Source organism: Phaseolus vulgaris, chromosome 2 (genome assembly GCF_000499845.2).
Source record: "Phaseolus vulgaris cultivar G19833 chromosome 2, P. vulgaris v2.0, whole genome shotgun sequence".
Lineage (NCBI taxonomy): Eukaryota > Viridiplantae > Streptophyta > Magnoliopsida > Fabales > Fabaceae > Phaseolus > Phaseolus vulgaris.
In genome coordinates, this window is record NC_023758.2 from 1,155,910 (window position 1) to 1,300,088 (window position 144,179).

The window sequence follows — 144,179 nt, forward strand, 5'->3', positions numbered from 1 at the left end:
AACATTAATATAAAGTCTTTTAGATACAAATTGTAAGACAGGATATAAGACACGTCCATTAAAATTAGGGGTGTTAACGATTGGGTTTTTCAAAATCCAGAAAAAAAAAATCAATAAAATAGATTAAAGATTTAAAATTTATATCTAATTTAACTTAAATTAATTTTGATTTGTTTTAATTCAATTTAAATTGGATTATATCTAAATTAAATTCACTTTGTAAATTAGATTAAATTTCAGGTGTGATTGATGTAATCAATCTTATATGTGTATCAGTTGGACATAAATCCAACTTGATTTGCCCTATTCCGTCTTGATCCCACATGAGTCATACTTGACCTATAGTTAGTTGGACTCAAGTCGATCTTGACCCGACATAACCTAATTTTGATTGAATTTAATCTGACCTAGGTCCAACACAACTTGATTGAAAGTGGGGACAAACCAACTTAGCTAGACCTAGGAATGGGTCGACTTAGCTTGAACTGACATGGATTGGCCCAATTTAGCTTAACATGACCCCAACTCAACATGGGCTCGATGTCTCCGCCAAAAAATAGGCTCAACTCGACTTGGCCTGACCTAGCCCAATCCTTCTTGATCCCAACCTACACTCACGTCGATTAGACTCAGTCTTACCTAGACCTTGGCCAACTCCATTGAATCAACCTGATGTAAGCTCGATATCGCAATCCAATAAGGATTCAACTTGAATTGACCATACTGACTCTGCTCAACCAGGGTTTGTGCTAGACTTGAGCTCATACTGACTTTCACTAAACTCAACTTGACTTGGCCTTGAGTCGACTTAACTCGATCCAGGGATGAGTTGGACTTCAGCTCGAGTTGACTCTAACTCAACTCAATTTGGGACCGAGCTTAATTGGTTTAACTTGGGCGTGAGCTACACTTGAGCCCAAGCTGACTCTAAATCGACTCGACCTAGTCCTAAGCCGACTTGGACTGGTTCTAACTCAACTCGTCCTAGGCGGGCTTACTCAATTTGACTTGGGTCCGAGACAAATTGACTCAACCTGAACTTGGTCTGACTCTAAAAAGACTTGACCTAGGTCTGGGCTGACTTAACTTGATGTGTATCCAAGCTGAATCAACTTGACATAGACATGAGTCGACTGAACTCAACCTGGATCATGGTTAACTTGACTTGACTTGGGTCTAGACTGAATCAACTCGACTTTTTTCTGGGACGACTCGATGTGTGCTCGAATCTATTCGACTTGACCTAAGCCCAATCTAGTACTACCTTACTTGGGTCTAACTCAACCTACTGTTTCATAACTTAATACAATTGAGACATTCTTCGATTTTGATTTTTTAAAATTCAAAAGCTTATTCAATCTATATCCAATCTAAATCTAGTTATTAGTTTAGATTTAAAATAAAAAATATATGAATTTGAATTTAAAATCAATCCATTTATAACTTATTTACATGTATATAAAAGTTTACATACAAAATTCATAAGTAGGTTAATAATGATTTATTTAACTTACAACGTCGTCTCTGCACTTATATAAAATACAATCACAATAAAAAATCGTTCAACAAATAAAATTATCAAACATTAAAATTAATATATAATTCTAAAAAACATAATCATAACTCATGATGCATAACTAATTCTAGAGACTCTATTTTGTTAATTTTTAAATACTTCAGAATCAATATGTAGACTTAAACTCAAATAAATATCCGATAGTAAATATTACATATATGTTTTTATATAAGATTTGTATTAAATATATCTTAATAAAAATTAATATTTAAATCAATCTAAATACTTTTTATGTACACATTGATTTTAGTTCCAAATGAGGGTAGATTTTGCACAAATAATTATAAATTATCTTATATTTTAATTTATACTATTTAAACCATAATTAAAACAAAAGTATATCGCTTTTTTTTATATGTTTAACATTATAAAACATTAATATACACGAAATAATCATACCTCATAATAGATAACAAATCTAGCAAAAACTTACGTAAAGTGAAACTCAAAATATATATAATAGTAAATATGATACATATGCCTTCTACGATACTACTATAAATCATTTGTCAAATTATAGGAAGCAGATAAAGGAAAGCATGAACCAATAGATTAGCGACCAAACCAAATCACATTGTCGTAAAAAGGATGGTCACGCCAAAGAAACACCCATAAGTTTACGACGTTTTCGAGAAGCAAATTTTACAAACCATTAAACCATCGCTATACAACACTGACCACCGACCCAATTTAAGCCTCTAATTAGAATAATATTTTACGTTCTTATCTCTCTCCATTATTTTATACATTATATATTATATCTGCTACATCTTTTTCTTTAATAATGATATAAATTGTTGGATAAATAATATTTGTCGTGGAAATCACATGTTCTCGACAATGATTGTGTTGGCATAGTCATTTGGGTCCACAGCAATCATATCCACCGCACCAATGGTATTCGACATAGTGAAACCTGCATTGATTAACATTGAGTTTGGGTTCGACTTCACTTAATTTTAGTACGACAAAAATAACTAGGCTATGATTCGGATAAGATGAAGATCCGGTGCATAGTTGAACATTGGTAAATTTGGGTCCACGAATGAAGCCACGCTCTTGGGCCTCATCCATTCAATAGAAAGCCAAATTCTAGCTGCACATCTTTTTAATTATAAAAACATCCTTTGATAAATAGTATGGTATATTTTTCTTTCATTTATAAGAAGTAGAAGTTGGTTGCTTCTGGTGGTTGGTGGTAAATATCACTAATTGTGATATGTTTTTTGGTATTTTTATTAGTGATATTGTATTTTTGTTTGTTTATTTTTTTATTTTTTTTAAAAAAATAACAAAGTAAAAAATTGAGTACAAAACTCAAAAATAAATTTGGCCTTATTTGAGAAATGTTGAATACTAATCATCTCACACGTTCAAATTAGTCTCTCAAATATTACGGTTGGATAAAAATGAAAGTGTTATAACTAAAAGGGAGATATGTGGTTGAAAGAGAGATATAAACTTCTCACAATACAAACTTCACAGCAAGCAAAATTCTCACAAACCTAATTTTATTTATAAACTAATAAACACTAACAAAGTTCACATGTCTATAATTTTTTGGTCAAGATTTTCTTCTACAACTTTTTGGTTAAGATTGTCTTTTGCACTATTGCTAGCACTCTCATTACGATAAAGAAGAAACTCCATTAAAAAATGCATGTAGAACTGTCCACACTATGTTTAATATATTGAGAATGGATGGAAGGGTACGAAAGTAAAATTGCATTTGTACCTCTTATGCCCAGTGTAATCCGCGCAAATCTTCTCACTTTTATGAGTAGTAACAAACCGTCTCACTCCCTCATCCACACTAACACCCTCAAACACACTAAACCAAAGACACACTTCTTGCTCGAGATTATTTAAAAATGTAAAATTATGTTTTGTTTGGAATTATTTAAATTTTTTTTAAGTGTTAAAACCAATTTTTAACTATTAATAAAAAAGTGTACGAAAAAGTATGGAAGTGAGGAAAAATTTAGTCGATAAAATTCAATAGCCCCATTCACATTTGTGAAATGCGTCTATTTAGCTTGAAAGACCCTTATTCAAAGCATGTATATATTACCAAACATATATATAGACAAAATTGACATATATGTTCGTAAGCTTTTAGTAAAATGTAAACTTATTTATTTTAAAAAAATATCTTTCATCCTTCTCTTTACCGCAGTGTGACTTCTCCTAATTTCTAATAAGTCAGAGTGAAAAAATAGATATAATACTTTTCAACCTTCTTTTATAGAAATACCTTTTTGTGGGAACTAAAAAAAAAGTCTCTTCTTTATATATATACACGTTATATATCTATGCAAAACATTTTGGCACATGGATCCAAATTGGCTCTTGACAATTTCATCATAGCCAATAAACAAATATTAGGAACCATTGGTTTTAGAAAATATTTTTTATTTTCTGTTTTAATTTTTAATGATAAAATACTATTTCGTTTTACTTTACTTTTTTTTCCTGTTTAAAAAATATATATAAAAAAGAAGAAAGTAAAAAAATAATAAAAAGTAGTATTGACTATTTATAATACGAAATTTTAAAATTAGGAACCAAAGTGAAAATAAAGTGACATTTTCCTAAGTTAATAGTGAAAATGAAAAAAATAATAATAATGAGTTTTTGTTAAATTAAATAGTTAGAAAAAAAACTTTATTGTGATAATAATCTTATCTACTCGAAGATGAACTCCCTATATTATTTTAGTGGGCACCTTCATAGAATTAATGTTGTTTTTTTTTCACTTTTCTTCTATCCTAGTCAGTTCTTTTTGTATATTTATGTTTTTGTGTACTTTTAACACACATTTTTTTTACTTAAAAATCAAATATATTAATATTTTATTTTAAAACTTTGTTTATATTATTTTTTATTAACAAAATATAATATTTCACTAAATCTTTGCTTGACATGATTGAATAGGAAAATATTTGTATGACACCTAAAAATTAAAATATATATACTTGACAATTCATTATAATAATATTTTAAATAAAAATATTAATTTATTGCATTGTCATGTGAATGTTTATTAGTGTGATTGTGTCAACATATCATCATCCAAATTAAATGCACTTTATCCGTTTAAACTTTCTGTTATTCTGAAATAAACACCACTTAAAAAGAAAATTATGCTTTGAGAGTTGTGTATATCTCTTGATATATTGGTTTTAGAAAAAAAATATATATATTAAAAAAAGTAAAATTGTAATTAAATAATATAAAAAACATTAGTATTATTAGTTGTAAAGTGAGTGTAGAAAAAATGTTAAATGTCAACATATCAAGGTTCTATTTTAAATGTATGCGTGTGATGACTTCTAGCAAAGGATGAGTTGCTCCATGAAATTCCAAGGTGAATTGATTGAAGGAAGCTTGGAGGATTTGCACCGAACCGGAAGATATCAAATGAAGAAAGAATAAATTTGAATTGGAGGAAGTGCAAGAGTTGCACATTCAAGGTTGAAGAAGAATAAACTTGGCTTCCCTGACTCTAGGTTCTTGAATTTTAGAAAAGAGAGAATGAGAAAAGAGAACAACAATTATGGATTTTCAGAGTTTCTTTACTCATATATCAAGTATGAATATATAATAAGGACGCAATCCTATTTATAATAGGAATTGGGAAGGGAAGGTAGCTTGCAAGTGAAGCTACATTAACTTTCATATCTTCCTTTTTCTTTTCATATGATTTTTTTTTTACTATACATGTTGTTGTAGCATTATAAACATTATTATTACTCTTGCTCCCATCAAGATAAATTTGTCCCCTTCTCCTATTCCCGCCTACATATAGGATATTTTAAGAAATGAATCTCTTTTACTAGTGGGATTTTGGGAAATAGAAAAGGTGATTTCATTATATTTCTGACCAGGAATATGGCTTACTACAAGAATATTTTTTTTAGTGTGATAGTTTTGAAAAGACAAATTGCCTATCAGGAGGTGCCAATTCAAAACCTTATGGTAAAATAAGAACAACCCCCACGTTCCCTTTTTACCATTAGCTAGAACTTGTTTCACTTGCACATAATAAGGGATTCAAACAACAACTTCAAATAGAGTATCAAGAAGTACCACTTGTGGAACCTAGCCATCCATGCCTTTTGGAAACCCTAGCTTGCTTCCTAAGTTAGGTTTTCTAGAAGCCTCTCCTTTCCTTTTGATGAGTTCTAAACATGCCTAAAAAACAAAGGAAAACTATGACAAAGAATACAAAGCAAGAGAAAGGAAATTTGTTCCATTTTCTACAAAATTATACAAGGCTTAAGAGAGAAATATATTTTCATGTGTCTCCGCTCTTAGTTTGAGTTGTGGCGACGGACTTTGTTTAGATGAATCTCAATTTAAAGTTATTGTCACTATGAAATAAACAATATTTTAAAGGAAAATTATGTTTTGACAGAGTTGTATACAATTCTTGATGTGATGGTTTTAGAAAAAAAATATAATCAAGAATAATTTTGTAATTAAATAATACAAAAAAAATATTAAAGTAATAGTATTGTTAGTTGTAAAGTGGGTGTATAAAAATGTTGGATGTCAACGTATTAAGATCCTATTTTAAACATATATGTGTGATGACTTCCTTCACAAAAGTTTTTTTTCATAAATATATTTAGAAAAAAGGTAAAAATAAAATAAAATTTCATACACAAAAATTATAATAAGAAAAATAATGTAGATAAGTTATATGAAAAATATTTCTACAAATTAATTAATACATAAGTTCATTTTAATTTATAAAAATATTTATTTTTCTTCTAAAACATGGTATATGTCTTGTATTTCTTATTACATATCCAATTAGACCAATATATAATCTGAGTTGTTCGTTCTAAGCATCTCTGTGAAAGTTTAAGCAGAACGCAAGCTATTTATTTAAAACAATAAAAGAGAATTTTTATAGAAATTTTCATCCATTTAAATAAGGGTGCCGGGGTGTCTGGTGCGAATTCGAAAGAAAGGTATATATGCAAAAAACCACTTTGTTTTGTTCATTCTGTGATGTGTATAGTTGAAACTAGGTAGTTGAAAAAAGAGGACCCAAAATAGAGAGAAATAAAAGACAAGGATGCATAAACATAGGGTAACAGAGCATGCATGCATGCATGCAAACCATTAAAAGCGGTTAATTCCTTCCACTTGACGAACCAACTATTTCGGCTTCTGATTCGTTACCTCCTTCTCTAACACTTCCATTTGTCCTTCCTTCACTCTAACAAAAATGTTGCACTAAACCATGCCACAAGCTGTAATATTCTTACCTTACCTAGGAAGTCACATTTCTCACTCAAAAAGTTGTCACAATTTCGACCCACCAAATGTCGTCTTTTCTTTTCCCCTTCGCTAAAAAACCAGAAAATAAACTAACTCTACCATGCTCAACTCAACCAACCGCTTCTTATTTCTTCCTTTGTTCTTCTTCCTCGTCTTTCAACAAACATGGTTAGCCTCAGGGTCCCCCGTTCGTCAAAACACCTTCCATAGACCCGATCCCTTGCAACATTTCAAAGACTACAATGGAGATTTCGACGTTCGAAACAAGCATTACGTGGCTGTGAGTACTTTTTCACTTCAAACCAGTTTCTCTATTATCCATTTCTTAAAGCCTGTGCTATATATATGTTTATTTTAGTCTAAAGAAAACAAATAACGTGTGTGTGATCATCATATGTATGTTTACTACACTTGCTTTCTGATCCTTTTCAGTCTGCCGCATTTACAGGAGTCCATGGATACGCATTTGCCTGCGTTTGGTTGCTATGTGGCATGGTTTTTGCCATTTTCCTTCTAGTGAAGTGTCTATGCGGTGGCTCTTCTTCATTAACTTGTTTGGACCATTACTGTCTCCATATTTTCTTTCTACTTCTCTTCTTCACATCTCTCGCCATGTAAGTCTCCTTTTTTAACTCGCCACATTATTACATTCTCCAAAATTACTGTAGTTTCAACATGATCACAGTCTTCATTGAAAATTTGTCACATAAAAATCCATTAGTGATACTTCTAGATTGTAGAATAAGTTTGTCCATTGTACAACCAACATTATTGTACAAAACTGCGATTGAGGCAATTTGGGTGGTTTGACAGAATTGCTTCAAGTTTTGTCCTTACAACGAGTCAGAAGACCCTGCGGAGGACAGAAAAACTGAAAGAATCTGTGGTAGGGATAGGAGAAGATGCTCTTAGGACCCTTGGCAGAGTCATAAAAACCACGAACCAAATGCAGCTTCTTTTGCTTCCGTACAATCCGCAAATATGTGCGAGTTTGAATTCCACCACTCAAGACCTCAGAACTAACTCGCGTGTGATACGCCGTTTTATTGACAGAAGTGAACAATCATTCGACCAGGCCACTCATACTTCGTATATACGTTTTCCCTTTCAACATCCTTAATTTTGGATATGCTGATTGTGTTTCTTGCTCTCTCTACTAATTTAAACTTTTTTGTATCTCGCACTCTTAATGTGACATAGGTATGTGGCGCATTTCGTTGTTCTAACTGTCAATTTGGTGACACTGGTTGCAGCAATAGGTACTAATCATTGAACAATTGGTTATAATATTATACCTGGCTAATTTCCTTAAACTATTGGTTGAGATTGATTAATTCTTTGCTCAATTTGCTGTTTTTGACTCAGTTCTAATGCTACTGTATTGGCGTCCTGGGTTTATAATGTAAGACAGAGTATCATTTTCCACGTTATTTCTTAACTAACAGCGTAGTCAATCTGCGTTACATCATCGTATGAATTATATTTTCTGCATTATTTTCAGCATTATTTTTTGCTTTTGGATCTTAGCAAGCCTGTGCTGGTTCTTGACTGGCTTTGATTTTTTCCTTCACACGTAAGTAACTTAACCGCTCATCATGGTTGAGTTAGATTTTGATTCAAGTAACGGAATCCTCTTTTCAAGTCTCACGACGTTGTGTGAACTGTGCACGCAGCTTTGCAGAAGATGCATGCTCTGCTTTTGAAGACTTCGAAAAAAACCCACAAAACAGTAGCCTGGGATCGATGTTGCCGTGCATGAATGAATCTTTCTCTGGGAAATTGATAGCTCAAATTGGCTACACCATCCACAGAGTTGTAGTTGAGGTACAAAATTTGGTTTCTTCGTTCAGAATTAGAAGGGAATGAATTTGTTTCAGTTCTAATTTGTTATGTTCTAATATAATGATGTTTTTGTGTCTCAGTTGAATTCTAATATGTCGGTGATTTATCGGCTCTTAGGAGTAAGTGAAGAAAATGAAGAAGTCATGGGAGTCATAAAAATCTGTGACCCTTTCCCTGCATCCTCAAACCTGAACTACGTTTCACAGAGCTGCCCTCAGAATGCCATTAGGATCGGTGATTTATCAAAAGTAAGTCTTCACTAAAACGTATTTTTACTCTTGTTACTTTTGCAACACCATACTCATAATTCATAAAACGCGTTTTGGTTTAGATTCTTGCAAAGTTCACCTGTCACGAAGAGGGCACAGGAGAAGAATGCAAAAAAGAGGGAAGATTTCTTCCTGAAACCTCGTACAACATGGCTCATGCCTACAGCAGATCCATCCAGGATTTGCTGGATATATATCCAGACTTGCAAAAACTGTCAAAATGCACAGTTGTGAAGAACAAAGTTGCTGACATTGTCTCAAATCAATGCAAGCCAATTAGAGTTTCAACTAAATTGTTGTGGTCATCTATGTTGTCTCTCTCCATTATCATGGTAGTCTTGGTATTCACCTGGGTGGCAAAGGCTCTTCAATGCTGGGGAAGACCACTTTCTATATATTCTAGGACGCCATAATCAAGATGAGAAGTTTTATTAATTTTCAAACTTAAAAGGGTAGAATATCACATGTAGATGCAGTTTTTTGCTTTCCTTTTTTTTTTTTCCTTCTTATGGTTTTCCCAATTTCTGCCTAATAATTATCAAAGAAAATAACAGTCATGTAGGTCGAAGACAAAAGTTGAACAATAGTGTAAATAATTGAAAATGATTTGTTTGAAGTGTGAATATTGTATTGGAATAATAAAAAAAGAGTGATATATTGCATTGTAATGACTGTATATTGGTTTTATGTTTGAATAAAGTTTGTTTTACACTCCAAATATCAATTACAACTACTTTATAACTGTTTTATAGAATAAACATAAAGATATCATTGCTCTTTTTATATTTTTGAAGTGAGTTTTGCTCTACTTATATGAAGTTAACAATACAAATGCTCTATTTTTTTTTATACATTACTAGTTTTATTTTAAAAGCATGAAAATGTTATCAAGGCATTTTTCAAAATTATTCACTAATTTATTAAAATCGTAAAATCAAATAAAAAAATTACTAGCACTCCTCAGAGAATATATGGTGACTCTTGAAATTTTATTTAATGGTGAGATGCAGAGATAGTTTATGTAATTTTTCATTCAAATTTTGTAGTGTTTATTGTATAAAATTTCATAAAGTATTCGGACCAATTTTATCATAAATTCCAATTTAAGGAAAGATATGAAAAAGAAAAATGTAGTTGACTTCTTTATAAGTTAAAATTATTTTATAAGTGATGTATCTGTTTTACTTTTTAATAAATATTTTTAACGGGTTAATTATTATATATTGTGTATTGTCACAAACTTGATTTAATTTATAAATTAAAAACACGTTTTATTTTATTTATTTTTAATTATAATTTTGTCTAAGTTATCAAATATTTAATTTCAATCTAAATATAACTTAAAATGCAGATTGAGATGAGATAGTGTTCATGGTAATATTTCCATTAAAAAGTTACAGTTGGTTTTCTATAATGTATTTTTAATCTCGTACTTCTATGGCACGTGTTTTAAGCTTTTGGTTTCAAATTTTATTGAGAGACAGATTTTTACAATTTCAATTTGATGAGCTTTTATAAAATTTACTTAGTAAGGGTTCTATTCAACCATGTGACACTGATTTATGATTTTATCGTAAATGAATTTTCCTTTAAGTATTGTAGTTAACATAATTAAGAAAAAAAATCCTAATTAGTAGACATGCATTCTCACACCATAAATGTGAATAATTTATTTAAAAAAGAAGAAAGTTTAAGAGCTTATCCAACAAATTTATTTAAATTTATCATTATCATTTAATACGTGTCTTATTCTAATATCTAATATTAAATATATTTTTAATTAATTTTATTAATCTGAATTTTAATTCAATTTAATTTATCAATTCGCTAAAAAAATTCTTAACCATCTCAATTTACTATTATTTTATTTTAATCCATATACAATCTATGTAGCACAGACACTGATACGACATGGACACGAACACAGAGATACGCAAAATCTCTAAAATGTAGGACACAGAGACACAATTCTATATATTATATAATTATGAATTATATAAATTGATAATAAAGATTTATGTGCACAAGTATGTTCCATATTATTTTTTGAAGCAGAAAAATGTTTTTCATGACTTGTTCACACAGATTTGTTTCTTATTTTTATAATAATAATAACAATTTATACAATAAAGTTAAACTTTTTAGAAAATTAATGTATTTTTTCTTTTTAAAATTGTATTAGAACCGTATTAAAATTGTCAGAAATCTAACAAATACTTTTTAAATTTGACATTTTACAGATATGTGTCATACGAGTGTCAATATCCGATACTCATATCAGACACGGACACGCCATTTAAGAGAAGCATCCGAACTTCATAGAATACAATTCCTCCTCGCATAACTGTTTTAATCTATTATTTTCATCTTTACTAATATTTTAGCTTACACAATGCATGAGATGTTTGCATAACTAAAATTTATAATAAATAAATAATTATAATACTCAATATATATTATAATTTAATATATAATAAATAAATATTATAAAACATATTTTACATTTAATATTTATGATAAATAATTTACATGGTAATATATAATATTTTTAATTATTTATAAATTAATTTAAAACGCATTGAAATTTTATTTAAAATGAAAATGAAAATAATATATTAAAGAAGATAAGTAAATAAAAAATCCCGTAAATATTCTCATTCAAGAAAAACACTTAAAATTTTCTCATTGAAATAGAACTCCTAAAGAATAAAAAACGATCAAACCCAGAATAGTTATTATAACTTTTTTGCATATAAAATATTTTTAAATTATAATTAGTGAAGAGTAATTTTGTATCCATATCAATATTTAAATAATCTGAGAATGTTAATTTATCAAATATTGTTACTAAATTGATAAAAAAAAAAATCTCAACATTAACATTGTTCCGGGTATCTGTTTCAATTTCTGTCCAGAGACATAATCGCGGCTTCAATTTCGTTAACTTTCTTCAATTTTTGTAATAAGCAGTTTATTCAACCATGAGTTATTTTATTTGACTCAAGCATAATTAAGAAAAAAATATCATAGTTGGTAGGCATTACAATTTAAATAATTATCAACAACAATTTATTATTATAATGAGGTAAAAAATACTCCGTGTTAAGGAGATTCTTTTTATTAAGATACATTAACAATATATTATTCCATAGTTTTTAATACCTTCCTTATAAATTTCTAATAATTATTTAATTATTTTCGTAACTACCTCATGTTAACACTGTTTAAATCAAGTGACTTGAGCAATTGCACATGAAATGTGCGTTTTCAACCAATACCAAAAAGTCATCACGAGACAAAAATAATACATTTTTTTTACGAGAATGAGATAGTGTTAAAAATAGTACACACACTGTGATTTTATGTTATGAACACTCCCTTAACGAACATGTTACGTTACAGAACTCTAAATTTGGCGAGAAAGTTGTGTATAAATAAGTTGACATAAGTATAGTTATCGCGTATTTTGCTAATTATTTAAAATTTTCCTTTGCACTGCACCGCAAAACTTCACTTAAATCTAAATCTAAGCAAGCCAGTCTCAGATTAATAGAAAAAGTTTCTTCTCTATAATTTCTGTGACTACTAATTATTGCTTATCACCATTGTTAATGCTAGTATCACGTAGCAACGTCTCACCATAATAACAAAATTTTCATCCCAAAGTTCAATTTATTGAACATCTCTTGTGGTGTTCACAGCACGGAAAAGTTAAAAGATGAGTGGAGTTAGATTACCAATCATTATCACGTTTTGGTCTAAGGTTATTAAAAAAAGTGAATTGAAACGCTGAGGTGTCACTGTGGAAGAAGAAAAATGTAGTTTTATTGTGAAGAATTGAACATAGATGGCATAAAATGGTTCCATATTTGAGACAATTAATAAAAACGGAGAGAAGAAATTGGTTAAAGGGAAGAGTGGAAGATGGTCACACTTATGGTAAAAGAGAAGTTCTAGAATAGAACTGTTGCTGGGGTCGGTACCAAGAGACACAGAGAAGCACAACTTTGGTTGCAAATCAATGTCATAACCTCAAACTCAGATCCAAACTGCATCCGAACTTAACTACTCTTACCCAACATCATCTCATTAATTTCTTTTTTTCTGCTTTCTCTCTCTTACCTCGTATTTGGACTCAGCTTAGTTCGGTGGTTGCGTCATGCTACTGTGTCTGTGACCCTCAAAATCCACCAACGAAACCGCATGACGGGGTGTTTTGCTTGTTTCACAGTTCGGGTGGTACCAGGTCAGAGACATTATTCTTACACTTTGCCTTTGTTCCCTGCTTACTAATTATTCTGTTGCTTTTATTGTGTACCGATTAGGTTTTTCTTCTTAATGGATCTGACACACCAGGATGTAACTCTTGATTTGAATGATTAATTGGTGGCAGATGTTATAGTATTTAGATACAGAGTAGGGTAAAGATAGTGGTTTCAACTTCAATTACTTCTAACAAACCTGGAAGAGTGGGTAATTTATTGTAACCAATCAAGCGTTGAAACCGGTTGCACTTTAGTTTCGGTATTACAGTTCATGAAATTGGAAAGGGATAGAATTTTTCCGAACTGAACATCAAGAACTGGATTGTCTTCCAAAGAGGATACTGGAAGAAAATTAAAAAAAAATAAGGGATGAAGTGATAAACCTAGTTAGGAGATATTGGTGTCATCATTTTCAGTTTCAGTTTGTTTTGTACCTGTTTTGATTTATGAAATTCTTAGCGTGTAGGGGATAAAGTGATAAACCCAGCTAGGTATATTTGCCATCATCATTTGCAGTTTCATTTTGAACTGATTTTGATTTGTGAAATTGCTAGCGTATTGGGAAGTTATGTTTGTGACTTCTATTATATCTGGTCGTGTTATATAACAGGTTTCCATAGGTTGCATTTGGTTAACTGCAGCTTCATTTTGAAGATAAAAAGGAAGAGAAAATGAGGATGAGGAACAAGTACAGAAAACCTACGACATTAGGTTGCAATGCAGGGAGCAGATATTCAACGTCTGTTGTGGCATTGAGCTTGTTAGGATGCTTGTTTTTGCTTCATTTATATACCTATGTCCATCACACAGATAGAACTGGTGGAGATTCTCCATTGCGCCTGAACCATCATCCCCAATTCATTGAACTTCAAGAGGTTGAAGAGGAAAATATTCAAATTCCCCCACCAAAGGGAAAGAGGTCCCCTCGTGCAGCAAAACGCAGACCTAAGCGGACAACAACACTAATTGATGAATTCCTGGACGAAAATTCCCAACTGAGACAGGTGTTTTTTCCTGGTCATAAGAAGACTATAGATCCAATACAGACTCCTGCGAATGAAAGTTATTACTATTACCCTGGGAGAATTTGGTTGGATACCGATGGAAATCCTATTCAAGCTCATGGAGGCGGCATTCTCTATGATAAAAAATCAAGAACATACTATTGGTACGGTGAATATAAAGATGGGCCTACCTACCAAATTCACAAGAAAGGAGCTGCTCGGGTAATTCATTTCTTTCAATACAACTTCTGTTCTGTTTGTAAATTAATAATTGTTGTCTTTGCTGTAGTATATTATGTAGCTTATTTTTCACTATTATAATTTATTAACATTTAATGGTTGTGAAAGTGGCTATTATCTTTTGTGTAAGGGCAATGTTTGCATGGTTAACCAGAACTCAGTAGCTTAGAGATGCATGTTTGATTTTCGTATTTGCATCGAATGCTGCTTTGCCTCCTGTAGCTTCTGAACATGCCTAGTATCATCCTTAGTAATTGTATTGCAGTCTTTGGCAGAGCAATGTCATGTTTCAGAGGTCTCATTTTGTTCTTAATATGCTTACGGTTTTCATAATTTCCGTATTCTTGTTGGTCTATGATAATGGGATGTACAAGTGTCCTTCCATTTGCACGAATGTTGGAGATATTAACAAATGTAAGAGTCTTCTCAGTTTTGATCAAATACAAAGATCTTAAAAGCTTTTATTTTAAAAAAAGGGTCATCTTAACTGACATTTAACCTAATGGATTTTGATTCCTTAAGATGCAGTTCATGTAATAGTTTGAATTTGAAGATGGAATTCTTGGTGGTTCCTTCCATAGAAAATGAAACCTGCTACAGCTGAAATTACATATTCAATGCTCAGAACTCGTATTGTTACTTCTATTGAATATGGTTCTTGCCACTGAGTAAAAAGTTTATACTTCCATGAGATTGAAGTTTTTCTGCAATTTAGTAATCCTTAAAAAAATTTCTCCTCAATAGTCCAATTTATTGAAGTTAGAGTCAGAAATTTACTTGGCTCCTGTATTCAAAAGCAAAGAAATGAAATGATCCAGACTTTTTACTTTCCACATTGTGTTCCCTTACCTCATCCAGTTGGTAAGACTTTAAGGTGATGGCAATAGTTAGGGAAATTTCCTTTACATGTTTTGGAATTCACCATGTTAATTGACATATTGTTTCACTAGTCAGTTCTCATGTAGAATTTTTTTCTCCACGCCCAAATAGATGCTGATATGAAAGATATATCGTTAGCAGCACATGGTGGTTTGTGTTTATCTGTGCCTTTGCTTTCTCTCCCTCAACTTCATGAAAAGTAAAGTTTTTTCTGTAAATCAGTATGGTCTCTAAGTTTGCATGTTTTTGAAATAATTTTCATGATCTTTACAATCTCACTTTCCATTATCTGCAAACTCAAGTAATTTGCTTCTTTCTGCACTAGGTGGACATTATTGGAGTTGGTTGCTATTCTTCGAAGGATTTGTGGACCTGGAAACATGAGGGGATTGTATTGGCAGCAGAGGAGACAAATGAAACGCATGATCTGCACACATCTAATGTGCTTGAGAGGCCAAAAGTTATTTACAATGAGAGGACCGGAAAGTATGTGATGTGGATGCATATTGATGACGCCAACTATACCAAAGCAGCTGCTGGAGTAGCAATCAGTGACACACCTGATGGGCCATTTGATTATCTTGGTAGCCAAAGACCCCATGGATATGAAAGCAGGGATATGACAGTTTTCAAAGATGATGATGGCATGGCATATCTAATCTACTCCTCCGAAGACAATAGTGAACTGCACATTGGACCCCTTACCGAAGATTACCTAAACGTGACATCGGTCATGAGAAGAATTCTTGTGGGACAGCACAGAGAAGCTCCAGCTTTGTTCAAGCATCAGGGCACATATTACATGATCACGTCCGGCTGCACAGGATGGGCTCCAAATGAGGCGCTGGCTCATGCAGCTGAGTCCATTTTGGGGCCTTGGGAAACAATTGGGAATCCATGCATTGGAGGAAACAAAATGTTTAGGCTTACAACCTTCTTTGCTCAGAGCACTTTTGTGCTACCTCTACCTGGCTTCCCCGGTTCATTTATTTTCATGGCAGATCGGTGGAATCCTGCAGACTTAAGAGACTCAAGATATGTGTGGTTGCCAATGATAGTGGCAGGATCTGTTGATCAGCCTCTGGATTACAGTTTTGAATTCCCTTTGTGGTCAAGAGTGTCTATCTATTGGCACAGAAAATGGACACTGCCTCACGGCTGGAGCAGCTTCAAATAATGTAACTTCTCTTTGTACATTGTCACATACAAAGATTTGATATACGGTTATATATATACCTTACCGTGTTGCATGACAAGCACTTGTTGGAAAGCTCACTTCTTGAGGATTATCGGACTTGGAAACTAAGTCTCAATAACATGCTCACTTTAACTTAGGGAAAGTTGAGATTAGATTGAGGGAGCGCATCTATACTGAGAAAGATTACCCACTTCATTGGAATTTTGCTAATAATCCAGCATTGTTGATCAGTCGTTTCACGGCATCATGTGATTATTTGTTACTTATGTAAATTATTCTTTCACGTGTGTACTTTTTACCACTCTATAGTCCTTGGTTACCACCTGCTTGGAATTGTTTCACGTGGATGTCATAAATTGGTTATTTAATGGCATCATGAGATGATCCACCTCTAGCTCAATTATTTTCTTTCACGGAAAGGACACTTTTTCGGTTAACATTTTTCAGGTTAATCGCAATATTAGGATCTATAAAAACATGATTAGGGGAACTCAAGTTTGTTTCTATCATTATCATTATGATCTAAGTGAAGCTCAAATTTGAAGTATAGTTACACTCACAGTTTGTATTGCGGCCAAGAGCCCGAGAATTTTTCTTAATAGAAAATGGAAGGGGTATAGTATAGAAAGTTTTGTGGCGAGTTAATGGTAATAAGGGCCACGTGAAGGCCTAACACTGGGTCCAATTCTATATAGTTCCTAGTAGCTGGCCCTTATATGTCAAACACGTATCATCCTGTGTGAACTCTGAAAACACAAAAAACTACAGTTGCAACCAAAAGCCCACATACATGTAGCTGAAAAAATGAGTAGGAGGAACTACACAAAACATAGATGCCATGAATCCATTTAACTTAATTTAATTGCAAGTTTGATCCTTGTTATGTTTCCTATTCAGCAGAGATGAAGAATGATATAAATGCCATAAATCCTATTAATTTGAGTTTGAAGGTTGGTCTTGAATTGTTTGATATTTATTGTTAGTTTTTGTATAGTGTATGAGAAAAATAGTGTCTTCCATTATTACGGGAGATAGGAATATTTTGAAGAGGAAAAGGGATTAATAGGGAGAGACAGAGATCCTGAAGTACTGTGGGTTTGAAATTAATAGGACTGAAGTTAGCATTCTACATGAAGTTGGCCCCATAAAAATATAAAGACATGAGCTTGTCATTGTCATTGGTATAGAAAAGGATACAAAAGCTTAAACCTGCAGAAGAAGGTATGGGCCAGCATCAAACTCCCTTTAATAAAAAACCAAAAGAAAGAAGCTATAAATGTTTTAAAATGAGGGAGGAAAAAGATGCAGAAAGAGTGGAGAGTGGATATGTTAACGTGGAGGGGGCAAGTCTCATCAGTAGTTCAAGATATGCAACCCTAAAAAGATGAACCCACTATTCATATTATTTCCTTTTCATTGTTTATGTACTTACCAATTTATTGGCTTTCTTAGGAAAAAGGAGTCTCTCATGAGCCCCCCCCTTATCTTTCTTACCTCCATCAAAGAGCTCAGGGTTTTGTGGGGGCCATTCAGAGGCTAAAGTTAAAACAGGTGCCATATACAAAGATCATAGATACATAGATACTAGTATAGTTTAGGCTCAGAGAGCAAGAGAAAGAAAGAAAAAGAGAGAGAGAATAAAAAAGAAGAAGACCAATTCAAAGACAGCGTGCTTGCCACTAAAACCTTTAAACCCACTAATCACTATACACCTTTTAATGACATGTATATTCCAACCAATAACCCAACTTGGTGGCCGTCCTAAGATTCTATACCTCATTTTATTTATGCTTCCATCTTCATTCACTTTTACTTTCAACTCCTAATATATCCTTCTACCTCATCAAATCATGTTCATACGCAAAAAAAAAACATATACAAATCCCATTTTCTTTTCAATCTAATTGTCATTTTCCAATATGAATTCAATGTTTTGGTAGGCCAGGGATGTCTAACCACTGTCGATGATCTTAAATATATTGTAAAATACAACATTATCACACAATTCTTCTTCTTAACTAATTATGTTTCATGCCTTCACGATTAGTTAAACGCACAACAATTATGCTTCTTCTCATCTCTGGTCAAATCTGGACCAGCTTAGATAATATATATTATATCAATTATCAACTACCACATACTTTAACTTAGTCAATAATCAATACGCTTGAACCTACAAATTTGGATTGCGACAATAAGTTATATTTTAGCAGAATAAGTTAGCAATTTGTTATTAATAACAAAATACTCGACGAGAGAAATATAGAATTTCACAATCATTGACAATTCATTACTATTTCTCCCAGTTATTGAATGGTCACGCACGAACGTTCTTTTTAGCTGGAAATGGTCCCAGATTTTAGGAGACAAGTAAGAAAGCATGAAATGTGATTCTCACTCATTGAATGTAATTTCTTTATGATTTTATCTGCTGGAATAAGGAAGCAACAGGATCTTGTTTTGAATTGTACCCTGGACATTTATTTACTAGAGAGAGGGATAAGAGTGCTTGAAATAAAGTAATTAAAATAGTTGAATGGTATTTTGTTGTTGCTTAGAGATATATAAACTGAAAACATAAAGCCATATATATATATATATAAAGTGTGTAGAAGAACAATTCTTAAAAATGAAAAGGAAATGTGAAAATAAAGTGAATGATTCCTTTTTGAATAATACAGGCAAATCCCCTTGCAGCTATCATCCTCATACCCTCCGATTAATCCCATTGTCTTACGTACCAAACTGGAAAAAAAAAGACACGAATTAGCTTAAAGAAAAAGAAAAGAAAAAAAAAAAAAAAAACCCTCAGCTGAGCCAGGGGCACGTGCTTTGAGAACAGAGAGCACGTGGGATTCAGTCCCTCAACTCATTACTCACGTCAAGTCATTCTCCTCTACACTACGTCAAGGACCTCCATGCACTGGCCCACACCACCGGCTGGTCCTTCCACGAAAGGAATATTCCGGCGTCGGAGCACTGTGCCATTGCCCATCCCTCCCTATACCTCCTCAACAACGCTCGCACATCATCACAAACCTCTTCGCTAAACGCCACCGTATTGAATCCACCACCATGCATCCTCCTCGTCCACCGCCCCGCCCTCTCCCGCCGCTCCACCGAATCCGCCGCCGAACATGCCACCAGGTCCACCACCTCCCTCCCCGCCGCCCGCTCCAGCATCAACCGCTCGTTGCTCGTCCGCGGAAAGCTCTCTTCTAACGCTTCGAAGTAAACCCTAAACCACCTCAAGCACTCTTCAATCCCCTTCACGAACTCCAACCCCTCCAATCCCACGTCCAAGTCCGCCTCTTCCTCCACCAGCGTCACGATCCTCGGCTGCAGCCTCCTCAACGAGGATATGACCGCTTCACGGTGGCTCCCGAGGGCGGAGATCGAATGCAAAGTATTGACACAGTTAATGGCCAAAGCCTCGTCCTCTTTGATATCCAAGGCGCTGAAATCGAAGTCGGAAAGTTGGCCTAAGTGATGAACGACGTTGAATTGAAAGGGCACGCCCATGAGTCTGGCGAATTTCTCCATTCTGGCGCCGATTTCCTTCATGACCTTGTGCGCGGAGGCGGCGGTGACGAGGGAGGTTAGACGGAGGTGCGGAGTGTCGTCGTTTCGAGTGGCCAAGGCTTCGAAGAGCGTAGGCCATTGGGTGCAATAGGTGTTGCTGATGTCAACTATGTGTAGTTTGGGCTCGCCTTCCAAGGCTTCCAAGATGGCACCATTCGACGCCACGTGTCCGAAGGTTGTCCAGGGACTGACCTCTTGGAACTTCAGCACCGTCTTGCGCGTGGATTCGAAGGAGCATGTTTTCTCGGAGGCCGAGGCCAAGGTTCGATAGGTTCGGTCCCCGGCTTGAGTGATGCGGCTGAAGAAGGCTTGGAGGAAGTAGGAGGCCAGTTTCTGGTCGGTGTCGCCGTAGGGGGAGGCCAGTTCGTTGAGCATCCACATCAGTTGCTGGAGGCGCGTGGTGTTCTTGTCGGAGACGGCACGTGCGGTTTCGAGGAGGATGTCGTGGGCCCACTTGCCGGAGAGCTGGAAAGGGAAGGCTGCGTCGCGGGTGGGAGAGAAGGAGAGGTCGGTGGTGGTGGTTGGTGTAGTGGAGGGAGGGTGGGGTTGATAGGGATAGTAGTGCTTGGAAGAAGACGAGGATAGGTCTTCTTCATCCATGAAAAAGTTGAAGCATTCTTCGTCTTCTTGTGGACAGGGATAGTTTTGTTGTCTGGAAGATCGAGAGCTGCTGGTGGTGGTGGAGTTGTTGAGGGATTGATCTTGATCAGCTTGAGCTTGAGCTTGAGCTTGTAGTTGATGTTGGAATCTCACTACTCCAAACAACGTTGTATCCATTTAAGGTTATTAACCTTTGACTCGCATGGATATTAATTGGTCACTCACTCACGTCCTCCCACCTCAACCAACCAACCCACCAAAGAGAAATGGACGACGTAACGTGTATTTTGAACGGTGGGAATTGGTGTGTCGCCGTGGAATTGGAAATTGTGAATGGATTGGATTTGGATACACTACATAATAACCTTACTTCTCTATGTGTGTACAAAGTTACGTAATTGTTAATGCTATGTATGTGGGTTAATTTTGAGGGGGTGAGGTGGAAATAAAAGTTGAATGGAGTGGTAATTAACCTTTCTTTCTCTCTCTCTCTCTCCTTTTTGTGGAATCGATGTGCTGGGGAGATGGAGGTGGGGTTGGGTTTCTTTTCTAGGTTATTCTTTTATTGGGAGGAGCTTGTTTGATGATAAATAAAAATAAAAATGGGTATGGAGAGTGTGAGAAGGTAATGTGTAGGGGTTGTGGGCTAGGTGATGCTTAGAATAGAATTGTGTCTGACAAAAGATGAAAAATAAGAAAGTGTGAGCAAAAGGTAGGGAGAAGAGATCCTTTTCATTGTTTGAGAGAGTATTTGATGAGTGGGAGCAGGCGTGCCAAAGTGCCAATTGGGTAGAGAGAGAAATGAGAGGGTAAAGCTGCCGGCGTGAATCATCATCATCATCTTCGTCAACACAAACAACAAACAAACCCACTCACTATCTTCTCTCATCACCATAACGCACTCACACTCCTAATCCTAATCCTTCCCAAAACTCTCACCAACTTTTCTCTTTTTCTATAACCATTTACATAATCCCACACATCATACTATTATTCTCTCTAACTTCTAGGGCATGCCTTCCCACTTTATCTCCACTCTTTCACCCTTTCATATAACCACTATAACCATCTCTCTCTCTCTCTTTCTCCTTCTTCTCCTCAAATATTTACCTTCTTCTCACTCTCTTTAATCCTTAATCCTCAGATTACAATAAAATTACTTCTCCATTTGTGGCCCAGCCTTCCCTCGTCACAAATTGACTTCCCAATTTATATTATTTATAAAACCACGTCTGCGATTATCCTGTGTACTGTTCCCAGGGGCTTCACGTTTGCTTTCTTTAATTACACACTATAATTTATTATTAGACAACGCGTTTGCCGTGTAATGAAACTGGTTTTTCTTAATCATGCCATTTCATTATTATGTGGAGGCTCTTGTTTCGGAAGTCTTTAATCGTCAATCATTATGGGAAAAAAAATCACTTCTCTCAGCTTAATCACTTCACTTTATGCCGCCCTTGTACGCTAATGTTCTTTTCCTTTCTTCCAATCCCATAGCTCCCGACAAGATGAGACAGATATTAGCCCTGCTGAAATCCATTGATATAAACAGAAAGGGAGTTTCAAGAACCTTTTCCTTTTTCCTTTCTTTTTCTTGTTTCCTCTATCAGTAATTGGTGGGGAGTTTTTGCTTTCATCCTCAACCACGACATTATAAGGATTTTCCAATTCACTGTCATTAATTAGTCTTTGATTATATATATATATATATAGTTAATAGATATTCTTAATTCAACCAACCATAACGGTAAGTCCAACTACTTTAGATGTGAAGAAGTGTTTGAAATTTCACATGAGGACAATTTATTGTATATTAGTGAGATAAACCTCATTCCATGAATCGGTTTTATAAGGTTGAGTTAGGCTTAAAGTTCATCTCTTAATATGATATCGGTGTCACTCGTTATTGGATCACCCATAATATGTTGTCTCACGCACGAGTCTTACATCGACTAGAGATAAAAACAATTCATTGAATATAAGTGGTGCAAAACTTATCCCATAAACTAGTTTTATGAAATTGAGTTAGACTTAAAGTTAATTTTTAATAAAGTGAATAAACCAGTTAAAAACAAGTGAAATTTTGTATTACATTTCTAAGAATTTAATAAAGTTAAAAGAGAAGATGTTATTAAAATTATGAGTTCCATGAAAAGAAGTGGTTGATGAATTTAGTAGAAGTGAAGAGATAAATAAAAAAGTAGAAAGAACAGCAGAAGAAGGCATAATTGGCGGCTTTTATCCTTTCTTTTTGCTGTTGTTGAGGTGAGCCCCATATCCATTTTCTTTTCATTAAAAAGCTGTTACACATGTAAGAAAGCCTATAGTTGCTATGTCACTGCCACAACCATAAAATACTAGTTTATTTTCGTTTGGACTGTAGCAAAGATAATCAAAATTCAATTATCGTAAGTACTATACTTTATTTCTTTCATTTCATCAATACACTACTCACACTTAATTTAACAATGTCTGAAGAAAAATAAATTTTATTTCACTTTCCTCTTGAAATAGCAGTTGTTCTTAATTTGTATTGTTGTAAAAGATGATTTTAATGATGTATTTGGTGGATGTTTTGTTGTTGTGCTGTTTCCTATGATAGTTTAACACATGGGACGCACTCTGCACCACAGTTTCGACTCAACAATCTTAAGAAAGAAAAAAACAAGTTATGAAATGTGACAATTACTATTCAAGGACCCCGTGCAACGCAGGGGCATTCTCCAAAATATTTTTACAATCCTTTTTCTTTCACTTATTTCATGTTTTGGACTCATTCTCCATCTCACAAACACAAACTATATTATTTGCTAAAACATATATTAATTATTAATTATTCAACCGTTAACATGCCAATGAACTGTAACAATATCTAGTTTTCCCACTTCTTTTTATCAAAACAAATAAATTAAATAAAAAAAATATTTCAAAGATATGTCAACCTTATACAAAACCACAAAACTAAATTCTCTTATGAATAAACCTTCTTATGATTAAACCCAAATCTCCACGTTTATATCATATAAAAAGAACTTCAAAGAAATTTATGTTATCATTTTATCATAAATTATTGATTTTATGAGGATTTCTATAAAAAGTATATTTAAAGTGATTAATTTCGTTGTCTTGAAAGTACAGTGTGCAATCTTAATCTGTAAAAAAAAAAAAATTATCTGTTATTTTGGTTCATAACACAAATTAGTATTGTCATTTAAGAGGGCATTCTTTATTTTAAATGAGTGTAATTAACATATTGTACTTTCATAAACTTATTTAAAATGTTCTTAATTTGAAATATTAATGTGGCGACGTTATATATTTTTAAGAATCAAACTAGTCATTTACTCGATTAAATATGTTTTCATGAAAGAGTATAATGTGTTACTTTGGTATATAATTTTTACCTTAACATGTTTTTTTTATGTAAATAAACCATTGTGCAAAAGATTCAAGTTGTTTTGGATTTCTTTTTTATAACAGTCACAACTGTAGCATAGTGATGGTACTGAATTTCTCAACTGCAGATGTGGTTGGGTGAATGTTGTCTTATTTTTTCCGTTGTCGTCTTATACCAAAAAAATAAATCAATATACCAATTTGGGTTTCGTAGATTCGATCGTAGAATATGCAATATTCCTTAAAAGCCCCGTAAAACAATTGATTAAATGTCTCCTATTAAAAGAGTGAATACTAAGAACTTCTAATTAAAAAATTAATACAACACACTTAAATATTTAACAACTGTTTACTAAATGTGTTCCTACAAAATTGTCTCTAAATATGGTTGGAAAATTATTAAACATTTAACAAATTACTAATAGTCATTACTATCCTTGCTCTAACACTTTTTTTGTTTATAAAAGTTGAGTGAAAGAAAATGAAATAGAAAAAAACTTGATTCAACATTTTATTAATAAAAAATCAAATTTTAAAAAATAAATTAATAATAGAAAAGTAATTAAGCCTAAGAAACAGACGTTCTGATGTTTAAATTGGCATTCTGGAGAATGATTCCTCTCTTCTATTGAAATTCTTTAAAAGATAAAAAAACTCTCTTAACGAAAAACGAAAAGTTTGACAAAATTTCATGTTAAGAAAAAAATTATAAAACATTGTAATTAATATAAAAAAGTTCCATTAAATTTATTGATTTTCACTCTCTTTCGATTTTTTCAACCATTCGACGAGAAAAAATCTATTTTTTGATTATTTTTGTTTTATTTTTTTCACAGTAATAATTATTTTTCTCTTTTCCTTTTCATTTCCTTACTTTCTAATTCTCTGTTAATCAAAAGTCCCTAAATTAAGTAAATGGTATTTTGTAGGGAGAGAGATTTGTGTGTTTATTTGTTATGATGATGATGAGTAAGCAAAAGTGGAGGCTTTACGAAACAAACCAAACGAATGAGATTTATGAGAATCGAGTTCACTAAAAGCAGAATTTTTGAACTGCAGTGAAACCCTCTTCTCTTACCTTTACAATCTTTCTATGGCAAAGCTAAGATCATGATGCTAAAGTTATCTTTCTAGCTTTGTCGATTTCGGAACATTTCAGAGATTGTGAAACGTGTTGGTCTGGTTATATATGTCACATTTCTTTTTTTTTAGTCAGACCAACTAATTCATTCAATTTTACACATGCCTACTTTTTTTGTTCTATCAATCTAATTCTTCTTCAAAAGCCAATTTTTTAGTAAATATATATATATAATTTAACACACGTAAATATATTACATGCTAGAAGTCAACATGTAGAAATTGATAAAAAAGACATTTTTATCATTAAAGTAGTCATATACATAACAGCTGACACTTTTGTTAAGTTGATTTCTCTAATTGAGTATGCATTGCCTTTATTAGAAATATTAATGCTCTAACCTAGCCTCTGTATTGTAAAATCTATGTGACCTTTATTTTTTAATGGATTTTTCCCCAAGGTTAACGTTATGCTAATTTGGCATGTTATCTAGAAATTTAACAAAAAAAAAAAAAAAATATATATATATATATATATATATATATATATATATATATATATAAAATTATGATTGACATTAGACTACTTAACAAATAATTAAAACAATTTATAATAAAATTATATGATTATCCAATCAAATTTTAGGATAATGTGACAAGTTATTACCTTAGGTTATTTTGTTACTTAACAAAAAGTTTGAAGATAAAGTTCAGAGAGATAAACAAGTCAAAATTTTAGTTACAAATTTTTAAAAATAATAATATTGATGCATAACAAATAAAAATACAAAGTAGATTGTCTAGTCAAATAAGTATAATAAACTTACACACTCAACATTTAAGAAATTGAGTTGTTGGATCGTGTCTTAGGTAAGTGTTTATTTTGAGTTATGAAATTTAGAGAGATTAGACATCCAACCATTAGGTGTATAGAAGAAATTATTATGACGATACAACAGCTTTGATGTTAGAGATGTGGATGGATTAAGCAATAGTGAGTAGGTGGTATCCATGGTAAGACAATGAAATGGTTGCATGATAGATAGATTCTTCATTTTGATTTAAAATAAATGTAGTATGCATTGATGTGTGTACTGTGAATTGTACAGTAGGTATATAAGATGCCAAAACGTGAGCAGGAGTCCGTCACTAAAGTCAATAGAGTCACTAAGTTGAAGTGCCCTTGGGAATGGCACCCTAGCCTGAACTTACCATTCACGCCAGACAACTGATTACTGAGAAGGAATAAATAAAATTCCCTGCAAGCAAGCAAAAGTCGATCGGATTGATAACGCCCCCAGAAAGCGAGGAACAGAGCTGTTAAAAGATGTACATAACGTAACTCTCTGCCTTGGAATAGAGAGCTAAAGCAATGTATATTAAAACTATTACTCTTGAGAGAACCAATCTAGCTAAGCTATCCATCTATCAAATCCATAACCAAATTATGAAATTCTGACAATGCAGCAACGGAACCAGAGACAATCCAGGCAATGATTCTATTCCGCTTGCATCCAATGAAAACGCTGTATATTGTACAAAGCCTCAATGGCGTGCAAAAACAATTCTCTCGCTATCCCGTCAATTTCCCCAATGCAAATATTAATAAATAAGCTACAACACGAGCAGTTTACACATTTTTACAAATTGTACGAAATTGGGATTGTTACCATGCAGAAAAATCTTTAAAGTCACTGCTGGCAACTCCCACTTTTCTTTTCTTTACTACAACGGCTGTACTGGTATCAAGATTAGTAGATGTAGCTTGAGCATTCCTAGCTTTCAAGTACTTGCCGACACCACCACCGACCCCCGTACCTCCAGATTCAGACGTTCCAGCGCCAGGATTGCTATACCATGAGCCTACCTTATCCTGAAACATAAGACAGTTAACAAAAACCTTTCACAAGTAAGGAAAAAAAACGGCGAGAGATGTCTCAACTATTCTGGATCATTGACATTACATTATCCTCGTCCTCTAAATTCTTCTCTTTGGCCTTATCCTGCTCTTCTCCTTCGTCTGGTTCTGTGTAAGGATTGACAAAAATCGTGACACTTGTTATCTTGATTTCCTCCTGCAATATAAAAAATGTATGGAACATAACGCATTGTTTGAAGTGGCTAGAATGGCACGCTAGATAATGGTGCATAGTTCATTTAGGAAACATCAAATATTACACCAAGTATTGTTCATTATTATATAAACTCTTCAAACCACTAAAAATTTGCCACCTACAAACAAGCGATCCAGGCACAATGAAACACATAATGTATTATACTGTGGTCGAGTTAGTCTATAGGTGAGTGTAATAAATCAAAGAGCACAAACATTGTATTCCAACACGATACAATGATATGGAGTTGTAGTAGCAGTAGAAATAGTACCCACGACGGAAAACTAAAGCACAAAACCCGAAGTCCAAACTAGACAGGTGTAAGGGAAAAGAATATATTTACGCAGATGATAACAAAATATGTACAACGGCAGAAGAATCTACTTTTTTAAAAGCAGATCCGTATTTTGTGATCATATGTTTGTAATTACACAGGTTGAAACTTTATGCATTTGAGAAGAATAAAACCTAAAAAAAGAGGGGAACAATGTATTGCATCAACAAGAAAAGAACGTGTGACTAACCAGAGGTCGGTCATTATCATCAACTGGAACCTTTTCCATGGCAGCAAGTGCGGTCAACCCACCTACAACTACTCCAAAAACTGTATGTTTGAAGTTTAGATGATTTGCAGACTTGTACAAGATGAAGAATTGGGAACCATTGGTGTGTGGGCCACTGTTTGCCATGCTTACCACACCCCTTCCAGAGTGAACTAGTTTGGAGTTAAATTCATCTTTAAAAGGCTTTCCCCATATAGATTCACCTCCTCGACCAGTACCAGTGGGATCACCACCCTGTAGCATAAAATTCCTGCACAAAATGGATTATGAGACCATAAATCTAAGGGGAAGAAAGACGCTGAGTATGTTATCATACCTGATGCTTCTATGAAAAGCAACTCCGTTATAAAATCCACGCTCACAAAGTGTGATGAAGTTTTCACACGTCCTAGGTGTTATATCACAATGTAGCTCAATGTTCAAATCACCATGTGTTGTATGCAGTTGTACATAACCCTTCTTTTTTGGATTCTTCTCAACTTTCACATATTCAAAATCATTTTTTGTAACTGGATCAAATGATGTAGAAGTAAAAGACCGGGAAGCAGCACCAGTTGTGAAACGACTTTTTACCTAAAACAGGTAACTACATTAGAAGTTCATAATGCACAGCACAGTGAATACTGCCTTTTCTTTTATAAGAGATGTCATAAAAACATTCATGTGTATTTGCCTAACAATTTAAGTGTTTAGGTAAATATACGTGAAACGCATCACCCAACTGCTTAAGCTTTTAGGTGAAAGACACGTGAATAGTTTTGGATTAATGCTACATCTACAATATGTTAAGATAACCCATTGGCTAGGAACAAACAAATATGGCAAAAGTAGTCTCTATAAGACTTGCAATCTCACCCCTCTTTGATTTAGCTCTTGGTGTTATGTTAGTGCAAATCGATTCTCAATATCTAATACAGTGTCATCAAAGTCTACAAGTCTATCCAATTGGCATTTGGTTACCTGAAAATGTTCAGTCCTAGGGAGTGTGAGTGGGTGGCGCAGGGATTGAGGTTAAGCTCACATTGGCTTGTCACTAGCCCTGGACAATCTTCCCCCCTTGAGCTAATAATTTTGTAGTGACTTAGGTCCTATCCCTTGTAATTTCTAGTATTAAAACCATGTGTTACAGGTATAATATAACATCATTCATGACTCTTCCAGCAATTAATAAGCTTAAGTTGTTAACTGAAAAGACATTAACGGTTTCCGGGGTGAGTTAGGTGCAATCCCTTGCTATTTCTAGTATAAAACCATGAGTTACACAGATGTAATATGTAATAATTCAAGTGAATCTTCCACCTATAAGCTTTTAAGTTAAGAGAAGAGACATTAATGAATTCTTTTACATTACATCTCTTCATTGAAAGGATCATTTAATTTGCGAATGTTAGCTATCAATATGTATTGGTGAAAAAGAGAATACATCTAAGAAACTCACCATCTTTGCATTCACTGGCGCCCTGTCACCAGACATATGCATAGCTATTCTAGCAGCAGTTTTATCACCCGATGAGGCTTTAGCAGCAGCTGCACTTCTTCCATGTACTGCAGCAGATGCAGCATCTACAATACTAAATGCCTGAGGAGCTTTGGCCTCTTTATTTGGATTTGATTTGGAATCTTCATCAACACGGGACCTTGCCGCTATGATGGCAGCAAGTGCAGCAGCCCTTTCTTTTTGTGCCTTGCCACCACCACCCCCATGCATTGCAGTTTCCTTTCCTTTATCAGTTCCAAGCTCCTGAAGCATTTGCTTGATATCACCCGACATGTTTATGTTATAGGTTGGATCTGAACTCATTTTCTGTAGTTCTGAAGGGAGAAAAATAGAACGTGTCAAAGCTAAGACTACTAAAATAAAAAAAGAAACACATTAAGATTCAAGACAAATATGAGATTTGTAGCTGGCAAAAGATGAATGAGCTAGCATACCCTCATCATCAACTTTCAAACTATTTTTAACATGATCAAAATCCAGAAGAACCTTGTTGTCAAGTGCATTAGGATTCTGCACATATCACACAAACACCACAATTTCATATCAAGACACCGAAAGATGAAGAAAGAGAAAAAATGTTCTTGTTCAAACCCAACTTACCTGAATGGTTATAAGGTCTTCCCTTGTGAATGGTTCATCAGTGAGGAGCTCCTTCCAGTTTTTTGTCTTAATGTTTAACTCTTTAACAGCCTAATTCCCACAACTTATATAAATATAAATGGCATCTACATAAGAAATTAGCAATATTGAAGTCAAGGATCCTGAAAAAAATAACCTCATAGCAGAACACATTTCCTGTAGTTTTCACTGCCACAATATGCGTAAATTCAGTGAAAACTTTGTTTAGCACTGGACAATGATATTCTCCTGCAACATGACGAAGAAAGTTTAGTCGATACAAAACAGCTAGCAAAGTAGATAAAATATCTATTGAAAATTAAAATAGTTAGGCAAACGTAAAAATGAATAAGAGAAGGTAAAAAGGTAGTTATTTAAATAGAGAGGGAATGGAAGAAAAAAAAAGCTACAAGTTTATAAGCTATAAATTACTGTCTTTTGGAACCAAGAATAAAATTCAGAGTGAAATAAAGATTTTATCAGATTGAATGGAAAGAACAGGCAGGAAGGAGAGATCGCTTTCCCCCAAGAGTTTCCTCTATGCAAAGAGCTACCACTCAATTTACAAAGGATAACCGATCTCCGTGAATTTCCTCCCTTTCAGCCCTATTTATTTAGGTCTCCAATTCAATCTTACTAACTACTAATTATCATAACTAATTCAGTATACTCTATACTAACAATACCACCCTTCCTAAAATCAACCATGTCCTCATCATGGTTCAAGTTGTACAAGTTGGATCCCCCCAATAACTTTTCTAAATGTCATATTCAACTGGATGTTGTGGTAACATGGTGAATGTTGGTTGAAATTGAACTCTGTTAAGACCTGGACGGTCTAAAATCCCACAATAGTTTAGGATTACTAGAGGACCCTTTCATTAATAAATATATTTAAATGATTATTTCTTATTATGATATCGGATTAAATATATTTACATATTCTTACTCTTATCTTTTAATAAAGTTAATAGGTACCTACATTTTAAATAGAACCTTCCATACTTGAAGAACCTTCGATACTTGAACAACACCAGACGATCTAACAATTATAACATAGTTAATAAAGGAAACGTAGGAACACAATTAATCTTACTTCTACTAATAAAATTAACCTCAATGGTAATAGCATTAGTTGATTTAATCAGTAGTTTAAAAATAGCAACCAAAACTCATTCTATAATTAAACTGATTATATTTGAATAAATATTTGCAATGACTTGCAATATATGGAAAGAATATACCTAAAACAAAATGAGCTCTTAATCACACGATGCTAAAATGAAAAGGGTATATATTATTTGTGATATTGTGTTGTGCTTTGTTTCTATTTTTATATTGAGCACAAGAATAAAAGGAAGTGCGACCTTCCGTATGTTGTCACAAGAGAGAATAATCTAGTTAGTTCTAGTAATTTTGCACATCAAGATTAAAGGAAAACAATATCATAATTACTCAACAATATTAAGATGAAGATTGCTCTACAACGGTCATACTCCTGAGAAATTATAAATACAAGATAAGACAATTGCAATACATCCTAAAACAACTACAATTATACTTTCTTTGAAAAAGCCTACGAGCATATATTCTGTCTTTAGTCTTTGTATAGTCAAAGAGAGAAAACCTTATAATATTCTTCACTACGTGAAGTTACAACCTTGTAAGGAAGCTTTCATTGTACATCCTTTTTACAAGAGTTATTTCTTAAGTTCATCTTGTTCATTGTTATGTGTAGCCAGGAATGACAGTTAAAAATACTTAGGGTGTTTAGTCTCAGGGGAGACAAGATAGTCATAAATGACTTGTGTACTCATGAATCATGATAGCCAAGAGTGATTTATATACTTGCTTTGAAAATAGCTTTTTATTAGTGGAACTCTTTTAAAAGCTTCTTAAATGAGAATTGGACATAGACCAAGTGTTTAGGGTGAATCAGTAAACAGTAAACATTTTTTGTGTGTTATTCTTATTCATTAGACAACCTCTACTAAACAGTTAGTGTTCTCATAAAAAATGTTGTGTGCTCAAATGCTCCAATTCTACCCATCTTCTGTCCACCTGTACCTTCAAACTCAAATGCTCCAATCCCATCCCTCCCCTACAGTCCTACTTATTTGTCACTAACTCACTCTAACTAACTGACTAATGTTCCCCTTCCTTACTAACAATATCATCTTAAAAATCAACCTCGTGGAAGCTGGATCCAGACAAAAAGTTTTTTATAAATATCTCCTTAAACTAGATGTTGCCACAACATGGTCAATGCAGGTTGAAGTGAAACTCAAATGCAACAATAAGCTTATGAATTAATCTGGCCTATTTTGCTCTGTGCTTTGTAGTATAGTGGTGCTTTTCCCCATTGGCTGGGCCTCTGCCAATTAAGTCAAAGAATGAGTTTGCTTGGCATCCAATTTTCTGCTCCTTTAAATCCAACTTCTTCAACTAGTTTGGCACTGACCCATTGGGTAAAATATTTGGAGCCACTGTCAAATTAAAATTTGCCCTTTCCTTTCCTCATTCTTCAGAACCGTGTCATTTACTCTAACTGGATGTGCCTAAAAGTAACTTAATGCTTATCAGCTACAGGCAAGTGAAATAGTGAAATAAGTTTGTTTACCAAACTTCTTTATTTGGTCAAACAACTTTATAAGCTAGACAATAAGTTACAGGTTAGCTTATTTGGCATGTCAAACACACTCATAACAAACACATTCGGGGAAATCATTAATGCTGATGCCAACCTCTCCCCAAGCAACAGAAAAAACATATGTATGTGAGAAAAAACAACAGTTTGCATTTGAACAGCAACAGGGCTACACAAGAATAACATGTGAAATTTAAGAAAAAATGCAAATTGTGCCTGATATTAATTGACCAGCTTCAGAGAAAATCTTGGAAAGTCTAACTAAAAAATACTCTATTTACAAAATGATATCAATGTAAGTATATACTGGCTCTATTAGGAGTAGGTAAGTTTGTTACTTTGGAGAGAAAAAAAGAGTATAGATATTGGCATTCCATTGACAGTCCTACATCCAGTAGTTCTATAGTCAACTTGTTTGCTGTAAGTTTGTAAGGAATTTAGTATCTCTATTTTGTAGGAGAAAACATTTTTCGTTCTTAAAATCAATTGTCACTAAAATTTCTGAATTTCTGCCATGTTCAGCAATCTTATTCCATGGAAAGCCTCATAAACTTTCCCCTTCAATCATAATTATTACAGATTGGGTTTGCACGTGACATAAAACAAATATCAGACTTCGGCTACAAACAACATTTTAATGGTGGTACACATAATTCTCTCAAATATTTATTTCAATCTTTCAACCTATGGAAACTCCATTGAATCACTCACAAACAGTTCTTAAATAATTAGGCTTAGGAATAAAGCCGCATTGCCAATAATGTGACCATAACATAACAGGGGCACACCATAGCATTTCCATTTGACACTATGGTGATTCAAAGTGTCGGAAAGGTACCTTGATTTTGGTCACCCCAACCCTAGCACGACATACTTGCAGTCTTAGAGCCTCAAGGATGGTGGTTTACTCCTACATCAACTAGAGATGTGATTAAACAGAGTTAAAGTTTGGAGAGTCTTCACCTTACAACTTAGTCTTATGAGATTGAGCAAAGTCCTAAGCCCAAATTTTAAGATAGTACCAAAGGTTATCTTAGATCTATTTCCTATTCCATTTCCACACTCTAGTCTAGATCACTAGCCCCGGACACGAGGGAAAGTGTTTGAAAAAGCTACCTAAATTGTGGTCACCCCTAAACTGCCTTGGTTGATGCTTTTTTAGGGGTTGTCTTAATTGCAGCACCAAGGGTGGTGGTTTAGTCCTACATCAACTCGAGAGATGTGACTTAAATAAAGATACAAAGCTTGGGCAGTTTTCATCTTACATGTTGGTTAGAAGGATTGAATTAGATCCTATGCCCAAATACCAAGACATTGATAGAGATATTTTCATTCAATATGTTAAAGATTGGAGAACCAAGGGGGTTCGAAACCTATTTATTATCATCCTTTGATACAATCCAAATCCACAAAAAAAATAACATCAACAATGCTGATGTGGTCCTTGTGTGTATAGTTGTTAGAATAGCAGTTTTAACACTATTCAAAGGAAAATAAAGGTAGTAATCAAACTAATACAATATTTATGACATTCTTCCATGCATTAAATTTCTTGTCTCCTGATCAATGTTACAACAACTTTATAGAAGTAATGGATATCGTTCTCCAAGAGTGAGGGTGTATCTAGATATTGTTTCAACGAAGAAGAACAATGAAAAAATGAGTAAAATCTCCATGTAAATCAGAATAAGATCTTTGAGCTCTTCTATTCAGTGACAAAGTCCTTGGGATCACCTATATCTGAACCTCTTGAGAAGAAAACCAACTCTAGCTAATGAGCTTGGCTATTACCAAGTAGCAACACTAGACCTAAGATAATCATTGAAGGTTTTTAAGATAAGCAATTCCAAAAGTTTAGGATAGAAGTTGATTCTTTTTATTTACATTTTCTTCTCTCTTGTTTACTATTTTACTAGTAAACAGATTGGTTATAAGTCTCTAGCCAACTCTGCTTATATAGCTCATCCCTGTCTAACCTTGCACATTAAGAAGTATAATTACTGTTTCATCTCCTAACCTGTAATAATAGTTAGGATAAACCTTTTAAAAAAGGGTAAATAGTCACTTCAGTATGATTAATATTAACATATTTCATTCGTAGTATTATAAAAAATGTTACATTCTTAGTACAAAAACTTTAATTTCACTAATTCAATGCAAACTTATCACTAATTCAGTGTCAAGTCAACAATAACCTGTGCGAACACGAGGATTCAAGTTAGAGGAGCCTACACATGGCAATAAAGAAATGTACCAAGAATTAAAAGTGAAGCTAATACACTAAATAAAATAGTTCAACGAGTCACCAATAAAACACCCAGATGAAATGAAGCAGTTGAAATGATAACCTTCTGAATTCTTGTGGAAAGTTAGTGGAATGAGATCCGGCAGCTTGAGAGGAGTTCCAGTGACCGGATGTTTACCGTATTTTATAATATAGGGAGTAATATTCCTGAAGCAAAATTGCAAAATCAATCTATCAATCAAATAATTGATAAGAAAAGAGGAAACTTAAGGAATTGCAGAGATACTCACATAACATCGAAAACACTGCCATCGGGAGTGCAGACAGGTTCTCCAAACGGCGTAAACGTTAGCCTAAAACAAGGAGAAGACGAAATGAATGAATGAAAAATTGAGTGAAAAGAGGTTAAGAGTGAGAGAGGTTATGAGAATTGGTACGAGCAGCAATAGAAGGGGAGACGTTTGAAGGGAGTGCGATTGTCTTTGGATTTAGCTCCTCCCCATTCCGTTGCCCACTCCGTTTTGGTGATGAACATCCTGTCTTTGCTGTGCTGCTTTTTCCCCATGGTTGCTGCTAGGGTTCTTCTCAATCACTGCTTAATTACTCTGTTCCTAGTTGCAGTTGCAATTGCAATTGAATACACCTATTTATAAGATTCTGCTTCACTTTCTGGCGATTAAACGACTCAAGCGCTCGGTTTTTCCCCCTCTCACAACCGCCTTGGCAGTAGCACTTTGGTCCTGCAATTTTATAGAACAAAAATTATTATCATAGTTGTTTATTTAAAAAATTGGTGCTACAATTTCTTATGAAAAAATATTATCATGGTAACTTTTTTAAAGACAGAGAGATTTTCTTTACTCTCCTATTATTAATTGGCATTTTTACACTATTGCTCTCTTATTATTAATTAGCATTAGCATTTGTATACTATTGCAATAGGAGAATCATCATCTAATAAAAGGTCACTTTATATTCATTATTTTACCTTTCTTACTCCCTCTTTCTTTGTAAATATAAAAGTTTATTTTTTAATAATTATGTTGCGTTTAAAATTACGTTTGTCAAGTAGTTAATGTAGTATCAAAACATCATTTCACATTGTATTGTAATAGTATCATAATGTTTTGACACTTATCCAATATTTATCTTTTACCTTCTCTTTTCTTTTATATATATAAAAAAAATTATATTATGTCTAGAAGTGGATGGTCAATTAGTCAAAAATTTCACATCAAAATAAACTAATATTTTAATTATATATAAATTATTTTTTAATTTAAAATATTATTATAATGGTTTGTTAGGTGTATATGTTTTACTTTTTGGTATTAAAGAGATATTCATGATATTTTGTCACCCAATAAAACTTTACACACACTTTACATTCACTAGTTTACCCTTTAACATATTTTTCGTTTACAAATATAAAATTCTATCTTTTTAATAAGCATATTATCTTTAAAAATATGTCGTTAAGTAATTCGTGAAGTGTCAAAACATCATTTCTCATTGAAACAGAAACAGAACTATGATATTTTGACATACAATAACTTTTTACACACCTTTGATTCACTATTTTACAATTCATCCTTTTTTTTTTCTTTACAAATATAAGTTTAGTTTTAAACAACCATATTATCCCTAAAAGTGAGTTGTCAATTAGTTGGTGAAGTTTCAAAACATCATTTCTCATTATAATAGGAACATGATATTTTGGCATCCAATAAATTTTCAAGAATGATACTTCAACCGCACCCTTAACTGTATACAATTATAATGTGATAGTTTTTAAAAAAATATATAATAAATAATAAATTGGTAATTAAATAATATAAATAATAGTATTAAAAAGTTATACGGTGAAAGTAGAAAAAGTGGTTGTATATCATGATCCTAAATTTTTAGACTCACCTTATATTCATTAATTTACTCTTTATCATCTCTTTCCTTTACAAATATAAAAACTTAATTTTAATGATTATATTACCCCTAATTTAGGGTGAAGCTGTTAATGGAATGCCAAAACTAATTTTCTCACTTTAATAGGACCACAATATTTTGACACACAAAATTTATACATCCACCTTACCTTCACTATTTTACCGTGTCACCTAATAAATTTTTACACATATTACATTTATTATTTTACTCTTCATAATTTGTTTTTATATATAAATATAAAATTCTATTTTTTTAATAACCATATTAGTTCTCAAGTGGTTGATGAAGTGTCAAAACATCATTTTTTATTTATTTTGTCATCCAATAAGTTTTTACACCCACCTTACATTCACTATTTTTTCCTTCGTCCTCTTTTTTCTTTAAAAATATAAATTTATTTTTAAATGACCATATTACCCCTAAAAATGAGTTGTCAAGTAATTGGTGAAATGTCAAAATCATTTTTCAATAAGACCATCATATTTTGGCACCCAATAAAATTTTACACCCACCTTACATTCACTATTTTACCCTTATCATAATATTTACCATAATGTTTTGACACCCATTAAATTTTTTTTATAAATCATATTAATATTATGAATATATTATTAAATTTCAATAATATTTTATTATAAAATTGTTATTTATTATTTAAAATATAATATTATCAAATATTAGTAGTAGTATGTTATTTTATTAAAAATTGAATTACTTGTTCTATCCTTTTTAACACCCTAAGATAAGATGAAAAAATTAAAAAAAATGAAAATTTATATTCATAATATTTATATATTACTTTAAAATTTGTTTCTAAAATATTTGAAAATATAAATATTTTGATAATTCGTATTTTTTTTTTCAAAAATACAATCATAGCAATTTATAAAAAAACACGGAAGTCACACTAAGTCAAATAATTAAATATATAAATAAATATGCATTCCACACTTTATATCAACAACATTCATCCTATTCAGTTCGTATCAACAAACATAATACTCATTTCATATCAACAACATAATATTCATTTATAACAACTCATTCCATATCAACAACATAATATTCATATATAACCATAGGAATTTCAAAAAATGACATTGAGTACTATTAGAAAAAGGTAATAATATATTTCAAATTTATAAAGATTTGGTTTTTATATCCCACAACTCAAACAGTTTTTAACCTTTGTGGTGGTTTCTCTCTCCCAACTTGTACAATAAAAATTACTTAACGATAGTCAATCACTTGAATAAGAAGAAATAAGTCTTTTATTTCAATTTTACAAAAAATAAGCTTTTTTTGCGATTAAAACAAATTTTATTGCGCACTCTATACTTAAATCATATTTTTTTTATTCAATTATATTCAAAATCAAACATGTTAAATAACAAAATGTTAAATTACTAATTCCAAGTATCACACATATAAAAATTAATTGAAAACATAAAATAATTGAACTTTAAAATCTTCAGTTGTATACATTTGTATACCATATCAATCTCACCAACCGATAATCAATGTCAAATATACTTCTCAATTCACACACAAAAAAAACGAATTCAATAACAACATTACTACAAATTTAAATTGAGATATTTATCTTAGGATTTGGTTAATTAAGGTTTCACTTCCACAATTATCAATATCGTGTAAAGAAGTAAATCAAGTTAATTTCTCTCAACATAATGTAAACACCAAAAAAGGTTAGAGGTTGATTGACTAAACCCTTACATGCAATTAGGAGACGAGATATTGTAAGGAGAAAACTTACTAAAAACAAAAAATATAGCCAAATCAAATTATCTCAAGGTGTATATTACCTTCTAATTTTGTACATTCGATGAAAGAAATGACAAGAAATGAACGCATATATAAACCTATAAAAATGTAAAAAAATTTATAGTAAAAAAATTAAATATTTTAAATAAAAGAAAATAAATTGATTTCATATTATATATAATCTTTATAAATTTTAAACAATATTATTTTGTTCATTTAATTTAAAATTTGTATTGTCTAATTATAAAATATACGTTATAGCGACTTTAATTTATATAATCAAATAATTATATATAAAAATATTTATTTCATGCATTTGCAATTATTAAACTTCTAATTATTATAAATGATTTGCATTCCCACTCTTATATTATAAATTAAAATAGATTATTCTGATAATGAGACTTTAATTATTTTAATTTTCTTGTTTAAATATTTTAAATATTTTTTCTTTTATATATATATATATATATATATATATATATATATATATATATTTCACACACAAATACAACTAATAGTTAAAAAAAATGGCTAAATTTGTTAATTCTAAATATTTGTTGGATCTGTCAAGTATGAGATTCGAACACTCCTTTCAAATGGCGTGTCCGTATCGGACACACGTATCGGACACCGATACTCGTATGACACTCATAGGATACGTATCAGTAAAGTGTCCAATTCAAAAAATATTTGTTGGGTTTCTGACCATTCTAGTACGATTCTAACACAATTTTAAAATTAAAAAAATACATTAATTTTCTAAAAACTAAAACTTGTTATATAAATTTTTAGTATGATTATAAAAATAAAAAACAAATCTTTTTGAACCAGCCTTAAAAAACATCTTTCTACTAAAAAAAACTAAAAAATATTTGTGTATATAAATGTTTATTGTCAATTTACATAATTTATACTTATATAATATATAAATTTTGTCCTAATATCTTATATTTTAGATATTATACTTATCTCCCATGATTTCATTTTGTACTTTGAGACGAGAGTGGTTGGAAGTATGAAAACATTAGCACGCGGAAGCGAACAAATCCTCACAGACACTACAGTACACATTCAATGACAAGCATCTATATATATATGCTAAAGGACATTCGATTTCTCATGGGCTTGCTACCAGATAGATGGAAGCAAATGAGTAGGAAACGATGATTTCCTTGCAGCTGGAATGAGCACATTTTTTGTGCCTCCGACTGTGTTACATATATTAATACCTACGACAACAAACAGGGAAGAAGACAAACCCCATTCAGGAAATGTCAGACTCGGAGGTATCCCTTTTTATCTAAGTACGATATTACTATTTCTGTCATATCACCCAGAGACGTACATTCACTTCCTTTTTGTTGTAATACTATCTGCAAGAGAATGAGCAAGTGTAATCAATGTAATGAAAGTTCTGCTCAATTTTCAAAGGGAAATCAGGGACTAATTTATTCTAACATCTCATTAGAGTTAATTTTTCATCAAAGTTGGATCCCGGCAACAAAAATAAAATAAAATTATATAATTAAGTAAATATGGTGTACTAAATTTATTCGTATTGTTCTATTCTTTCACAACACTAATCACTGTGTTAATCTAGCACTAGTGCAACACAAGTTATGGCATAAATACCCACCTCACAGCTGTATGGTGGTTCATACGGATCGTCTATCCCCGTGAAACCTGAAAATTTTGGAAATAATAATTCAAGACTGATATAAATTCGATCAGCCACAAAAATAGAAATAATAACAATCATAGCAGATAATTAACCTGGTGCAGCTAGTATAGTTAAAAGTAACAAACACCAGCACATACATGACTATTACACACAACCAAATCCAAGAAGACACCTATTAAAATATTAAACTAAGATACCTTTGATCTTTCCAGCTCGAGCAAGCTTGTAGAGTCCCTTCGGGTCCCTTGCTTCACACACCTCTAGAGGCACGTCTATGAAAACCTGCAACATGTGTAAGTTGGGGATTGCAAACTTTGCAGAGGAAGGAAATAACAATCTCCTGTCTTGTTTATAATCACAGTGTTCACCATTTTTAGCACTTAGCAAATGTTAAACAACTAGCATATAGGTTGGCTCCCCACAATACCTCGATAAAATTTCCCTCTGGCAATAAAGCTCGACAAGCATCCCTGTCCTTTCGGTAGGGTGATATTAAACTAGCGATACAAATAAGACCTGCATCTGCCAAGAGTTTCGCAACCTCACCTGAAATTTATTTGTCATTTTGTTTTGAATGTTAATAAATAATATAGTTATAGCAAAGTTCAAGATGGAGAGAAGAACTTTTGTGCGTATGTATATATGTTTTTATGCAGTAACTAACCAATCCTTCGTATGTTCTCTGAACGATCTTCTGCTCTAAAACTAAGATCACGGTTTAGACCATGTCTAATATTGTCCCCATCAAGGATATAAGTCAACTTTCCTCTGGAGTGCAAGCTTCTACTCAAAAAACATGCCAGAGTGCTTTTTCCTGAAATCAATGTCTCTTAAGAATCAAATTAAGCAGAGAGAGTGTGAGGTCTAGAATAGAAGAGTGAAAGGGAAGGGAATATCCTTATATTCCAAAGAAACTAAAAACAATTGCTTTCATTTTCTTGGTTCCACTATCAGTGGACATTCTACAGCGGAGACAATAATAATTGGAAAGTAACGTGAAACTGCTTCATAAAAGACCTTACTGTTATTTAAAGCTTTCATAGAAGAATACATAATTTGAATTGACTGGCTTCCCTTCATTATTTCACTCTTATGAGTCAAAGTGGTCGACAGTGCTTGAATAGAAGTTGAGATTGTACCATAGAAAAGAAAAGTGACAGAGAGACAATGCAGCATTTTAACGGATTAGCTATACAACAATATTAGACGTTAAGAAAAAGAGGTACGTCGAAATAAATGTTCAATGTTTCTGCCTGTGCATATCTATCGAAACAATGAACGTCGTATAAAAAATAAAATCAAACACGAGCAATCAGAACACCCTCAGAATCTAGGATGCATTTAAGAATGATAAAAGGAGGACATGACTCGGTTACTCACACAATTGTGCGCTTATTTCAGCTTAACAACAATAAACAAAAGCGAGGATTCGGAAACGATCACTGTATATATTTAAAAGTTGACTGAATTTCACAAACCTGAACCACTGAGACCCGTTAACCAAATGACGCAGCCCTTTTGCTTAAGAAGATGCTCTCTATCATGTTTCTGGATAGGACATTCGTGCCACAAAATGTTCATCGAATTCCCAATATTTGACATCTCGCTGAGATTTTTACCTAGATAGATAATAACCAGGTTAAATATTTCATTTTTTTTTTAATTATAACATATATTGCTTTGCTTAGAACAACCAGTAGATATTAAAAAGTTCAGTTTTTTTCTTATAAAAATGTTGTCAAAACCTCGTAAACAGCGTATATAAAAGCTCAAACAGGTATTTGATGAAGTCCATAGATTTCCAGTTTCAAAAATTAGCAGTGAACAGAAACACTCCCTTTTTTGTCAACGAAATTATGTTTATTTGAAATCACCTTCGTAACCTTAATTTTACCCTGATCTATGCACATGTTTCACCAAGGATCAGACCTCCCTGACAAATCCATCACTCTAATGTTTTTTGTTCTCCATCTTCCAAGAACTACTCAATCTCTTCAATGTTTTACAGCTAAAAAATATTGGTGAACGTGTGTCCAGATTTTAACTTGACCATTTAGCCCAAAAGAAACTTAGACACAAAATATTCTCTAACATTATAAACCAGATCATCTTCTAACCAAAAATTATCACACCTGAACATTTAATTCGTGCCATATTATCCCGAATAACTTTATGTGGCAGAGCAGGACACCAAATCAATGAATAGTGAACATGTAATGATGTGACCATTTTACACCGTGCTGACAGATCATTATTAATTTGAAGCATTCAAGTCCAAGAACATCAACTTGTTGTCCATTTTTATTGAATATACGAAACTATTTGCATTTTACATTACAAAATCAATTCACTGTCATCTATGAATAATGACTAAAAACGTCCATAGACAAAGAAGAGTAAATAACAAGAATAATGTAATAAATAACTAGAGCATTAAAAAAACCAGATTCAAGATCTTGATAGAATCTGCAAATAGAGATAGTACCGAATAGTGCAGCAGAGTGATTAGCCAAAGGCGTCAGGCCATTCGGCTTCTTCACTTGATGTCCGTCCTCGATCCAAAACGCACCATCATTTTCCTTTGCCATAATCGGCTTCAACAACCTTTTACGATTACGGCTTATTCCAATGGCATCGATTCCGCAGAAATTTGTGAACCCTAACTTCTCCGTCGCCGAATGTCCGCATTCGACGATCTGCAACCACATTCCACAACAACACGGCGGATACAGTGCTTGCACAGCGCTCATCTACACGAGCAGAAAAGAAAATCAAAATAAAGATTGCGTTAAGCTAGAGCCGAAAACATAGAAGACACTATCAGTGATTAAATCAAAGAACATATACAATTTTGCTGGTTCGTACGTATACATCCTTAAGAAACTAGCCGTACCTTGCGAAGGTAGATTTCCCTGTGAAATGTAATGTATGGAGTTAGTAGAATAAATTTGCTGGAACAGTGAAATTTATATAACTTACAAAACTTATGCCAATGAATGAAGTGGTGCGTTGAGACAACTGAAGCCAAAAGCGAAGCGAAGACACATCATGTGGTGGTGGCGGGAGCTGAACTACTTATTTTGTATACACACTCAACGGTGGAAAATGAGAGTTGATGAGGCTTATTCATGAACGGTGCAATAGATATTCAAAAGTAATGTGTGATGCCACGTCAGTAATCACGACACACACAATTTGTTGCTGTTCTTAATAATGATGTTCAACTTTTGTGTTGTTGTGCCGTGTCTAAACACATTAAAATAATCCACCTTTAGGTATTGTATTTTTTCAATATTTTTATTTTTTAAGTTTTTTTTAAGACAATATTAATTATTATTATTTAGTTATATTCTTATTTATATATGTATTCTCGAACTAGTTTGGGGACTGGGAGAACTATTGACTTCGGATGGTATTCGGTCGATCCTCACGTGTTTGATACTCTCCTTCAAGCTTCCTCGTCGAATGGCTCCTCAGACGGGTGGGTACCTGCAGATGACACTCCAACGCTCAAGTCAGTGGGGTATCGTATTCGGCTGTCAGAATACTGTAGATAATGACGTACTTTTTTTCTTGGAATGCGTGATATTTATATTACCTTGATGGACCCTTGATGTTGGGCCGGATTAGAGGGTTACTTAATGACTAGGGTTGGATTAGGTCATCCCCTAACCATGGATTAGCCTTCGCTAATCGGGTCAACCTTTTACTTGAGCATCCTATGTCGGTCGCCCACATATGCCACATGGTCGACCTCATAACTTAAGGTGGGGTCTGGTAGTATGGGTTGACCGGGTCAAGGGGACCGGTCGGTCATCCCAGTACAATATGCATTTACTGGTGATAAAAAATATAAAATAAAAAACTAAAATAAATATTTTATTACAATTAGAAAATATACTATATTTCTTTTTTTTTTCAAAAGAACTTTCGTAACCTGTATGGTAACTACTTGCTCTCAATTATTATTGTTCTTTAATACTACCAAGTAGAGACAGAGAAGTGCATAAGAAAAAGTTGTGATTTGTGATAAAACTAAGGATATTGTGATTTGTCATTACTCGTTTGGTATGGATAATGATGTGGCCAAACCAATGGCATATCATTTTTTGTTCAGGAAATAATGAGTTGATATCACACTTAGCAGCAGTGATTGAATTAAAACAATAGTTATGATTTAAGTGGAGACACTGTGTGCTGTTTATGACTCAGTTAATCACTCCTTCCTTTATTGCAGCACAACATCCATTGATTTTTTTAACAGAAATTTTGGTATTTAAGTTTGATGGGACTTTTTTCTACTGTGATAAGCATATTCGAATAATATTTGCATTATTATAGGATTAGTATTTTTTGAAGAAAAAATAAATAAGATTTTTCTCAAGCTACAATTAATTTCATTTTTTTATTAATTTATTTAAAATATGAAACTTAATTATAAACAAAAAAATTTCAAGTTTTTTGTTTTAAAGTATTTACAAAAAATTATAACAAGTTTTTTTAAGATCAGAATGGAAAATGTAAAAAAAATATTTTGAAAGTTGACAAAATATTGTCTGGTTTTTGTTTTTATTAAAAATATAAAAAGTAAAATATCATGTTTTTTAAGCGACTTCATAGTCATTATAAAATTGAACAATGTAAATGTTATGAAGAATTTTGTTAATTTAGTGTATCATGCATATTAATAACTCTGGATTATATTTCAAATAATTATACATGTGTTCTTTCAAAATGTTATTATCTAATATCATTTTGTTATTTTCTCTATATGATCGTTTATTTTTTCATCAACATTTTCTAGTTTGTAATACAATTAAAATATTTAATACTTCTTTATACCATGTTTATATATTGCATAACTTTTAACAAATTCAAAGATAAGTATGTAGTATAATGAGAGTAATAACTTTACTTTATTTTGCATTATTTGACTGGCCACAAACACATGCGTAGTTTGTGTCTTTATTTTTCTTTCCTTTAGCAATTGTAGACGTTCCTCTTAAAATTTTTATCACACATTGTTCAATTTTGGTTATTAAAACTAATATGATCAAACATACTCTTGAGTTCTGAACATAGTTCGGTTCTTACAACAGTATCTCCCGGTTATCAAACATCTTTAATCTAATAGACCTCATGCGTAGCACCTTGGTGACTTTATTGTTCCTAATAAAACTACTCCACATTCTTTCAATTTCAAGGTCTCAAAAAACTTCTTCACATAACACATATGATAAGTTCATCTTGAGTTAATGACTTAGTTCCTCTATGCATCAAACACGTACACCACCAACAACCATGTAGACTTGTAACTATCACAAGTTACAATAACATTAGCAAATAACATCCTTGAAATGGGATTTCTTTTCTTTCTCATTTCTCTTTTTTTATGACAACTCAACATGAAGTGACATTTTTTATGAAAGTTGTAACATTCAACTTCTAATAGATCGTCTAACGAGTATTACTTTGACTTTTTCCCCTTAAACTTCTTTTCTTTTTTTTTACCTTTGAAATTGACAAATTCACATTCAAATCATTATCTTATACTTTATAGTATTGGAACTTCAAAAGCTCCTTAGTCGTTATTAAGGTTTGAACCTCCTAAAACGTAAAGGTATGCTTTTTTTCAAACATGTTAAGATAGTTAAGCCTAATAAATTCTTACACTAGACCATTTGTCACACCAATACTGATAGTCTTAGTAGACAATCTTCTGCTCCCTCCATCAGATGGTCTAATCGTCTGATTGAACTCTTCAACAGACAGTCCATTGTACATGAATTAAAGTCATTCATCATACTCATGATGTCATTAATTTAAACAACAAACTCGTGAATAATAATATGTTTGCCTAATAGATTTTTCATTTTGTTGAACACATTGCAATAACCTATCAACTTCCTTTTTATTCTCTTGATTAATATGATGTGGAACATCCAATTTTGATTCATAAATACTTATGGTGAAAACTGTATGATTATCAATATCATTATGAAAAAATATTTTAGTAATTGGTTAATATGTATAAATTAAACTCATTTTTTATGAAATTTTGGTAGCATTCACATTGGTTTCCAAAGTAAATGAAATTAAAGTGATGACTCATAATGCACCACAATTAGTATGCACATAAGAATCATACAAAATTCTTTAAACCAAAATTCTATCAAATTTAAGGTTTGACTTAATCCTTGCGCATTAATTAACAAGAAACAACAATTTTTCTAAATTATCTAAACAAATAATTTAAACTTTAGTACAAGTAATTAACATTTCATCATTTGAACTAAATCTAAACAAGAAACTATTTTTTTTTCATTAGATATGTGCACAAATACAAAGTTAAATATAAATAAAATTAGTAAAAGAAATACAAAACATCAAATATATATATAACACCAATTAAGTTTAATAAGTTACCCAAATAAATAAAATAATTATCCTTTTGTGTAACCTGTTTAGTTCCAACAATTTAACTATATAGACTATGATCATTTAATCTATATGATTTAGTGGTTTAACGTATATTTTTTTTAAAACTTTTAGTTCTTTTAACTTAGTCAATAGGGTAAATATACAATTGATTTCTATAATTTTTCTATAATTTCAAATATCTACTCTTATGAATTAAAATATTTTATTCTTCATTTGAAAGAATTTAAAACATTTACTCGTAGAGACGAAAATAATTTAGTCCTTATAATTTTAAATATTTTAAAAAACTTATAAATAGGGACTAAATTATAATTTTATATGATAATTTTTAAAAAATTAATATATTTACTCTGATATACTAAAAATAAATTACTTTTTATAAATTTAAATATTTTAAAAATTGAAAGAGTCAACTTTGCTTTTGATTTTTTTCTTCCAAAATTTAAGTATGAACAATAAGAACAACGACATTAATGTATTGTTTGTGATTGCAATCTCCAAAATTAACTATAATTTCATTTTAAAAAGAAAAAATAAAGAACAAAGAATATGGAGAATCACTTAAGCATTATAGAGCATAAACATAAATACAGTTATTTCTTTAGAGCATAAACATAAATATCAAAGTTATTTAAGTTTGATGGGAAAAAAAAAAATTCTATTTGTAACTTGCTTAATAGACTTCACGAAATTCTCCATTGTTAACTTCAAAACAATAGTAGACTACCTTGACTTAAAAAAAAAACTACCAACAGAAATTAATAACAAAAAGCTCTGAATCACCACAGAAGAGACAATTTCCATAAGAAAGAACCAAAATATGTTTATGAACAAAGGAAAAAAAAAACTATGTTGAATATTCACTAGTCACAAATGACATTAATACTCCATGTCATAGTTATTGACAATCCCCACACTAACGAGTAAACTCATTATCCAATTATGTTGTAAGGATGGAGTAACCTCTACAACTAACTATCTAGCTTGACGTTGCATTCGACATCCGAATGCATTTTTTAGGCTAAATTTGAAGTTGCGGGGAAAAAACCTGGTCATGTCTATTGAAGTTTTGTTTGCAACACACATTTTCACCTCATTTTGTTTTTTCGTTATTATGTTATCAAGCATCAAGCTCGAGGACGAAATGGACCCTCTTCCTCCCCTTTGTATTCTACTGTTCTGAGGTGGTTCATAATGAAAACTCACAGCACGTTCTTTGGTTAATGCATTATTATTCTTCTTCTCATCCATGAATTGATGATGTTGAAGATGGTTCTTCATGTCCATTAGCTCTTTCTCAAGGTTTTGAATACGATTGTAGGTGGAATCCATGGTCTCTTCGATATGTGTTGTGTGGTGATGATCATGTTGGAGAATTTTCCTCAATGAAGTTCGCTCTGTTTGATGCGTAGTAGTGGTGGTCGCAACAACAAGGGAGTGACGAGTTTTGAGATGCTCCACGAGTATCGCTCCCATTATGAATTTGAGAGACATTCGCGGATTCTGAACACATTCAACGAGGATGCGAGGTGAGAGCTTAGAACAATCTAAGTTGTTGCATATCTCTGTTTGTTGTTCCTCCGTTAGTTTTCCATACTTATTTTCCTTCACCAATGTCAACAAATATTTATCAACCAAATATCACCAATAATTTTCTTCACCAAAAATATTATTTCAACATCCAAAAACTCTAACAAAATATAATAACACTTGGTAAAAAAAATAAAAGAAGAGAAAAATCATAAGCATTATAAAATAACATCGTCTAAGTGATTAATATAACAAGTAATATGATTTATGATGAAAAAAATATTAAGCAATAAATTGTTGAAATATTTTGTTTTTGTCTCTATTGTGATATCATATTTCTTAATACTTATGTTTAAGAGAAAGTTACGATAACATTAATACTTTTTTTAAGAGAATCCCTGAAATAACATTATTTATCTATCTTAAAATAAGATTTATGAAAAAAAAAATAGTGTTTTCAGATTTTGGATGAAATGAAATGAAAAATATTTTATATTGAGAAAAAAAAAACAACTTTTATCCATTTCATAGGAACTAAAATTAATTATTTGTAAATTTTAGAAATGAGATATTAACAAAATTAAGGTTATAAAGACTAAAATCACGTTATAATAATGATTAAAAAATATTTAATTTAATATATATAATACTAAATGTTGATTAAGTATTTAGAATAAGGTGCTATATCATTGTCCCTGCTGACTTTATTAACATGATATGGTTAGGACCATTATTTTGATATACGATAAATATTATAAATTTTAAAGTCGATGATGACTAAAATAATATTTAAAATAATATAATCAGTCATATAAACTTTTTAATAATAAAATCGCATTTAAGGTTTTGAAAGAGTATTTATTTAGTAGAATTAATTTACAAATAATAGAATTTGATGATTATTTTGGGTGATGAAAACTAAATTCATATTTTAATTTAGTGATGTGAATCTTATTATTAATTTGCATTAAACGAGCCATTTATGATACAATATTAAATAAAAATCAATGCAAAAAAAGTCACCAAAAAAAATTAGTATTGGTCTGTTTTTTATTTTAATAAAATGTGATTCACCCAAAATTAATTTTACCAATAAATTATATATTAAAACATGTACAGAGTCAAATTTGTATTCAACTAAAAAAATGAAAAAAGTTATTATTCTTAGAAACATCTATTATATGAGATTACGACACGTGGCGTACCTTAAGATAAATATCAATAATCTTGTATAGAGCGTCGTGGTCGGGCAGCCGTTTGTTCAAGTAAGACGCAACCATTTGAAAATCCTGAGAGTGCATCTCAACGACGTCGTCCAAGAACGAAACGTCGCCGTTCCAAATCAGCGCTTCAATGCACTTGCTGACAAGCGACGCAGTCGTTTCAGCTTCGGGAAGCATAGTCACGCACGAACGCATAACCATCGACGCATCAACGGCAACAACTCTCTCAAAGTACGATTCTGCCACCCCGCATAGATTCTCTCCTTCCGTCATACCCAGCAACTCCGCCGCCACTCTTATCGCAGCAACGTTGGTCGGCGTTAAGTGGACTTTATGGGTGTAACAGAACTCAGCCACCGTGGCGAAAGTTTCGGCCGTTATGTTTAACGGCGGGGATATTGTTACGTTAGAAACTCCCGTTAGGTGCTGTTTCAGGTATGAACTTTGTGATATCATACGATCCTAAAGTATATACGAGTATATGTCATTTCAATAATATTTCATTGATTCAGCATAACAAATAAACAAAGTGTTGCACGTTTTTTTATGTCATAAAGGATTACCCTTTTGTTGGGTCTAAAAGCAGAGCTTTTCAGATGTACCAAAGCCTTACATAAAGCGAATACGTTAACGTTAGCATTAGTGACTGTAGATTATGCATAACTCAAGATTTTGCATCTTCCATTGAGAATTCCAATGAGAAAAACAAAATTCTGATAGAATAGTCTCTAAATTACTCTCAATGTCAAATTCTATTAATCCAAATTCACAGAAATCCCTAATTTGAAAATTGTTGAAGTGTAATCGTCCAAAGTTTAATTTACGGGATGTTGAATTGTATTTGAAAACAATTTTGACTAAAACATAATAGAAAATGGTGGTAAACGAGCAAACCTGGTGCAAACGGAAAGAGGTTCCATGAACAAGTATGAAGACGTTGGGTTGAGAGGCGGAGTGGAGAGACCTGAAAGCATAGAGAATTGAATTTAGGAGAAGAAAATGAAGAAGAAGAAAAGGGTAACAGAGGAGGGAAATGAATGGTAGGAACCAAGCATTGACTATGGAGTGGAGTGAAGGAGGAGAAAAGGAGGAGAAGGATGGTGAAGGAGAGAGTGAGGGAGCAGAAGAAGAACGGTGTTCTTCCTCGTAGATGGTCTCAATAGCCGCAGAGTGCTTCCAACCCCTCATCTCTCTCTCTCTCTCTCTCTCTCTGCGTTTTGCTTGAATGAAATGAAACCACACACGGTTTTCAACACGCTCTTAATGGTGTGTACTGTTATTTCCATGGAGTTTATGGGAAGCCATAAATATGCTCTGGGACGTTATTAATGACACCTGTCATCATTCATTAATCACATAAACTCAATTCAAAATATAAATTTTATAGACATTTAATATATATTTTTTAATAAAAAACATATTCAAATTTTATGATGGACTCGAAAATTAATTAAACCATTTTTTATTTTTATGTGAAAAAGATTAAAACAATAACAATATAAACTAAAAACCATGTATTCTTCCTAATTAATGATAAAATAGATACACTAGAATCTCAATTATTAATATACAAATTTATTAGAAACTTAAATCTTAATTAATTTATTTATTTTTGTTTAATATATGGTTCTTCATTCCATTTCCGTCTCATTTCGAATTACTTTCTTATTTTTTAAATAGACTACTTTTTATTTCTATCAAAATATTGTATTTATGAAACATTAAGTTGTTTTTGGAATAGTATATGTAGTATTATTTTTACTCTGTATATTTCATTCCCAAACTGCGTAAATAGATAAAACTTTAGAGCTTTAAATATGACTTCTTTTTATATTCATATTACTGTGGTAATGAAAAGTTGGAGTCACGCAGAATAATAAAATCAAAATTCTCATCCTTAAAATGAGCAAATGTAGTAAGTGAAGCAAATATTTTCCAATGTAAGGTGGGAGGAGGAAATTACTATTCATATACATGAGTTTTATTATTATTTGTGAAATTTTTTTTTGTTTTAGTTTTTTCATTTCTTTCCTTAACTTTCAGAGTAATATCTTTTTCATATTTCCCCAACCTTGTGGAAACTTTGGTAACATGTGCAATTTTTGTAAACACACAACTACTTCAAACTTTGTATATAGTTATTTACTATCATTTTGGATACGAACAAACATCTTTACTGAACTATGATTCTTTAAGCTGTGTAGTGAAAAACTTAGTTTGGGTTTGAATTTAAGTTAGGAAATTAAGCTTGAGATAGATTCAAGTTGAAAAATAAATAATTTAGTATAATTTTTAAGTTAGTTGAGATTGAGGGTGGGTTTTACTTTAATATGGATAAAGAAGCTGAAACATAGTGATATAATTTTTAATAAAAGCTGAAATTTAGTTTACTTATTTTAACTTAAATCCAAAAACACCTTTGACCTATTATAAATTGTATTATTGAGAGGTCAGACACCTGCATACACAAGCATCCAACTAGTCGGTCTCTTAATCATCATAGTCGGTCTCTTAACCATCTTGCTTCACATCTTGCAGATTAATTAGAAATATCTTTAATTATTCGATATTATGCGGTAATCACACCAAAATCACGATTAACATACAAATTGCAAATTGGACTGAGGGATACATTAGTATATAGTGCCCTCAGATCCAAAACCATAACTATAAATAGGAAGTCATCCCAAATTCTGATCTTAATACTTACAACACTCTTATCCTTAAAACTGACTTTAGCACTAGAGTGTCATCGTAGGTACCTCTATCAAAAATATCGAAATGACGTCAAGATCAAAAACTAAAGTATGGAAGAATACAACAAGTGAGAAAAGTTTTGTCCCTACAAAAGTACATGTAAGAACATAAACCTTAATACTCAAACATTTTAGGTTTGTGAATTCATATAACAACAAACTACACATGACCTTTTTTCTTTTATTTCTATTATTGCACTAAATTAGGAAACAAGAAATTTGTCCGTCTTAGTGGATATTCAACCAAATTTGAGATTAAGTAATGAGAATAATTAAAAGGTAAGATAAAAATATATAGTTGATAAAAAAGTTATTACAACAACTTAATAAATATTTTGGGTGTACGAGAGACTTGATTGTAGTGTGTCCTGAAATAATCTACAACTTTGATTAGAAAAATTGTATATGAACCCTAATTGATAATAAAAGTACGAGTTTGTAATTTTTGTCAAAGAATTATATATTGAATAATAATAATTTTGTTGAATGTTTATGAATAGAAGTTTTGAGGTTTAATATTGTTAAAATTATTGATTATAGTATATTTTTATTTAAATTTTCTACTTTTATTTGTATGCTCCTATTATATGATATTATTTTCAACAAAATTAAATTAAAAATGTAAATAAAATTAAACGAGTAATAGTGAAGGATAGAAGAAAAAGAAAAAAAAGCCATGTAAATACTCTCAGAATTACATGATCGGATACATTCATACCAATAACCGTTTATTTAATATAATATTTAAGATACATAAATCAGACAATAACTATCTATTTAATATCATATTTAAGACACATAAATCAAACCATAAATTAGTTATAAGTTACTATTATAAAATCCATTTATATCTCAAGATAATCAATCATTCAATGTTTTTCTTAATGGTTTGAGTCCAACAAGACCTATGAATAAGTGATGACTCTCTCGGTAAGAGAATACGTTAAACTCTATTATATACTCTTACTCTTGACTTTTTGTTAAGACTTTATCATCATTTTTGTACTTCTACAAACTTAAGCATCGTATAGAGTCTTTTGTAGGTAGACTTTCATCTTTCATCGGAGACCACTAAAAGTTCATTTCCCAAGGAATACGCAGTATTTGCCAAGGTACCTCTGAATTCATTTTTGATAACAAGTCACCAGAAAACTAATAAAAAAAAGATAAATATTAAGGAAAGGTGCCTACTTGAATTATAATAAAACAATTGAAAAATAAATTTTGAAAATATAGGATGAAAACGGGGAAAAAAATAGAAAACTAGAAAAATAACTAATAATGAAAAATACAAAAAATGAATTATCTTGCCACATAGTAGTTAACCTGTGCTTATAGATTATTTATGCATTTTGTCATTCCAAGCGCTTTTCCTTTCAGAGTTAACATTTTACATAACGTAAGCGTCAAACTCCATTTATTATATTTTAATAGAAACTTTATTCAATAAAATGGTATGTTTATAACGGTATAAAATGTTAAATTCATTGGAAATAAAATTAATTGTGTCAATAACCGTTCTAAGATGTTAAATTCATTATTAATAAAATATATTATTAAATTTAAATATAAGTATTAAATGTTTATACAGTAATATTATATTATTATTTTCTGAATAATATGAGTGAACTTGTTTTCTTCACACACGATCAAAATGTTACTGATAAATAAATTCCACTGAGATGATATTTAGTAAATGTTTAAAAACTCACAATATATAGAGGATAGACTGATACTAGTTTTAAGTATTACATCACTTAATAAATTTTAATTACAAAAATGATTCTTAAAATTCACCGTCATAGATCATATATAAAAAATTGCTCGAGTTCAAAATAGTTTTATATCACATTTATATCAATCAAAATCAACTTATTGTTTATTTTTTAAATATAAAGAATTTTATCATAATTTTATTATTATGTATTTTTTTTTATAAATTTACCATCAAAATAATATACAATTATAGTTTAACGATTTGAAATAATATTATGTATAAAGTTATTAAATAATGTAATATTTTTTATAAATTACATGGTCTCAATTGATATACATATATTGTTAATACATTTGTAAAATTGATATAATTATTTAAGAATAGAATCACTTATATTTATTTTTTTCTTTAGTGAGAAAACATAATAATTTAAATTTCTATTTTTATTAGTATTTACAATGAAAATTTGTGTATATATTTAAATTGTATACATATGAAAATATATTTATAAAAAATAATTTTAAAAGATATCTGTGAATATGTAAATTGAGTATATATATTTATAAATAATAATATAATAGATAAATAATCTAAAATTATTAAACTCAACATTCGTACTAGATGTTTAACAAATTTGTTATACTTTAATGTACGAAAAAATAAATATTATGTAAAAAAAAAACTTACGATCAAACAATATTATTTCAAAAATTTATTTAATAGTCTTATATTTTCTTTTGTGGAAAGATATCCATGCAATATTTTAACATCAACATGTCTTTCTACACTTATCTCTCAATTACAAGCACTCTGTTTACTAAAGATTACCTTTAATCCTCTTTTTACAATTTCCTTCAAAATAATCGTATAAACCTTTCTAATTACGATAAAGAAGTAACAAAATTTATTAAATAAAAATAAACTTTAAAAAAAAAACATTTAATTACTGTATTAACTAATACTACTTTAAAGACTAAAATAATTATTGCTAAAATAGTTTCTATTACTAATAAAATTTATAAATTAATTTTAAAAGTTAAATTTTTTAATAATAATTTAATTAAATATTTAATATAATTTTTTAAATAGTTATCATAACAATAAATAAACTTATCATCTTATTTGTAACTTATTATCACATGATTTGTGCTAAATATTTTTTCAGTTACTCATAACATGTGTTTTAAATTAGAAATTTCCGGTTCACAAATATATAATTTTATTTTAGTTTTCAAAGTAAAAATTTCAGTAACATTACTTCTGAAAATAAATATTTTTAAACAGCGATCCTATCGTTGGTATATTTTCTCCAATAACATTACATTATTTTTTTTCCTTCTATTAGAAAAAGGGGTATGTCAACAAGATTGATCGAGCAGACCTAATAAAATTGGTCAAGGAGGCCCAATAAAATAGGCTAGGTTGGACTTCACGCCTAATCAAGAAAATGAAACTTAAATTTTAATGATTAAAGAGGAAAGAGTAAACCCTAAATATATTTATTTTTTTTATACACCTCTTTCTTTCATTCGCATTGCCGTCAGGGAGAAGAGAATGAGGTTTCCTCTAGCCGGCGCAAGAGCTGCAAGGCGCATTTCACGGCGCGCCGCTCTCCGGTCGAAATACAACGTGCGTTCCATTCCGGTTCGGAAGGACGACGAGGTGCAAGCGTGAGGGAACCTACAAGGTCCGCGAGGGCAAGGTGGTGCAGGTCTATCGCCGCAAGTGGGTCATCCACATCGAGCCACGCGCGAGAAGGTGAACGGGCTCCACCGTCAACGTCGGCATTCACCTTCAAAGGTTGTCGTCACGAAGTTGCGAATGGACAAGGACCGTAAATCCTTGCTCGATCGCAAGGCTAAGGGCCACGCCGCCGCCGCCGCTGACAAGGAAAAGGGTACAAAATTTGCCCGAGGATATCATGCAGACGGTTGATTAGTTTCGATTTTCATAGTGATAATATTTTCTCACCTAATAAATTTTTACACACATTACATTCATTATTTTTTTACACCCACCTTACCTTCACTATTTTTTTCCCTTCATCTTTTTTTTTTTTTTTAAATGACCCATATTATCTAAAATGAGTTGTATTTTTTATGAGACCATCGTATTTTGGCACCCAATTAAATTTTTTAAATTTTGTAGAGTATCTTCCGAACATCATATATTTTTTATAAATCATATTAATATTATGAATATATTATTAAATTTCAATCATGTTTTTATTATAAATTTGTTATTTATTATTTAAAATATAATATTATCAAATATTAGTAGTATTTTTTATTTTATTAAAAATTGAATTACTTCTTCTATCATAAGATGAAAAAATTAAAAAAGTAAAAATTTATATTCATAATATTTATATATTATTTTAAAATTTGTTTCTAAATTGAAACTATAAATATTTTGATAATTGTATTTTTTTTTTTCAAAAGTACCATCATAACCATTTATAAAAAAAAACATGTAAGTCACACTAAGTCAAATAATTAAATATATAAATAAATATGCATTCCATACTTTATATCAACAATATTCATCCTATTCACTTCCTATCCACAAACATAATACATTTCAACAACATAATATTCATGTATAACAACTCATTCCATATCAACAAGATAATATTCATGAATTTCAAATAATATACTAATACAAAAAGGTAATAATATATTTACACTGTAATATCAAATATAATTTTATTTGCTAATAGAAAATGGTTGAATCACTCATAGTAATTCTCAATCTCATTTTTTTACACATATACACCGTTTAATTCAAGTAAAACAAAGATAAATAAAACATTTTATAAATAAGAGTGGTTGGTCAAATAAATGGTTCTCAGTTAATTGTCTTGGACTATTCTTATCCAATTGACGCTTAAGGTCCTCATATCATTGTTTGAGCAGCATCATAGAGCTGCAGTATCCAAATTTTTAGAGGAGAGATAAATTTGTGATGAAAATTTATTAAATTTTGTAAGAAAAATTTTTAAATTTTTTTAAAAAAATATAAAATGTAAGTTTATAAATTTATTCTTATATTTAAAAATAAAAATTTAATTTAATTATTATTATGGTTATACAATTTTTTTATATTTTTATTATTAATTTTATATTAATAATAATATTGTTAAATATTTTTAAAAAAATAAAAGTATTATTAATATTACTATTTAATAAATTTATTTAATCATTATTTTTATTTGTATTAATATATAATGATTTTGTTTATATTAACTATTTACATAAAATTTGCTATCAATAAGGATATTTTAGTATTTATGTACATATTGTAGCTTTTAGTGCATTTCTTCGGTCGCTTTTACTTCCACACAAATCCATAAATTCAAATTAGTGTTTCTACCACATCTTTTCATGTTCGTGAACAGTTTTTTCAACCTTTGTGGTGGTTTATCTCTCCCAACTTGTACAATGAAAATTACTTAACGATAGCCAATCATTTGAATAAGATGAAATAAGTCTTTTATTTCAATTTTACAAAAAATAAGCTTTTTTGCAATCTAAAACAAATTTTATTGCACGTTCTATACTTAAATCATACTTTTTTTTATTCAATTATATTTAAAATCAAACATGTTAAATAACAAAATGTTAAATTACTAATTCCAGGTATCACACATATAAAAAATAATTGAAAACATAAAATAATTGAACTTTAAAATCTCCAGTTGTATACATTTGTATACCATATCAATCTCACCAACCGATAATCAATGTCAAATATACTTCTCAATTACACACACAAAAAATCGAATTCAATAACAACATTACTATAAATTTAAATTGAGATGTTTATCTTAGGATTTGGTTAATTAAGGTTTCACTTTCACAATGATGAATATAGTGTAAAGAAGTAAATCAAGTTAAATTCTCTCAACATAATGTATTTACTCTTTAAAAAAATTATTCAAACACCAAAAAAGGTTAGAGGTTGATTGACTAAACCCTTACATGCAAAAGCAACCTTAGGAGACCAAATATTGTAAGGAGAAAACTTACTAAAAACAAAAATATAGCCAAATCAAACTATCTCATGGTGCATATTACCTTTTAATTTTGTACATTCGATGAAAGAAATGAACGCATATATAAACCTATAAAAATGTCAAAAATTTTATAGTCTAAAAATTAAATATTTTAAATAAAAGAAAATAAATTGATTTCATATTATATATAATCTTTATAAATTTTAAACAATATTATTTTGTTCATTTAATTTAAAATTTGTATTGTCTAATTATAAAATAGTCCTTCTTTCGAATTTGAATAAACTACTACATTAATTTGATAAGTTATAGCGACTTTAATTTATATAATCAAATAATTATATATAAAAACAATTATTTCATGCATTTACAATTATTAAAATGTTTTCGACAGATTTTTCTTACTTCTCATTTCTCTAATAAAGATGATCTTCTTTCTTTTATTAAGAGTCATGGTAGTCTTTGGTTAAATTGATTAAACTTGCTGTGACAACCTTTTCTATATGGATGATATGGCGTATGAGGAATTATGTTAGATTTCAGGATAAAATTGAGGTTTCTAAGGCTATTTCGGTAATTAAAGATTTAACTTGTCTAGTGGGAAATTCGTCTAAAGCTTCAATGCAGAATGATATGTTGGATACGCTATAAAATACTGTTAATACATTTGTAAAATTGATATAATTATGTAAGAATAGAATCACTTATATTGGTTATTTTCTTTAATGAGAAAACATAATAATTTAAATTTCTATTTTTATTAGTATTTACAATGAAAATTTGTGTATATATTTAAATTGTATACATATGAAAATATATTTATAAAAAAATAATTTTAAAAGACATCTGTGAATATGTAAATTGAGTATATATAAATATCAATCACTATATATATATATATATATAAAATAATATAATAGATAAATACTTTAAAATTATTAAACTCAACATTCATGCTAGATGTTTAACAAATTTGTTATACTTTAATGTACCAAAAAATAAATATTATGTAAAAAAAAAACTTACGATGAAACAATATTATTTCAAAAATTTATTTAATAGTCTTATATTTTCTTTTGTGGAAAGATATCCATGAAATATTTTAACATCAACAATTTCTACACTTATCTCTCAATTAACTTTGTTTACTACAGATTACCTTTAATCCTCTTTTTACAATTTCCTTCAAAATAACCGTATAAACCTTTCTAATTATAAACACGATAAGATAAATTTTGTATAACTATTAAAGTAAAGGAGTAAAAAAAAATAAAAATAAACTTTAGAAAAAAAAATTTAATTACTATATTAATTAATACTATTTTAAAGACTAAAATAATTATTGGTATCTAAAATATTTTTTATTAATAAAATTTATAAATTAATTTTAAAAGTTAAACATTTTTAAAATCATTTAATTACATATTCAATATAATTTTTTAAATAGTTATCATAACAATAAATAAACTTATCATCTTATTTGTAACTTATCATCACATGATTTGTGCTAAATATTTTTTCAGTTACTCATACCTTCTGTCTTAATTATAAATTTCCATTCAAAGGTTCATAAATATTTTAAAATATTAAAATATGAAAAATAATTTTATTTTAATTTTCAAAGTAAATTTGTTAGCAACATTAATTCTGAAACTAAATATTTTAAACAGCGGTCCATATCATTTGTATATTTTCTCAAACTTTTTTTTTCCTTCTATTAGAAAAAAGCGGGTATGTCAACAGTTTCTTCCTGAACTCTATATCTTCTTCTTCCATCTTCATAAATTCTCTTATTTTAAAAAAAAATATTTCTTTGTAATACTTTCAATTACTTAATCTAAAAGTTTTTTTTAAATTCTTAATTAGTTTCGGATTATATAAGTTTTGCATGATTAGTTTCTATATTATATATTACATAATTCGAAAAAAAATTTAAACTTCTGGATTATGTAATCCAGAATTTTTTTTTTCAAATACGTATCTAGATTATATAATCCGAAAACTGAAACAAGAAGAATAAAAATGTATTTTCAAGTTTTATATGGGGATGGCAGAAGAATATGGAGGTGCAGGAAGAAGGAGTCCAACAACATTGGTCAAGCAGGCCCAATAAAATTGGGTTGGTTGGATCTCATGGGCCTAATCCAACCCAAGAAAATGAAACTAAATTTTAATGAATAAAAAGGGAAGAAGAAACCCTAAGTCTATTTTTTTGTTATACACTCTCTTTCTTTCATTCGCATTCCGTCACAAAAAGTAGGGAGAAGAGAATGAAGTTCAATCCCAGGGTTTCCTCTAGCCGGCGCAAGAGCCGCAAGGCGCATTTCACGGCGCCGTCGAGCGTCCGCCGCGTGCTTATGAGCGCGCCGCTCTCCACCGATCTCCGGTCGAAATACAATGTGCGTTCCATTCCGGTTCGGAAGGACGATGAGGTGCAAGTGGTGAGGGGAACCTACAAGGGCCGCGAAGGCAAGGTGGTGCAGGTCTATCGCCGCAAGTGGGTCATCCACATCGAGCGAATCACGCGCGAGAAGGTGAACGGCTCTACCGTCAACGTCGGCATTCACCCTTCAAAGGTTGTCGTCACGAAGTTGCGAATGGACAAGGACCGTAAATCCTTGCTCGATCGCAAGGCTAAGGGCCGCGCCGCCGCTGACAAAGAAAAGGGTACAAAGTTTGCTCCCGAGGATATCATGCAGACTGTTGATTAGTTTCGATTTTTCGATATACTTTTTTTAATTGCTGTTTGCTTTTATTGTTGTTATTGGAACTTTTTCGATTATTAGTGTCATGTTTTATGTGGGGTTTTGGTAGTTTGAGGGTCTTGCAGTTTGGATCTGTTCAGGTATTCTCAGACTTTTCTGTTTTGTTTATTTTAATCAAATTTTCGACATTATTACTGCTAATATTTGTTGCGTTTATTACTTTAGCTAATCTTCACTGTAGCTCGATCAATAGGTTTTAGGATCGGAATGCTGCGTTTAAATATGGCTGGATATTTGAGATGGGGAGTGACTGCATTAACTGTAATGCACATTCTAACACTCGCATTCCAATTAAGAAAATTTTATTGAAAACTTTTAAATTATAACTGGTTTCATTAGTAAGGTGTTTGAGTCTTTCAGTTTGTGATTTTCCACAATTTTTCGCCTATAGTAGATAATTTGATCCTATTCATAGCACAGTTCTTTCATAATGCAAAAAGTGTACATGGTTGCACTCACGTAATTCTAGTATTATACTCGTAAGATTTATGGAGATTCCACTGTGCTGTTAGTAACGTGTTTTTAGCCTTCAATCTTCCTCAAAATAATGCAAATGTGTATTGAGTGTTGCCTCGATGCGTGATATGACAGTGCATGTTTTGACAATGGTATTTGCTTGGACTTCATTATGTTTGGGTTACCTTATTATACTCGTTGATCTTCAGTGTCAGTTGTATGAAAATATTGTTTATTTTTTAGAATCTGTCAGGATTTGTTCTATAAGAGAAAGGTAGGGTTTGTGTTACATTTCATAGGTCACAGGTTGTAATCTATTCTCTTCAGAGGAGGTTATAGTCAGTCTGAAATTGTTTTTCTAGTGTGGATGTTTTCTTTGCCAGGAATGGTGTGTATTCTTTTCCCTTAACAAAATTTTACTTTACCTGAAAAAAATAAAGGAAATAACGCCAGCTTGATCGAACTTAACGAAATAGGAAATTGGGTAGGTATGTATTTTTGCGTCAATTTAAAAGTTGTAATGACCTATAGGTGCACCTTGCAACCACACAATTGTGTCTGGAATTGAAATATACTTTTAAATGACCTCATACCGATTTTACTTCAATTTCCCTTGGTTTCAATTTTTAGTAGTTTTTTTATAAAATACTCATGTTTATAGGGTTGAATGTAATTTGTGGTCAGAAATTGCTCGTATAAGGTTGAATGTAATTTGTAGACAAAGGAATTTCCAGCCTAACTGTTTCTTTAACAGGGGATGTTTCAAAAGAGAGCACTCTTTAAAATGAGAAATGAGAGGAAATGATAGTAATCTTTAGATCAGCATGTGGTAAAATGACGCTTCAGATTAAATTCACGATATTATTGTTTTCCATTTAGTTATCGTATAAAGTAAATTGCTTGCCTATGTTTGGTATCATTTGCAAAAAAAATTCACCCCACTGAACCCTATTTTCAAGTCTTGCACTTCCTATTCAAATTAACGTACATGTAAAATGGTGTGTGGTCTGTCCTTCACTGTACATATGCATTCGTAAATTCCTAACATTTAAGTTTGCATAATTAATTGAATTCATGCTGGTAATTTAAAAGGGTTAATAATTTAGAGTTAGCTTTTACCCTATTAATTTATATTCGTTATGTTTCCATGAAATATATAAAATTTGCTTTGTTGGCAATTTATTTTAAAAAGAACCAAAAATTGGTCTGATGGATTCTTACTACTAGTCTTATTCTAATGTGTAGCAGTAAGAATTATAATGTGTACAATTAATAAAAATGTTTTTTTTTATGTATTTTAGATTCTTATTTTTATATACAAAAATTAAATTGAAACAAAAAGAAGTAAAAGATTAAATTAATTTGACATTTAATGTAAATTATCAAACCTGTTAAAAAAACTATTTATAAAAAAACGATGTTTTAAGACTAATTTTAATAAAGTTTAAAGACTAATTTTAAGACTAATTTAAGGACTGATTGGAACAAAATTAAAGTTTAAAGTTTTATTTATAGATGAGATAAAATTTACTGATCAAATAAGACAAATTAAACATTAGGGTGTTTAGGTGTACAAACAATAAAGTTAAAGGGATTAAATTGTTTACAGTATCATATTGTTTGAGTAATGAGATAAAAAATCATACTAGCCTTTTCAAAGTTTTATAAAATAATTTTAGCTGACATTTTTTAATATATGACAATGGGTCTATTTTTATTAAAAAGATTAATATAAACATTAAAAAAACAAAGAATGTTCTCAAACTAGAAAGATATTAAAGAAATTAATGTAATTTACTGATAATTTTACGACTTCACAAAAAACTCAAATTGTGTTATTTTTCCAGTTTAAGCCACTTGCCAAATTCATACCATCCAGCTTCATCCTTTGAAAACTTTACATATTTAATTATGAAATGATATTCTTTTGGTAATATGATATTCAAAACAAATAAATTTTCTATTACATTGCATACATGTTTAGGTCCAAATTAGATAAATTTTGGTACAGATATTTATCTACTTTGACAAAATGATACATTTAATAATCGTTTAGTTAATCCAACCATTGCATTAAAAAAGAATAAAAAAAATATTTTCTTTTTACCTCTCCGATTTTGATATAAATTTTGGAAGACGAGAGAAAAAAATAGAACTATAAAATAATGTCATCTAATTTTTGTCCCTCCTTCAATAGACAGTACCAACTAATTATCCTAAAGTTTTTCAACTCACCCTCTCCATTAATATTAATGGAGCACAACAATATATTATATTTCCCTCTCCTTTACTTGGAGAAAATAAGGTCACCTTTTTCCTTTCCCTCCTTTGAACCCAATTCACAGAAAGACTTAACAATATTGTAGGCGTATGGAAGTTATCCAAAGTATAATTGTAAGAAAAGCACACTCGATAAAATCCTGCAAGACAACATGACCTCTAGTGCTTGTAATGCCTACCACAATGTCGGAGGAAAAGCAGAAAAATCAATAAAAAAATGGGAAACAAAAGACACTCGAGGATTCGAATATTAAGATTTGTATCCACTCATGAAGAGCCTAGAAATGTTCATGCGTGGAGCTAATTATTTTCCCTCCTTTCAAGGGCCACCAAAAATTGAATGAAGTTTGTAACTCCGATCGCTTTTCTAAAAATGAACAAAAAACTCAAGGTTTGAGGGCAATTCCCAGTCCAAACCTGGGTTTTTTATCCAGGGCCTTGGTGTCAATCTCACCAGAAATAGTCAACACTGACTTTGGTATGATCTCATGCTGCAAGAGGGCGCCAAGCTGTCCTTGATTGTTGAGCCTTGCTTTGACCTGTGTCAGAGGGTCAACAGCAAAAGACCCTCCCACTGTAAAAATGTTCTCATTTGTGGAGAACTTTCTAGTGATCTCTGCAACAGCAGCACTCTTCTTCAATAGGTCCAGATGATGGAGATATGATGCTTTAATGCTGTCACCCTTGTCACCACTGATTGGGAAATACATGTTCAATATATCAATATGTCACGCTTTCAACATGATTACGAATGCTAGATGTTTAGAAAACAATTTTTCTAGGTAAAAGCAACTTACAGGATTATTGAAGCAGATGAATCGGCTTTCGTGACACTAATCCCAGCAGTGTATTTTGTAAAACGACCAGACGTAGAGTCATAGCCCGCCTCACCACCGAAAGCAATGCTTGGGGTACCAACAGTAGCAGAAACATCAATGACAGGGGATTGATTCAGGGCAACAGCGGTTGTTAAGGTAGCATGGTCATGGAAGTATTGAACCTCTAACTGTCAAAAACAAATCAGACAAATTTTCAGAAACGATGCCCAGCAGTTAGTCAAATTTCCCAGCCAGAATAAGCAAGTTTCTATACCTTGCCAGAATTATAATCCGGCAGCTTAAATGAAGCAATAGTCTTGGTGGATGGAAGAACGTCAGTGAATGTGAGGGTTGTGGAGATCTGGAAAGAAAAGGAGCAAGTTAACAAGATGATTTACCCGAGCATGCTCAATAGTAACCTTAAAAGACAAAGTAACCCACAATTGATGCCGTGTCAAGTTTAACATCAATAATAGTGTTCTTATACTTGTACAGTGCTGCCACATCCCCAGTCGAGACTCCTCCTTTCTTCACAGCTGTTGAAGTGAGGGCCTGAAAGGAGAAAAAGAAGTCAGATTAAAATGAACACTATGCATCTATAGCTCCTAGCGCGTGGCCATGTGCGCTATTGCACCTACATAGACTAGAAAGACGACCGTGACAATCAAAAAATTACAGTAGCAAGACAAAAATTTAAAATGGCCATGCAGTTTGCAACAGGCTAAACAAAATTCCAAAGGATCTATAAGAGAAGTCAAAAGATCATCAGTGCTTCATGTCAACCTTACATTATCTTACTGGGTTACAGGACATTGAATCTTCATCCTCTCTCAGATTATTCAGATATCACCTTACATTCACATCCATCCAAGTAATCAATCTTTTACTTTCAGTCTTAATCATATACTTTCAATCTCTTGGATATCAGAAATCAAATTCAACCATCAAAAAATTTCTCTATACCCTTACAGTCTACTATCAACCTTTCTTTTGTGACCTTTTTATACACCAAAGTGTTTTTCCAGTCACTAGATACTTAATGCCTAAAGGTGCGCTACTTGTTTTGATAATTCATGTTCTGTATCCCCTAGTAGATATCTAAAAACGCTTGTTATTATGTCTGCTTGTAAAAAAAATATCATCAGCTTTAAGAGAATATATTAGAATTATGAACCTGGGCACACAAAGGCACAAAACTAGCATAACCAGCAAGATAATTTTTATCAGCAATCAGTGACTGTCAAGAATTTCCCCTTTTAAAATAGCATTTAACATATGGATCAAAATTTCTTCTACATTTGAGTCCAAACCCATAATGCTACTTCTTGCACCATTATATTTGCCTCCAACTCATGCTAGATGACATCAAAACTCTTCTGCACAAACCAACGTGCAATCTATCACACATGTCTCAATCAACTCTTCACATTCACATTATTTAGTTAGATACCTATGATTCTGTTATATCAGTTAGTTAGAGATCTATAATTCTGTTTTACCACATTTGTTAGTCTGTATATTAGTTAGTTGTAGTCTCAACAATATTCTTAGGAGCCTTTGAATCTCTCCCTTTTCTAATATCACTGTTTCACTGTTTATCATACACTCCAATAAGCTCCACACATACAATCTCTTTTTTGTCTTCAGGTATTGTTCATAAAGTCCTATTCCCCGGTCGCCATCCAAAAAATTAGCATTTTGATAAAAACAACGATGCTACAATAGAATAAAGGTTGTTTTCTGTAAAAATAACTTAATCAAATAATAGTTTATTGGAACTCGTGCCAGATTGCATATTATAAAAACCAAATGCCCCATTCTATGACGCTACATTGTTCGTCAGGACTTAATTAGCTGATAATCGATAAGGACTCCCGTATGTCGGACTGCATATTTTGAGAGCCAAATATCCCTTTCTTATGACATAGCGGACTAGGAGTAAGCCAAAATAATAACAAAAACTCACTAAATAAATAGAACGCCACAAAACAGATTCAGACAGAAGAATTTCAACTGAAACAAGCGACCACGCATCCAACATATGCGACTCCCTTTATTAATCTAAATTTTGAAGAGAAAAATCTGTCTACACAACACGATTAACTTGACGAACTGACAATGCAATGCGGAATCGATTAAAATACAAATTAAAATAATCGAACCGGAGAATAATTTTTTTCCTGTGCTACTTCACGATTCTTATAAAAAAAAAAAGCCATAGGTAATCAAGGATTTTATGGAAAGAGCAACGCTCATCAGCAACCTTACAGTGCGGATAAATTAATTTCCGCGTATAGCATCGCGCAAGATCTTGACCACTATATCTTACATACAAAAATGTAATTAACGAGAAATCGTAGATATACAAACAATAGATTAATTATAATGGAAGTTCGAAGAGCTTACAACTCCGGCGCTGCTGTAGGACGAAACGGTGAGTTTCTTGTCGGAGTTGTAGTCCCTAGTCAAAAGATCTACAAGCAATAACAAATCAAAAGAACTTAGTTTAACTTTTGTTGGATCGATAAAAGTGATGAGGAGGAATGAATAAGGAATAATGTTAGAGAGCATGTTCGTTAACCTTTGGCTTTTTTGCCGATATCGGTGAAAAGACCCGGTCCCTTGCTCATTTTCGATTTCAGAGAGAGATAGAGAGATCTTGATGCACTACGCTTCACGAAACAGGGTGTGGCGAGGAAATGACGCCCTTTTTTTTCACGTTTTTATTTTAAATGTGAAATAATGTAATAGAGAATCGCGAATCGGGACGGTTGAACTGGCTATGTCCCATCGTGCGTTTTTAGCCGTTGATTTAGGAAGCGAATGTGATGCGTGGGACTTCGCTCCTTCTTTGATCTGTTTTTCAGGGTGATATATGCAAGTAAACAAACACAATGAAATCCTCTACTCTACTAATTAAATTTTACAAATATGTCGAAAACATTTGGAAAGTTTAAAGTTGATCAAAGTCATAAATAATTTTGAAGTGAAAAATTACTTATAATGAAAGTGTCAAATTTTTTTTATAAATACCTTTTTAACTTTAAATCAAATATAAATATATTATTGTGTAGCATGAATGAAAAATTGGTGAGTTTGATTATCATCCACATAAAAGGAAAAATTCCATTTTCATCTCCATCTCCATCTCCATTTCCGTGTGTAAATAATATAAACTTTTTATTTTCTCATCCTCAATTTTATCTTCAATTAATTATAAAAAAAGTGAAAATAATAAAATATATGATCTTATCAAACTATATTAAAGAAAAATTAATATAACTTTTCAAATTATCTAATAAATTTAAAATATTTTAATAATTTAAATGAAAACGAATATGAGAAAAAAAATATATACTGGAACAAGTAAGGAGATGAATACAATAGTATATGTATTTATATTTCATACTCAATTTAAAAAATCAGATATTATATATTATATATACTTATACACATATCCATCTAATAGGACAATTTCTAATAAAAAATTGAAACGAGAATTTCTAATCAAAATTAAAACGAGTTCAAAAAATATCGTAATTAATTTAACAATATAAAAAATTAATTAAATAATTTAAATAAAAATATTTAACTTTAAAATAATTCGATTATATTTGGATATGTTATTCAAGTACTTAACGCAAATAAGATAATTAAATATTTTATTTTACCGTTTTATTATTTCATTTACTTTTTAGCATTGTATTTTTACTGAAAAATAATTATAATTTACTAAGATGATTGTAATCTATTTTTCTACGTATTAAAATAATATATTTTTATATTTTTGCAATTACTAGTTATAATATACTATAAATTATATAATATAAAAAGAAATTACTATTTTTCTCTTTTTTATCCTTATACAATTAAAAATCAATATAATTTTTTAATAATTATTTATGTGTAAAATGATAAATAATATTTTAGTATATAAAAACATAAACACATTACCTGTAAATATATTTTTATGATTTTTAAATTCCTAAATACTCTCAAAATATTTATAAATACCAACTAAGATGTAGTTTGATTCAAATGGGAATTGATTTTTAATTTATATATTTTATTAAGAGTTTCGATTTCTTTAATAGGTCTTTTATTCAAATTTATGAATAAAAATATAACTAAAAAAACAAAATTCACTACAATAATCAAGAAATCTGACAATAAAAAGTTTGATAAATAATTATTATTTATGTTATTATTAGTTAATATGTATATATATGTTAAATATAAAAAAAATTATTCCTCATAAATGTAAAGTTATCCGATGAAAATTTTCATTAAAGTAAGTTTCTTTCCACCCATTTTATTATGATACTACAAGAAAATCATGAAATATAAATTAATTTTAAAGACAAAAAATAATTAATTGTTATAGTGATTAAATTAAAGATCATTTTAGAGACTAAAAATATTTTTGATTTCTAAATTGGTGTCTAATTAGCAACTAAGGTTTTTGCTACCAAATTTATAATATAAATAATTGGTAGTTAAAAGTTTATCTAAAGTTTGTCTTTATTGATTGATGATGATTTAAATGAAGTTTACCTATGATTTATTATGATTGATTGTGATTTTGAATGAATTCACCTTGAATTTATGCCTTGGGTGATTTTAAAATGAAAACTATATTTTTAAATAATTTAAAATGAGTATGCATATATAAGTTTGGTTGTTAGATTCCTACAATTGGGATATATTAATACAAAATGCTAGTTTGAGATAATATATTCAATTTTATGTAGAAAGAGTGAAGTTAAAACTATTTTGAACCAATTTAGACCTATGTATTATTTTGCAACTTTTCTAAATTATGCAGACTTGCTAAGTAAGCTAAATACTCGTTTAACGAAATTCAATTTAATAAAAACCCGAAAACTTTAGTTATTGGGTGATTTTATCTTCTTTTATTGTTCTTCCTCAAACACAATAAAATAAACAACTATAACGACAAATCAACTTTCACTTTCACTGCTCACAACAAAACTAACTCTCACACTACAAACTTCACTCTATATGAGCACAACAACAAGAAACACAACTCTAATAAAACCTAATTTTGTTTATAAATTAACAAAGTTAGAACATTTTAAAAAAAGTGGTGGTCAAGATTCTCTTCTGCACCACTATTACCAAGCACTTTGACCATTGTAAGCAAGAAACCTCATTCAAGACTGACACCACTGTATTGAATGCATGCACAACTGCCCACCAATGTATTCACTATGTTTAATATATTCAGAATGGATGCAAGCATATCAAAGTAAAATTGCATTGTGCTTATTGTGCCCACGTGTAATCACTGCAAATCTTCTCATTTTTGTAAAGAGTAAAAAAACGCTCTTCCTCCATCCGCTCCGACACCCTAAAAAACAATAAACCAAACATAGACTCCATGCTTATTTTTCCTCCCTTATGATACCTGAAAACAAAAAGGCCATAAAGGAAGAAAAACACTTGTTTGGTCTTTAAGTGATTAGGAAGCTCACAAGTATTCAAAACAAGTTTTTATGGGGAGGAAAAATAGAAGAGAGAAAAATATACTGAGGTAGATGGGTAACAATTTTAGAGTTTAGGGTAAGCAAAGGTTATGGAGGATTGGGAGTAAAAATAGAAGTATCTTCAATGAAAATGGATATTATAGAGTGATATTAAGCCTTTATGGGATAATGTTCTTGTCTCTAATTATGGTGATATGGTGACTGGAGGAACATATCCACTGCTTAAGAGATATCAAAATCTCCAATTTAGTGGAAGGATCTAAGAAAAACATGAGGTAAAAATGAAAAAAAAAGGTATGAGAGAGATTAGGAGGTTAGGGGATGAAGCAAATACCATGTTTTGGTTGGATAATTTGTTTGGGGAAGATAATGTGATACAAAGATTCAACAAGCTGTATTTTATTTTAATTCAAAATAAAAAAATATGGGGCAACATGGGAGAATGTGTATAAAATTAACAGGAGTGGATGTTTGCATTGTGTAAGGATCTCTTTGCATGAGAAGAAGAGATGATGTTAAACATGTTGATTTAATTACAATACATAAAGTTAAAAAAAAGTGGATATGAAAATTGGGATCCAGAGGTGAATACACTTTACAACATGTCAAATCTAACGTGTCAAATAAATTATAATTCCAAGAACCGTGGAAGAGAAAAATCCACCAAGGTCAAATTTTTTACTTTTAAGTTATTTAAAAATAGATTGACTACTTAAGGATAGTCTCAAAAGGAAGAATACAGTAATGTATATGACTCAACAAAATGTACCTTATGCGTAGAGTGGGAAGAGTTTGCTAAACATGAGTTCTTTATACAAAGTTTGGGAGGGGTGCTACAACTAGGTAAATGTCAAAAATATTTTTACCTATAAGCCTAAAGATTACTATTGCCAATACAATTCGGTGAGGACTAGTTTACAAAACAAGAGTAAAGTATTGAGTCTTCTTTGGTAGGGAGGAAGTGATGCAATAAGAAAGAAGCTTATGTTGAAAGTGTAATCATATTATTAATGTTTTATCGTGTTAACATTTTTTCTCGTGGTTACATTATCTTGTGTTGTGCTTGACTAGTTACAAGTAATAAGAGAATTACAAACACATAGTAAAAGAAAAGGTACATGCGGTAAATGGTTCGCAAAAAAGGAATCAATGCCGAAGTAGAAAAAAAAAAAATTAATGTAACCAACCTTTTGTTTTTTTATATTAGTTTTTTTTCAAAGGATTAAGTTCTAATGTCAGTTATCTTATTGGGTTGGTAATAAAAATATTAAATCAAATAAAAAATAAATAAATAAAAATGATAAGATAAAAGTGAATATTGTTAGAATATGAAATTCAATATAATGACTAATGAACAAACTGAATAATACTATCTCCAAAAAAAAAAAACATTAAAATTATGTGTTTGTGAATTATTTTCCATATATGTCATTTAACATTCTCATATTTATTATTTTTATTCAACTTTGATCTTTCATCTCATAAATAAATTTCTAACCAAAAATAGAAATATTCAATAAAATGTTTTGAATATAATTCAATTTTAAAATTAGATTAAGATTAATGAATTTATCTAAGTTTGAATCTCACATTAAATAAAAAAAAATTTAAAACAAAATTTACAATCTTATTGTACTTGTATAGGTAAAGTGGACCTAGATAATATATGTACATTTGTTAACATGTCGGTGATCTCTATACTCCTTTTTTTGAATCTCATTATTCAATTGGTGGTGTTCAATCGGGGTTGACATGAAAAGGGTACTTCGACAATCAAATAAGTACTCTGGATAAAAAATGTATATTTGTAAACTGAGTAAATCATACCTTACACCTATGTAAAGAGATTATTTATAGTGTTAGTCATGAAACTTTGTTGTATTGGGCTGAATATAAGTTGTCCAGTGATGTGTAGTGTGATCCCTGATCTATAAGGATATATATTGGTATATGAGTATGTTGTTATATTTGAAAAATATCTTTAATATTTTTCAATTAATCATTATTTAGCTAATTTCTTAAAAAAGTCATCAGTATAATTTGATATCAAATAATGACTCACAAAGAACTTTTATAACTGTCGTTATTGTCATTTATTAAGTGTCTTGAAGTGTGCTTTGACGCGATTCATCACCAAGATGAAGTAACTGACTCGTCTTATATCGATCGATACATTAATTATTTTAAAATTTCAAGATAAAAATGACGTGATTTTTTATTTATTTATTTATTTATAGCCAAACATCTTTTGTTTATCAATGTTGAAGACAATCTAACTTAAAAATTAGATAATCTATGTTTAGGTTTGAATATAACACTAGATAAAATTGAGAAACTTAAAAGCACAAAATCCACAAATTTATTGTGTTTTAACATCTCAAGTTAGAGATAATCTTTATCAAAATTTAGACTCAGGAATACCCTGAGGTCTCTTCGTTTACCTGTGCGAGTCCTGTACCAAAACTTCTTTGTATCCTTCTTCAATCCAATGAAAACTGATTCCGACAAAGCAGCTAACGACGTGTGTTTGGTCTTTGGTGACGGCCAATGTCGTTAAATGGGCCCTCCCTCATTGGCAGACCAATAATAAAGGTCCTAGTCAGAGACGTCCTTCACGCGTTTTGGGTTCTCTTTAATAAGGGAAATATCCTTCACGCGTTTATTATGCAGCACCAATAATAGAAAACATTTTTCAGCATACGCGGTGAAATAAATAAAGAATAGACCTTGAAGTGCACCCCTCTCAGTGGGTTCATAAATTAAAGATAAAAAAGAAACTCTCAAAATAAAGAATCTCCACTAGTACACAGTTTTCCAATTTCCTATATATAAAAACATAAAACCTAAGAGAGTTACGAAAACCAGAATAACGTATTTTCATATTTGACCCGGTTGTTCCACCCTCTGACAAGGTAGTTTTTGTATCTACTGCTACAATAAGCACAACTTCTGGTACACAAGACAAGGTCTTAGAAACTTCATCCTGCTTTTTTACGAGGTCCACCCACACCTTCCTCTCTTTCCTCCATTCAAAGTTGGTCACTAATTTCCGAGAAAGACTGCTATTAGGGACATCACAAACATACCATCACTTTATATGACCTGGGTCTCAGAGAGTCCATTTCACATTTGTTAACTGATAGCAAAGGCATCGCCAAAAGATAAATAGTTCATAGCAAAGCTAAGGGTGTTATTATTGTTGTTGTTGTTGTTGTTGAAGGATGATGGAGGGTTATTTGAATGAGAATTTTGAAGTGAAGTCCAAACACTCGTCTGAAGAGGCTCTTCAGAGATGGAGAAAACTGTGTGGGGTTGTCAAGAACCCCAGAAGACGCTTTCGTTTCACTGCGAATCTCGTCATGAGAGGCAAAGCTGCTGCTATGCGTCGTACCAATCAGGTATCTGTTTTTATTCACCGTATTTGAATGCTCAAATCATATTTTAGGTTCTATGCTCAAAAGGAAAAATATTTTTTCTATTAATTACACTTTTTATGGTCTTTCCCTGATTAAACACGAGATAATTAGTGTTTCCACCGTGCTCAATAATAATATTGATGCTCAGCTACATCGTACTTATACTCCCATTGGTCTAATTGAATCCATAATTAAAAGTTAATGGCCATTATGTCATGCTTTTCACCTTTCTTAATTTTTTGTTTCACAATTTTTTTTATATAAGTGTTTTTCAAGTATTAAAAAATAGTGTAGGACACTCTAAATATGAATACTTTTTTTTTTCAGAAGCTAAATAGGTATATATGTGTACTTATATACTTGGTGTCATTATATTTTGAGATAGTTGTTGGACTCTTTGGCTATATTTTTCATTCACAGCCTCGAACTACTGGGAAATTGTAATTGGTTTTCTTTCTTCCTCTGAATGCAATAACCTCTAGTCAATCGGATATACCTTTCAAGTAAAAAATGACCGATAAAAAGAGTTACAAGTGTTAGAGCAGAAATCTCGAAATTTAGCCAAATTGCCAATACATGATGGTGCTCACATTATCTTCCTTCTCCCCCTGTTTGTCCGACTTCATTCTGTTAAAGCTAATTTAAAGATTGTTGTTTAATAAGCATGTACTTGACACTGAATAGTTTGTACGTTTTATTGAGCTTAACTAATTGGCAGTTGTTCAGCAACTTCAATGGAAAATACTCTGGAGTTTTATAACTGGTAGTGTTCTTAGGGTATGGACAATTTGACTTTAAAGATACAAAATGCATTGGTATAAGTAATAAACTTCTCAAGATAATTATGGAAACATCAGGAGCTAGCTGGTTATTATGACCAACATTTGAGTACAGTCACTGTTGTTCTATACAAGTTTTAAAAAAAAATGTAAGGTTCTTATTTTCATTTTTTTGTGTACTGTTGATTCCTCATTTTTTGTTGTACTGTATGTTCTTTTATTCATTTTTTAAAATTTTCTCTAGATTTGGTAATATTTATAAACCATGTGATCATGCTTTTATCTCCTCAACACGAAGAATGTGACATCTCCATGTTTTGTTGTTTCTCTAAGACTTATTCTCTTCTTTAAGCAGGAGAAGCTGAGGATTGCAGTTTTGGTTTCCAAAGCAGCTATTCAATTTATCGAAAGTAAGTTTCTTCAGAATTATTTTAATAGATTTTATGGAGGCAATATGTTAACTTGCGATCACATCCACAGGCGTGAAACTAAGCGATTACAAAGTGCCAGAGGAAGTTAAAGATGCAGGTTTTCAAATCTGTGGCGATGAATTAGGGTGTATCGTTGAAAGCCATGACGTAAAGAAGTTCACACATCATGGTGGGGTTAATGGCATTGCAGAGATGCTTTCTACATCAACCACTGAGGGGCTTAACAGTGACAGCGAGTCATTGAATAGGAGACAGCAGATATATGGAATCAACAAATTTACTGAAAGTGAAGCTACAAGTTTCTGGGTTTTTGTTTGGGAAGCCTTTCAAGACATGACTCTGATGATACTTGGAGTGTGTGCTATTGTGTCACTGCTAGTTGGCATTGCAACTGAAGGATGGCCGAAGGGAGCTCATGATGGTCTTGGAATTGTTGCAAGTATCTTACTTGTTGTCTTTGTGACAGCAACAAGTGATTATCGCCAATCATTGCAATTCAAGGATTTAGACAAGGAGAAGAAGAAAATATCTATTCAGGTCACAAGAAATGGATACAGACAGAAAATGTCAATTTATGAATTACTTCCTGGCGACATTGTGCATCTTGCCATTGGTGACCAAGTCCCTGCAGATGGACTATTTGTCTCGGGATTTTCTGTGTTGATCGATGAGTCAAGCTTAACAGGCGAGAGTGAGCCAGTGATGGTGAATTCTGAAAATCCATTTCTTCTTTCTGGAACCAAGGTTCAAGATGGATCATGCAAGATGTTGATTACCAGTGTTGGCATGAGGACTCAATGGGGTAAGTTGATGGCCACTCTCAGTGAAGGTGGAGATGATGAAACCCCGCTGCAGGTGAAGTTGAATGGTGTTGCAACCATTATCGGGAAGATAGGTCTATTCTTTGCAGTGGTTACTTTTGCAGTTCTGGTGCAAGGACTTGTAAGCCAAAAACTCCAACAAGGAAGTTTATCTAGCTGGAATGGGGATGATGCAATGGAGCTGTTGGAGTTCTTTGCAGTTGCAGTTACTATAGTTGTTGTTGCTGTTCCAGAGGGGCTGCCATTAGCTGTGACATTGAGCCTTGCATTTGCTATGAAAAAAATGATGAATGACAAAGCCCTTGTGAGACATTTGGCAGCCTGTGAGACCATGGGATCAGCCACAACTATTTGTAGTGACAAGACTGGGACACTGACAACGAACCACATGACTGTTGTGAAAACATGCTTTTGCATGAATAGCAAGGAAGTGAGCAATAATAAGGCCTCTAGTTTGTGCTCTGAACTCCCAGAATCTGCTGTGAAACTGCTGCTGCAGTCAATATTTAATAATACAGGAGGAGAGGTTGTGGTTAACCAAAACGGAAAACGTGAGATTTTAGGGACTCCAACTGAGGCTGCAATATTGGAGTATGGTTTGTCTTTAGGTGGAGATTTTCAAGGAGAGAGACAAGCATGTAATCTTGTTAAAGTTGAGCCATTCAATTCCACTAAGAAGAGAATGAGTGTGGTGGTTGAGCTCCCTGATGGAGGCTTAAGAGCCCACTGCAAAGGTGCTTCTGAAATAATTCTGGCTGCTTGTGACAAAGTTATCAACTCAAATGGTGAGGTTGTACCCCTTGATGAAGAATCAACAAACCATCTTCAGGCCACAATAAACCAGTTTGCAAGTGAGGCACTTAGAACACTATGCCTTGCTTATGTGGAATTGGAAAACGGGTTCTCTCCTGAAGACCCTATTCCCGTTTCTGGATATACTTGTATAGGAGTTGTTGGTATAAAAGATCCTGTTCGTCCTGGTGTTAAGGAATCTGTGGCAGTGTGTCGTTCAGCTGGAATAACAGTACGAATGGTTACTGGGGACAACATTAACACTGCAAAGGCTATAGCCAGGGAGTGTGGAATTTTAACTGATGACGGCATAGCAATTGAAGGACCAGAGTTTAGAGAGAAGACTGAGGAAGAGTTGCTTGAACTGATTCCCAAAATTCAGGTGCCAAATACATTCTATATGCATTATATTATGATTCCTTCAGTACTACTTAATCGTACACATGATTTATATATGGTTGATACTTTAACTAACATATTGTGTAATTCCTTTTAGGTTATGGCTCGATCTTCACCTTTAGACAAACATACATTGGTGAAACACTTGCGCACCACGTTTGGGGAAGTGGTAGCTGTAACAGGTGATGGAACTAACGATGCTCCAGCCCTTCATGAAGCTGATATTGGACTTGCAATGGGCATTGCTGGAACTGAGGTGAGTGCAATGTTTCCCTTCGAGAACCACTCGTTCTACCCACCAAAAGAATAGGAATTGTTGTAGTACTAAATTTTAATCACTTTACAACTAATTTTTTATTGGAAGAAGCTAATTTCATAATATATGTATGGTACAGGTTGCAAAAGAAAGTGCAGATGTCATAATTCTGGATGATAACTTCTCAACGATAGTAACAGTGGCCAAATGGGGACGTTCAGTTTACATAAATATTCAGAAGTTCGTACAGTTTCAGCTGACCGTTAATGTGGTTGCATTGATAGTGAACTTCACATCAGCTTGCTTGACAGGTTAGAAAGTGTAGCTTGTTTTTGTCACCTAGAAAAATGGCCTGATGATCGGTTACAAAAATACTTTGTTTTCTTATTGTTATTTATCTTATGATCTTACGTGCATTTTCTCTCTCCAGGAACCGCGCCCCTCACAGCTGTTCAACTTTTGTGGGTGAACATGATAATGGACACACTGGGAGCACTTGCGCTTGCTACTGAACCTCCAAATGATGATTTAATGAAACGTTCACCTGTGGGAAGGAAGGGGAATTTCATCAGCAATGTCATGTGGAGGAACATCTTAGGGCAATCCGTGTATCAGTTTATGGTGATATGGTTTCTTCAGACAAGAGGAAAATCAATCTTTTTACTTGACGGACCCAACTCGGACCTGGTCTTAAACACGCTTATTTTCAACTCATTTGTTTTCTGTCAGGTAACTTTTCTGAAAAGTTGACAATTTGCTTAGGATTATTATAACCCATAATGTTATTCAAAATGTATGTTTGATATTTGTACAGAAGTGTCTTACCAGATGTGGGCTGATTTGGTTTTGCAGGTTTTCAATGAGATAAATTCACGTGAAATGGAGAAAATAAACGTTTTCAAAGGCATTTTGGATAATTATGTTTTCGTGGGTGTGATCAGTGCTACTGTTTTCTTCCAAATCATAATAGTTGAGTACTTGGGAACCTTCGCAAACACGACACCTCTCACGCTGGCACAGTGGTTCTTTTGCTTATTCGTTGGATTTTTAGGCATGCCGATTGCTGCTCGCTTAAAGAAGATCCCTGTTTGAAGCACGTGAATGGATCAACATTTCCTCAAAAAGCAATCTTTGATTATCGTTAGTTGTAAGTAGTTACATTGCTTCAAGGTCCATTATTCCTGTACATTCTCTAACTCCTCTGATATTGCCCGAGGCTGACTTTGGGTTGGAATAAAAAATGGAGCAGCGAGGTAGATCACTGGAGTCTCGGAGCAAATGACAAACTGCCATTAACCATTTTATTTAATATGTTTTTTATTTTCTTGGAGCACCATGATTTATGGTTGTTGCTGTAAGTAAATTTTACTATGAACAAATCCCATTTGTTTCTCTTTTCTATAATTGTGGTCCTGAATTGTCCCTTACGTTATTTAAATGCACTATTTCGTCGAGCGTGGCCATTATCTTGTCGTGTTCACTGAGTTATGGCAAACTGTAATATCAAACTAGAACCTCAATCCTCGTCACTCCTTAGTTAAATGATAAAGCATGTGTTACAAAAATAAGTTTGAAGTTACAACCAGCTAAAACAAGTTAGAGGGTTCGGATAAAATTCTGCACAATTCAGAAAGAAACAATAACAATGATCCGGGAAAATAGAGGCTTCAGTTGATATATATATATATATATATATATATATATATGTAATAATAAAACAGGTTAAAAACAAGGTTTGAATAAATTTCTGTACAGTTCAGCAAAAAACAACAATGTACTGGCAAACTATCGTTTTAATGTTGCCAAATGTAAAAGTATGTACATCAGTCTCAAATTTTCTAGTCATCAACCAAGGTGACTCTTCCAGTTTCATACAGATGATACATCCACTGAGGCTCAATCAACTCCTTTGCACGGGTTAGTTTTTCCTGCTCATCTTCATCATTTTCTTCTGCGATTTCTCTGTCTATCTTGGGAAATATCTCTTGCAGAGATGACAGCATAATGTCACCCCAATCCCGGTCATCATGTTTAAACAGCTTAAGGCATACAAACCGCAAGAGTCCTAATGCCAGCCCAAAGTTCTTCTGTTCTAGCCCAACAAGTGAAGAAACCATGAAAATATTGCCAACTACATCCATTATACTGGGATTTTTTTCCAGTAATATAATCAGCATTGCAAGAAGCTTATTGAATGCTGAGAATTTTTCTGGTCGAGAACATTCATCATCTTCTTCAGCTTCAGTTACTTCAAAAAGTTCAGTCTTGGCTACAATCAAGGGCCATTTTGGAAAATGCAACTTCATTTGTTCAGATACAGATAAATGTTCCTCATCCGAGTCAGTATTTTTTTGAAAACTTGTAGATCCCAACCCTAGAAGCACATCAGGCAGCCAAGTCTTTATTGCTGCAACAAGGCGCAACGCATACCCAGAGCCCATACATGATTCAATTGAAATGATTAAATCAAGCATGTTATTTGCAAGAACAAAAGCTTCTGGTAAAGTTGTTGAGGATCCCCTAGACTCTGCAAGTATCCCATTAAGCATTTTTGCTGCATAGGTGAAAGAGCTTTTCAGGCAAATAGCAATATTTATTTTACCATCTTCCTTAAATTGAATTTGGTTATGACGTAGCTGGTCCAATGACGATATGATATGTTGCACACATTTTGAAGTGTAATATAAGAATAATCCATGCTTGCGAGGAGCAAAACACATAGCAGTGACATCAGCCATGAACTTGAGAACAGCAGTCAGCATCTTCACCTTACACAATACTTGTTGGGCTTCATCATTTGTGGATGCTACGCATATATTTGAAGATAATTACTCACGGATAAAAGAAATATACAAAGACATAACATAGATCGTATCAGATACACAGATATAACTTGTCAAAAGTTTTGATTAGTTAGTTAGCAACAATGGGCAAAAACACAAACACCACTGCAATGCAATACAAACATATTCCCTTCTCTTCTGCAGAAAATTGAATTTCGTCTAGTCCAAAGCTAAGGAAATGATGAACATTGAATATCATAATCATAAAATGTACATAAAGCAAATATTTAGGGTCTACTTAATTTCCTTCACTTTAGGGTTCAACTACTATTTTCTAAAATAATTCAACGCCATTTAGGAATAATTTTTCATTCAAAATCGAAGATTGCTTCCAAAATAAGTGTTTTATAAGCAAAAAACACAAACAACTACAGTGTGTTCTCGTCCTCTTCTTCTCTGCTGTGATCGTAGTATAGAGGTGTGGGTCATTTGGTGTAAGCTTGGTGGCTGTGCCGGGTGGAACCTGATACAGTCATGATTGTGCTGATTTTACAAGGATTTATTCAAGATTTTAAAAGCAAAAAAAAAAAAAAAAGAATTTGAAAATAGAAATAAAACACAATATTCGTTCTTAATAAGAAAAAAGCAGATGTCTTCTCAACAGACTCGTAATTTTAAATGCAAAGTGAGCCTCTACAAATTAAATAGCATACATCTTTTTGAAGATATTGGGATGATATTTAAATCCTCAGTTCAGAATAATTAATTGGCATATTTTGCTCCTGCTGTAGAAACCACTGTCTAGAATCATGATTTTTTATACCAAAAATATCAAGGGTTTAAAGTACGATATTCTCTTTATGATAGAAATGCCTATTGGTGCTTATTAAATATGAAGATCAAAAGACGAGAAACCTGAAAAGAGTGATTAGAACTAAAGTATAAGAAATCTGTGAATGATAATCCCCAGACCCAATTAATCTATATATTGTTCAACATAGACCAAATAAATTTATTTTAATCCATAGATTGACTTAAGGATTTTACTTCTGTCCAGTGTGCTTGAGTTACTTACATTTGGTAAAAGCACCTAATCCATTAGCAGACAAAAAAAAACAGTGGCATATATGTATTTACTCACCACGGTTACTTGGGCCACATGCATCTGTAGGAGATAGCCTACGCCTTTTTGTGGAATTTTGATCTGTTTTATTGGTAGGCTGCAACTTACATGAATCTGCATCGTGGTTTTTCATGTCACCTTCTCCAAATAGTTTTTCCAAACAGTTGAGCACATGCTCTATTGTCAGCTCCAAGATATTCTGCTTAAATGTTTTTTTTTTCAGAAAATAGAGGGAATCAAATCAGGCAAGCGATGATTGAAACCAATCTGCCATGATGTTATCAAATATCAATTCATCAATGAAAAGAATGGGAGTGTTATAAGAGCTGTCTCAGACCAGCCAGTAAAACTGTTCCGGCCTAGAGGCATATAAATGGTTGAGCTGGTTATTTCATAAAAAAAATTATGTAATCGATAACTCAGTCAATTTTTTGGTCAAATTGGTGACCCAGTTAAATCAATTTGAATAAAAAATATGAATCTTTAATAAAAAATTTAATGTAAGAAGTTTGTTGGTCATACATGTTTGGGAATTTTTTTAACATAGTTCGTATTATTAAACCAATGATTAATTTAACCAATAACTTGGTAACCAAATGGTCTAAAGTCAAAGAACATGGCAGAAGGTCCTAAAATAAAATGAATCAGTTCATCAAGTATAAATATTATACCATAATCTGCTGAAAACCTGAAAATTTTAAGGGATAAAACAAATTTAACATTTTTCCACGCAATTACATTTATTTAGAAACTAATGAAAATGAGAAATCACCCAATAAAACTGGCAAAAGATGTAGATAAATCAAATTCCGTGGCAAACTTATATTAGTCAATAAGTCAACATTAAATTGCAGTTTCCATAAAGCTCAAACTTTATTGATTCACACTACAATTCACTAAGCTAATGTATTTCTAAACTTCCTTGAAAGATTACTTTGGTGCTGGCCACGGTATTCTGCATTTGGTCAAAGTTCATAATGTATATATTAAAATTAAAAGAAACAACAGAAATGAGAGGCAAGCATTTTTCCAACAATCACAACTCAATAAATTAGCAAAGAAAATCATTGGCATTAATGTGCAAGGCAATGAAAATGTATAAAATCATTTTAAGAACAGATTAAAATCAGAGCAAATCAGAAATGCAAAAAAAAAGACAGGTAGATAACTATAATCAGGCAAATATTTAGAAAGAAAGTGCAAAGATTCTACTTGCCTCCGACAGAAATTTCGAAGAATGAATCTTAGTTTTCTTCCTTTTTGAATCACCGTTTTGTATATTAGTTCTGCCAACATTATCAACAGTCATTTGCAGAGCAAGGGCTATATATGCCAAAACAGGAGATATGTCCATATCTTTACAGTGCCCACAATGCACAATGCTGACTTCAGAAATCACCTTAAGAGAAACAAACAACATCTCTAAACACTGAGATTTCATAATAGCCTTTCTGATATCTTCATGCAGAAGCAAATCTCGAACTTGGAATGCCATTCCAACAGCTACTGAATAATCGTCCTTAAAAGATTGCTTTCTGTTAATTAACTTCAATTTAATTGAAAATTTTCCAGAGGATTTAGATTTCTTTCTTTTGGCAAATGAAACACTTTGAGACGGCATGTCTGCACCAAATTTAATGTGGCAACGATACGCAGTCTTATGCAAGAAGGCGGTTAAGGCTTCAATCAAGTCATCAAAACCACCCAGTGAAAGCAATAGCTTCTGTGCAGACCTGATTTCAGTTTGTCGACCAACATCCTCAGTTAAACCACTGCAGTTTGTGACAACATCCATGCATTCTTCAATAAGTCCAGCAACATCATCTGGACACACAGTAGAGACAATGTTGAATAAAGAAGAACGGACTTCACCTTTAGAAACCACAGATAGTAAACATCTAATTTTCTCTCCATCAAATAACTCTTTGAGAGCACTTATATTGCAAAGTTCACTAGCTAAGTCATCACAAACATAGCAAGTAGCAGCAAGGAAACCCTCAATCTGATTTGCATCTAGCTGATGTGGTGACAAAATCAAACCCAGGAATACTTTAACCAGTTCCATAAGATGAGATTTAGATGCTCCTTCCAAGATGGCAAACTTGCAAAATCTTGCGCCAGCCATTGGAGCCCTTTTTACAAGTGTAATGCAGCGATTACATGCTTCCTCAACAGGTACTTTTGAGGGAAAGTACGAAGGTATAAGTAATTTTGTTATCTTCTGAGCTACGAGAGGTTGATCACTAGCAAGTGCAGTCAATAGCACATCCAGCTCCATCACCTATATAACAAATAGAAGAACATATACTATTAAGAAGTACATTAGACATAAAACTTTATTAAATAATTCTAATTAACTCGTGTACCTTGTTGAACTGAAAATTTCTAACATCCTTAAGATGGACTAAGAGATCCACTGCAGCAACTCGTACTGTCAGGGCCTTGTCCAGCATTAGGTGCTGCAGTCTTGGTAGGAGCACCTTAAGGATTTCGTGAGAGTGGGGATTTCCAAGTAAATAAATGATTCCATTTAACGTAGAAAGCCTAACCTCAGTGCATACATCACGAGAGATATCAACAAATATTTTTGTTAATATCTTTGTTATAATTGGTGAAGGAATAACTTCCCAAAACAGATGAAGGATGCGACAAGAACCTTCAACAGCAATTGTTCTCACTTCTGGACAATCATCCATAAGTAGCCTTTCTAACAGAAAAAACTGCTTATCAAGCAATGTATCTTTCTCCTCTTTTGTGGAATCGGGATCTTCGAGGGGAAACATGTCCAGAAGTAGATGCAAAGCATTTTGACGAACATTTGAGTTTGAAACCTATTAAAGAAAAGGCTAAGTAAAACTCCGAATGCAGAGAAGAAATGACCGCTTAACGTAGATGATGTATATATCAGCAAAATCATTTTTACTAATTAAAATTTATTGCAACTCCAACAAAATGGTTTTCGAGAAACCCAACTTTAAAAGGATCCCTTTAATTTATATGAGCAGCATGAAATTATAAATTGGTATAACAGCTATAGAATCGGTTTTGTTAAAATGAGGGGAACAAAGGAAAAGAACGTTAACGGAAGGAAGGAGAGAGGAAGAACCCCTTGTTTGGTTAACAAAGAGAGAGTTTGGAAAATAAAATAATTTACTAGTATACTCTTTCAATAGACAAATAAAATCATTAAACTTACAAATATTAAAACTAAGGATAATTTAGTTTAACATAATATTCAAACATTCAGCATTTCTCCCCAACTCCAAATCCTTCAATATTAAAGGAAGGAGTTTCTATAAAACTAAATCCCTTCCATTCGCCTACAACCAGAACTATATTAGGATGTGAAAACTACCTTCTATAAGAGAACTCATATAACACCATTACAAAAAATCACCTTCTGAACTTTTTAAGGATTCCATCAGTTCAACCCTAACAATTTCCCTTTCGCTACTGATCTAAGCAACCTAATAATCAACATAGTGTATCCGCAAAAAAAAAAAAAAAAACACTCAAATTCAACATACAACAAAAAAAAGTAAACCAGGGGGAGGGGGAGTTTATTAACTTTATCTCCATTTACCTGCAGAGACCTAAAGACGACAGGCTCAGCGAGACGAAAAAGCATTCGTTCAACCCCATCAGTGGTCCTCTGGTTAATAAAAGCTCCCAAGACCCTCCTAATATACGAAGCAAAAGGTCCAGAAGCAGCATGAATGGCAGCCTCAATCAAATCCTGCAAGAACCCATTTTCTATCTCACTTCTCGAATCCCCTTGCGCAGCTCTCCACGCCCGAAACAAAATATCCCCATAAGCCTCCAGCATCGACTTTCTCCCGAACGGAATTTGGGACCGAATCATCGCCAACAGTTCCTTCCCAAGCTGATGGTTGAGCCCAAAGACAAATGCAAGAAATCTCCTCCCATCCTCCGCTTTCAAATACAAGGGCGAAATCATACACCGAATCAGCAACAGCTTCAAATCATCGATGCTCTCGTCGTCGAAATCGAACAGAGTGAACGCCTCACGGAGCACGCACACCCTGTGCACGTCCACCTTCTTCTTGAGCGTGAGCGACCGCGACAGCAGGAAAGGGAGACTCTGCGAAATCAGCGACTCCCTTCCCGCCAAATTCTCCTTCCACCATTCCTCGCACAAACCCTCAATCGCCGACGACAGAGACGATTCCGCCTCGAAAACGATCAAATTATCGTGCAGCGCCTGAACGCCGGGAAGCAGATCAGAGAGCAGGAACGGTTTTCCTGGGTGCGAAACGCAGAGCAGAGCAATGTGAGCGAGAATTTCGAGGCGCGCGAGAAGTCCATGTTTATCGTCGACGGGTTCAGTCTCGGAGCAGCGGGAGGATCTTCGGCAGCGCTTGGCGGGAGGGCTGTGAGGGGAGCTAGGGATTTGCGCGGAGTTAGACCCTAGAAGGCTCTGGAAGGATTGGACCGAGGCGGAGATGGAATCGGAGAGGGTGGAAGGGAGAGAAGTGCAAAGAGGAGAGGAGAGTTTAACGGAATGAATTAGGGTTTTGAGTGAGGATTTTGAAGATTTGAGGCTTTGCTTGGTGGCTAAGGATATGAACTCTTGCGCTGAGGATTGCAGAGAATTTCGAAGCCTCTTCTCCATCACGCTTTCTCCACTGTAACATCACCCACCTCCAAACTTCTATTTTCAAATTCATACAAGAGAGGGAAACTATTTTTTTTCAAATTCTCATCTTCATTGGGCCTTTTCAAAAATTCAAAGCCCAATCACCATCCTCACACTCACCTCATTTACCCTCCCACCATTACTCCAACAAGACACTTCAAATTTTCAGACAATAATATATCCTATACTTCTAATTTAAATCAACGTAACATTAAGAACCATGTACTAATGATTAATATAGATTAATCAAAAAAATTTATATAAATTTATGAATTTATATATGATTTAATGACATGTCAATGAATTTATTTTATATATAATATAAAAAGGAGATCATTTAAACTTCCAAGTTGCTCCAATATTATAATTAGGAAAAACAATGTTTTTGTCTATCATTAAAAAAATCATATATCAACCAATTTTTCTAAACATATCTCCGCATTTCTTTCCCCTAAAAATCAAACAATGTGGTGGTGAAAGACGCAAAAAGAAAAACATCTAACATGTAAAAAAAACATGTAAAATATATATTAAAAATAATAATTGGTACATTTAGCAGTATATATGACAAAAAAAAGAACAATCAGAATGAATTGGATATAATAAAATTACACAATTTAATATAATCTTGTTGTTCGAACAACAGAACCTGTTTTGTTTAGTATCACTTAATTTTTTTTCTTATAAAATGTGTATAGATTAAGACTTAAAAAAAAAGTGAATATGATGACAAAACACATTTAATCAAATTAGTCAGACTGGGTCAATTTACCATCTCCATTTAATCTTAAAAGTTCCCATAACTGAACACAGCAATGGTTCAGTATTTTTAATGTATTATTCTATATACCTTATTTAAAATAAAACAAAAACATATTCTAATAACTTCTTAATATTTTTTGAAACAAAAAGATTAAATAATCACTCAAAAGTTGAAGAGCAAATATCTCAGTGAAACAGAACTACTTTAATAACTCTCTTTTTTCCCAACCAAAAGCTATTCAATGCATGCTCTGGCTGTACCCATCTGGTTTAGAAGTTGACAGCATTTATTTGAATCAAATTAGTTCTGAGCTATTAAACATAACTAAAATGGTATATAAGGTTGTACCAGAAGAAAAATAAGTGCATATGAGCAATGTGTCCTTTGGTTGAGAAGTGTAAGATATGATGTGCATTATTATCTGGTATAGTTTAAGCATCAGATTTATTTAATCTGTGTTGAGTTTGGTAGTGAGAGAGTGGTAGTGGTGCATGTCCCAATCTTATACCATTTATAGGGCTGTAAGTGTAATATGAATGAAAAATGATAGTACAAGGAGTAACTGTTAAAGGAAAGTTTCTGAGTCCTCCTGAAAAGGAGCCTCTCGCGTCCCAACCAAACACATAATCACGTTCAACTTTTACAAGCTTTATAAATGGCCACACTCAAATGGTACACAGATACATCAAATCAAACAAAACCAATTCCTTTCCCCATTCTCCACGGCTTTCACCCTTTCTAAAGACATAGAAAGCATCCCAAGCAACCACTCTATCAAAGCATGGTAGTAGGACTACTAGGGTTGCTACCTATTCCCATCATCGTATACATTAATCAAAAACATTGTTCCCTCACCAAAAAAAAAGGGAAAAGGAAAAAAATGCAGTTAAAAAAAAGTAGAAATGTAATAGGAGCAGAACAAGAAAGCAAACACTGCCCACACTCACTATGGACAAGTAGTCCTCTCCTCAACAAGCTTTCTGCCTTTCACTCATTTTTCATCTCACTTCTCCTTAATGGCTTCTGGATTTTCAGACAGCTTCTTCAAACTTACTGTAGGGTAAAGCTAACCACTTTTTATTTATTTATTTACTCTTCCTTTTTTCTCTCTATCTTCTTTGTTGTCACAAGCTGAGACTTTTTGTTGGGTACCGGGAAATAAAAACCCCAATCATCAATGCAAATCATTCCACAAAAATGGTGGATGACACCCATTAGAGACCTATCACTAACAAGAATAAATTTCAGTGGAAAAAACTATTATCCTATAATCCAATTAGTAAACACCAATCAATTTCCCTCTGTTGATTATGATCACAAACTCTGCCAGGTGCAGCCAACTAAGACCGATGTAGCTTCTGTGCTGCACAATTTTCACTGTCCTCAAAACTAAGTTTTCTCTTAGCTCCTGAACAAGTGTCAGATGGGTTCTCAAGAACACACGTGGAGCTCGACTGGGTAGACATTAAATTCGAGCAAGGAGTCTTAACTTCGTTTTTCCTCTTTTCCTGTATTAGATTGTAACAGAAAAACACATCTCCCTGTTGCATATAAACAGGAAACATCATCAAACTTGTGTCCTCTCATGTTATATGTTCCATTTGATCTATTTCTATTCTCCATCCAAATAACAAGAGTTAAAGAACAACTAATTAACATTGTGAATGCAACTAAATAATAAACCCACACTTTCTAGACTTCCACACGATGAGATTACACTTATTCGAAGATCCATTCCTTTTCTTGTTAATGTAGCATCAGAAGCTGCCAATATGGCAGCCGAGGCAATTATAGATGGTCGTTGATCCATCAGATTAACATCTACACAGAAAGACTCATCTTTAGATATAAATTTTGATGATAAATAATAATAATAATACTATTTCATAAGGGAATTGCATTATCTAAAATCACCTTTGACCATGGCCACAATATGTTGAATGGCTTTTGTGATTATTGTTTGTGGTCTGGATCCAGGGCAGAACTTGCCGACAAAGTAATGCAAATAGGCAAAAGGAGTTGCTGATCCCATTTTCCATTCCAAGGTACTCAAAATCATCAGTTCCATGTTCTTAATTACTTTGTTCTCAAAGCGATATTCTTCCATTGGATAATCAGATAGAACCGGCACATTCTGCTCTTCTATCTTTGCTGCCAGCGACAAACATGCCACAGATAACAAGTGAATAGCCCAAGGTTTTGATTCCTGTATCATTCCAGAAATTAAGTAAAACAGAAAAGGAAAGTTAAAATGAACAGAATCTGGAAGAGAGGACTGCAATTAAAAGATCCTGTTAGAGCATACATCAATTGATCGCTTTGAAAGGAACCGATCAAAGTAAGTCACTGATACATAGGCCGTCTCAACTCTGAACCCAAATTTTGCTTGTGACTGATTCATTAATCAACAACAACAACAAAATAGTTTCAGGTTTCAGCAGCAGAACAAACAAAAGCAAAGAAAGCATGGCTTATGATGATAAGTAGCATCGAAAACAAACATTGAAAATCCAGTCAATGGCATCCACACGGGCACTCCTCAACCAGTTTCTGTTGGATCGATCATCGGAGGCCAAAAATGGTTGATTTTGGGATCCAAATCCCGTTTCTTGTCTGAGCAAATACTCAATGTATTCCTCTTCATCCTCCAAAACGAAACATGGGGTATCAAGGGAGTCAATAGGGTCAGGGTTCTCATCTAGGTGTTCAAAGAAGCAAGCTTCGCCTTCTTCACACATGAGGCTAGACAAGGAAAAAGTGCCAGAACTCCCCATTACAATGTCTCAGCCTAACTTGCTTTAGAATGTAACTGCTAAATAGTTAGAATCTGAAGAGAGATTTGCTTGAGTGGAGAGTGTGGAAGGGAGAGAGAGTGGGAAGAAGCGGTTTTGGTGCCGCCAAAAAAAGAAGATGAGATATATAGGGACGTTAATTAGCGGTTAGGGGTTTTGAGTTTAGCTATCTTTGTACACTGGGTATGTGTATACACTCTCTACACTCTATACACTTACACTAGCATGAGTGTTCTACTAGTGCTACTAAAGAGTGTTGTGTGGTGGCTTAGGACTATGCCATCCCAAAGTCTCTCCAAATGTTGGGAGATTCCAGACTTCCCAATATTAAGAGTCTATGGGGTACTGCTAAGGTACATGCTACCCCACTTTTGGTTTTCCCTACAATTCAGGACAGTTGTAGGATGGTCACTTTTGTCCCATGTGATGGTAAAGGCTTTCATTTGGTCTTATTGTTCATCATCGTCCACCTTGTATCTGCCTCCTCCCTCTTTTGCCTTTTTTTTTTCTTCCTTATTTCCCACAGGTTTTTATTTTGCTAATGTCAATTCTCAACTCAAATTTTGTTTCTGTATTTAATGAGGTCAAGTACCTGTGTTTCGTCAATTATGCATTGCATTTACCATTAATTCTGTTTGTCTATGTTTGCTTTCAATAAGGAACCCACTATAAAGCTCAATCCTACCCACCATTGAGCATACCAAAGTAGAAGAATATCCATACAGAAATGGAGTGAAATATAATTTATGAGAAAAGCCATTATAAAGTTAGCGTATCTTCAAAATCTGTCATCAATAGTGTCTTTATTTATGACTAAACTTTAGTAAATTAAAACCATAATATATTTAAGTTAAACCAAGAGCTGAAAAACCTTTATTCTTACTTTTTAAGTAGGTTGAGTTTGGAAGTCTTATCATAAACCCTAAACCATGAGCTCTATGACCTTACCTGTCCCCCAAGCTCCACCGTACATTATCATCAATGGTCTCATCTGTTGGCCTTCATTGTCTCCCTTTTTTGGTTTCAGACATGTAGCATACTAAATTAGTCCCTAATGTCCACATTTAAGCATCACTATTCAGCATCAAATATGAGCCACCGAATCCACATCTTATTAGTGAAGAGACTGTACGATTACAAGTTTGTTCCCCCCATATAGGCACATACTTACCTAGATAACACAACAAATATGAACAAACAAATATACTTGTCCCAAAGAAGAGCTATTTCTTGTTAATACTAGTGGAATTACAATGTTTGAACTTTAAAGTAAATCTCATAATCAGTGTAAAATATGATTAGTTGCCTAGTTCCTCTCTGCTATAGGCATGAAGATTATTAATAGATGCTCTTTTGAAGCTTCTTCCATCCATTTAATTAACCATTTTGCCGTTTGCTATCAATGAAAATGCTTTATTTAGATCACTGTAAGCACAAAACAGTGATGGTGGCTTTAAATTCAGCCCGTGGTGTTCCTAGATATCCCTTTCTGTTCTCTGCATAACTAAATTTTTTAAAGATGGAGAAAAAATGGAAAAACTACGTGGACTTTACTCTCCATAAAGTCTTTGCTGTTTTGTTCCTAAAGAGTCAGGTAAAGCATTTTCTTTAATGGGATAATCAGAAAACCCTGCCGATTTGAGAATTTATTAACCTCCAATAGGGACGAGCAGAAGAAAACAGTGAATCTTTTTATCAAAATGAGGCTACATGATATGGCCCTAATATATTTCTTAATAAACATGGCAGGTTAGATAACAAACTAGTTAATGTTAGAATCAAATTAAATTAAAGGACACAGGATCCAAAATCTGGGATGCCATTTAAACTGATGAAATGCCATCTTTTACAGTCTTTGACTGCCAGATAGGATCACACTGCTGGTCTCACCAAAATAAATAGTGAATTGACATCATCAGAATGCAAGCATGTTCCTCCTCAATTAGCTTATACTGCAGGCACATGGAAACATTTTAATCCATTTAATAACCACTTAACCAAGGCTTGTGCAACATTTTAAGTTTGAACCCCCCTTTGGGCATCCTAAATGAAATATTTTTCTTGAAAGTGTGACATGTTTTAACTAGGATGGTAGTAGAAGGTTAGAACTGATGCATGTAGTAACAGCACTTAATTTGAAACTTTGCAATGTGTACAGGGGTTGTAACTTGTAAGTCCTTAGTTTGGAGGGGAAAATGATAAGGAGGGGCCACAATTAGAGGGTAAGAAAAGAATTGATGAAAGTATGATAGCACACGTGAATAAAATAGCAGGGGAGGAGCGTCTTCACGTGTGAAAGGCTGGACCACTTCCAGTCTGTGGTAGTGTCAAAGATTTTATAAAAAGAAGGCAGAGGGAAGAAGAAGACGCTCCTGGTCTATCCTAAGTTGCCACCCACTCACAATAGAATATACCACTAATACTGTTACATGAGATGTGGATTTGTACTAGTATGTCCATATCATATAAACAAATAAACAAATGCAGCAGAATGATAGTACTTTATTTTGGTTGAGAGTTTGAGGAGGGTTTTGTTGAGCTTAGGTAATAGTGATGGGAAGACTAGGTTAAACCTTTGACTCTGAAACATCAGCAAGCCCAAGATGGTCAGCAAGTTTGACTGCATATCATGCTCTAGTCTCTTCTCTTCTCTTGCTTACAGCTGCAGAATGGGGTGGGGAAAATCATGGTTCCAAGACCACTCTTTATTCAATCACTAATATGTGTCACTCAATGGCCTGCACTGCACAAACTCACACAAACAGTAGGGAAGCCTCAAATTGTATCTATCATTTCATCACTGCTAACCAAAAATGTTGTCACATAGTAGGTAGATGAGTGAATATGTTAGAAAAAGATATCTTTTTTTAAATAAATCTCAAGATTTTGATAAACTAGTGTTTTGATTCATAAAAAATATCATGAGGGTGTTAGATTTTTTTGAGAGGTTACAGTAGACATGAAGTGTGCATGAATGGGGTTTATATGGAAAATAAAGTAAGTGTGGTGGGAATGGTTGGGTTGGGAATTAGTGTGATGGGGTGTGTGATTTCTTTGCATTGCTAGCTAGCTATAGCTAGCATTGGACAAATTAATTGAATGTTGTTGGTTCTGCTCAAGCTATTCAGTGTTGGTTTTCATCATTTCGCAACCACCACCATTATTCCTTTTCCATTTTCGTGTATTTGTAGTTACTACTGCTCCATTATCAAATTGAATGACGATGGATGATGTTGGTTACTATTATTGTGACTTCATTCATTTGCGAGAGCCAGATCAATGCCATATGATCACAAATGCCTACAATATAGGTCCTGCAAGATCTCATTTTCAGGCTTTCCCTTAGGGTTATCTTATGAATAATTTATTTCGATAGATTTTTTTTGAATTTTTTTGCAGTTCTAATAACATTCAAAAAACTGAAATCACAATAATAAATGATGTTAATTCCACATTTTACAAAGATTTGATTAACAATTTTTTTATAAGTTAAGTATGAGAGAAAAATAAATAGAATTAACTTTATTGTCATTAATAAAAATTAACAAATGAATAAACTAAAATTATCTGGACTTATAAAAAACATATATCTAGTCATATATTGAACAAATGATATCAAAGTGTGTGATTTGTTTCGGTAACTACTCTTATGACATAAATGGGTTTTATTCTAACGATGAGAGTGTCAAAATATAAATTCAATTACTAAAAACTTTTGATTCTTACAATTAATCATAATACTTAGTTGAAAAGTTACTCACACAAAGTTATCTTGTGGTTGATTATTATTGAACACTTTTAAGTCAGAATTCAGGCTATAAACGATGCATCCCTATATTGTTTGTGGGCATGCATTCCCTGAAGACACATGTCATTCGCAAATCAATCTTGTGAGATGCCTTAATCATTGAATGACGAATAAAATCTTTTATAGACAGCTTGGACATACGAGATTGTGTATTATAAGTGACATAGTGGAGTTGTTAAATGATCCACCAAGACTCTTTGACATTTTGGTTTGTCTCTTCCCTTCTCCTTCCATCCACTTTCATCTTTCTCTTAAGTGAGTACATTATGGAGTGAGTGATATAAATCATAATTTTATAGATCTATAAGACAAAATATGAGAGAAATTATGTCTCCTATGTACAGAGTTATGTTAGTGGTGAAGGATATAGTCATCCATTAGAATTGTGTTAAGTTTATCTAGGACTCTTTATTTGGAGATAGATAGATGCGGAATGCTCTTGACAGAGAGATATATATGAAACAACCTAATCTTTTTCTTGTTAAAGGAAAAAAATATTATGTGAAAGTTGATAAGTAGTCTATATTTAAGTAAGTTCCAAAACAATATTACAAGAAAAATGTTAGTTTGCTATGTTTGAGAAGACTCCATATGACCATTATGTATTTGTTATAAAGTTTTATTTTATGATAATTTCATTATGTTGTTATTGTATGTGAATGAAATGCTTGTGGTTAAAAATTACATTTCCAAGACTAACAAGTTGAAGAAACAATTGGACAAGTCATTTTCCCTAAAGGACATGGAAATTACTAAATAGATGATTGATATAAAAATCATGTGTGACCAAAAAAAATATTGTATTTCACAAAAACATTATATTAAAATATTGTTGTAAAGATTCCAAATAAAAAATGATAATATGGTGAACACTCATCTAGTTACTCATTTTAAGTTGAGTACAAAATAGAGTCCACATAATGAAACTTAGGAGATTAGGTGTGCAAGATGTTCATTTTCCATCTATAATGGGTAATCTAATGCATATACGACCAAATACATCATACATTGGTACAATTAGCACTATAAGAAAATAATCAAATTGTAACTAATTTTAAAGATCAAAATAATTAGTTACTATTAAACTAAATTAAAAACCATTTAGAGACTCAAAATATTATTGGAATATTATTAATAAAAAATTTATAAAGTAATTTTTAAATTGGTATCTAACCATTAGCTACCAAGGTTTTAGCTACTAATAAAACCCTAGTAGCTAATTTAAATACCAATTTAGAAATCATTCTATAAATTGGTATTAATAATATAAAGCACTTTAGATACAAATAATTTTTTTGTCTCTAAAATAATATCTAATTTAGTTAATATAGTGACTAATTATTTTTTATCTCTAATTTTAGTTGTTATTTAATGAATTTCTTATAATGCAGTATATTTTTTCCAAATCCATGTAAAGAGTGTTCAAATGTTGTGACATGAATTTTGAAGTATATTTATGGTACTATGAACATGAATATACAACTTGGTTTTAGTGGTGAAAAATCTACATTGGTAAGGATGATTGTAAGGATTCATAATTTTCAAATATTAAATTAAGTTTATATATGTATATTGTTTTTTTATTTTTGCATGAGTTGTTTTTTAAAAAATATATTTAAAATGGAAGAGTAAATATATATATATATATATATATTAAAAATTAATTATTTAATAAAATATAGATATTTTTAAAGGAGAAATAAAGATGGCAGACATATAGTAAAATTATAATTTCCTGAATAAAAAGGGGAGTTGAATATAGTAAATGAACATCAGAATTTTGTAAGATAAACAAAAATTTTAGAAATTGAAAGAAGAGGCAGAAGAAAAATAGAGAAAGGAGTAGATTGGTGATGAAGGAAGTTGAGTGTTAGTTAAGTATGAAATCATGTAATGTTTTTAGTGAGATTATTACACATTACTTTGAGTATAAAAAAATTGAAAAATAAATGGGTATAAAAAACATTGTTATTTTACAAAACCCTTACTGGGAGTAAAATATTATTAGAATATGTAGTAAATTTGATTATTATATTTCATCAAAAAAAATTACAGTAAATCAATCATGTTGTACTTTGAATTAAGAAATTAATTCTATTATTTTAAATATATTTGATTTAAAGGAAATAATTAATTACATTATATATTTTATTATGTTGTATTTATTTTGAGGAAATAAAATGGTGTTGTAAAGAAAGTTATTTTAAATATTTTATTGGTTGTTCTTTTGTTAGCGTGGATTTTCTACTATTTTAACCCATATTAAATTGTTGTTAAAAGTTGATATTGTTAATATAAATTAAATTTACTTGTTAATATAAATTAAGTTATTGTTGTTAATGTAAATTAAACTGATGTCGTTAATATGTTTTATGATTATATATGAAATTTTAAGAGTTGAAATATTTTAAGTATGAAAAAACTATTATTTAAAAAATTCATAATTTTAAAGTGAGATTGTATTTGAAAAGTATTATATGGAAAATTTCTTTTGTTAAAAAAATTATATGTGAATTGAGATATTTATGATTTGTTGGGCTTGATTTTAACTTATCCCTATTTTTATTCTTATACCTCTTTATATATTGTAGTAAATCTATTTCTTTAACTAGAAAGACTCATGATTTTTATATTCAATTTTTTTATATCTCTTATCTTTTAATTTAATTTTTATTTAGTTTCATTGATGCTCTTAATGTGTAGAGAAATTTGATTTGGGTAATTATTGTTGTGTTGTGATGAAAGGACAAAAGGTATTGTTTTCAATTGATGGAAGGCCTGCGTTCTTGCTGTAAAGCTCAGAGATATTCATGCTGTTCCCAAAGCTTTCTTTGGGAACTAAAATGCCTCTTAGAAATACAGGGTCATTAAATATAATAAAATATGCATATATAATATTTGAAGCATTTTTATTAACTCAGCTAATTTTAAATAGAAACATTTTCATCATTAGTAAAATATGTTTTTATTAATTTCTTAATTTAGATTTTAAATATATTATATTTGTCATTACAAGTATATAGGTCATGTGAACAAAGATTTTATTGTAAATAGCAAAAACATGGAGAAGTGGAAAAATTGCATAGTTTTATAGCGATGGCATGCATTATTATGTGAATATTCTGTTAAAATAAAACAAAGAAACATTAAAGAATAATTTTTTAAAATTAAAGATAAAAGTATAGTATTTGTATATATAAGTGACTGTAAATATTAAAAAATAAATTTTAAATCTAATTTATTTTTGTAAAATTAAATTATAAAATAAGGTTTCGATTTATTTATTATAAATATTTTAATTTTAATAAATATTAAGAAGTAAACTTTAAGTTTAACTCAACTCCATAAAATCGACTCATAAAGTTGACACACCTCTTCACGCCGAGAGTAACAACTTGTGCATGGGATAACATATTATGGGTGGTCCAATAACGGCCTGATAGCGAGTGACCTTATAAGCCCACTAAACACTCTCTAGGATAGGCTTTAAATGATTATGATACCATATAACAAAGTGGATTTTAGGCCTAACTCAACCCCATAAAACCGGCTCGGGGTGAGGTTTGCACCCACTTATATACTATGAAAGACTCTAATCTCTAGTCGATGTGAGATCTCCAACACACCCCTCATGCCGAAAGTGACAATTCGTACGTGAGATAACATATTATGGGTGGTCCGATAGCAGGTGGTCTGATAAGTCCAACAAACCTTCGCTAGGATAGACTTAAAATGTCATAGAAATTAGAGCTCCAACAGTAAAATTAAATAACTTTTTAATAATTTTGTGAAAAAATATTTTTGACGAAATACATGGGGTATGTAATTAAGACATGCACAAATTTTGTTGTTGATATTTTTAGCTAAAAACAAGTGTGACAGATGGATTTGGTGTGTTTTTTTTAGCTTTTTGTTTCCTTTTTCATGGAAATCTATGCAAATTCGTAAACAGGCTCTGATAATTCATCCTCTTTGCTCTCCTCTTCTCCTTTGCATCACCTCATCTTTGATTTTGTTATTCCAAAGGTGGTGGTGATAAAATCTTGAAAAGGAGAGTTTTGCCTTAATTATTGATTTTCATTCTTAGTTAAAGATTAAGGTATTGAAGGATGTAATTGTGATTCCATAGTTTTTTTTGTCTTCTTATCTTCTCTGGGATTGTATATTTTTTGAAACAACATTGAGAGGAACGCTTTAAGGTTGAAACCAGGTAATCCAAATCACTTTCTCTCTTCATTTTTTTTCATTATGTGGATCATAGTTTGTTCTTTTTATTGTTCATTTAAGATTGTTTATGTTAAACACCCTATAAATATTAATTAATCACAACTCCAAATCATTATTGGACGTTGCTGTTGTTGCAATTTCTAAACTCAGAATTTTACAAGTTGAACAAAGACTTTAACAATGATTGGTGTATTTGAACATGGTATATTCGAGTATTTTATATGAAATTTTAGATGTTTTAGTAGAAGATATAGATCCATTAAAGCTTTAGATTTTTTTTAGTTAATAATTTTGGGATAATTAGTTTATATAAATTCTCTGTACAATAGTCAATTAAGACAATTGCTTCTTAAAAGTTTAGATATGCATGATTTATTTATTTTAATTATTGTCTCGAAGATGTTTAAAAACTCCTTTGCCACATTGAGCATATGAAAAATAATATAATATCACAATTTTTTTAGGAAAAAAATAAAATAAAAATGCATCCCACTTCAAGAACCTTAATGTTTTAAACATGTAGGTAAAGTTTTCGTTAAATGTTTTCTTTTCAATATGTCTAAAGTTACATTTAGATGTATCAGCTTAAGTTTATATTTTTAACAAGATCATGATAACAAATGGTAAATGATATTATATAGATTCAAAATATGGATATTTTGTTATGGTTTTAATGATATTTATCATACAAATTAATAAATTTGTGAATAAGATAATGATCACTTTTGGTCTTTCGAAAAATGAATTGTTTCCTTTTTAGAATTTCATAGATGAAATGTCTAATATAATTTTATTTTTTAAGAGTAAAATTTCTGTATATTATTAATATTAAAAAGTTATAATTTTATCTAATTACAAACTATCATATATAAATGCATATATTTGGTACTTGCTCCCAAAAAATATTTTCTTAGGTTAAAATTTGATGTAAACTAAGTTCTCAAATTAAGAAAATTAAGATTTTTATTTTTTAAAAAGATTTACTATAAGTGATACTATTGTATTAAAACTTATGTCTTTTTATTATTAAGTGATATTTTATATTTGTTTATGTAGAAAAAAAAAAACAACATCAAATGATCGATATGATTCAAAATAACAATCAACTAATTCCAAAACCACCATCCATGTCTTCTTCTGGACCAATCAATTCTTCTTGTGACATGAGATCCAATAATTCAAAATCAAGAAGACAAAACAACAATACATCTTCATCAACAAAAGATTTATGGGAACGTCTTTTTTATCAAGGTTATAAAGCAGATGTTTGCATCAATACTAATAATGGTGGCATTGTTTATGCTCATTCTAACATTCTCGTAAGTTCGTTCATTCTACTTCATTAAAGACCTACCTTGTGACGATATCATAACAATATAGCTTGATATGATAAATGATTAATTCATATTACATATTTTGTAAAATATTGTTTACACATATAAAATAAATTCATACTCATATTGAGATAAGTATCATTAGAACATATATTGTATTAATTTATGAATGTATCAATAATTGTGAAATACTTATATAATATGATCCATCCTTGAAACACAAAGTGAATATTTTTTTGTTTTCTTATATTTTTTTAAGCGACTAACTTCATATTATACGAATAGGCCATGGCTTCTCCTGTATTGAAAGGCATACTAAAGCAAGCAAATAGATGTGGTCGATGGCGAACAATCTCAATCACTGGGGTTCCACATGATGTAGTTATAACTTTTATTCAATATTTATACACTTATAGGTATGTTTGATCTCTCTATTGTGTTTGTATGGAAATCATTAGCAACGCTCATACTACATGATAATGATTATTGCACTAAGATGCAATTGACTTATTAGTGTAATCAAATATGATGGTGAGAGTTTATGGTCCTATTTCATTCTCTTCACTTTTCCTAATATTACTATATTTTTGTTAGTATGTATATTTCTAAAATATTTTGTATGTTTTTTTTTATAGTTATGAGAAAGAAGATATGGAGGAATTTGTACTACATTTGTTGGTGTTGTCACATGTATACATGGTTCCTCACTTAAAGTTTGAATGTGGACAAAATCTAGAATTGGGTTTACTCAGCATAGATAACTTGGTTGATGTATTGCAACTAGCCTTGTTGTGTGATGCTCCAAGACTTAGTCTCATTTGTCAGCGCAAGATAATAGAAAACTTCAAAGTCGTTTCAGAGTCAGAAGGATGGAAAACAATGAAGTTAAGTCATCCACTTCTAGAAAAGGAGATTTTAGAGTTAATGATTGTTGAAGAAAATGTAAGAACATTGCTTTCTCTTCATTGTATATTGGCTAAACTATTCATTTAATTTTCATTATTGTTTCCATTTTATGTTTTAGTCCCTATAAAATAAATTATATAATTTTTTTAAATGCTTTTTGTGTGTCAGTTTATGATTGTAAATTTTTGTTGTTGCATAGTTATACCATGAAATCTTTTTTGTAATCTTACCAATGTAGATTAAAACTTAAGTTATACTCATGTTAAGAACTAAAACTTACGAGAGAAACAACTGTATGACTGTGAAAACCTAATTTGTCCTTTATCTAATTTCTTTTATACTAATTTATTATGTAGATAAAAAAGGAAAGGATCAGAAAAATGAAGGAAAGAAAGATATATCTACAATTATATGAGGCAATGGAAGCTCTTGTTCATATATGTAAAGATGGTTGTCGAACTATTGGTCCTTATGATAAAGATCTTCAAGCAAACCAACCATGTAAGTATTCAGCATGTAACGGATTGGAGTTGCTTGTTCGTCATTTTGCTGGATGTAAGTTGAGAGTCCCTGGAGGTTGTGTTCATTGTAAGAGGATGTGGCAATTATTTGAGTTACACTCTCGATTATGTGTTAATTCAGACGATTGTAGAGTTCCTTTATGCAGGTAATTACTATTAATATGTGTTTTGTATTTGTTACAACTTAGTTATCCATCTTAATAATAACACATTCTCTCATTTCAGGAACTTTAAACAACGAATATCAAAACAAAGCAAGAAAGATGAAATTAGATGGAAAATACTGGTTGAAAAGATCTTGAGAACAAAAGGAATTGGGATAGCGTCATGTTTTATGCAACAATAATTATGCCTTTGAAGCATATATATACAATTTTGGATACTATAAAAAAACTGTTCTAAAACTAAATTTTAATTGTATATTATGTAAGTGTTGATAAGAAAATATGGTGAAAGATGGAGTGTTTCTCTCTTTTTACCTTAATTAAAAAAGTATTAATTAGGGAACATCATTTTCTATTTGAATTAATCTTTCACCGAATGGGATTACTTACAATTACGAATTATAAATAGTAATAAGTAAAATGAATAAGTTATAGTAGACTAGGTTCTACGTAAAATTTACCTTGATTTCTTTATTCTATAGACAACTTTCTTTAATTTATTTATTTATTTTATATACAACTCTTTTGAGAAGTTTAGGTGAGAAACCTAAGTAATTAAACTCACTTTTACTTCTGGGCACGTGTGTCTATCCAAAAGAGTGAGGAAATTCCTCCACAATGAAGAATACAATTTTTATATTTTGAATTATAAATTTTAAAATACATTATTGTATTCTGGATTGTGTAATTAAAAACAAAATTGTATTCTAGATTTTAGAATCAGAATACAAATTTAATATTTTATTCGGAATAGAGGGAAATTTGTATTTTAAATTGTACAACAAATTCGTATTTCGAATTCTAAAATTTAGAATAAAAATATTATATTTCATGGATTACAATTTAAAATACAAATTTATATTATGAATTATAAAATTTGAAATAACAAATGTATTTCGAATTTTGAAATACACAATTTGTATTCCAATTCAAATACAAATTTTTTATTTTAAATTAATTGTAAAATTTGAAATACAAAATTTTATTTGTAAAATTCAGAATGAGCAATTTTAGTATTTTTTTTAGATATGGAGGGAAAGTTAATTTTTTTTTCCAATCTCATGGTCTGGTTAAGAAATTCTGGGTGTTGTGTTTGAAAAGTTTAAATGGTTTATGTTATAAATTTTTAAATGGTGGAATTTAGAAATATGTTTCTGCGCAATTCATAAGGAAATGCGAGAGTGAGACGCTTGATTTTGTTTTGTGTGGTTATGGGCTGTACAAAGAAAAAAACCAGCCCATTAGAAAAACTGCATGCATTAGGTTTGGGTTTTTTCTTTCTGTACCCAATCAATTCTAACTTTCAACCAAGGCTAATTCTCCCTGCACAATACCCATCATTTTTTAAAAAAAATCCTAAATTGAGCTTATTACCTTTTCCAGATTTTCACATCCGGAATGAGAAAAAAAATTTCCAGATCTTGGTGTTCAGAAGGCATTTTTATGTGTCAGAATAACATTGCAGATGATATTTATGAAAAATACATCTCAGTTCTGGATTTGCATATCCAAAACTACGTTCAACAAGTTATAAATATCTAGAAGATTAAGAACAAAATAGACATTTTCTTTATACATGTAATGTTATTCATGCTATTAAATGACGTCTTTGTGATTTACCTACCTTTTGCATTCGAATTTCTCTATAAAAGTAATTAACATCATATTTCTGTTGGTATCAGATAGAAGAATTGTCGTCATTTTTTAACTTCAATTATTGGCGTACAGCGTACTTGTACATTGTTCAACGCTCCTCTCCCTCAGGCGTGCCTTTCAGGTATTATCTACAATGGTCCAAGTTTGAAGCTATTTTAGGAAGATTCACCGAACAAAGGTACAATTATCAGTGTCTGATTCTATTTGATGACGGTGACCATTGAAACAATGAAAGACTAGTTTAAATCTCATCAACATACTATTATCGCTATGTTTCCTTACATTTTAGTTTATAAATTGCTAGAATTTTATAGAAATTGCGTTTGTATTTAACTGCTGATAGAAAACTGTCGGCAAATTTCCTTCTAGGAGGTACAGGAATGCGTAAGAGTGTGTTATGCATAAAAGTAGAAAATTGTGATCACAATCTCCCGAAATCCGAAACTGTTTCTGTGGTTCTGATTCCTCGTTCTTAGACTCTCGCGGGAACAGTAAATTGGATTTTGAGACGAGAGATTTGCATAGTTTGTGTGAATTATTAGATTCTTTTTTAGATCTCATTTCCTCATCTCTAAGTCTTCTTCGGTGGAAAAAATATAATAACCCACTAGAACTCCGTTTAATGATAAAAGAATTATAATTTATACGAGATCTTAAATTAAAATTTATGCAGAAACAGAAAAGTTATGTGTCTGTAATGTTCAGAAGAGAAGAATTTAACCATGAAATTTGCTTTACTGGTAATGTTCACTTTCGAAGCTCACAAACTGACTGATTATTCCATAGTTAAATAAGAGTGCGTAAGAGATTGGAGTTTATCATTCACTGCACCATTTATTTTCTTACCCCTTGGTTCTAGGGCTGCTTCTAACATTGAATGAATTGAAGACTAGTTACAGAATGTAGTGCAAGTGATGGTGTAAATCTTAAATGTTGGGAACACATAAAGAATTGCTGCAAAATTGTTATTTATTATTGATAATTGATTTAAAAAATACATATAGGAGCCTCTTAAGTAAAATCGAAACGTTCTACAATATGACAATTGTGTGGAGCTCTGACCTAATAAAATCTATTTTGACTATAGAATATGTATTGGGGAAGAAACAAAATGACGCATTCACTGCACTTCCCATTTAAAATTTTATTTATGCTTCATATGAAGTAGGATGAGGATGCCACGAACCTTTGCAGCCCATTTCTGTGTGCCGGGAAACCAGCGAGTTCAGTTTCTTAACCCCACCAACCCCACCATGGATTCTGGAGTTTTGAGTGTCTGATGTTCAGTCTCAGGGAAGGCTATCTTTTCACCACCATTACTATTGAAATGGCATTGAACCCAAAGAATCCAATCCTGGAAAGCTGGCTATCAACTTAATTTGCAAAACATTCATTTACTTTCCCTGTTATTCTGAAAGACTGGTTTCTTTCGTATTCACAACACTAGGGGGAAGAACTTTCCTCGTCTGAGCTTCTATCCTGCTTTGGATGGTTGTACCTATTGAGAACAGGTAATGATGCATTTGGAGGTATTCGGAAAGATCTGCCAGAACCACCTACAATTTTATCATGCATCTTTTCCACTTCTTTGCACACAAGATCCAAAATACTCAGAAAGTCTCTTACAATCATGAAAATTCTGAGAGGATGAGCTTCTTCCTTTGCTGCATTCCCATGAAAGTATTCCGTAACTTCTTTTACAAGGTACAAAGCTTTTCTCTCATCCGCTTTAATCCTTACAATTTCATCTTCAGCATATTTCAGAAATAGCTTTGTGGAGTTAAAGAAATTCCCATGCACATCTGGCTTTTCATATTGCAAAACCAAACGCACTTTATCAAGACCTGTTTCAAGCTTTGAAAGATAGCTGCTCAAGACATCTGAATCCATTCCTGCTGCTTTTTTTACATTACTAAGATCTCTACTAAGCCCTGCCACAACCTGCAATCCTTGCTTCTTAAACTCATCCTCATTAAATTTCGAATCCATTTTCACATTCTCATTTGCAGGTTCAGCTCCTGCACCTTCAGATCTAATGATCTCTTGGACCACAAAGTGGAGCAATGTGGTCTTTCCATCTGTTCCCTTTATATCTACAAGTTTTAAGAGTGTCTCCAGTTTGAAAGCTTTAGCATCCCCTCGATTAGTGCCAACGTTCATTCTGTTTCCCGTCCTTAGAACAGCTTCAATGAGTTTGAGGAATAAGCGGCTGTTCTTTAATTCATCACTTGCAGCCTGAAAAATATTAACAACTGAATAGTCAGTTTCCTGTAAGAGATCAAGAAATCAAAGATAAGAAGGAATTTGTGCAAAAAAAAAGAAAGATAATGAGGGGTAGAGCACCTCCATGGTTTGAAAAGACTTTCTAAGGTAGTTAATTTCTGCATCAAAGTTGGCTCTATATAGCATAGCTTCAACTCTTTTAAAGGCAAAAGGGATATCAAGCACTGCTTTAAGAAACCTTTCTGCAGAACCCAGCTTTGAGAGATCACCATCATAGGTTTTAAGCTTTATCTCCTCTTCTTTAGTCGGAGCCATCTTTACTAGTGTTTCTAATAGCTCAGTGCCCAAGCCTTCAGGATTCCCTGTTTCATAAAAAAAAATAAAAAATACCGCGAATTAGCAAAAGTGAAAATACATCCCTTGCTATTCTCAGAGTAAAAATACAGGATGTAGATATGGAATTGCTTGTAAAAACAAACATTAGGCAGCTTGCCAAGGAAAAATTCTTTTAGTGCCCTTCTCTTCCTCTACTTTTCAATTGGCTAAATCCCATGCAATTTACTCCCACAGTTGCCTCCAATGGCCTTCTTTGCCTGTATCCAGATCACCTTATTTTCTAATTTCTATCAATATTTTCTACATAGGTATCCCACCAATATCTCTTTTATATACAATAATTATGTATTTTATCTTTTCTTGTGTTGTCATACATCCATCTTAATATACTCAATTATGCTAATTCCATTTTTGTTCTACAGCACCTTCAAAGCCTAACATTTACTACCACCATAGAGTATGATCAGATCATATAGTAGTATGACAAAACTTTTGACTTTGATATGTACTTTAGAATAAAAAATAATTCCAGATGTCTTTCTCCATTTTAATCACCCAATTTGTAACCATATTCATATATTTCTCTATCATTATGTAATATTGATCCCCATATAATTAAACTTAGAAACTTAAACACACATTTTTCATTTCCTTCTCCTTAAGCAAAAAAAGCCTTGATTTCAATCTGTCTCAAATTCAAGTTTAGATTTTTTATTTTATTTCTCGATCAAGAGAATTTCATCCTTAAAATGCATGCACTTGATTAAAACCTTCTATATATCCGTGTAAACACATCCGAAACTATATATTAAACAAGGATTTAATATTGAGCCCTGGTGTAAACCTATCGTTATAGAAAAGTCCTCAATCTTAAATTCACAAGTTTTCATGCTAGTAATTACCCATATGTCTGCTTTTACAAGTCAGTAAAAAGCCTTACGTACGTCTCTTTCTTTACTTCGAACCTTTTTATCAACCTCCATAGAAGATAAACACAATTAAGAAATAAAAATAGCTTTACTTTAAATTTGAGTGTAAAATATAATGGCAGGCTTTTTTATGGAACAAGTTACAATTACTAGTGCCATAATGCCATTTGATGTGGATGTAACAAAGTATAAGATCGTATGTTTAGAATAAGAATGAATAGACAGTAAACCTGCATGACATTTAAATCTTTGACAGCAATATACTTTAAACAGTTTCTAGGAAAAACAGCTGACAAGCAGTGGATTATAAGGAAATTAGAACAGAGAGTTACCACTTACTGGCTTATTTCCAGTTTATATCGAGGAATTAGATATTAGTACTTCTAAAGAAAAAGATAAACACTGACACAAAGACAGATTAAAAAGAAATGTTGTACACCCACAAAGAAGAATAATCCATCTTTAGAATTGGAGCACTGGAAGCAAGAATGGTGATTAAAAAGAAATGTGGTGGTACACTCACAAAGAAAAATAATCCATCTTTTGGATTAGAGCACTGGAAGCAAGCATACCATGTCTGAAATGCATGTCTTCGTAAAACAAGGTTGCTATTGTGTTTAGCAGTTAGAGCCCAAAACCGCACAGTTAGGAAGTTTAGGAATTGTAACGGTGATAAGCTAATTGACTACAGTGACCATGTCAGTATTGAATTTAATGACAATAATTCCAATTGATATAAAAGAATAGTTTGTGAATAGGAGATCTTTCTCAGTTTGGAGTGGAGGATGAAGTGGTTGTGATCCCACCTTGGTGGATGTTCAATTATTGTTTTATACTTCTAAAAGATGTTTCATGACCCAAGAGTATTATAATCCATGAGTTGGATTGTATCTTTATCACACTTTTAAGATCACAGTTACTGAATACCTAATTTCATAGCTTAACATAATAATGCACATGGCATGATGCTGCTTAGACATTCTCATACTTAATCTCAGATGCAATGATGATGACTTCAAGTTGAAGTCCTTGTACTATGCACTCTGTTTCTTGTATAATTTCTTCTCTCTACATGGCTGGCATAAACAGTGATAGGTAATCTTTATGCCCCTCACTCCATGTTTCCCCACATAATATAGACATCGAATCTATTAACATATCTTAGAAGCATTCTTTTTGCAGGTGATATTAACAATCTAATCAAGGAAATACTGCACATGAACTCAGTACTTAACACTGTAAATGAGGGCCCCAATAATGTGTAACAGTAAGATGAACCAGTCACCCTTTCAGTATAATTTACCCAAATTAGAAATTTGTGCTCAAGTATCAAGTCCAATTACGATCCCCTAATTAGGAAGAATGGGAAAAGCAAGTTACCATCCAAAAGAGCTTCAGACACCTCATCTCTGGTCACATTCAAAGCCCTGAGCAGTATAGCTATGTTCTGTGACTTCTTCGGGTCTAACACTCTGTTCTCCTTATCAACCGAAGGAAGAACTGATTTTCTGGAAGGTTCTTTCGGGGCAGAATTCGTGGCTTTGCATCCAAACAACGATTCCATCATGTCCTCATTTAACCTATTAAAAGAAAAACGCCATACAATAGACACAAAGGAGCATTAGCTTACAGTTATACTACGACCCCAAAACTATAAGAGTTAGTTAACTAATTTAACTTACTGAAACGAGCTTGATTTTATCTGGTCCCACACTGTAGCACGGTCTGAGGTCGCACGCACTTTATCCCAATGCAGAGCCTTTAATTTTGGTTTGGCTCCATCCTTGTCATTGGTTTCAAGCCTCTCGGAAGAGCTCACACTCTGTTCAACCTCTTCTGAACTTTTCATCACACTACATTCAACTGGTGACCAAGACTGCCTCTTTACAGATGCAGAATTAGAGGAAGCACTAACCGCTGGAGACACTGATTTTCGCGGCTGCGGTGGAGGTGGTGGAGGTGGTGGAGGTGGCGGAGGTGGCGGAGGAGGAGGATTGAGTGAAGTCTTTGACACATGCGAAACAGTGTCGGTTGTAGACTGAAGATGCTTCAAATTCGGAGGTGGGGGAGGCGCCGAAAATTTCGGCTTTCTGGAATGCTTAGGTGGCGGCGGCGACGGTGGTGGCGGCTGCTTTATAGACGGAATGATAACGTGGCGTATCTCCGGCGAGGGTGCCGAAACGCGTGACTTGGGCGAAGTTCTCTTGGAAAACGGAACGACGGGTGTGGGCGTGGAATTCGCGTCACGCTTCGCGGGACTACCGTTAACGAGAGAGCTCTGCCGCGACGCCGGCGTGTAGTATCCATCGACCGACGAGTTCTGCGGCGAGTGAAACACCGTGCCCCGGCTCTCCTCATCGGAGTCCGACGAAGAGGAGACCGCCGGCGGGTAGTTTCCGTCGGGAGGCTTACTGAGCGGTGGCATTGGCTGCAACTCAGGACTCGGACGGTAGCGATCGGATCGCTTGAGCTTGTGATACGGCGATCTATTGGCCTTGTTAACATCCCTGTTATCTCGCGAGTCGTTGGTAGAGGCTCGCGTGGGTTCCACTGTCCCAATGTAGAGGAAACTCGACGGTGGCGCAGTCGAATCAACCTCGTTTCTGTTCGGGATATTGTTATTGCTATTGTTATTCCCTCTCCCGGGCACGAGTTTTTGAGTCTCGACGGGGTGTTTGGCTCTGTGTTTGTACAAAAAGAAGGCCAACGCTGAGAGCATTCCAAGCGTCACAATGCCCACCGAGATCGCGATTGCAACTTTCTTTGTTCCCTTTGTGGGTTGTGTTGCAGTTGGGTTTGCAATTGAACTGTTGGAAGTGGAAGGTGCTGCTTGGCTCTGATCCGGCGGGGCCCCCGCCGGGTTCTCGTGGAAGAAGGGGATGTTGCCGCCTTCCGGAGAAGGAGGGGTCTCCACCGGAAGCGGTGGCGGTGGTGCCGAACTCTCCGGGAACAATGGCTGGTGCAGAATTCTTCTTGTGCCAAATTCATCGGCGCTGGTACTACTCTTGACACCCCCTTTTGCAGTGTTGACTGCGATGGAGAGGGAGAGGAACAGTGTGAGGAGGAGGTTGTGGAAGAAGCTCAAGTGAAGAGCTTTCATGGCGAATTATCGTGGGGTTGGCTTGTTACCTTTTGTTTCACCCAGTTCATGTTCTGCCTTTCGCTCCTTTCCCGCAAATTCCTCTCCTCGAAACAAGAGAGAGAAAGAGTGTCTGTATGTATGAAAAGAGAGAGAGAGAGAGAGAGAGAGAGAGAAGAAACTTCTTTCTGCTGTAATGCAAGATCTGAACGCTACAAAGCTTCCGTCAGCAGGAGCCGTTTTTATTTTATTTTCTCTTTTTCTATATATTTTACTTTTTTTTAGTTTATAATCATAGTCAAATGCAATTCTCATGTTTCTAAATATTACTAAATTATAAATTACAGTGTAGTAGTAAATGAAGCATTATACTATGAGTGGGAATGAAACGTGGCAATGTTCTGCGTTCTTCGTTTTCCGTTACATACGGAAATAAATAAATAAATAAATAAATAAACAAGATATATATATATAAGGAAGATGATGGTTATGTAGTGATAATATTAAAAAGATCCTTTATTTTTTGTTTGCAAGCAATGAGGGAAAGGCACAAATTCCACCTTGTTGGCGTTATATTCTTATTGTATGGATGCCCTTCCACTTTCTTTCTCCAATTAAGTAATTGCTTCGCAATCCCCAAATTCAAAACGTTCGTATTTTTATCACAATAAATACAAATAATAGTACATGTTAAACAGTGCCTCTGGTAAATTTATTAATTAAATAAAAATGGTAAAGTTAGTTATTTATATGCATTATCACTTGTAATTAATTTTGGGAAAAAATCATTTTATTTATTAATTTTTTAATGTGTTGAATAAAATCGAAAAATAATTTAAATTGAAGAAAAATATAAGAAAAAAAGGTTGTTGTGGATAAAATCTGGCCACACAACAAAAAGTGGAGAACCAAAAACAATGAGAAGACATGGCCATAGGATAGGAGTCTACTGCACTCCATTTTTGAGCTGCGTCAATCTTGTCTTGGGTTGTGTTTGTTTGTCAAAACAATGAAATGGACGGTTTGTTTATTTATTGATACAGATTTTTAATTTATAAACAAGAAAATATATTCTACTGTCAATAATTATCATTATTTTTCATGAAGATAAAATTATCAATATTATTTGTTGAGATTTCCACATTTAGTATATCTAAATTGTTTTTTATTTTACTCTTAATAATTACAATAAAAAAAATCATAATTAAAGAGTACTAACATAAAGATAAATAAATAACTAAAAAAAACAAATGGGAAAAAAACATTAAAAAAAAACACTAACCAATAGCGGGAATAATATACCGCATAATTTTAAAAGGTAAGAAGTAACGCTGTCGAAAATAATTGATATTGTATAATTAAATTTTTATCTAAACATCATTTTAATATAATATATCTATATCTTCTATATTCTATACATATTTTATATATAAAGAGAATTCTTATGGGTGATTTTAAATGGAAAGAGAGGTGATGATTTTTACTTTTTAATATTTTAGTCATTTCATATTTTTTAAATATTTAGTAAATAATTAATTATTTTTATAATTAATTAAAAACTGTTTTTTTTAATTAATATATATTGTCATTTCGTAAAAAGAATTAATTTATGAATTTTAAATTTAAATTTTAAATATGGAACGAAACAGTTTATTAAACATGGAAATGTTGACGCGAAGTAATTTTTTTTTTTATATCTTTATCTCTTGTAAAAATTATAGTTTTTATCTCTTTTTATTATTTGGTTTAATTGATGTTTTTTAATTAATTTTTAATATTAAACATAATTATATATAAATGATAAAAATAAAAAATAGATACACATTAACTATTTTGGTTTAATTAATATCTTTTATTTAATTTTTAGTATTAAACATAACTATATATAAATGATAATAAAAAATTGGTTGCACATGTGCTATTTGCACCGGTGTTTCTGCTAGTAATAAATATTATCATTTATCATTTTATTTTTTTATTTTTATAATAAATAAAATAAAATAAAATGATATATATATAGTTATAAAATACATTATTACAAGAAAATCATTAAATAAAAATTAATTTTAGAGATAACAAATAATTAATCACTTGACTAAATTATGTATTATTTTAGATACTGAAAAAATTATTGATATACAAAACAGTTTATATCATTAATAAAATAATAAATTAATTTTTAAATTGATATATATAATTAGCTAAAAAAAATTTAACTACCAATTTTAGAATTTAAAGTAATTGATATTTAGAACTTAATAACTAATTATATATCAATTTAAAAACTAATTCATAAATTTATTAATAATATAAACTATTTTAAATATCAATAATTTTGATAATTTTTAAAATATTATCTAATTTAATTATTATAATAATTAATTATTTTAATTTTTATTTTTATTTAATAATTTTATTGAAATGATATTATAATTAAAAAAATAAAAAAGCAGAACTAGTATATATGTATGTGTCTTAAAATGGACATCAATATTTATGAGTCATTATGTGATAATTTAAAAATTAGATCAAAATAGATATTTTTATTTTATTTTGTGAACATCTTGCTTTTAACTTTGTATTTAAACTCAGATACTTGTTATCGTTTTAGTTTTTAAATTTGACCATTTATTATTATTATATTATTGTTTTCTAAATTTTTGATTAAGTCTCACAAATCCATTCAAATTATTTAAAAAATTATCATAATCTTTGTCTTCATTTTTTATGGTTGATGTTAACTTTCTATCTATCTCTATCATTTGAAATCTCACATACACAAATGTAAGTTATAAGGTAAAAGTAGACTTTAATCAACATTTTTACTTACATATAATACTTTATTTGAGACTTTATAAACTTTTGTAATTGTTAATGAATTAGTTTCACTACCATATAACTAAATATATGTTATACTATTTTAAGAGTTACACTTTACATATAAATATAAATATCATTATGGGATTTTTATCTTTTAACTTTGTCTTAACAAAATATAATATTTTATAAATACAGCAAATAATAACATTTCATTTCGTCTTACATATTTATTTGGTAAGAAAATCAAATTAATAATTATACAAAAAAAGTAACTCAAGTGTGTCATTAAACATTACAACACATTCTTGAAATCCATTGTGAATGTTATACTTTTTTTCTCCCACAAAATATATATAATAAGGCCTTAAAAATATACTCGAAACACTTTAATGTTAATGTGTGTTATTTAAACAATATGTCTTCATTTGCTTGTATTTTACTTTTCATATTTTTAAATTTTAAAGTGTGGATTTGGTGGGATAAATATGCTAATAATAATTTAGATACAACATGAGACTTAATTAAAAAATTAACGAAAATTATAAAGAAAATAACAATAAATTATTATATTTAAGAATGATATTGATAATAAGTGTTTATATTTAAAGAATAAACTAAAATTAATATATTTATGATATCATAAATGTTAAATATACCTATTAAAAAATAGAACATTATTATCGTTATAATATGAATTCTTTTTTAAAGATAGATATGATTTTTTTTGTCCACGTCTAAATTTTGGAGGACAAATATAGTATCAAACACTTCCATCAAATCGATAATCATTCAACCTTTTGACTTAATTAAATAAAGTATACTGAAATTTTGTAATGTTTAATTCCATTAAATTAAAATTTAATTATAATAAATAATTTAATTTTCATAATATAATAACAATATTTTCGTTTAATTATAATAATAATATTATTATGTGTATAATTGTAATCACATTAAATTAATATTATAATAGCTAAATTAAAAATAGAAATATATATACAAATTATAAACTTGTGAGCTTTGTAATACCTCATCCCTAGAGTGAAATTTGAGAAAAACTAATGAAGGAGTTTTACAAAACCATTACATTGGAGATGCTCTAGGGTAGTTTTAAAATGAGTTTTATTACAAAGTAGACTTTAAGTTTAACTCAATCTCATAAAACACCCCCTCACGTCCGAGAGTGACAGATAAGAGCTCGTGCGTGGAATAACATATTATGGGTGGTGGCCTGATAAACCCAACAAATACTCGCTAGGATAGACTCGAAATGACTCTGATACCATATTACAATGTGAACTTTAAGCTTAATTCAACTCCATAAAACCGGCTCATAGGGTTGAGGTTTTGCACCCACTTATATAGCTTTTATCTTAAAACATCTCTCATACTTGTGTCATAAATTTAAAATTGAGTTTTAAAAATACAAATATTGAATTATATAATTAAATTATAGAAAATCAAAATGCAAATAAAAAAAATTACAAAAACATAGATTTTATAGAACCTCGTTATTAAATAAAAAACTGCAAAAAGTTATTAAAAATAATATGGCATAGCAAGACTTACTTAAACTAAAATAAACCCTAATGAGAAGGTATAATTAACAAGTGTTTTTCATATACAAAATTGATCGTAAATGTTTTTTTTAATTCATCATAATAATACATAATATTAAAAATAAAATTATTAATAATAAAAAAACTTATCTCATTTTGTATTTTTTTTTATTTTCAAGTAATTGAAACAACCTCACATTTCATTGTAATTCTTGTTTTTTTTTTACAAAGGAAAGATGAAAATCTCTTGTATGGAATATTATTTTATTGGTTTAATAGAGTTTATGCAAACTTTCATACATCATTTTTAATACATAGATGTGATTTTGCCATTTATAAAGTTGTCCTGTATTAAACATATAGAACGAAAAATAATCTAAGTAACATGCAACTAATATTAAATTTTGATTCTTCAAATAACCAAACATTTTTTTTTTCTTTCTCTTTCGAGGGAATCTAAACCAGATCAAGAACAGATGGAAGTGTGACATATTCCAAAACTCCTTGTTATACTTTTTTCAACTATTCTCACATTTAGTTTAGTTGATGCATAACTTTTTCTTTAACCATAGGAATTAGATTTTCTTCTCTATTACAATCTTTCATGTCATTATTAAGGAATTCAACAAAGATTATTAAAAAAAAATCATTAAATGAAAACTATAATTTTTGAAGAAAAAAATTTAGTTCCTATTGATTATATTCAATATTATTTTTATAAACTAAAAAATTATTAATATCTAAAATAAATTTTATTATTAATAAAAATTTATAAATTGGTATAAGATTTTAGCTTTAGATTCTAAATTAGTTTAGAATATAAAATAGTTAATGATAGATATTATTTTTAAAAAAATTAATTTATAAATTTTTATTAATGATAAAACCTATTTTAAATATTAATATTTTTTAATTTATAAAATAATATATAATTTTTTTAATATAAATAAATGATTATTTTTTATCTTTAAAATTAATTTATATTTAGTGGTTTTTTATTTAGTGATTTTAGTGACTTCTGTAATATAAGAAAATACATTTTGTATCTTAGTTCATGTACAAACCATTTTCAATCTTTTTTAAGAAAATCAAACATGTAAACTATATTTTTATAACAATAATATAAGCGTGTTAAATTCTAGTCAATTTTAACTTATATTTATATATATTTGATTACGTCCCTAGTACAAGCATGCATGATCAACAACATTATAACGTATTTTATTTATTAATTTAGTGATTACCGTAGTCCCTTTCAATTAAGGCAAGGTTTCGCCCTAAATCTTATCAATATTATTTTTCATGCATTGCACGAGTCATTAAAAATGATTGAAATCACCTTATTATATATGATAATTTATAATTGGAGGATGGTATAAAATGCCTTCATAGCCAATAATATAAACGACAACTTAATGATAAAATTATAGAAAATTGTAAAATAAAAATATGAATAACATTCATTCTAATAAAATCTATTTTTAGTCTCTAGATAATACAAAATTAAAAAGCACATATTTACATTTTTTTAATATTAACATGTAGTTTATCCACTATTTATATGAACCGTAGTATATTATTCACAAATTTTTTTCTGCACTCACTGTACTCACTCTACTACTACAAGAAAATCATGAAAAAAGAAACTAATAATTTTGCAGTTGAGTTAGGCTGACTAGACACCATGTTTAATGAGTGGACTTAATCAATTTATAATCTCTATTTAAATAATTGTACTTGTAATTGATGTGCAACATGACAGAATGAAAACCTAATAGTTGCCCGTGTGGATGTAGGTTGCAGTTGGCGACCGAACCACGTTAAATCATGTGTTGTTTATTTTTTTTGCAGTTGATTCATGATTATGTGTGTTGTTTCCGCGTGTGTTTTTCCCCATCATAAATTAGAGATTAAAGTATAAAAAATGTAATGTTGGTTTCTAAATTAGTTTCTATTATTGTTAAATGGTTTCTAAATTGGTATCTAATTAGAAACTAAGGTTTTGCTACCAAATTTAGAATCTAAATAATTGATAATTAAAACATTGCTAGCTAATTAGATACCAATTTATAAACTATTTAACAATAATAGAAACTAATTTAAAAACCATTTTTTTTAGTTTCTAAAATGATCTTTAATTTAGTCACTATAGCAACTAATTATTTTTTGTATCTAAAATTGATTTCTAATTGATGATTTTCTTGTAGTGTACAACTCTCAATATATAAGAAAAATTATACTTTAACAAACTAGAGAGTTATATAGAACTTCTGATGTGATAGAACTTTTGATGTGATAATTTTAACAAAATAATATATAATAAAAAATAAATTTGTAATTAAGTGGTATAAAAAATGATTAAAATAATAATATTGATGGTTATAATGCGAGTGTAGAAAAAAAAATGATTGTAAATATATCATCATTCTATAAATAATATGGATTCCAATACATGAGCACATTGTAAGTAAAAACATATATTTAACATTCTAATAATTTTTTTTTAATTAAAAATATTATTATAAAGAGTTGTGCATTGTTTTTTTATTTATTATTATTTACAATGTCAAAGAAAAGTTTTCCATATAATATTTCTCACACTAACCATATATTTGGTTGTGGTCCATTTATTATTTGTATTACACTCTGATACGTGGTGTTATTCTCGCGAGTGAAATCTCATAATTCGTAAGTATTTGTTGCTAATATTGCGTGCTTCGTAGCTATATCAGTTATTGTGTGATAGGAAACATTAGTAAGGTTTAAGGATTAGGCGTAATGCCATATTGTCATATATAAGTTTATGTTTTTTCTTTGGTTAATTTTGGGTTGTTTTAACTTAGTTTAGTTAATCAGATTTCTATCTGTTGTCAGAAGAGGAGATTTTTCTCCGTACAATACTGATTGATGAATACATAGTTTTGTTTTCTCTTTTTTTTCCACTATCGAGGAAAGCTTTGCATTCATGTATGTGTTCTCTTCACCTATCTTGTTGCATTTTTGTTTGTGATGAATTGCAGCAGAAATGAAACTGTGGAAGTGTACCATAGTTAAAATTAGTACTGTTTTAGAAAGAGTTTATGATGTATTATAAAGGAGTTATAATTGGTGTGAGATAGAATTGGAAGAAAAGCATAAAAAGAAAGAGAGCTTGAATGGCATGTTTGTCCGATGCTGCCGACGGAATGGAGGAGGTAAGTGATTAGGAAAATGGTAAAGATATTTATTGTAAATGGTGGTGATGTGTGTTTGTGTGAGACCATGTTAAAGTGCACTTAATCCTAGGTGAAAGAAAGTGTGGGTCACATTTGACAAGGTCTTCTTCTGCTTTGTGCTTTGCTTCATTGGTGTGTGGGGGACATGCACACGCCCCAGGCTAATGCTTTATCTCTTTTCTTTACTCCCTTTTCACTTTTGTTTCTATTTGGACTCCTCCACTATACGCAATCACAATGTTATCCTCTATTGCCCCCACCCTCTTACTAACTCCTTTTTTTTCACAAAGAACAGGATCCTCAAAGTTATGCCTTTCTTCCCCACTATGCTATTTCTCACTTCTAACCACAGGATTACCTTTCATTGCCCTTCCATCTCTTTTTTCTCTTAGATTTAACATACATAGATTATAACTGTTGAATCTCACGTCGATTAGAGATTAGGACAATAAATGGGTGCAAATTTCACATTATAAGCTGATTTTATGGAGTTAGACTAAGAAGTTCACTTCGTAATATGGTATCAGAGTCATTTCGAGTTTATCCTAACAAGTGTTTGTTGGACTTATCAGGTCATCCACTATCGGGCCGTTATCGAACCATCCATCATATGTTATCCTATGCACAAACTGTAACCGTAAATACAAACCTCATCTTATAAGCTGGTTTTATAGAGTTGCATTATACTTAAAAGTCCACTTAATATTAATAAGAAATCAAAATATTATATAACAGTTTTTCTTTATTTGAAATTTATATTTTTCTAATATGATACTTAAATGCGAGTTACTTCATGTGTCAAGTTCACATGATTTATATATTTTAATAATTTTTTAAATTTTTATCTATTTTAATAATTAATAAGGAAAAATATATCTCTTTAATAAAAGAATCAGATAAATGAACAAGAAAGACCCCACTTATATTTGGCACTCACCTCTCTCTTGGGTTGAATTAAAATTATTACTATAAACTAAAAAATCTTGAAAGAAAGAACTCTAGTTCCTTCCTTTTGGCAGGTTCAAATTTGGTAGTAGGTTAAGAGTAAAAAAAACCCCACTAGATTTTTTTGCCTCTTTTTTTAGGCGATTTATATCCATTAACCATAACTAGTGATATTATTTGGTGTTGAGAAGCTAATTGATCAAATACCCACATTTTGAATGGAACCCTTGTCAGCGGTTTTACTTTTAGAGGACGCAATTGGTAAAGTATTCTTCATCTTTACATCGAATTGAATATATTCTTTGATCATGTCGAATAAAACCAAATCATCGTGTAATGTTACATGGTATTTCATGTTTTGTTTTCTTACTAAATCGTTCCAGTGAGATATATTCCCATGTATGTTTCCCCTAACTAAATCACAACAAAAAGAATAAGCCATTAATAGAAAATATGTTTGGCATTTGTTCTGTACTTTTTTCCCCAAGATACCAACCTCTTTTCATCTTCCCTCTATCTAACTTAATTGTAGAAAATATGGGATAAACACTTATTTTAGTAGCAGTACAGGGAGAATTTACGAAGTTGTTAGCTTATGAAGTTCGGATACTCCTCTAAATTGGTGTTTTCGTGTCGGATACGAAGACTTATAAGATACATATCTGTGAAGTGTTTAATTCAAAAAATATTTATTAAATTTCTGACAATTTTAGTACGGATAACACAATTTAAAAAAAAATACATTATTTTTCTAAAAACTCAAACTTCTCGTGTAATTTTTTATTATGATTATAAAAATAAGAAACAAATCATTTTGAACCAATTATGAAAAATATTTTTCTATTCTAGAAAAATATTTTTCTATTCTAGAAAAATTGAAACATACTTAGTGTATATAAATTTTTATTGTCAATTTATATAATTTATAATTATATAATATATAGAACCGTGTCACCTAACATGTGAAATGAATGCATACAAACATTATGCTCAATCTGAAATACAATCATAAAATTAAAAGTAACCAGAAATTCTTATCCTAAATTATAAATTATAAAGATCATGTTCGTATTATATTAATGTTTGTCCTACCTAGATTATGAGAATAAAAAATAATTTTGTTTAATAAAATTGTTTCAAACCAGCAGCACATATATAACGATAATGAATTATATAATTATTAACGTAAATTTTCCCAGTAAAAGCTATATCCGGTGTTTTACATAATGGAAAATGTCTCTCCTAAACTTAATGTAAGCTATCTATTTTTTACTAAGATCCATAGTTTTAGTCAATTAGATTAATAAACACGTTTTGTGCTTTTAGAAACTAAGAAAATAATAATAATGTTATGTTTTATATTTTGTTTACAAAAAGTTTATAACTAGACTGCGCTTAATTGTGATGATGCCTTTAATTAGCATTGATGTATAATCCCAAACAAAATCAAACAATTTTGAAAGGTTAACTTAAAAGGCAAGTTTTCTTTGTTTTTTTTTTCTTAAAAAATTATGCGAATACCATTTGGAAGTATCATAACATATAACTAAATAAACAACACCGTTTTTAAATTACTGATAATTTTATTCAATATATTAATATTATAATCCTGAGAGTTTTTATAAAAAAGATTACTGATAATTTTTAAAATATTATTTATCTTTCAATTTAAATTATTAAGAACTACAAAACATATTATTAATGCTGCTTTTCATTGGAACAAATATGCTTTTGATGTATAATTAGTGTCTTTTATATTATGGAATGATTTTGTTTCGAGCTTATGATTAATATGACAAAATTAGCTCATAAGTAACTAAAAATTTATAAATTAAATGAAAGATTATCATCAAGCCATTTAATATAACTACGAACATTAAGTACTTTAAGGTGAAATTGATTGCTTTAAAAAAAGTTGGTTAATATAAAAAGGAAAAATCGTTCAATCTATAGTTTATCTTGGTTAATATAAAATAAAATGAAAATAGTTTGAATTTGAAAACTGTGTTCTACAGTCATATTTTGAAAGTAATGTATATATATCTGAATATACATTAAATTATTTCCTATTGACGAGTTGTTGGTTGAGGAAATAACTTATTCAGTCATTATTTGATTTGGGTAACTTTTGCATTGTTTTTATTATAATGTTACAGTTTCCAATGATGATTATTATTATGAGTAGTGAAAACATAAATGACGTCCTTAATGAGTTATAAAATTTTATTAAGTATTGACATATATTTATTTAAAATAAAATAAAAAAGATATAATTAAATATGCAGTCTTTGATGAAAATGCAGTGCACGCAAATTTGCTCCCTAAAGAAGAAACCACTGACGGCACTCTTTGATATATGTTTGTTGAGTAGGAAGTGAAATTATTAAGCCTCTTGAAGAGCTCCATCAAACTAAAGGTAAGATACTATTATTAATAACATTTCCTTTTGCTTTTCTTACCCTCATTCAATACAATGAACTAGTCTATTTTTTTATTTTTTTTTATAAAAAGTTTTCATGTTAAACATCACTATGCTACTTGACATCTGAGATAGGTTGACTAATCAAGTAACCATAATCATTTGTCATCACATTTCAGTCAGACATTAGTAAGACCCAACTTTTGAGTATCCTCCAAAACATATATAACTCCATAAAATTCAACAACCAAAATAATTTGAACGTTAAAAAACGTAGAAAAAGCTTCCATAAACTTTTTCTTACTTCCACAAAAAATATCATTAAGAAGGTCGCGAATCACACCACGAGTGAATTACGAAATATTTTACGACTTTATTTTCCTTAACGAACAAGCTAGTTTCTTGCCTTACCCTTCATAACTATCTATCAGATTCAAAATAAGAGATTTGAAATGTTCCCAATCATGGATCAAAACTCACTTTAAAATATCCCTGGATAGGTTTAATAAAATACCATCAATTAAATTTTTCATATCAATATATTATTTATCATATAACTCCAATAATACAATAGTTGAATATTCATTTTGTTAGAATCAATACCTAAACTCCAAACAACAGATTAATAACACGCATATTATCTCAGTGGTATTCGAACCCTCCAATTTTTTTTCTTTGTTTAATTTCCTATTATTCTTTTAATTTCATTTGGCTAGTTTTTGTTGTGACTGCAAGTATATTTTATGCTTTTAATTTTTTTCATTACATTTCATTATTATTTAAAGATACTTATGATATTATATATTGGATGATTAATGAAGAAAAATGTATTTAAAACGATGTGAGACGGTACTAGAACAAGTCCTCCAATCAAGGTTAAGAAAACAAAGATTTATGTCAAAGTTCTATCATGATTTTATCCTTAAAAATTGTCTCAAAATATTAAATGAGTAAAATATACTAACTTGTGTAGACTTTTATTTTAAAAACAATGACACATATACACCTCTATTTGATATTATATTTTTTTTATTACATCATATATCCCGTAAATATACAACTCTATTATCCTATATCTCCTTAATATACAAATTTATTCTCTTTTAATCACAACAACCAATTTATAATTTATATTTAATAAGGTTTGTTTGACATTCTAATAGTAAAAAATAATTACTCTATAATCATTTTTAAAATAAAATAATAACAATTTTACTAATATAATTGAAATATTTAAATCAGCAATATCATAAATATATTTTACTCATAAAAAATAAAAAATAAATGTATTTTAGAAAATATTATATATTTTAGAAACATAAATGTATTTTAGAAAATATTTACTTTAACAAAACTTAACACATAAATTTAAATACTATATATTTATATTCAACAAATATTTTTTAATCCTAAAGAAAACAAAAAAAATAAAATATATTTAAGTAATTTTTTTTAAACAACACATACTTAAGTAAAAATATGTATCTACTCATCCATTTAACTTTAAGATTATTGTTTTGATGCGTTACTAAAAATTTTAAAATTGATAGTTTTATTTATGTAGATATATTTTTCACATGATATATTGCTCTTATAAAATGATTTTAGTTAAATATTTTAAATTGGTATGTAAGTTAGTTATAAAATTTTTAGCTACTTACAATAATTTAGATTTAAATTAATCTTTAAAAGACTAATAGAGATGAATTCAGAATATAAAGTAGTTAGTATGTAAAATTTTAGTAGCTAATGATACCAATTTAAAAACTATTCTATAAATTTTTCATTAATAATAAAAATTACTTTACATATCGATAGTTTTTTTTAAATTTATAAAATGATCTATAATTTAGTCAATATAATAATTAATTATTTTAATTTGAGTTTTTATTGAATGATTTGTGTGTAGTGAAGTGAAATATATAAAATTAGATTAAATAATGTGAAATTAAATGTGATGTTTGTATAAAGTTTCCATTGCTTTTTTTTAAATAAAAACTGAAAGTGTAAATTATTTCTAGTTCAAATAAATGAGAATTATGGGATCCATAAAAAATTATCTTATATTGTCAATTTTCATTCAAATTCTGAATGGAATTTAAACTTAGTGAGCATATTATTAGTTTTCCTTTGCTAATTTACAAATTATCTTCATTATTAATTTTCTCATAAACTTATATTTATACACATTTTTTAAACATTATTATAAATTTATACGGCATAAACGTGTAAATGTACTTTTTAAATATATTTTATAAATTTATACTCTAATTTATTATAAACTTGTGTGTATCTAATTTTTTAAATATTATCATAAATTTTATATGTATTAAAAAAATTATATTGATCGAAACAGAACCAACCAACATAGTAGTTATATAGTAAATTTATAAATTTCGTCATAAATTATAACATATGTTTATATAACTACGTTGGATGTGTGGTAATCAATATAATTTTTTTAATAAAAATAAAGTTTATTATAGTATTAAAAAATAAAAATACAGTTTATAATAAACTAAAATATTACAATATAAATTTATAATTTATTTTAATTATAAATACACATAAATATCAACATTGTCAAAAAAAAGTGTAAAATATAATAAGTTAATATAATACGTAATTTTTGAGTTTTAGTGTAAAAATATATATTTATGATATAATAATAATATATAATTTATAATAAATAAATAAATAAATAAATAAAATAAATAATAAGAATCTCAAATACAAATATTTTGTTTTGAAAAAAATATTAGTGTCATGTACAATTAATATGATCCAATATATTACTAAGTATAATAATGTATCAATAAATATATATATATATATATATATATATATATATATATATATATATATATAATTCCTTCAATAAACCGTGTTCACACTTTATAAATATTAATTTTATTATAATTTATAGTAAAATATTTAAATGTTGAATTTAATATAAACACTAATTTCTAATTGTAAAAAATATATGACGTATATTCATACAATTTTAGTTCATCATAATATAAGAACTCGTATTATCTATCATATATTGTTTTCATATTCATTTAGCTTAAAATATATAATTAGAAATTTTATAGTCACCAAATTATTACTTTTTTTTAAAATTCTAAAATAAAAATTTAGTATGTTTTTTATAATTACTTCATATATGCAATTTTAATTTGATAGATAAATAACTAATCTCACCCTTAGAAACTATATAGATATTTACATTTTTGTTACCATGTTTTCAAAATTACAAATATAATACAATTAAAAAATGTTAATATATATCTTTTAGTTGTTAACTAACTCTAAATAATGTACTATATATAGTTTAATGTAATAAATAGTTTAATTTAGTTTGCTTAAAAAAATTAATATAAAATTTGAACTAAACTAATTAATTAAGAAACGAATAAAATATAAAATTCATCACGAATTCAATTTTAATTGATTTATGAGTACTTAAAATGGTTTTAAAATATTCCTCTTTTTGAACTGATTCAATTTTGAATATTTTACTTCCTTTTATAGTTTTCAATCATAGTTAAATATTCACCTTAAAACCTAATATAGCTTTTAAATGAGAGAGTTAAATAAGCATTTCTTATAACATTCAAATTAAAATTGGATCTTTTAAATTTCTTAATAAAACACGTCCCCTTTCTAAAATTCACAATAAATAACCGTAATAAAAATATACACATATAAAATTACTATTTCAAAATTCAAAAAAATAAAAGTAAGAATCCTAAGTTTAAGAAATTTTTTTGAAATATTCTCACCTAAAATAAAATTCTAAAATAAAAACACATTCTCAAATATTCAAATTCTAAAATAAAAACATATTCTCAAATATTCATTTGTTGCATAACAAACTTACAAAACATGAAAACATGTAAACTCTAAACCTTAAACCTTAAAGTCTAAACCCTAACCTTAAAACCTAAAACATAAATTATAAATCATAAATTATTCCTGTCTGCCTTGGAGGGATGGAGAGATAGAAAAGAATCCAAACTAGTATCCTGCACATCAAATTAGTAAAAAAACATTATTTAAATGAAATCAAGCATTTTAAGTCGTAAAAGAATATAAACATTTTAAGTCATAAAAGAATATGCATAACCTAACACTTACCAGATGCAGAAACATTGTCTAAAAGGACTAAACTTGGAGGAGAGTAACCTATATAAAAACTTGGATAAGAATAATCTATGTTAGGATCTTCAAAATTCCTAGTAACATTATCGATAAGGACCGTAGAAGTTCCATGACTTATATCCAAGGAACGAATCAAGTATTTTCCATTGAATTCCACACCAAACAACAATGTACCATCATCTCTGTGAAATAAGAGAAAAGGAATTTCTAAATCCTCATGAATGTCAGGATTAAAACCAAATAAAGTTGAAGAGATATAATCCTCATCACAATTAAAGGTGAAGATTTGATTCCAAGACTCAGTTATCCCATATCTATCCATCACCCACACCGCAGCAGTACAATAGTTCTCCTCTGAACTAATCAAGGAGTACAGGAAGTAAAAGCTCCCCAAAGACTTCAGTTTCAGGATCAAATGTCAGAATGAAATAATACCATGCCTTTTCAAGGTATTTCATTGCACCCCAGTGCAAAAGTCCATTGTAAACCACACCATTATAAATGGTCGTCGTAGTACAAAGTGAACAATCAGGAATTTTCAAAGATCTCCAATCATTTTCTATATAAGTATAGACCCAAGCACTGCGCGGAAGATAGGGCTCACGGGGTCCATCATCATTACGTCCATCATCATTGCGGCGGTTAGGGTAATAGCAATACTTCTCATCTAAATCAATTTTAACAACTAAATAATCGGATAATCCACGACTAATAAAGCCGTAAGAGTAGATGGATTTATCTTCATGTGAGGGAAGATGAAGACAATAACGAATCATTGGATTGATGAAGCAGATATCACCATCCTTTTTCATGAATATAATACCATTACATATACCCATAATGCTGCTACCAGAATCGATAATATCCATAAAGCTGTTGTCAAGACTACGCGGCAACATCAAGTTTTGTGACAGAGTTAGATGATCGTCATCGTGGCAGAGACAGGTGATGGAGGATGGCAGAAGAATAAAAAACTTGTTGCGAGACTTGCTATGATGTCTAGAGATAAAATTCGATGAAATGAGTAAGGAACGATGTAAATGGGAGAGAACCATGAATCTCATTATTGCCTTGCATGGAAGGTATGAAAATATCTCAAGTTGAAGATCAATGGGGAGTATGGGAAGAGACATTCTTGAGTGAGTGTGTGAGTTTAGTAAGAGTATTATTATTATTATTATTATGTATACATTTACAGACACTAAATTTTCAATAAAAGAAACAGAAAAACTAAATAATTTATATATATATATTTATTTATATTATTTTGTTTTGTTTTGGAAAAACAGTTTTCAAAGCCAAATTAAACTATAATATCATTCTTAAAAATCAGTTATAAGGAAAATCATTTTTATATATGGAAATAATATATTCATATTTATTGAAATAAATTATAAATCTATCCTCTTAATATAAATATGCGAATAATAATATGTTATTTGATTTTAAATATTATTTTACTTACAAATTCTCATTTATTCATATTATTTTGTTTTGTTTTGGAAAAACAGTTTTCAAAGCCAAATTAAACTATAATATCATTCTTAAAAATCAGTTATAAGGAAAATCATTTTTATATATGGAAATAATATATTCATATTTATTGAAATAAATTATAAATCTATCCTCTTAATATAAATATGCGAATAATAATATGTTATTTGATTTTAAATATTATTTTACTTACAAATTCTCATTTATTCATATTATTGACAGATTATAAATACTATATAAATCAAAATTCTCTAAAATTTTAAGAAAAATCATGTAATTTAACTATAAATATTAATAAAACTAAATTTTAAATTTACTAATTTTATAAAAAATAAAATACATTAATGAGATATCAATGAAATTTTACTTAAATCTCTACCACATTTTAAAATAATTAAAAAATAATAAAATTAAATATATTAATAAAAGTAAAATTATCCACTAAAAATAGTGGTTACAAACCATTATAGATATATAATAGAAATAATTCTTTGAAAATTAAAAATTATTATTATGTATACATTTATAGACACCAAATTTTCAATAAAAGAAACAGAAAAACTAAATAATTTATATATATTTATTTATATTATTTTTTTTTGTTTTGGAAAAACAGTTTTCAAAACCAAATTAAACTATAATATCATTCTTAAAAATCAGTTATAAGGAAAATCATTTTTATATATGGAAATAATATATTCATATTTATTGAAATAAATTATAAATCTATCCTCTTAATATAAATATGCGAATAATAATATGTTATTTGATTTTAAATATTATTTTACTTACAAATTCTCATTTATTCATATCATTGACAGATTATAAATACTATATAAATCAAAATTCTCTAAAATTTTAAGAAAAATCATGTAATTTAACTATAAATATTAATAAAACTAAATTTTAAATTTACTAATTTTAAAAAAAATATAATACATTAATGAGATATCAATGAAATTTTACTTAAATCTCTACCACATTTTAAAATAATTAAAAAAATAATAAAATTAAATATATTAATAAAAGTAAAATTATCCACTAAAAATAGTGGTTACAAACCATTATAGATATATAATAGAAATAATTCTTTCAAAATTAAAAATTAAAACAAAAGAGTAAAGGTAACATTATCAAAAATTATTTCCAAGTTTAAAAAAATTCTCATTTCTAATATCTTTAGACTGAATATTAAAAAAATAAAACTTTTAAAAATTAAGATTTAGGAAAATCAGATAGACGTAAAACAAATATTAATATTTATTTATTATGTCATTTTTTTTAAAACATTATAAAAGAGGAAACGAAATGTTTATTCCATTAAATCATTCAGAATGCAGGTTTTTTTTTTTTGGATATTCTCCACCGAGGGTATTGTTTAAGTAATTCTAACAGCCTTATGGGTGAAAAATATTTTTTATTAAAATATATTTTTAATAAAGGAAAAGAATGCGGGGAATTAACAAAAGAAAAATAAGAAAAAATAAAATAAAGTAAAATAAAATAAAATTATATTTTTAAGTTATTTATTCATTGAAGTTTGAAAAAGAGTGAAGTATTTTGTTGAGATTTTTGAAGAACTTATATTAAAGTTAAGAAATTCTCCGTTGTCCTGTATTCGTTGTTTTAGAATAAATACTTTTTTTTTTTTACTGGAATTTTGTATTAAATATTAATCTTTTATAACAAATTGAATTGATTAATCAATTAGTTGATTAATTTTGTATTAAATATTAATCTTTTTATAACAAATTAAATTGATTAATTAATTAGTTAATTTAATTGAAGTTTTCAATTTAACACCTATATTTGTAAAAAATTTAAGAAAATAATTTACATTCTCTCGTTTCAAACCACATATTCTAACATTATCACGATAAATAATTTTATTTTTAACTTTATTATAATTAAATATTTGTTTTTTTTTTAAATATTAGCAATTTTTTTACTTGTAAACAGTAAAAGTAACTAGAATAAACTATAAAGATAAAGGGGAGGGATGTATACATTTTATAACAAAAAAACAAAGAATAAAGATGGTTATATTGTATTTATACATTATGACTTAAACATTTGATAACTTCTAAGATTTACTTTCGTAAGTCTACGAGACATTCTACACACATTTACAATATTATATGAAATTCAAAATATATATCAAATTCAGTTTTTTTTTTATGATTTCTCACTTTACTTTAAGAAATTTATTTTCTAATAATGTAATAATTCTTCTTCCCTTTTATTGAGGAGTATAATGTGTTAGTCTAATATCAAGATTTATGTATATAAAACATAAATCTTTCCCATGAGTGAAATATAAGAAGTAACTTAATATTTAATTGATGGTTAATTCTTTCTACTCCTATTTTCTTTTTTCTTTTTTTATACAAACTTTCATATTATACATCACTCACTGTGCAACTTGACATTTCAGATAGACTAACATCTAAAACAACAATAATCATTTGTCATCACATGAAAAAATATTATTAAAAAAAATACAAAAAATATGGGAGACTAGACCGAAACTCATATACTAACAAAAACGATACATAGGTAGACTATACCTATTCAAATAGAATTTTAAGAATAAACTAGATGAAAGCCTATTATACCAATGAAATTTTTTTTATGAATAAATCTTAAATTAACCAACTTATCACCACACGCATTCCATTCACGAAAAATATGAGTAACCTAAACCTGATTTTCCCATAATAATTAAGACAAGTTGTGAGTGGTGTGATGAATGTGAGAGTATTTTTATTTATTTTTAAAGATGTAAAATGTATGATTACAAAATTACTCTTGTCTCTAAAAAAAATAGAATAATTAAATATTATGTATTTTTATCTAAATTTGGATGAACTAAAATGATTAGTAGTATAATACGATATAGTTGAATAATTAATTTAAAAAAAAATACAAGTTACTTAATGAAATAATTTACACGTGAAATTTTGAATATATATAAAAATTGTAAGTTGTTATATGGAAATAAATAATTTAAATATTCATAAAATAAAAAATTCTAATTAAAATTTTATTTTGTATTAAATGTAAATAATATTATTATATTTATAATAATATTATGATTTTTATTATAAATAAGTATATATTTTTTCTATTAAATATAGTAAAAATTGTAAATTATTATATGAAAATAAATAATTTAAATATTCATAAAATTAAAAAATCCTTTTGTATTAAATGTAAATATTATTATTATATTTATAAGAATAATATATATTTTTTATTACAAATAACTATATATATTTTTATTAAAAAATTATTTTATTATTAATTCTTATTATTTCATTTTATTAAAATATTTGTGTTAGTTAAATTTATTTAATAATTAATATTTATAATAAATTCTACATTTTATTAATGAAAAATGTAAAAACGTAAAATTTTAAAATAAAAAAAGCAAATTTAGAAAAAAAAACCTTTTTCTTTGATTTTCTTCTTTTTAAGGGAAGAAAAGATTTATTTTCACACTAATATCTTCTCTTTTTTTTTTTCACTAAATCATAAATCTAAATAAGAATATCCTCTCACATATTTGCTTTTCATACATTTGCTTTGTAAAAATTACATAGAAACAAATAGTTCCAAAATTTCAAAGAATAATTTTCTTTTTATAAAATCAACAAATAATCTTAAGATTCCAAAGGTGGAAAAGGAGGAAGTAGAAAAAATCATGGATATTGTGTGTGTGGACCTATAATCATGCATTGAAGCGAGGGTTCCAGCTGGAATATGGTGTTCTGAATTCACACCGAAAAAATCATTTTCACAAGAGAACACGAAGTGAGTGAATTTTTAACTTAGAACATAACCAATTTTAACGTGTCCCCACTATTGTACATGCATCTTGACACGACTAAAGTCTTTTCAGATCATATTCTTCACGGTTTTGGACCAGACTGAAAACGAGACAAAAGATAAATGAAACCATAGTTTTTCATTTTTAATATTATTTTTCTCGATAAAATGCATTTTCTGTCATTATCAAAATATTTAAATTCGATTATAATCTTCTAAAAAAATTGACCTTTTCTATTCGTTTAATTTAAAAATATTCAAACTTCTAGTTCTCAAAATAATCATAATTTATATTTAATAATGAGAATAGACCACCACAAAATAAATTAGTAGATTGAAAAATGTCTGTAGAAAAATAAAATAAAATATGATAAATTTCAAAGAAAGAAAAAACATATTTTATATTTTTAATAAATTATGAATTTACAAAAGATAACTAAATAATAGAAAGGGTGTATTTTAGGCAAGTAATGATACCATTTGTTTATTCTAAACACTTTATTTAACACTTATTGTCACTCATTGTATAATATGAATGCTATGAGTTAGAGTCGTTGGAAAACTTTAATACTTGAAAATATATTTGTAAAGGATGGGACATGCTCATTCCTATTTTCTAATAATTTGACATATTAACTACTAATTAACATTTTTTTTTAAATGGAAAATTTTATCAGTAGGAAGTATTCATCAAAATTGAAATTCGTTTTGCATCACGTGTTCGTCAAATTTGGTTAGGATTAATTTTCATAAGTCATTTTAAAAAAATATTCTAAAACCTAAAATTTTGCTTAGGAAAACCAAATTTAGTACTACTCATTTCAACTAGTACTTACAAATGTAAATCCAATGAAGGTCTTCCTTGTTGTTGTGTTTATTTTAGTTTGAATATTTTGAGAAGTTTTTGAATTTCATAATTTAAAATTTAATTTTTAATTTTGTAAATTATATAATTTTGTAATATATTAATATATTAATAAATTCTTATATATACATTCTGAAATGTATTAATACGTTCTAAATTGTTCATTCCAAAGTAAAACTGGTTATTTTTATACATTTTTTATTTATTAATTTGACGTGAAAAAAGAACAATATAGAAAAATAAATTCTTGGGTGTGAAAAAATTGGATATTTTTTAGAAATTTGGAAGAGGTAACATGAATCATTAAAAGTGAACTTGACCATACCTTGATGTCAATATTAGATGAAGAAATGGAAGAGATTTCGAGTGAAGATGGTGTTGACATTAATTTAATGGTTGGATTTAGTATTGTTGTGTTGTGACTTGTGGTGAGTGAGGGATAAAAGAGGAAAACAGAGAAAATCTATGAGATGTTGAGAACGTTTTATGTGAATAGTATATTGTGTCAACTATGAATATTTGAGGTCGAGATTTGTCCTTCCGAATTATAAGTTTTGAAACTTAAAAAAATGTTTTTGACACTCTACATTGTATAATATGAAAGATATACATATTGAAAGTCCAATTTTCTCAACAAGTTCATGTTAAGTTATCGGTGGTCCGATAACGCACGAGTGGCCTGATAAGGTCAACAAACACTCGCTAGGATAGACTCGAAATGACTCTGATACCATATTACTAAGTGAATTTTAAGCCTAATTCAACCCCATAAAACCGGCTCATGAGATAAGGTTTGCACTCACTTATATATAATGAAATGTCATAATCTCTAGTCGATGTGGGATCTCCAACAACAATGGTAATATTTGAAACTAAAATCAACTATGTCACCTAAAAAAAGTTTTATACTCACAATCTAAATATTCAAACTTTTAGTTTAGTTGTCCAATATGAATCTAAATTTTTAAATATTCAAACTTTTAGTTTAATAAACATATATCTAATCAAAACTAATAAGATTCAATCCATTTGTTTTGTAAAACTTTTCAAACATGCATAAAAAGAAAGTTAATCAAAATGTAAACAAGCTTATTTATTTGTGAAAAATATGAACGTAGTGATAAGAAAAAGAAATCTTACATCAATATGTCATCACAAAATATAGCAGTAGGAACCTATTAAGAGTATTTAACATTCTAAAGTATCCTTCTTTACCATATACCTTGAGAGAAACATGATGATGCAACAATAAACTCAACCTCTGTAATGGATAAAGTCACAACAAGTTGTTTCTTAAATAACCAAAACACAACACCTGACCAAGCATGAAAACATACCATGAAATGTTTTTCTTGTCATCAACATCTCCAACATATCATTTTTTGAATATGATACTAAATCTTTTCCTTTGTCTCTAATGTACTTAAGGCCAAATTCTAATGTTTCATTTAAGTATTCAAGGATCATCTTTGCAACAATTAGGTGCATCTCTATTGATTTTTCCATATATTTTGTTCACAAGACAAACAACAAACATTAAATCTAGTATAGTAGCGTCAAGATACATTAAAATAGTTCCATTTACTAGAACTCTATTGTCATCTTTGGACAACTTAGATATAGGAACCAAATGATTAGTCACATTATTGTTGTTCTGGATACCAAACCTTTCCATAATTTCCTTGGCATATAAATATCCCTTTATCATATTAAGTTACTTCTATGTCTAATAAATATTTAATTATTCTAATATTTGTCATGCCAAACTCCCTTTGCATATAGTCCTTAAATTCATCAAATATCTTGTCATTTTCAGTTTAGATTAGATCATCCGCATAAAGAATCATAAGTAAAAATTGTCCTGCATATCCTACTTTAACAAAGTATGTCAATGAGAAAAAAATTCAAAAACCGTGGTTACTAAAGTATGAATCTATTCCATTATACCAAGCCCGTAGGCTTGTTTTAGGTCATACAAGGCCTTCCCCAACTTGTAGATCTTACTTTCCTCACCCTACTTATGATTTAGCTCACCATGTAGGAAAACACTTTGACATCAAGTTGAAACACATTCCATCTTTTAAATGCAGTTAAAGCCAAAAAAGCAGTTACATCCCATCTAACAACATGAGTAAATATTTCATTGTAATTAATCTCATACTATTGAGAGTATCCCTTTGCCACAAGTTTAGATTTGTGTTTTTCTACCTTCTCATTTCCATTACACTTGGTCTTATAACTCCACTTTACTCTTATAGACTTAGCACCAGGAGGAAGAGCAATAAGCTCCCAAACGTGGCATCTTTCCCAACTTATTTTTTTTTAGTATTAGGAACATAAACATAGTCCACAAAACCAAACATTCTAAAGTGCCTTACTCAAGGTTGAAAACCACTCCATGTTTTTTCAGATCTAACATTTTTCACATCTAAAGTATGACTCATATTTAACACATATACTGATGAATTCACTACACATGGCCATAGTTCTTTAGGGACTTATTTATCTGACAACATATTTCTCACCATGTTCATGATTGTTCTATTTTTTTCTCTCTAACATTCCATTTTGTTGCAGGGTGTGTGTTGTAGTGAGTTGCCTTTTAATACCATTACTGTTGCAAAACCTGTCAAATTCAATTTGTTTCAAGTCTCTTCCTCTATCAGTTATTAGATAACTAAATGTAATTACCAAAATATTTTTCAACCCTGGTTTTAAACTTCATAGAAACATTAAAAGCTTTAGATTTTTCAAAAAGAAAATATACATGTTTTTTTACTGAAATCATTAATAAAGATCATGGAGTACCGCTTGTTACTGTTTGAAGTTGGTCTGATGAGACCACATATGTAAGAATGGATGAGTTCTAGATGCTTATAAGCTCTCCATAAACTTTACTTTAGAATAACCTCCCTGTGGTTCTTTCCATCATGCAATCTTTTAACACAGTCGATAATTCTTTAAGATAAGATGGCTCCTTAACCATTTCTTTTTGAAAGAGAGTTTTGAAGCCTTTAACACCAAGACATTTCCTACTTTCAAGCAATTTGAAGATATTACATGACCACTTATAACAAACATTTGGTTGAAACACATATTGTTTGTCATGATAAGACCTTTATCATCATGAAAAAGTTTACACATGGTATCTTAAGTTGACTTATACTCTACAAAATATTCTTTAATTATTTAATATAGAACACATAATAGATAGTTTATATGATCCCATCAATCTTTATCCTAACATTCTCACATCCTTTCACTGTTATACTAGAGTTGTCACTAAGTTTTATACTAGAGTTGTCACTAAGTTTTTCATATTCTGTAAAGTTGTCATCTAAATAAAAAAACCATTCCCTTCAGTCACACATATGATTATTACATCCTGAATAGAGAAACCAAGTTTTCTTTTCTTCAATTTCTTTATTCTCATCACTAAAAGACATGAGAAATTTATCTTTCTCTTTATCAAACTCTACACAATTTATTTGTTTTCATGATTGGGACACTCATATCGAAAGTGACCTAACTTGTGACAATTAAAGTATTCCACCAAATTATTGACAAATTATTTATCTCTGCCTCTACCTCTACCTCTACCTCTTGATTTGCCAAAGTTTGGAACCTTTAAGGCTTGTTCCTCCTCTTTGTGCCCTTTCATTCATTGTTCATGAATCAAAATACTACTTTGCAATTCATTAATGGTCGTCGTCTCAACATCTTTGGATTACTCGATTGATTGAGACCACATAATCAAATCTTATTATCATGGATCTCAATATTATCTCTACAATTGTAAGTTGTTCCATCTTCTCACCATGTATCTTCATTTTGTTTGCAATAGTCAAGGTTCTTAAAAAAAAACATCATTCATAGATTCATCGGCATTCAAGTTAAGAATCTCAATTGCTCTCCTTAGAACTTGTAATTGAATTTTTTTTTTATATAGATCCTTAATATTTATTCTCATAAAATCTCAAATGATTTTTGTTTGAACTATCGTCAAAGAACGTCTTTATTAAGATGTTATGATCAATTGTTTGAAAAAGATAATTATTTATCTTTAAATCCTTTAATTAACTCTTTTAAAAAATCTTCGATTGTTTTTGGGAAGAATTAATGCATGTTGCAACTATTCCATCCTCCACAAATTCCAATACTCCTTTGATCTAAGAAAAATTTCAAAAAATACACAGACTATCAAATTTTATAGTTGCACTTTGTACAAAATTTTCTTCTACATTCTTTCTCGTCTTCTTTAAAAAATACTAACATTTTTTACATATCAAACCATCTGAAGAAACACGAACTCAATTTTAAGAAAAATATAAAAAAAATAGCATATCTATTTCTTCCTAATAATTTTTCCAGATAACAAAATGTTTTTTTATAAGCTAGACTAAAACAACATAAAACTAACACTCAATTCATAAAATAATTAATTAAATTAGTTTCTTCAAGTAAACAATAAATAAGTTTAAACTTAAGTATAAGGTCATTATATAAATAATTAACACCAAAATTTACCGCGATAGATATGACAAAACGACAGTATTTATTACCATGTCCCGAGATGACTGCCATAAACGATGTCGTTTACTGTATTGGTGGCACATAGATTTAATAGTTGTACGGTAGGGGTATGAAACGTGAATTAGGGTATTGTCGTTAACAGTGTCTACTAACACCGTACTGAGAATTGGGCCATTGGGTCTGTGGTGGGCTCATTTGTAACGTCTTGATTCCATTCTGTGCTGGTTCAGTAAGGGTCTTTTCCATCGATTCACGAGTTCCACGTCCTCTTTTTGGTTCCACGTGTCCTCTTGATTATGTAATTATTACGTTAATGAATTGTGTTAAATAATTAATTTGCGATGAATATATAATCATTTTAATCATGTAAAAACTTATCATCCTGTTATTAAATACAAAATCCTTATAAATTTTTCTTATAATAATGATCTTAAAAATATAATAATAATAATAATTTTTATTTATAACCGTAGAAAACTTTATATTAGCATTCCTAAAATCTTATAAAACGACAGTCGCACTAGGTTTTAAATAAATACTCTTCTTCATTTTATTTTAAAAAGAAAAATAACAGTATATTTTATTTCGATATATTATGGGTGAAATTACGTATTAATTAAATTGTAATCACCACTGTGATTTAATTTTAAAAAATTATTACAGCATATAGAATGTTTAATTATATGATAATTTTAAATGGTGTAATTTTTTTGACATTGTTAACATACAGTAATTAATTTTTTCAACTTTATATTTTAAAATTTTATTTTATCTCATTTATTTAAATTTTAGTAAAACATGTAGTTAATACAAAATAAAAAATATTAATATCATTTTTTTAAAAATATAAAAGAGGTAAAAAATTTATTTAATTTTTAAAGAAAGAGTGCGAATATTATTTTAAAAAATTGGAAAAATATCAGTGTAATAATTTACACGAAACAGTGTACAAAATTACATTAACATTATATTTTAAGTGAGTCTTTCACTATATTATTACTTTTGTGTATTTCTTATTAGAAATATATATTAACTTAGTCACTTTCTTTTTATTTGATTGTGATTTCTTTTCTTAATTTACTCTTTTGTTTTTCATTATTGCATGATCATTAGTTCTTTAAATTCTATCTACTTTTATATACAAAAAATTATGTGTACTCATATTAATGTACAAAAAACATTAGTTAGCATGTTTGTCCTTTTTGCGTATTTATTTATTTTCTTTGTACTATTACAGGACAAACCTTAATGTCTATTTTTTCCCCAAAAGTTTCAAACTTTGGGTGTGGAACTGCAGATGTAGGCACTGTGCAGAAAGAGAAACTCATGAACATTGCAACAGGTTAGGTGGGTTCCTCTGCACTGTTAAAAAAAAAGTCACATTTTCAATATAAGAAGTGCCTGAGCAGAGAACTTCCCAGCAAGATCGAGTTTGTTTAAAAAGTGTGTTTCAAACAAAAATGTTGAAGAAAATGGGGTGGTTATTTCCTCTTTTCTTTCTTTGTTTTCTGGGTCTTACTGGTAAGTAAAAAAGAACTTCACTCTTCTCTTTTCATAAAGTTCTGAACTTTGAATGTTGTGCAATGTGGGTTTTTTCCCTCTCAATCTAATCTTTGTTTTTTGGTTTAAATTTGCAGTAACTGGTCAAGAATCCATTGAGTTCCTCAACCTATGTGAGACGACTGAAGACATTTTACAAGCCTCATCACAAGCTGATGAGCTTCCGTTGGCTGTTTCAGTGAGTGCTGAAGCCCTCAATGAGGTCTCTTTCAGCATTCTATTGGCTGAAAGATGGCTCAGACACAACGTTCTTGCACACTACCCTGCCTCAAATATCACCACCATTGTTGTGGGAACCACTGCTTTCTGCCAACAAGGCCAACAACACAACCACCTCTCCAAGGTTCTGTCCTCCCTGAAGAATGTCTACCATTCACTGAAGAGGTGGGGTTTGGAGAAAGACATAAAAGTTTCTTTTGCTTTTACTCTGGACTGCTTGTCTTCAAACAAAATTTATCATAACAATGATTTGAAAATGGTGAAACCCCTCTTAGAGTTTCTCCAAGAGGTAAACTCCACATATTCTGTGATCCCACATCATGATTTCTCACATTTCTCTCATAAAAGTTTGAGCTTGGTGTCTTCTCACTTTGAGTCCTTGAAAAAGCTTGGATTTTTCTACCTCAGCAACATAAATGTTATGGCCATTGTTACAAAAGGGAGAAAAAACACAGCAAGAAAGCTTTCAGTTGTTGATTTTAGCCCAATAGGCCCATTCCCAGTAAGGCCAGCTCCAACGCCAGAAGTAGCCAAGTCACCAAGGACTCCTTCCAATGTACCTTTGCCTCCTTTAGCTCAAGTAGTTTCTTCACCCCCTCCAATACTTTCTCCTGCTTTTGCCCCTGAAGAGCCACCATTTGGTGTTCCAGCTAGTTCACCTCATGGTTTCACACTCCCTCCTTGTGATCCACTGCACAATGGCTCACCTTATCCCCAAATATTCCCTGTCCAGAAGGTGTGGTGTGTGGCCAAGCCTAGTGTTCCTGAAGAAACACTGCAACCGGCTATGGACTATGCTTGTGGAGAGGGTGGTGCTGACTGCATGGAGATTACGCCACAGGGAAACTGTTATTATCCTGACACTGTGATTGCTCACGCTTCCTATGCTTTCAACAGTTACTGGCAGAAGCACAAGAGAAATGGTGGAACATGCAGCTTTGGCGGGACTGCCATGTTGATCAATGCTGACCCAAGTAAACATGCATTTCCCATATTGTCTTTGTTTTCTCAAATCCGTTTTAGCTTGGTTGGTGCTATTGTTTTCTTTTTGTCCTCTTCCCTTCATTAATAAAGAGTGGTGTTGATTTGCTTGCAGGTTTCCTTCACTGTCGGTTTGTTCTTAGCTAAGTGAAATTGAAGTGGTGCTTGCGACCTTCTTTTTTTGCAGTTAGTGTTGAGGATTTTGTTAAGGTGACATTGCTTTAGACTCACTTGCAATCGGTTTATGTAATAACATCTCCATATTGGGAATAGAACAAAGGCTCACTTAAGATGTTTTTGAGCTAACTGTCATGTTTGTTTGCCCATGGTTTATAGATATAAGTAGTAACTAAGTTGTAGTTCTGTTCTATAGTACTTTTCTGATCAATGTCTATTTTTCCATCAATTTTCTACTACAATTGCCTTTTGTTTTAACTCTTAGAATAAATAAAAATTAACAGGTGCACAGACACATTTATGTTTAAAGCACAATTTGGAATTGCTAATTAGAACATCTTGAGGAGTCGGTTGAACTGTTAGTTTTCTTAACAGGATTACAATTTGTCGTTTGGAATCCTGTCATTTCTCATTATCTTCCCAAATTCAAATATTCTTGCTCTGTATGCCTAAGATGTCTTTCCTTTTCTGATCTAAAATGTTTTTTTCCTCAAAAATCCAAACTTGAACTAGGCTTCAATCATCTGGCACATTAAAAAAATTGAGACTTCCAGCATTAGAATTCTATTACAATGTCGTGTTGGAGTTTTCTACTCGTCCATTTTTTCCTATTAACTTATAGTAAGATAGAATTTTTTGTGCTTGATTAAAATAACTTCTAAAATATTCTATTAGAGTCAGGTTCGAAATATCTGAGTTTTTGGAAACGATTTTTTCTGAGGTTGTTTGATGTTTGTGGAAAGTTTTAGTCCTTAATTAGAAATCTTACTCTGTAGCATTTGATTTTTGTGTGTGAAAAGTTAATTGTTATAATGCTTTTATAAATTTTGGGTAGTTCTCATTTAAGAAGGATTTTTCAATTTTACCGAAAGGTTAAAATGTTTGATTATTTACAGTTTTGATGAGTAATATAAAAGTTGTGTTGCAGCTAAGTGTTGTCCTCTCATCTTTTTGGGTTTCATGGTCCACCTGCTGCAGCTTTTTATTACCGTTTGTTTTATATTTTGTTCTTTTCTGAAAGAAGGTGAAACGAAATTCAAGAAAATGGCTCTGCCTAAAAAGCATTATTGGATGGTTTACAGAAGGATGAAAAAGGAGCAACGGTCAGCCACAGTACTTATTCATAAACAAATATTTGAAGATTTTGCAGATGAACTAGGTGAAAGAAAGGGTAATTTGGGGTAAAACCTAAGAACCTGAAATTTAGACAAAAGAAAATAAGACCGAAACAAGTTAGAAAGAGAAAAAACTGTATGAAACAACCCACTTTCGGCCTAAGTACTAGGTAGCTTCTCTTTTTCTTTTTTCTTGCTTTAAGTTCTTAATAAATGGAGTTGTGTCTGAGAGAATAGTCTAATAATCTGAACAAACAGACTCTTTCTTTCTACACCTTCATACCTTCTTTGCCACCTCTATACTAAATATGAAAATATTATTTTATTCTTTTTCTTTCACCCCTTGGATTTGAAATAATAAACCTATGAATTATGTAATCTGGATATATTCTGGATTAAATAATCCAGAAGTCAATTTCATATTTAGAAAAGACTTTTGGATTACATAATTCGAAAGTTAATCTTATGTATAGAAAAGACTTCCGGATTATGTAATCTGGAAGCTAATCACAAAAGACTTCCAGATTACATAATCCGGAAGCTAATTCTGAATCTAGAAAAAGACTTTCGGAATATTGAAAAAGGTATTTTTGGAATACGAAAAATTTATGGAGGTGGCACAAGAAGATATGGAGGTGGAGGAAGAAGCAGCCGAACAAAGAACAAACATTCCTATAGATAGATGGGCCATTAAATTGTTTTTCCATAATAATAACATGTGAACATCAAGTTTTATAAAGAGATTGTTTCTTCCTGCATCTTCATAGGTTCTTTTGTCACTTATACACAACGTGAAAATACTTTTTTATCATTCTTGTGTCATACCGCAGAGTAGCTTCTTGATTATGTAATCAAGAAGCCTTTTGAATTATATAATCCGAAAATTACTCATGCATCTAAAAAAAGATTTCAAATTATGTAATCTGGAAGTTAATTATGAATTTGAAAAAAGACTTCCAGATTACGTAATCCAAAATATTACAGAGACTTATTTTTAGAAATATAAGAATTTATGGAGGTGAGAAAAGAATATATGGAGGTGCAGGAAGAAATAGCCTAAATCAGACTATAGAAAGTGATGGGCAATGGATGAGCCCTGAATGTTTTACACAAGGACCCAACAAAGATTCAATCTTTAAAAGGGTGCAAGGGAGTTTCTGTTGAGTTGCTGCTACCTAAAGGAAAACTGGCATTCAAATCCTTTTTGATACATTAGTTAGTATTAAAATAAAATGTAATTAATTATTTTGTTTAGTTTGTTATTATATATCATTCTCTCAACACATAACTTGATTTAATGAATTATTTTATTTTAATATTAAAAATAGTAACTAATAAAAGAAGTTAAAAAAATTGATCTAAGGTAGATTTTTTAATAACTCTAATTACTATATTATAAAAATTTCCTAAATACTATATACAAAGAAATAAATAAAACAATTCATTAAATTAAGATATATGTTGTGTACATAAAATATATAATAGTAAATATATTATAAATTAAAAAATAATTAATTATACAATATTTACAATACCTATAAAATCGAATTATATTTTATTTTAATAGTTACAACCATAATTGTATTCAATTCACCTAATTGGAAATTTTACAAGAATAGTGTAATTTTGTACTTATTTTACGAGAATGGGAACACTTCACAAAAACTACTTCAGGTAATTTTAATTGTTTAGAATTCTATTTGCATACCCTTTGTTCCAAAAAAAATAATCAAAATCGCACAATCGCTGCAACATCTCTTGTGTTATGATCAAATTTGAATTATTTGGAATTTTGATATTGTTCATCTACTACCGTCTTCAAAATATACTACAGTAAGGTAGTTTTGGTGTAGAAGAAAAGAAAAGGTTTGTATACAAGTACATGATGTAATTTGGGGTTTTTATAAGGGTTGAGACCTGAAGTGTCTCTTTTTATTTTATTTATTTTTTGCTGATAAAAAAAAGTATACAAGTACTATAGGTATATATGTTTGTGCTCTAAACATCTGATATGAATGAAGAAGATGAACAGTGGCAAAAAAAACTCCACCATGGTGCCCCTTTTCAAATAATAGGTTAAGGTTACTTTTGAGATTTTTAAAATTGTGGGGTGCAGGAAGAAAAATGTAGGAGTGCAGGAAGAAGAAGCCCTATTTGTTTTCCTTAGTGGATAGTGGATCATTGGACACAGGTATAGGTCCAACCCAGGCCCAAGAAAATTAACAAGTGTTCAATTTAACCCTTATTCTTTTTAAACTTTGCATTTTCTGTTGAATGTTGAAGAAAAACCCCTCTTCTTCCCTTTTTCACCTTTTAATATAATTTATATTTTATTAAAATATTGTTACACAAGTTATTTAAAAAAAAATAGACATTTCTTCTCTTACAATTAAGCTAAACCAATAGGAAATTCATAATAATAATAATAATAAAAAGATAGTGAATTGACTCTCTTTTTTTTTTTTGTCTTTTACGTCATTCATCATAAATAGTGACATGTGACGGAATGGAAAATTAGACTACTCGATTTTAGAAATAAATTGTTTAGCTAAAAATTGAGAAAAGAAACTCAATAAATATACTGAGTTTTTTTTAACATAAATAAGTCAAACAACAATAACAAAATTTTATATAAGCATGATTTATTTTATTATTAAAATATAAAATTTAATCCAACTTAATTTTTAAAACTTTTTTATTTAATCTTATGTATGTACACATTATTTTAATATAATTTTTAATTAGTATGTAACTCGAGATTTTTTTTTTAACATCCATTTATAATAAATATTAATTGTTTTTGTGTATGAATACTAACCTCGTGAAGAATCTTAACATGATGGATGAGTCTCAACCTCTAATCCTAAACACATACTAAAGCTAATGTTATTGGTCATTAAAAATTGTTCTATATTCTTTGTTTTATTTAGGTATAAGGTGATAGTAATATATTAAGTTTGCGTGTGATGAAGAAAAGTCCGTCCAAACTATTTTGATAAGTGTAGAAGATAAACTCTACTAATTTTGTATTAGACATTAAAAATATGTTTAGTTTAAGTATATTATTTTGGTATAAAATTATTGATTAAAATTTGTTTTAATTTATTTAATATAGAATTTAATAATATATTGTAATATAAGTTTACATTGAACTATAAATGTTTCACGTGGTAATGTTTTTAGACACCACTATGATAAATGGTCTAAAAGATCTTTTGTTTTAGAGGTTTTTTTTTATTATTATTTTTTTATATAGTATTGTAACACTTGAGTATGACACATGTTACAACTTGTTTTGCACGGTTTTCCGTCTGCGAGTTTACCTGGCAGGTGTGGTGTCTTTGTTTTGAGTGGCTTGGAGTGTCGTTTGTTATCCACAAGGACCCTTTGGTAAACTTCCAACAATTCAGGTTGTGTTCGGCTTCTGATGTGGTTAATGACGTTTGGGGGGCGATTTGGGTTGGTGTTGTGAGTGGAATTTGGAGACATAGGAACTCAGTGACCTTCGACAGGGGCGTGGTAGATGCGCTCGAGGTATTTGCACTGGTACAGGTAAATGTTTGGTCTTGGATTTTTGCAAAGTCCTGTTGTAATTCCTTTACGTACTCCAACTGAGTTTTGAACCCAGTGGATTGTATGAGGCTGGTTGTTTAATGCTTTCTTGAGTTGGTTTGATTGTTTCTTATTTAAGTTGGAAGGTGTTCCTTGGTTGGAGGTTGGTAAGGCGCTAGCTCTTTATGTATAAGGGTTGAACCACCCCTGAAGTGGTTCCCATTTATTTATTTTTTATTGCTGATAAAAAAAAATCTTTAGACTTCTACCATAAGTGTTAGATTCTTTTTGGAATTATATGTATGTGATTTTTTGTTGGATTACTTCGTGTAGTTTTTTTTACAAGAGTTGAAGTATCTCTTATATATTTTTATCTATAAATTTTTTAATTAGTGATAAGAAAATGTTGAACTAGTAAATATAATCTTGTAAATATTGAACTAGTAAATCTAAACTTGTGAAAAAGAAGTTATCTTACATCTATAGCAAAATAGATTGTTATTAATTTGAAATCACGCGTGAAATTATTATTATTTTCTTATATATGCATGCATTTAGAAACTATGATTGCTGTAGATATCCTGCATACATTAAGACTCAAATGAATCAAATAACTGTCAATTCAATAATAAGACACCAAAGGGATTCGATACGTATGATAATTGGAGAAAATGGCAGGTAAGTACCTCATATACAATCATTCTAGTATGTTTGAACTAGTTTCTTTATACAAAGGCTTACAAACAAGAAAAATACAACTAGTTTTTTAATATAAAAGCTTATAAGTAAGAAAAAAATGGGAAATTATTACTTTCATTATAGGTTAATATTAGTTAATACAAAATCAATTTTGATCTTAATTTTCTTTCTTAAAAATATTTTCGGAGAAAGTCTTTATAACTTTAAATCCAAATGGAGAGCTTTGTGTGTGAATCATTGTAGAAGAGAAAGAAGTAAATTGAGGGGAGTTTAATTTTGAAAGAAAGTTATTTAGGTTAAATTTATGAGGTGTGGGTGAATAGGGGTGAGTGAGAGAGATGAGAGAGGTGGAGATCGAAAAGACAAAGATCCCTACCTCAGTAGAAAGCGACAGACCACGGTCTCCAACTCAACTAAAATTGAGGGGCAAGAGCCCTAGCGTTGTCACTTGTCGGGAATTCATGTGCCTCCGCTTTTTAAAGAATATTTTCCTCTCATACTCACCAACTACATCAACGCTTCAACCTTCTTAGCCCAAATTGCTTCACGACAAATCTTCCTCCCCTTCCCTTTTTTGTCTACTGTTATTACTTATTAACTTCCCACACATTCACCTCTTTAAGGGATGTGTCCCTTCTTTTTTAACTCTATTCCATCGATGCACCTTCAACTCATTTCAATTCATTTCACCAACACACATTTATAACAAAATCCAGGAGTAAGAGTTTCAAAGAGAACAATGTCCATAAATGACACATACCATTATTATTATTAATAAGCAATATCTTGTATAAAGTTCTGGTTGATGAGAAAAACGCACGCGTACACATAATCACAAATAACTGCAGAAAATAAACAACACATTATTTAACGTGGTTCGGTCGCCAACTACAACCTACATCCACACGGACAACTATTAGGTTTTCATTATGTCTTGTTGCACACCAATTACAAGTACAATGATCTCTTTAAATAGATATAAAAAGAGATAATAAAGGGACACGATGACTCACTAAAACATGATGTCTACTCAGCCCAATCCAATTGGTTCTCACTTCATACCTAACAATCTCTCACTTAAGTCACGGAACAATGTTCACCTGCACTTCAACTGTGTACATGGTGTCTTGTCAGTCCAACCCAATTGGTCTTGACTTCATACCCAACCCTTGTATATATATATTTACATCCAACCCTTGTATATATATATTTACATCCAACACTTGTATATATATATTTACATGAAAAAAGTTAGATATTTGATAAGATTAGCCTAGCCGGTAATTTCATGATGGGTGAGATTAGTTTCTGAAATCTAATCACTAGATCCGCATGTTATCTTCTGGCTTTATGATGTACCTCAATCGGAGCGTGTAAGCACTCTCGACGATCGAGGATGCGGAACTGAAGTGCCAGATAATAATTGGAGACAAGGTTAAGACATATAAATCCCGAGATCTTCGTGTTCGTGGGACATTTGGCATATAATCCGATATTATGGAACAATACTCTGTGGGGACCATCTAACTCCCATCATCATAAATAAATATGCACTATAATCTATTATCTTATGAATTTGATTGCGTATTTAAATCATTGGTATCAAAATGGTGCTGAAAAGTTAATCACTTTTCTCATGCAAGCCAAACAATTTGTGTTGAATTAAATATATGAAGCTAACATGGGGATATATGGTGGATGGTGGCTACCACTTTTCAACTTCCCTCGAGTTTAGTCATCAAGTGATTGGAACGAAACAGAAGAGAAACGATACCTAATTAATACTTGTAATATGTTATAGCAATCCCGTCAAAAAAAGAAAAAGAATGAGAGTTTATTGAACATGTGTATATAGTGATTGGTATGCAGCAGTTGATGATGAGTTTGGTTATTTTGTTTGTATGATAAAGCAAATCCAATTATGTAAGATGGAGAGAGACTTTAAGACAGAGTTGAAGAAGAAGGTTAATTAGTGGGAGTTGTGTTGCACGTCACTAGAGTGGGTTGGGA

General features: G+C 30.7%; 15 protein-coding genes across 20 annotated transcripts; 6 read left to right on the top strand and 9 right to left on the bottom strand.

Annotated features, from left to right (window-relative positions):
• The first annotated feature begins 6,902 nt into the window (after window positions 1-6,902).
• Window positions 6,903-9,697, top strand: LOC137810030 (uncharacterized). Of its 2 annotated transcripts, none has more exons than XM_068611149.1 (9): window positions 6,903-7,148; window positions 7,301-7,482; window positions 7,682-7,957; window positions 8,069-8,127; window positions 8,234-8,270; window positions 8,370-8,441; window positions 8,542-8,692; window positions 8,791-8,958; window positions 9,042-9,697. In XM_068611149.1, exons 1-9 carry the CDS (start codon window positions 6,969-6,971, stop codon window positions 9,390-9,392), a joined length of 1,476 nt encoding a protein of 491 aa, XP_068467250.1. In that variant the 5' UTR covers window positions 6,903-6,968; the 3' UTR covers window positions 9,393-9,697. The 2 variants fall into 2 exon arrangements, with proteins under 2 accessions (XP_068467250.1, XP_068467251.1); XM_068611150.1 differs by having other exon boundaries at window positions 6,913-7,148; window positions 7,317-7,482.
• A 3,073-nt stretch (window positions 9,698-12,770) lies between these two features.
• LOC137810029 (uncharacterized) lies at window positions 12,771-16,959 on the top strand. The gene is made up of 3 exons (XM_068611148.1): window positions 12,771-13,225; window positions 13,855-14,470; window positions 15,693-16,959. The coding sequence occupies exons 2-3, from the start codon at window positions 13,916-13,918 to the stop codon at window positions 16,542-16,544; spliced, it is 1,407 nt and encodes a 468-aa protein (XP_068467249.1). The 5' UTR covers window positions 12,771-13,225; window positions 13,855-13,915; the 3' UTR covers window positions 16,545-16,959.
• Window positions 16,960-19,130: 2,171 nt separating this feature from the next.
• LOC137810031 (protein SHORT-ROOT-like) lies at window positions 19,131-21,770 on the bottom strand. The gene is made up of 2 exons (XM_068611151.1): window positions 19,446-21,770; window positions 19,131-19,310 (listed from the first exon to the last, which is right to left on the bottom strand). Exon 1 carries the CDS (start codon window positions 20,922-20,924, stop codon window positions 19,467-19,469), a length of 1,458 nt encoding a protein of 485 aa, XP_068467252.1. The 5' UTR covers window positions 20,925-21,770; the 3' UTR covers window positions 19,131-19,310; window positions 19,446-19,466.
• Window positions 21,771-26,486: 4,716 nt separating this feature from the next.
• Window positions 26,487-35,711, bottom strand: LOC137810034 (peptidyl-prolyl cis-trans isomerase CYP65). Its single transcript, XM_068611153.1, has 11 exons — window positions 35,349-35,711; window positions 35,202-35,264; window positions 35,015-35,118; window positions 30,177-30,268; window positions 30,002-30,091; window positions 29,836-29,911; window positions 29,342-29,715; window positions 28,220-28,476; window positions 27,865-28,153; window positions 27,191-27,301; window positions 26,487-27,099 (listed from the first exon to the last, which is right to left on the bottom strand). The coding sequence occupies exons 1-11, from the start codon at window positions 35,474-35,476 to the stop codon at window positions 26,893-26,895; spliced, it is 1,791 nt and encodes a 596-aa protein (XP_068467254.1). The 5' UTR covers window positions 35,477-35,711; the 3' UTR covers window positions 26,487-26,892.
• Window positions 35,712-39,644: 3,933 nt separating this feature from the next.
• LOC137810035 (adenylyl-sulfate kinase 3-like) lies at window positions 39,645-43,543 on the bottom strand. Of its 3 annotated transcripts, none has more exons than XM_068611154.1 (9): window positions 43,301-43,543; window positions 43,215-43,233; window positions 42,807-43,071; window positions 41,800-41,940; window positions 40,986-41,135; window positions 40,749-40,867; window positions 40,519-40,603; window positions 40,277-40,323; window positions 39,645-40,013 (listed from the first exon to the last, which is right to left on the bottom strand). In XM_068611154.1, exons 3-9 carry the CDS (start codon window positions 43,069-43,071, stop codon window positions 39,915-39,917), a joined length of 906 nt encoding a protein of 301 aa, XP_068467255.1. In that variant the 5' UTR covers window positions 43,215-43,233; window positions 43,301-43,543; the 3' UTR covers window positions 39,645-39,914. The 3 variants fall into 3 exon arrangements, with proteins under 3 accessions (XP_068467255.1, XP_068467258.1, XP_068467256.1); XM_068611157.1 differs by having other exon boundaries at window positions 43,187-43,233; window positions 43,301-43,504; XM_068611155.1 differs by having other exon boundaries at window positions 43,169-43,233; window positions 43,301-43,428.
• A 3,994-nt stretch (window positions 43,544-47,537) lies between these two features.
• On the bottom strand, window positions 47,538-50,795 carry LOC137810036 (BTB/POZ domain-containing protein At3g49900-like). Of its 2 annotated transcripts, XM_068611159.1 has the most exons (4): window positions 50,564-50,790; window positions 50,410-50,479; window positions 49,498-49,977; window positions 47,538-48,367 (listed from the first exon to the last, which is right to left on the bottom strand). In XM_068611159.1, the coding sequence occupies exons 1-4, from the start codon at window positions 50,701-50,703 to the stop codon at window positions 47,738-47,740; spliced, it is 1,320 nt and encodes a 439-aa protein (XP_068467260.1). In that variant the 5' UTR covers window positions 50,704-50,790; the 3' UTR covers window positions 47,538-47,737. The 2 variants fall into 2 exon arrangements, with proteins under 2 accessions (XP_068467260.1, XP_068467259.1); XM_068611158.1 differs by having other exon boundaries at window positions 50,410-50,795.
• Window positions 50,796-60,200: 9,405 nt separating this feature from the next.
• On the top strand, window positions 60,201-60,909 carry LOC137810037 (large ribosomal subunit protein uL24z). The gene has a single exon (XM_068611160.1). It carries the CDS (start codon window positions 60,274-60,276, stop codon window positions 60,712-60,714), a length of 441 nt encoding a protein of 146 aa, XP_068467261.1. The 5' UTR covers window positions 60,201-60,273; the 3' UTR covers window positions 60,715-60,909.
• A 2,653-nt stretch (window positions 60,910-63,562) lies between these two features.
• LOC137810038 (mitochondrial outer membrane protein porin 2) lies at window positions 63,563-67,169 on the bottom strand. The gene is made up of 6 exons (XM_068611161.1): window positions 66,904-67,169; window positions 66,729-66,796; window positions 64,764-64,874; window positions 64,597-64,683; window positions 64,302-64,510; window positions 63,563-64,197 (listed from the first exon to the last, which is right to left on the bottom strand). Exons 1-6 carry the CDS (start codon window positions 66,950-66,952, stop codon window positions 63,891-63,893), a joined length of 831 nt encoding a protein of 276 aa, XP_068467262.1. The 5' UTR covers window positions 66,953-67,169; the 3' UTR covers window positions 63,563-63,890.
• Window positions 67,170-72,569: 5,400 nt separating this feature from the next.
• On the top strand, window positions 72,570-78,127 carry LOC137810040 (calcium-transporting ATPase 2, plasma membrane-type-like). Of its 2 annotated transcripts, none has more exons than XM_068611163.1 (7): window positions 72,570-73,227; window positions 74,377-74,434; window positions 74,505-76,450; window positions 76,565-76,723; window positions 76,863-77,034; window positions 77,154-77,452; window positions 77,576-78,127. In XM_068611163.1, exons 1-7 carry the CDS (start codon window positions 73,051-73,053, stop codon window positions 77,813-77,815), a joined length of 3,051 nt encoding a protein of 1,016 aa, XP_068467264.1. In that variant the 5' UTR covers window positions 72,570-73,050; the 3' UTR covers window positions 77,816-78,127. The 2 variants fall into 2 exon arrangements, with proteins under 2 accessions (XP_068467264.1, XP_068467265.1); XM_068611164.1 differs by having other exon boundaries at window positions 74,380-74,434.
• A 318-nt stretch (window positions 78,128-78,445) lies between these two features.
• LOC137810039 (uncharacterized) lies at window positions 78,446-85,314 on the bottom strand. Its single transcript, XM_068611162.1, has 5 exons — window positions 84,213-85,314; window positions 82,996-83,460; window positions 81,846-82,910; window positions 80,648-80,828; window positions 78,446-79,529 (listed from the first exon to the last, which is right to left on the bottom strand). Exons 1-5 carry the CDS (start codon window positions 85,260-85,262, stop codon window positions 78,562-78,564), a joined length of 3,729 nt encoding a protein of 1,242 aa, XP_068467263.1. The 5' UTR covers window positions 85,263-85,314; the 3' UTR covers window positions 78,446-78,561.
• A 1,294-nt stretch (window positions 85,315-86,608) lies between these two features.
• On the bottom strand, window positions 86,609-89,255 carry LOC137810042 (cyclin-D5-1-like). The gene is made up of 5 exons (XM_068611165.1): window positions 88,551-89,255; window positions 88,355-88,441; window positions 87,964-88,255; window positions 87,737-87,870; window positions 86,609-87,590 (listed from the first exon to the last, which is right to left on the bottom strand). Exons 1-5 carry the CDS (start codon window positions 88,821-88,823, stop codon window positions 87,390-87,392), a joined length of 987 nt encoding a protein of 328 aa, XP_068467266.1. The 5' UTR covers window positions 88,824-89,255; the 3' UTR covers window positions 86,609-87,389.
• A 7,344-nt stretch (window positions 89,256-96,599) lies between these two features.
• LOC137810044 (BTB/POZ and TAZ domain-containing protein 4) lies at window positions 96,600-100,295 on the top strand. The gene is made up of 6 exons (XM_068611167.1): window positions 96,600-96,859; window positions 97,933-98,195; window positions 98,496-98,626; window positions 98,846-99,152; window positions 99,473-99,783; window positions 99,863-100,295. Exons 2-6 carry the CDS (start codon window positions 97,953-97,955, stop codon window positions 99,981-99,983), a joined length of 1,113 nt encoding a protein of 370 aa, XP_068467268.1. The 5' UTR covers window positions 96,600-96,859; window positions 97,933-97,952; the 3' UTR covers window positions 99,984-100,295.
• Window positions 100,296-102,408: 2,113 nt separating this feature from the next.
• LOC137810043 (formin-like protein 6) lies at window positions 102,409-108,386 on the bottom strand. The gene is made up of 4 exons (XM_068611166.1): window positions 106,628-108,386; window positions 106,326-106,525; window positions 103,801-104,042; window positions 102,409-103,692 (listed from the first exon to the last, which is right to left on the bottom strand). The coding sequence occupies exons 1-4, from the start codon at window positions 108,043-108,045 to the stop codon at window positions 102,901-102,903; spliced, it is 2,652 nt and encodes an 883-aa protein (XP_068467267.1). The 5' UTR covers window positions 108,046-108,386; the 3' UTR covers window positions 102,409-102,900.
• A 15,119-nt stretch (window positions 108,387-123,505) lies between these two features.
• Window positions 123,506-124,279, bottom strand: LOC137809854 (F-box protein At4g19940-like). The gene has a single exon (XM_068610918.1). It carries the CDS (start codon window positions 124,277-124,279, stop codon window positions 123,506-123,508), a length of 774 nt encoding a protein of 257 aa, XP_068467019.1.
• Window positions 124,280-135,034: 10,755 nt separating this feature from the next.
• Window positions 135,035-137,045, top strand: LOC137810047 (glucan endo-1,3-beta-glucosidase 13). The gene is made up of 3 exons (XM_068611168.1): window positions 135,035-135,387; window positions 135,504-136,619; window positions 136,742-137,045. The coding sequence occupies exons 1-3, from the start codon at window positions 135,327-135,329 to the stop codon at window positions 136,771-136,773; spliced, it is 1,209 nt and encodes a 402-aa protein (XP_068467269.1). The 5' UTR covers window positions 135,035-135,326; the 3' UTR covers window positions 136,774-137,045.
• Window positions 137,046-144,179: the final 7,134 nt, after the last annotated feature.

Coding starts and splice junctions, on each gene's coding strand:
- LOC137810030 (XM_068611149.1), top strand. CDS start 6,969: ATGCTCAACTCAACCAACCGCTTCTTATTTCTTCCTTTGTTCTTCTTC. Junction 8,442..8,541: donor TTTGATTTTTTCCTTCACAC/GTAAGTAACTTA, acceptor CTGTGCACGCAG/CTTTGCAGAAGATGCATGCT. Junction 8,693..8,790: donor TCCACAGAGTTGTAGTTGAG/GTACAAAATTTG, acceptor TTTGTGTCTCAG/TTGAATTCTAATATGTCGGT.
- LOC137810029 (XM_068611148.1), top strand. CDS start 13,916: ATGAGGATGAGGAACAAGTACAGAAAACCTACGACATTAGGTTGCAAT. Junction 14,471..15,692: donor ACAAGAAAGGAGCTGCTCGG/GTAATTCATTTC, acceptor TTTCTGCACTAG/GTGGACATTATTGGAGTTGG.
- LOC137810031 (XM_068611151.1), bottom strand. CDS start 20,924: ATGGATACAACGTTGTTTGGAGTAGTGAGATTCCAACATCAACTACAA.
- LOC137810034 (XM_068611153.1), bottom strand. CDS start 35,476: ATGGGGAAAAAGCAGCACAGCAAAGACAGGATGTTCATCACCAAAACG. Junction 29,912..30,001: donor AAGACCTTATAACCATTCAG/GTAAGTTGGGTT, acceptor TGATATGTGCAG/AATCCTAATGCACTTGACAA. Junction 28,477..29,341: donor CGCCAGTGAATGCAAAGATG/GTGAGTTTCTTA, acceptor TACCTGTTTTAG/GTAAAAAGTCGTTTCACAAC.
- LOC137810035 (XM_068611154.1), bottom strand. CDS start 43,071: ATGAGCGCTGTGCAAGCACTGTATCCGCCGTGTTGTTGTGGAATGTGG. Junction 41,136..41,799: donor AACGGGTCTCAGTGGTTCAG/GTTTGTGAAATT, acceptor CATTGATTTCAG/GAAAAAGCACTCTGGCATGT. Junction 40,014..40,276: donor AACCACCATACAGCTGTGAG/GTGGGTATTTAT, acceptor ATTCTCTTGCAG/ATAGTATTACAACAAAAAGG.
- LOC137810036 (XM_068611158.1), bottom strand. CDS start 50,703: ATGAGGGGTTGGAAGCACTCTGCGGCTATTGAGACCATCTACGAGGAA. Junction 49,978..50,409: donor CCTCTTTCCGTTTGCACCAG/GTTTGCTCGTTT, acceptor TATATACTTTAG/GATCGTATGATATCACAAAG. Junction 48,368..49,497: donor TTATTGATATTTATCTTAAG/GTACGCCACGTG, acceptor ACATTGGTGAAG/GAAAATAAGTATGGAAAACT.
- LOC137810037 (XM_068611160.1), top strand. CDS start 60,274: ATGAAGTTCAATCCCAGGGTTTCCTCTAGCCGGCGCAAGAGCCGCAAG.
- LOC137810038 (XM_068611161.1), bottom strand. CDS start 66,952: ATGAGCAAGGGACCGGGTCTTTTCACCGATATCGGCAAAAAAGCCAAA. Junction 64,511..64,596: donor CGGATTATAATTCTGGCAAG/GTATAGAAACTT, acceptor TGTTTTTGACAG/TTAGAGGTTCAATACTTCCA. Junction 64,198..64,301: donor TCATCTGCTTCAATAATCCT/GTAAGTTGCTTT, acceptor TTTCCCAATCAG/TGGTGACAAGGGTGACAGCA.
- LOC137810040 (XM_068611163.1), top strand. CDS start 73,051: ATGATGGAGGGTTATTTGAATGAGAATTTTGAAGTGAAGTCCAAACAC. Junction 73,228..74,376: donor CTATGCGTCGTACCAATCAG/GTATCTGTTTTT, acceptor CTCTTCTTTAAG/CAGGAGAAGCTGAGGATTGC. Junction 76,724..76,862: donor TGGGCATTGCTGGAACTGAG/GTGAGTGCAATG, acceptor TGTATGGTACAG/GTTGCAAAAGAAAGTGCAGA.
- LOC137810039 (XM_068611162.1), bottom strand. CDS start 85,262: ATGGAGAAGAGGCTTCGAAATTCTCTGCAATCCTCAGCGCAAGAGTTC. Junction 83,461..84,212: donor TCGTCTTTAGGTCTCTGCAG/GTAAATGGAGAT, acceptor TTTCTTTAATAG/GTTTCAAACTCAAATGTTCG. Junction 79,530..80,647: donor ATGTGGCCCAAGTAACCGTG/GTGAGTAAATAC, acceptor ATATATGCGTAG/CATCCACAAATGATGAAGCC.
- LOC137810042 (XM_068611165.1), bottom strand. CDS start 88,823: ATGGGGAGTTCTGGCACTTTTTCCTTGTCTAGCCTCATGTGTGAAGAA. Junction 88,256..88,354: donor TTTCAAAGCGATCAATTGAT/GTATGCTCTAAC, acceptor GGAATGATACAG/GAATCAAAACCTTGGGCTAT. Junction 87,591..87,736: donor CGTGTGGAAGTCTAGAAAGT/GTGGGTTTATTA, acceptor TATATGCAACAG/GGAGATGTGTTTTTCTGTTA.
- LOC137810044 (XM_068611167.1), top strand. CDS start 97,953: ATGATCGATATGATTCAAAATAACAATCAACTAATTCCAAAACCACCA. Junction 98,627..98,845: donor CAATATTTATACACTTATAG/GTATGTTTGATC, acceptor TTTTTTTTATAG/TTATGAGAAAGAAGATATGG. Junction 99,153..99,472: donor TAATGATTGTTGAAGAAAAT/GTAAGAACATTG, acceptor TTTATTATGTAG/ATAAAAAAGGAAAGGATCAG.
- LOC137810043 (XM_068611166.1), bottom strand. CDS start 108,045: ATGAAAGCTCTTCACTTGAGCTTCTTCCACAACCTCCTCCTCACACTG. Junction 106,526..106,627: donor ATAAAATCAAGCTCGTTTCA/GTAAGTTAAATT, acceptor TTCTTTTAATAG/GTTAAATGAGGACATGATGG. Junction 104,043..106,325: donor GTCTGAAGCTCTTTTGGATG/GTAACTTGCTTT, acceptor TTTATGAAACAG/GGAATCCTGAAGGCTTGGGC.
- LOC137809854 (XM_068610918.1), bottom strand. CDS start 124,279: ATGTCTCTTCCCATACTCCCCATTGATCTTCAACTTGAGATATTTTCA.
- LOC137810047 (XM_068611168.1), top strand. CDS start 135,327: ATGTTGAAGAAAATGGGGTGGTTATTTCCTCTTTTCTTTCTTTGTTTT. Junction 135,388..135,503: donor TTGTTTTCTGGGTCTTACTG/GTAAGTAAAAAA, acceptor TTAAATTTGCAG/TAACTGGTCAAGAATCCATT. Junction 136,620..136,741: donor GTTGATCAATGCTGACCCAA/GTAAACATGCAT, acceptor ATTTGCTTGCAG/GTTTCCTTCACTGTCGGTTT.